Genomic DNA, 144,179 nt, shown 5'->3' with positions numbered 1-144,179 from the left:
GGAGGGACCTCCTGGGAGATGATTGGATCATGGATGTGGTTCCCCAAAGCTGTTCTCATGATAGTGAGTTCTCACGATGTTTGATGGTTTTCCAAGGGGCTCTTCCTCCATCACTCTGCACTTCTCACTCTGACTGCCTTGTGAAGGATGTCTTTGCTTCACCTTCTTCCATGATTGTAAGCTTCCTGAGGCCTCCCCAGCCATGCAGAACTATGAGTCAATTAAACTCCTTTTCTTTATAAATTACCCAGTCTTAGGCAGTTCTTATAGCAGTATGAGAATAGACTAATGCACTAACACTCCATAACTATGAAAGAAAGACAAAATAAATAATAAAAAGAGGATTGCCATATACAGATGAAATAAAATATTAGCTTTTGTAGGGGATTGAACTGTGTTCCCAAAAATATATGTTCAAATTTTAACCCCTAGTACTGTGAATGTGACCTTATTTAGAACTAGAATTTCTGCAGATATAATTAATTTAAGGATCTTGAGGTCAGATCTTCCTGGACTTAGGACCTACACTAAGCCTAATGACATGGCAGATATCCTAATAAAAGAGAGAAAAGGAAAAGACATAGACACAAAGGAAGAAATTCATGTGAAGGCAGAGGCAGAGGTTGGAATGATGGAGCTGTAATTCAAGATATGCCCAGGATTGCCCACAGCCACCAGAAGCTAGAAGGGAGGCATGAAACACCTTCTCTTTCAGAACTTCTAGAAAGAGCCTATCCCATTGACATTTTGATTGCAGACTTGTGGCCTCCAGAATAGTGAGGGCATGCACTTCTTTTGTTTAAGGAAACAAGTTTGCTGTAATTTGTTAGGGCAGCACAAGAAACTAACACAGATGGGAAACATGCAGATTTTGCAAAGTTGAAAGAACACTATATTTCATGTTTAAATGTACAAAATTTAATATTGGAGAATAATTATGAAGGATAGTACCATAAAAATCTGTATAAGCCTGACTCAGGTACCCCAACATTTATAATGATATGTAAATAGGAATATATAATAGCTATGTATGTAATAGCCAAACTCAGAAACAACCTAAAAGTCTCTCAGAAGGATAATGGCTTAAAAATTATAAAAACTTATAAAAGAATTTTGTGTATCCAATAAAATAATAGAAATATAAATACATTAACTTGGAAAGATATCTACAATTATATTAATAGCAACTTACAGAGTTGACTGTTTTGTGAGACATACACATACAAATAATTATGTATTCATGTATGTGATTCCGTAGATATGTATATTTTTTAATAAAACACATAAATATATGTGAATATATACATATATGTGCTTATGGTTCTGTGCTTTGTAGAAACAGAGGAATTTGAAGGTTTGCACATGAAATTCTTAAAAGTGTTTATCTATAGAGATGATCTTGTCTTATTTTCTACACAAAATAAGTAAAAGTAATCAACAATCAGCTTTCTTGCTCTGTGGCTTGCAGTTGGGATGGGAGGCACTCAAAGGAAATAGGAAGAGTGAGTTCAGATAATTTATTTCAACATTTACTGCCCTGTCAGGTCATCACTGGTTGACTGTGCCCCTCCATTAAAATTGGTTGACTGTCTCCCTCCTCTTCTCATGCATCCCTTTCTATACAGATCTCTCCCTGGATTCCAGAACTGCTTCATTTTTGGCCTCTGTGGGCCTAAAAGTGGTAATGACCCTCTGAGAAAATCCCTGAAACATGGCACCGTTCTTTATAATTCTTCCTAATTACTGACCACACCTTTCCCAATAGTCATTGATCAAATTTCAGTGACTCAGCTGGTATATATCTCTGTTTCCTTTCTGTTGATTATCCCCATCCAGTATTCATTAACTTTACTTCTCTGACTTTGACCCCATATGGCTTAGGTGAGGCTGACACATTCCTAGATCCCCAGTTTGGCCAGTATGATTACTTTCTCCTCCAAACTACACTGACAGACTCAGAAGTAGGCCTATAACTTATCAAGCTGGGTGAGTCAGAAGCAAGCACAGAAATTCTGTTGTAGTTAAAGGAAAAGACACAATGTCTTTCCATGGAGGTTGATCTTTCTCCTGGTACACGGATTACCTAACACTTATGGTGGCCCTTTTTTTTTTGGCTTTTTAATTTTTTAACTGACGCATAACACTTGTATATATTTATGAAGTAGAGAGTGATATATGTATTCAATATGTAAATATAAATTCAGAGAAATTAACATATCCATCACCTCAAACATTTATTATTTCTTTGTGTTGGGAAGTTGCAAAATAATCTCTTCTAACCATTTGAAAATACATACTAAATTATTGTTAACTGTAGTCATTCTATAATACTATAGAAAATGAAAATTTATTTGTCCTATCTAGGTATAATTTTGTATCCATGAATTGTCTTTTCCCTATTTCCCCTGCTCCATCTGCTTCCCATCCTCTGGTGACAAGTACTCTACTCTCTACTTCTCTGAGCACAATAAAACATAATCTGGCAACCAAAAAATAATTTACAATGACTCAAATACTTTCCATATTTTTCTCAAATACCATACAGATATGTCATTCCACCTAACAATGCTTTTTTGAAAGCTCCCTTTCACTTTCATTTTCTTTCTCCACATTCCTCAGCTTTCTCTCACATCCATCTTCCAGAATATTCTCTTCAACATCTATCCTTCTCCAAACCAAAGCTTCTTCTGGTAGCCCTACCACTTTTCCTAATTAGTAACACCTAAGGCCCAATGGGCTCATCTAGAGATAGAAGGACTTTCTCTGGAAGGCTGAACACAAGAAATGGAAGAGAAATGTGTGTTCCCAGACAGAATTCTTTTTAACAGGAACAGAAAATGTGAAGTCTGAGAATTCCTTGATTAATGTTTTTCTTGCCACATAAGTATCAATTTACCAGAAACTTTAGGAATATAAAGCAAAATTTAAAGTGTTTATTTTTGAATTGGGGTAATCTATATTTCTGATAACATATTTTCTACATGTTTTACAATACGTATAGTTTTTTTAATATTTAAAATATATAAAGTCATTGAACAAATTAATGTAAAGGCATAAACCTCCAAGCAAAGCAATACTGAAATCCTGAACATCCTTTGGATGTACCATGAGAAATGCAGCAACCTTCCTTTAGACTATTCCCCCTCCAGGTACACATCACTTACTGCTACTTCCCTTAGGATCCATTATTCTCCTAACCTAACCTGGATTTGAAATGGCACTGCCTGAACTATAGTTTTTTCCTGATTCATTCTGCTCTTTGAAAAGGGCGAATGCAGAATCCACACACTCTCTGTTTCTCTCTGCATTGACGCTGTGCTTTGGTGTGACGCATTGAGTAGAGTGGTGGAGCATCTACCAGGTTGATTATCCACCGCCTCGGCTGCAGGAGCCTCGTGCCCTCAGGATCTCTGTGGAGCCTTTATTTTTACTATGCCTTCATAAATTGGATAAAGTACTCTTTTGTGCCTTCTTCTTGGCGGAGAGCCTAACAAATGAAGGTTAAGCTTCACTGCTTCCAAAGAAAAGAAGAAAGATATTTCCTCAGTACTTATGAAGGTCAGCGTGACTAGGTTCACATTAGTCACTATCAAGTAACAAGGACCTGTGAATAGATGCCCAGCTTCTGACTCACCCACCCGCTTATTCATTATGCACTTACAGACCACTTCAGCTCAGGTGCTGGGGATGGAAAGAGCAAGGCATCCTCACTTCCCAGGAGCGACTTTTAGAACAATCGGAAAGATAGGCATGAGGAGATGCAGCCCAAAATAACAATGCTTATGTTGAAAATGAAAAAACTAACACGTACTGATTTCTGTTTACCAAGTGCCAGGAACTGTTCCTAGCACTTTTCATATCTAATGTCACCTCTCAGGAACTAATGTGGCATCATTATTATTGTTATTGTTTTCTTTTCTTTTTTTTTTTTTTTTTTTTTGAGACGGAATCTCACTCTGTCGCCCAGGCTGGAGTGCAGTGGCGCAATCTCGTCTCATTGCAACCTCTGCCTCCCGGGTTCAAGTGATTCTCCTGCCTTCGCCTCCTGGGTAGCTGTGACTACAGGTGTGTGTCACCATGCCCAGCTAATTTTTTGTATTTTTAGTAGATACAGGGCTTCACCGTGTTAGCCAGGATGGTCTTGATCTCCTGGCCTCATGATCTGCCTGCCTCAGCCTCCCAAAGTGCTGGGATTACAGACATGAGCCACCGTGCCCAGCCTATTTTCTTCATTTGATAGAGAAGAAAATGAAATCCAGAGAGTCAATGACTCATTCGAGGTCACACAGTAATAAGTAGTACAGCCAAACTTCAGACTCTACAATTCTAATGCCAGTATCAGTGATAAAAGCTCAAATAACAGCATGAGGCCAGTGCTTCAGGATCCCAGAGAAGTAAGCCAACCACCTGGAAAAGGTGAAGAAGTTTTGACCAAAGATGTGAATGTTCTAGTGGGGCTTGTAAATAAACCATTTTTCACATAAAGATGTTGTAGTAGAAGTGGAATTGTGATGAGTAGGAAAAGGGATCCAAGCATTCATTTACTATCTACACCATAGACTGCAAACTGCCAGCCTGAGAAGAACCTTCTGAAAATATAGTTTGTTTGACCACCAACAACACCACAAAATGTTTTCGTTTTTATTCTGAGGATTCAGGGAGGTTGGGAATTTGTTCCAGCCCCTCTGCTGGTCTGCTGTGTGGCTAAGTCCATGAGTTCTCTCTCTGGCCTTTATTTTCTCACCCAATTATTTGCTTTAGAATCAACTTAAGATATAATGTGCATAAAATAAACTGCAGCAATTGAAAGTTAAAATTTGTTTAGAATTGACAGACTGACCAAGAGACAACTTCCCCTTTGAAAACTGGCACAAGACAAGGACATTCCCATATTTTCCAGGGGGGGTTACTCCTGCCCTCCACCCCTGGCCCATGGAAACCACTGAAATTCCTTTTTGTCCCTGCTTAGTGTGATTCTATATACTTCTAGATGAAGTATTTCATATGTAGTTCTATGGTTATAGTTCTATAATTTTACGTAAATGGAATCATGCAGCATGCCATAATTTATGTCTAGTTTTAATCAGTCAGTATAATGTTTTTAAGATTTATTCAGGTTGTGCCTATATCAGCAGTTAATTCCCATTTTCATGGAGGAAATTTTTCCACTACCACATTTGAGTTGCCTGTAGGTATTGTCTACTATAATAAAGCTAACATGAATATTGTGCACAAGTCTTGTGTGGACATATGTTGTCATTTCTTTTGTATGAACATATTTCTTAATTTTTTTCCAGAAACTGTTTTGCAGTGTAGTTATACAATTTTCAACAGTGGTGTATGAGAGTTCTCTTTAGTCCACAGTGTTGCCCACCCTTGGTCTTGTGGTCTTGTCAGTCTTTTAAATTGCAGCCATTGTGGTAGAAATATTTAGTCAAACACAATACTTTAAGTGTTTTTTTAAACTTGTATTCCATTGCTCATGGCTTACCACTACAGTGTTTTTTCCCTTTTTCCTTCCTTCCTTCCTTCCTTTATTCCTTCCTTTTTCTTTTGTTCGTTTGTCTGTTCATTCTTTCTTTAGTTCTTTCTTTCGTTTTTCTTTTCTATTTATTCTCAACATTACCTACTGGCTGATGCTAAAGTGCCAAACCATTCTACTACCTGCCTGGCCCTGAAGCCATTTATAGCAGGAGTTTTACACATATTATATTATTTTAACTTCCTAGAAAATATTGTATTCTCATCAGTACTCTAAAAAGTAGGTATTAGCAAGCCCCATTCACAAATGTGGAGGTAAAGACTAAGAAAATGTAGAGGCTAAGTCACACACTTAAAAATAGAGGTCAGCATATAAATCAAGTTAGTCTGATTTCAAAATTGAGTGTTGGCCTTGAGAAAATAGGAATGACAGATGCAAAGATAAAGCACTAGAGAGAGGACCAGCATATCTGGAGGGTTGTATTGATTGTATGAGTCTTTAGGTAGTACTTATGGCTAGTTAGGGTCAGTTATATAATTGGGTAAGTAATAACGCAACATTCTTTGTTTAAATAGCAGAAAAAGTTTAGCTAAAAGTATTAGAATATAGAACGTTTTTCTTTTTTCCACAATATCCCTCTCAACATGTATAGTATTTTATTTGCTACTTATTGTCATTCTAAATAAAGAAAAAATACATTTTAAAATATTAGCATAGATTTTTTGTCAATTATAGTATATAGTGCCAGTGTTTACTGAAATGTAATAACATTTACTTCACATGTGGAATCACTGATATTGCATAATATATATTTTGTAGGTCATACATGCATATATATGTCATTTTTATCAGAACAGTAGAAATGCTACACAAAACTAACCCAACTGTTTTTATTTCACTTTTTGACACATACACATTCTACCAACACTCTCTACCTTCAGCACACTGATAAGAAAGACTTTCAAAAAAAGGAATTATGGGTGCCCTGTGTTTTCGTTTCTCTTTATGTCATAATTTTCATCATAAGTGGTTGGTTAGTGTGAGGAAGGAATGGCATAAGAAAGAATATGATAATTTCTTGGTCCTTTGTGTTTCTTAGAATGCCATTGCTTTCTTTCTGATAGAAGAGAGTTCTGGTTTGAACAACATGGCCTCTTTGGGCTGTCAGTGCCCCCACTTACTCAGTATAAAAGTTAACACACTTACCTCGTATTTGCTTTGAGACTTGAGTGCCCTGACATCATGGGTCCATGGGAATTCTGTGCTCGTGGTTGTGAGGGTGCATGGCAAGCACTATATTCAAGTGAACTGGCAAGTAGTGGTGGACAGTCATATTCATATACATCCTCCGCTCATGCACACTCTCTGTTGTCCCATAATACTTCATTTACAAACATACTTTCAAAGATAAATTTATTAAGAACATTAAGATAGTAATATCACAGCATTAAACCAAAAAGGGGGCCATTCTAAGCATCAGGCCTTGTGTAGCTGTACCGATGAAATACCCATGAAACCAGCTTTTTGTATAGTAAAGAAACAAGAGATAAGAACAGTTTCTATAAATATTGTTTTTACTCAACTGTTCATTTAATTAATAGTTATTAAACACCTAACATATGCCAAACATGGTTTCAGGTGCTTAGGATACATTAGTGGACAAGAATAAATTCTTTCTTTGCTTTCTTGGGACTTACTTTCTACATTTCTTTGATGAATCAAGCAGATATGAAAAATTCGAACCATCTATTCTTACTGGGAGGAGTATTACAAACTATAGCTCAACTACAAAGAAACAGGCTCTTTTACAAAATAAATCTCATTATATTACTGGAGTTTTCTTTTTTCTTTTTCTTTTCTTTTTTTTTTTTTTTTTTTGAGACTAATCTCACTCTGTCGCCCAAGCTGGGGTACAGTGGCACGATCTTGGCTCATTGCAACCTTCGCCTCCCAGGTTCAAGCAATTCTTCTACCTCAGCCTCCCGAGTAGCTGGGACTAGAGGCATGCTCCACCACACCTGGCTAATTTTTGTATTTTTAGTAGAGATGAGGTTCACCATGTTAGCCAGGCTGGTCTTGAACTCCTGACCTCAAGTGATCCATCTTCCTCAGCCTCCCAAAGTGCTGGGATTACAGGTGTGAGCCAACGCGCCCAGCCATTACTGGAGTTTTTAAAGATGATTGTGTGTTGGAATCCACTGAATATGTAAATGAGGATTAAGAGTTTTTTGCTCTTTTGATTGTTTTCCTGGTTTACAATGCCAAAATAAATAGTCAAATAATTAACTTAAAGACTTCTACTCTATTTGTTTGTTTTATGTTATTTTTCCTTCTCAGAAGTCTGGGTAAGCACAAACCTCTACTTGAATTTCTCCTAAATATCCTACATATTTTGGTGAAAGAAACATAATATACTCTTCATCAATTTTCCATAGAAACTTGCAACTAAGAAGGGCTGTATTCCATAATTAACAAATCACTGACAGTGGTCACCATTTTGGCAGTCTATTTTTCAGCAAGACAAGATAAGCCATTAAGAAATGATCTGCCTTGGCAACCTTAAGGACAGGGCATGGAGAAAATGGGGCTTTTCTCTAGCCCAGAACTTCTCCAGATTAGCATGTTCACATTCACATGGAGGACTGGTTAATGTACAAACTGTTGCAGCCAACCTGCAGTTTCTGATTTAGTAGTGTGTCCGGAATTTATTCCTTCTTGTGGGTTCTTGGTCTCACTGACTTGAAGAATGAAACCGTGAACTCTCGTGGTGAGTGTTACAGCTCTTAAAGATGGTGTGTCCAGAGTTTTTTCCTTCAGATGTTCAGATGTGTCTGGAATTTCTTCCTTCCTGTGGGATCGTGGTCTCGTTGACTTCAGGAGTGAAGCTGCTGCAGACCTTTGCACTGAGCATTACCGCTCTTAAAGGTGGCTCGTCCAAAGTTATTTGTTCCTCCCTGTGGGTTCATGGTCTTGCTGACTTCAAGAATGAAGCTGCAGACCCTCACGGTGAGTGTTACAGCTCATAAAGTTAGTGTGGACCCAAACAGTGAGCAGCAGGAAGATTTATCGTGAAGAGCGAAAGAACAAAGCTTCCACAGCGTGGAAGAGAACCCAAGCAGGTTGTCTCTGCTGGCTGGGGTGACCAGCTTTTATTCCCTTATTTGGCCCCGCCCGCATCCCACTGATTGGTCCATTTTACAGAGTGCTGATTGGTGCATTTACAATCCTTTAGCTAGACACAGAGCGCTGATTGGTGCGTTTGTACAGAATGCTGATTGGTGTGTTTACAATCCTTTAGCTAGACACAGAGTGCTGATTGGTGCATTTTTACAGAGTGCTGATTGGTGCATTTACAATCCTGTAGCTAGACAGAAAAGTTCTCCAAGTCCCCACCCAACCCAGAAGCCCAGCTGGCTTCATCTCTCAGTAGGTCAGGGGTGGAGTTCGAGAATTTGTATTTTCAAAAGATTTTCATGTGATGCAAAAGCTCCTGATTCATAAGTAGACCATCTTAACTGTTGAATATTAGAAGGTAGAGTGTCTAAATTTCCTTCCTCACTTGAAACTCATATAGGTTTGTTTATACACATTGTTATGAACTTGGAATCAAAACATTCTTTCTGCCAGCTGAGGGACAGACCAAGACTAAGCTGCCGCTATCATTTCTACCCTTGTCTCTCTATTCACCTGTGTTAATATGTGTGTCTGTGGGGCGGGGCTACAGGGGGGCGTAGAATATGGGAAGATAGAGCATATTTGAGTCAAAGAGAGTAGACAATACTGATAATGAGTGTTTGTGTGTGTTTTTATAACAAGATCGAAGTACAGGATGGAAAAAGATAAAGAGGAACAAACAAAGGGGAGAAAAAAGGAAGAGACAGTTACACAAAGGGATAGGAAGGAAAGAAGTCCTAAAAGAGGAGCTCCACATAATCTCAGCAGCTCCATTTAGGAAACAAACAAACAAAATTTTTTTAAGTAAATATAGCAAAAATATTGTGATTAGTTCATAATTATCTTATACAATCTAGTAAAAAGTAAGATATTATTGTTACTGTATCAGACACATTACTTTATTTCCTTTACGTCATATCATGGTACTTTACAGTACATCTTTCCAGCTCCTTAAAGAGATGAGGAAATGAAATTTAGAAGAGGTTGAGTGACCTAACTTGAGTCACTAAGTCAGAAAACAACTCAAGTAGTACTGAAATCAGGACACTTTGTTTAGATTTAACTAACTTTTATATAGGAGAGTTTCAAATTGTTTTTTTAAAAAGTTGAACACTGAAGTAATGTTTTCCACTTAAAAAATATTTGTTATGAATAAAACTGTCCTATTGGTATTATAGTTGTCCTTTTGTATTTTTCCAAGTAACAACTGAGAAATATTTAATCACAAGATCTGACGAAGTTAAAAGTGATGCAGCTAGATGAGACCTCCAGAAGTTACTAAGGGGAAGGAGGTCAAGTGAAAACATTTGGCACCTAAGGAGCCCCTTGGTTTGCTGGTCATTTTTCAAATATATTTTCTGTGTCTCCTTGGCCTTCTAGAAATTCTAATACATCATCACAATTTACTTGGTTCAACAGTCAGATAACATCTCAACCTAAAATTTAAAAAAATTAAGTAGAGTAAATTAACTAATATATTAAATTAAAATGTAAGTTTTCTTTTGAGAATTTCAAGATACTTCTAATAATAAACCAAACTTATATTTAATAATTGTTTGTCTTTATGTAAAAATTTCATTGTATAAAATTTCTGCTGAGAATGTAACACATCCTTCCTTTAGGAAAAAAAAATATAAAACACAGAAAAATAAAAGGAGAAAATACTAGTACAGTAGTTTTCCCTTATTCATGGTTTCATTTTCTGTGGTTTCAGTTACCCGTGGTCAACAACAGTGTAAAAATATTAAATGGAAAATTCCAGAAATAAGCAATTCATAAGTTTTAAATTGTGTGCCATTCTGAATAATATGAAGAAGTCTTGCAGTATCCAGCTCTTTTCACCAGCAACATGACTTAACGTTTTTCCCAGCATACCCATGCCTCTATATATCATCCATCCATCAGTCACTTGGTAGCTGTCATGGGATCACGGTGCTTGTGTTTAAGTAACTTTTATTTCACTTAATATGGCCACAAAGGTGATATTAAAAATTTGAATGTGCCAAAGAGAAGCCATAAAGTGCTTACTTCACATAAAAAGGTGAAAGTTCTTGACTTAGTAATAAAAAATCATTGTATACTGAGGTTGCTAAGATCTCTAGTAAGAATCCATCTTCTATCCATGAAATTGTGAAATTGAAAAGAGAAATTTTTGTTAGTTTTGTTGCCAAACATCAATCTTTAAAAATTATGGCCACAGTTTGTAATAAGTGCTTAGTTAAGATGGAAAAGGCCTTAAATTTGTGTGTGGAAGATATGAACAGAAATGTGTTCCAATTGATGGAAATTGGGTTTGGTACTGCCTGTGGTTTCAGCATCCACTGGTGGTCCTGGAATGTATCTCCTATACATAAGGGACCACTATAATGTTTCCACTACTCAAATAGAAGAATTATTACAATTTTTGTTGGAGGTGACATCATGAATATAGCTGACTGGAGGTCCCCAACACTTGTCTCTTCCACCAAGAAGGACTAAAACAGCAAATAAATAACTGCACTTCAAGTACAGTGTGACCAAGGAAGAAAACTGGAATGTGGCAAGAAAATGACTTAAAGCATGGTAGCATAGAGAGGAAAGCAAAACACCTAGCCAGTATCAACTCAGAGACAAGAGGGACTCACAATTGAAGGGAAAATGTAAGGGAAGATCCCAACAGCTCTCATTACTATGGAGGATGCCTGCAATCTTGGCTACAGGAGAGCCCCAGAGCTCTCACAGGCCCTGAGCAAGAACAGCGAACTACCTGGTGTTCATGCCACTGCATTGCTTCAGAGAAGAAACACAAACTGAGTCTCCCTAAATTCTCCAGACACAAAATTCTACTACATGGAACAATTTTGGGAACAGAGCCACTGCTAGAGTACATCCTGCCCTGGAGTAAAATAGCCCCTGCATTTCCACATCCCTGTGACCCTACTGTCATCTCACTGTGTGCACCCAGAAAGCTGCAGTGTCATGATTTCAGACAGACCAGTGGTACAGCTGTGACACCAGCATTCAAGTCCACATCAGCACTTGAGCCCACATAGTACCCTAAACAGGTTGTCCAGTGCAGTGAGAAAGCTGCTTTCACGAATGTGGGGAGCAACATGTACACTCCAGGGTCCTAGAAATGGCTGCCTAGCACCCAGTGACACTGGTGATCCCACCTCCTCCAGCAGCAGAGCTGATGTGCATCACATGTACCCTCCTGGACCAAGAGCCACCTGCCTGCACCTGCCTCCTTTGGTGACCTTGTCCCCTTTAATTGCAAAGCTGCTGTTTGTCATGTACACTCCCTTCCCCCAGTGAATAAAGACCAGCCTGCCTGGGCCTGCTGTAACCTAAAGCACTATCCTCACTACTGGCAGAGCCGCTGTGCTAGGTGAAGCCCCTCAGGGACTAAAAACTGACCCCCCAACCCCCAGTAGCATCCACCCCTCAGAAAGGTATGCCACTACTTCCACAAACATCTACAGTGTAGGCCACTAAGGGACTCACAGACAGTGCTGATGGTAATTACATACAGACTACACTCTCTCTATATATATGTACATATATATGTATGTATATGTACATATATATGTACACGTGTGTGTGTGTGTGTATATATATATATATATTTATGTTTTTTAGACAGAGTCTCGCTCTGTCGTGCAGGCTGGAGTGCAGTGGTGCAATCTTGGCTCACTGCAAGCTCTGCCTCCCAGGTTCACAGCATTCTCCTTCCTCAGCCTCCCAAGTAGCTGGGACTACAGGCACCTGCCACCATGCCTGGCTAGTTTTTTGTATTTTGTAATAGAGACGAGGTTTCACCGTGTTAGCCAGGATGGTCTCGATCTCCTGACATTGCAATCCACCTGCCTCGGCCTCCCAAAGTGCTGGGATTACAGGTGTGAGCCACCGCGCCTGGCCCAGACTATACTATTATGCCTACCCAGAACCTAAGCCAAAGCACCCTACTCAATGGACACTATAGAACACTTCTACAAAAAAATCTTTCCATGTGAAAGCTACTCTATAAAATAACAAGAGATGATTGTTTCATCAAATGTGCAGATATTAATGTAGGGACATAAGCCACATGAAACAACAAGGAAATGTGTCACTGTAATCTTAGCACTTTGGCAGGCTGATGCAGGAGGCTCAGTTGAGCCCAGGAATTCAAGACCAGTCTGGGCAACATGGTGTAACCATGTCTTTACAAAAAATTAGCTGCTCTTGGTGGAGTGCACCTATAATCCCAGCTACTTGGGAGGCTGAGGTGGGAGGATCAACTGAGCCCAGGAGGTTGAGGCTGCAGTGAGCTGAGATGGTGCCACTGCACTCCAGCCTGGGCAACAGAGTGAGACTCTGTCTCAAAAAACAAAAACAAAAACAAAACAAAACCCAGAAATCTTGGAGCTGAAAAATTGAATGAATTAATTAAAACATAATATATAACAACAGACTACATCAAGCAGAAGAAAGGATTTCTGAATGTAAAGGCAAATTTTTATATAATAACTCAATCAGACCAAAAATGAAAGAAAAACCAAAAGAATGAAGAAAGCCTACAGGAATTATGGAAGACTATTAAGTAAATAAAAATTCACATTATGAAAATTCCAGAGAAGAAACAGGAAAAAATCACATAAAATATATTTAATAAAATGATAGCTGAAAACTCCCTATGTCTTAGGAAACATATGAACATACATATGCAGGAAGCTCAAAAGTTTCCAAATAGGCCGGGCTTGGTGGCTCACACCTGTAATCACAGCAGTTTGGGAGGCTGAAGCAGGTGGATCACGAGGTCAGAAGATTGAGACCATCCTGACTAACACAGTGAAACCCCGTCTCCACTAAAAATACAGAAAATTAGCTGGGCGTAGTGGCAGGCGCCTTTAGTCCCAGCTACTCAGGGGGCTGAGGCAGGAGAATGGCATGAACCCAGGAGGCGGAGCTTGCAATGAGCCAAGATGGCACCACTGCACTCCAGTCTGGGTGACAGAGTGAGACTCTGTCTCAAAAAAAAATTTAAAAAAAGTTTTCAAATAGATTCAACTAAAATGGCCCTCTTTAAAGAACGTTAAAGTGAAACTGTCAAAATTTGAAGACAAAGAGAATACTAAAAACAACATGAAAAAAGAGGCAAGTTACAAATAATGGAATCCCCATTACACTAACAGCAGCTTTCTCAGCAGAGACCTTACCAGCCAGGAGAGAATTGGATGATAAATTTAAAGTGCTGAAATAAAAACACCTGCTAGTCAAGATTACTATACCCAGCAAAGCTATCCTTCATTGGTGAAAGAAGAAAAAGTATTTTCCAGACAAGCAAAAATAGCAAATTCATCAGCAGTAGACTAACCTTACAAGAAGTGCTTAAGAAATTGCCACATCTGGAAGTGAAAAGACAATAACTGCCCTCATGAAAACACATGAAAACATAACATTCACTGGTAGGAAAGATTCAGAAATAAAATGAGAAAGGGATCAAGACTTATTGCTTCAGAAAACCACTAAACGACAAAGATAAACAATAAAAAAGAAAGGAAAAAAAGGATTTGCAAAACAAGCAGAAAACAATAACAAAATGACGGAAGTAAATCCTCACCTATTAATAACCTTGAATGTAAAGAAAATAATTTACCCAAATGAAAGCTATAGACTGGATACATGGATTAAAACAAACAAAAACCAAAGGCCTAATTATATACTGCCTATAAGAAACTCACTTCACCTGTAAAGTCACACATAGACTGAAAGTGAAATCCTTTTTTCCTTTAAAAAGATATTCTATGCAAATGGAAACCAAAGATAGGCAGGAGTCACTATATTTACATTTATATAAAACAAAATAGACTTTAAGTAAAAAACTATAAAAATACACAAAGAATATAATTATGTAACTATAAATCGATCAATACAGCAAAAAGATACAATAGCTAAGATATATGCACCTAACACTGGAGCAACCCAATATATAAAGGAAATATCACATCTAAAGTAGGATATAGATTCCAATACAATAATAGTTGAAGACTTTAGCGGCCCACTCTCAACATTGGACAGATCATCTGGACAGAAGATCAACAAAGAAACTGCACTGTAGACTAAATGGACCTAACAGACATTTATAGAACATTTCATCCAATAGCTTTAGAATACACATTCTTCTCATTAGCACACAAAACATTCTCCAAGATAGACCACATGTTATGCCACAAAACAAGTCTCAACAAATTTTTAAAAATCAAAATATAAAGTATCTTTTCCAACTACAATGGAATAAACCTAGAAATCAATAACAAGAGGAACATTGGAACTGTGCAAACACATGGAAATCTGGAATTGCCAGTCAATGAGTCAATGAGGAAATTAAGAAGAAAATTTAAAACATTTTTGAAATAAAAATAGAAACACAACATATCAAAACTTGTGGGCCACAGGAAAAATAATACGAAGAGGGGACTTTATGTAAACACATGCCCACATCAAAAAAGGAGAAAGTTTTCAAATAAGCAAGTAATCAGTGTATCTCACAGAACTAGAAAAACAAGAACAAACCAAACACAATTAATAGAAGGAAAAAATCAAGATGAGAACATAAAGTTCTAAAATAAACTAAAAAATATAAAAGATTAAGAAAAATAAAAGTTGCTTTGTGAAAAGATAAACAAAATTGAGAAATCACTAGCTATACTAACTAAAAAAAGTAGGAAGAAGCCCAAAATAAATAAAAAACAAAAAAAGACACATTAGAAATGATAGCACCACAGAAATACAAAGGATAATTAGAGACTATTGTGAACAACAGCTATACATTAACAAAATGGAAAACGGAGAGAACCTAGAGGAAATGGATAAATTCCTGGACACACACAAGCTTCCAAGATTAAACCTGGAATCAATAGAAAACCTGAACAGTCTGGTGATGAGTAATGAGATTGAAACAATAATAAAATGTGGCCCAGCCAAGAAAAGCCCAGGACTGAATAGTTTCACTGCTGAATTCTACCAAGCTTTTAAAGAATAACTAACACCAATTCTTCTCAAACTATTCAAAAAAATTAAATAGGAGTGAATTCTTCCATACTCATTCTACTAAACTAGCGTTACACTCATGCTAAAAACAGACAAGAACACAATGAAAAAAGAAAACTTTAGGCCAATATCCTTGCTGAATATAGACGCAAAAATCCTCAACAAAATGCTAGCAAACCTGATCCAATAGCACCAAAAAGACTATATTTCATTATCAAGTGAGATTCATTCCATAGATATAAGGATGGTTCAACATACCTAAATCAATGAAAGTGATACAACACATTGTCAGAATAAAGGAAAAAAAATGTATTCATTTGTATAGATGCAAAAAAAAGCATTTGATAAAATTCAACATGTTTTAATGATAAAAACTCACAACAAAATAGGTATAGAAGGAAATGTGCCTAAACACAATAAAGGGAAACCCATAACTAACGTGATACTGAGCAGGAAAAGGTAGAAATATTTTTTTGTCTAAGAAATGGAACAAGAAAAAGATGATCACTTTTCCACATTCATTCAACTTATTACTGGACGTGCTAGCCAGAGCAATTAAACAAGAGAAAGAAATTTAAGGTCTTCATATTGGAAAAGAGAAAGTCAAATTGCCCCTGCCTGCAGATGACATAATTTTATATGTAGTCAAATTGAAAGACTCCACTAAAAATATTTAGAACTGATAAATGAAAGTGGTGAAGTAACAAGACAGAAATAAACATATGAAAATCTCTAGCATTTCTATATACCATTGATGAACTTGTTGAAAAAGAAATCAAGAAAGTAATCTCATTTACAGTAGCCACAAAAATACAAAATACCTGGGAATAAATTTAACTAATAAGGTAAAATATCTATAAATGAAAATTATAAAAATCTGATGGCAGCCGGGCGTGGTGGCTCACTCCTGTAATCCCAGCATTTTGGGAGGCTGAGGCAAGCACATCACCTGAGGTCAGGCGTTTGAGACCAGCCTGGCCAACATGCTGAAACCCCATCTCTACTTAAAATACAAAATTATCTGGGCATGGTGGTGTGTGCCTATTTATTCCCAGCTACTCCAGAGGCTGAGACAGGAAAATCACTTGAACCTGGGAGTCAGAGGTTGCAGTGAGCCGAGATCGTGCCATTGCACTCCAGCCTGGGCAAAAAGAGTGAAACTCCGTCTCAAAAAAAAAAAAAAAAAAAAAAAATCTGATGAAAAAATGAAAGAGTACACAAAAAAATGAAAGACACATTATGTTCATTTATTTCAAGAACTAATATTGTTAAAATGACCATAGTACTCAAAGCAATCTGTAGGTTCAACGTAACCCCTATCAAAATACCAAAGACATTCTTTTCAGAAATAGAAAAACAATCTTAAAATTTGTATGGAAACACAAAAGACCCCAGAATAGCGAAAGCAATGATGAGCAAAAGGAGAAAACCTGGAGTCATCACACTACCTGGCATCAAATATACTAGAAAGCTATAGTAACCAAAACAGCATAGTGTTGGCATAAAAACAGTCACATAAACTAGTGGAATAGAATAGAGAACCCAAAAATATACCCAAATATTTACAGGCAACTAATTTTTGACAGAGGTACCAAGAACATACATTGGGGAAAGAACAGACTTTTGAATTAATGGTGCTGGGAAAAACTGCATATACATAAACAGAAGAAGGAAACTAGACATGTATCTCTCACCATATAAAACAGTCAAGTCAAAATTGATTAAACACCTAATGTGAGACACACTGGAGAAATGTTTCAGGAGAAACATTGGAGAACACACTGGAGAAATGTTTCAGGACATTGGTTTGGGAAAGGTTTTATGGATAAGATGTCAAAAGCACAAGCAACAAAAGCAAAAATAGACACATTGGATTAAAGCAAACTAAAAGCTTCTGCACAGCAAAGCAAAAATTCAATAGAGTGAAGAGACAACTTACAGAATGCAAAAAAAAAATTGCAAATGATTTATTTGACAATGGCTTAGAATCCAGAATATACAAGGAATTCACAGAAGTCAAAAGCAAAAAATAATCCAATTAAGGGGTGAGGTGGTAAAAGAAAAAATAATCCAACTAAAACATGTTTGAAAGGTCTTCTGTTAAGTAGATATATTTAAAAAGGTATCTAATTCATTTCATATAAGTGGTTCCATATTTTTACTGAATTAAATATCATTGAACTGAACATTAACATTTTTATGAATAAAACTGTCTCAACATTTTCTGTTTGCTAAGCTGAAGGTTATCAATAGAGACAGAAGGGGCACCCAAGCCTCTGGCGTCCAGTCTTCACTTTCCATATCTCATGCTGCTTGAGTTCTTGGTATCTTTAGTTCTCTTTTTCCTCTCCTGAGCCTGTTTTATTTCTATCAAAGTCACCTCAATGATTTTAATTAACCTGATGGATTTAAAGGATGAGGTGCATTATGTGCATCTCCTTTAGGAAAATATTTGATGACTCTAAAATCCATATTCCTTGAAAATTTGCTATCACCAAATCTTAGAATCTTATGGCTGCTGAATATTAATTTTTTTGCAGATGAGGATTACAAATGGGAAAGAATATCAGTGTAGCAAATTGCCAAAAACTCTTTTTGAGATCATGATGAATAATGCATATTAAATTCATTTTGCATATTTCTAGAAATTATGCAAATTGTATTGAGTAAATTGCCTATGAAGTGAGGTGTTTTGATAAAAACAGTTAATTCTCTTTTTGTTACAGCATGTAAGTGGTGTTTAAGCTAACCATATGCAAATCTTTTTGGTTTCCCATTAAATTATCTAAACGTGAATTATTTAATAATAATGCACTCTTTACTCATAACATCAAGGCTTTGTGCCTTTAACCCTAACTCTCTTTATTCTATTCTTAATTCCACTGAACTAATAATGCATTATTTTATATACCTTCTGAAGTTATTTTTCCTATCAGATTTTGATTTGAGTAGATTTAGGGGACATGATCTTCATATTAACTATGCCTTTGACTAGTAGAGTCAGTGATTGTTATAATTGGGTGGATAAAGGTGTGTATTCACCAAGCATCCACTGGATGCAGAGTTTAAGTGACTCGAATCTACCTTCAAGAGGTTTAAAGTCTTCTAGGGGAGAAAAGGCATTTACCCCAGCAAGTTAGACATAGAAAACATGCATGGGAACACAGAGGAAGGAGAAGTCACTTCTAGATTTAGGGGGTGAGTGGGTATTCAATAGAAATATCATGAGGCATGTCAGGAAAATTTAATTATGGAGAAATTTTGTACCTAAGTAGATGATAAAAGGAGAGAGTTTGATACTCTCTATTGACTAGTGTAAGAACAGGATGAATGAAGCTTAGAGGTCAGAAAATAGACTGCTTTGAGAAAGAAGCAGTTACTCTGGTTTATCAGCAGTTAAATCAGCTATGTGAGGAGATGCAGTGAAATCTAACGTAATAGTACTACTCCCACTACTACTAACAACAACAACAACAATAATGAATGATAATAAATTCAATGGAAATCATAAAACCGATCATGTCTTAAGCACTCACTGTGTTCAAGGCCTTTTGATTCATGCCATATATATATGATATACATATATCATATATATCAGATAGATATATCATATATATCATGTATATATTATATATTTATACATTAGAAAATTATTTTATATGGACCCTTTAAAAAAGAATTAATTTCACCAAATCTGGAATACTGGCAGTGTAAAAGTTTTAAACTAACTTTTTATTTATTTATTTATTTATTTTCCAAGTTCCCTCCCCTCACCCCCAACCCCCAACAGGCTCTGGTGTATGTTGTTTCCCTCCCTGTGTCCATGTGTTCTCACCGTTTAACTCCCACTTATGAGTGAGAACATGTGGTGTTTGGTTTTCCGTTCCTGTGTTAGTTTGCTGAGAATGATGGTTTCCAGCTTCATCCATGTCCCTGCAAATGACATGATCTAATTCCTTTTTATGGCTACATAGTATTCCATGGTGTATGTGCACCACATTTTCTTTATCCAGTCTATCATTGATGGGCATTTGGGTTGGTTCCATGATTTTTAGTGCTTTATATTTTATTACTGAACACAACCCATAACTCTTGCAGGCCAGTAAGAAGTAGCTACTTGTTCTAGATGAGGAAACCAAGGTATAGATACAGAAATTTCTCCAAATCGTGCCAAGTGGTAGAAGGTCTGTTTTTTCCACAGGGTCTGGCTTTTTCATCTAGGCTGGAGTGCAGTGGCATAATCATGGCTCACTGCATCCTCAATCTACTGCGAATAATCCTCCCACCTCAGCCTTCTGAGTAGCTAGGACCACAGGCATGAATCACTACACCTGGATAAGTTTTTGATTGTTTTTGTAGAGACGAGGTCTTACTATGTTGTCCAGGCTGGTCTCAAACTCTTAGACTCAAGTGATCCTCTCACCTAAGTGCTGGGATTACAAGCATGAGCCACTGTGCCTGGCATTAGAGTCTTAAATGTCAAATTGAAGAACTGGTCTTGAATTCTGTAAGTACAATGCTTCACGGAGGATTCTGATGTCAGGATGCAATGTGGCTTTTTCCCATGCCAAAAAGTGCTATAAAATGTATTTGGTCAACACGTATTAATTGAAAATTGAGTATTCTTTATGAGCCAGGCATATTCTTGGTGCTTAGGATAGATCAATGTGAAAACCCCAAAAATATCTGTCCTCGTGGATCTTATATTCTATCAAAAAGAGACAAAAAGTTAAAGAACAATGTGCATGCACAACGAAGAAGAATATATTTTAGAAAGGACAAGTGCTATAGGGAAAAAATAGAGGACACTGGGCAGGATAGGGAGAGCAAGTGGGGGTTCTAGTTGCAAAGTTTAATAGAATGGTCTGCATGAGCTGCCTTAAGAATGTGATATTTGAGCAAAAACCTCATGAAAGTGAGAGAGGTAGCCAAACAGACAGGTGAAGATGAGTATTCAGGCAGCGAGGAGGGTTACTATGGATAATCTAAGGCTAGTGTGCCTGGGGAGAGTCTGAGGAATAGCAAAAAGGCCACTGTGGCTGGAAGGGACAGAAAACAAGGAGAAAGTGGTAAGAGATGAGGTCAAAGAGTACCATGGGGGGAAAATCATGTATAATCTTTTAGGACATGTGAAGTTGTTGTTTTAAGCAAAATAAGGAACCATTCATTACAGGATTGTGATTCAAGGAGTGAAATCTGCCTTACTTTTAGAAATAGTAAGTCTATTGAGAGAGGGCAGGCAAAAAGAGGTGCCTATTTTTTCCATACGTTTGCTTTTACATGTTAGTTCCTACAAAGAATACTTTCTGTCTTATATATCTCATGCTCCCCTGCCCCACCACCACACTCTAATGCATAGTTTGAAGGGGGCTTCTACCAATAGCACTTTGTATATCCTTAAGTTCTTTTTTTTTAATTATTATTATTTTTTGAGACAGAGTTTTGCTCTTGTTGCCAAGGCTGGAGTGCAATAGCGTGATCTCGGCTCACTGCAAGCTCTGCCTCATGGGTTCAAGCAATTCTCCAGCCTCAGCCTCCCGAGTAGCTGGGATTACAGGCATGTGCCACCATGCTCGTCTAATTTTTGTGTGTCTGTTTTTTAGTAGAGACAGGGTTTCCCCGTGTTGGTCAGACTGTCCTTGAACTCCTGACCTCAGGTGATCCACCCGCCTCGGCCTCTCAAAGTGCTGGGATTACAGGCATAAGCCAACACGCTGGGCCAAGTCTTAATATTTATGGCAGGAATGTTAATTGCTTGAGTAGTTATTTATAAGCTCTGAGATGGCAAGATCTATATTTGTTACATTTTACATTGTATCATTTAGGGAATATATGTAGAGATATTCGTTGAATCAATAATAAATCAATTTGTTATATATAATTCCTCAAAACTAATACATTTCCAGAATCTCAATCCTGCAACTAAAAAACCCTACTAAATATGTCTGCATGGTAGCTTAACATTCCAAACCTAAAATGTACATAATAAATTTACTATTATTTATCTGATATTTCTTTACTTAACTCCTTTATTTTTGTTCATAATTTCACTGTTGGGCTAATTACCAAAAGCTCAAATCTGTGGGGAGGACCTTGATTTTTTTGTCTTTTCGCTAAGCTCTGCCCTGCTCTGTGCCCAACTGTAGCATAAGTGGCCAATCAGATTATACAGATTCTATCTGTAGAGTATATATACGTTTACTTTCTCCTTTCTCATCTCATTATCACTTAACCTGAATAAAGATCTCTTTTCCACTCATCTGAGCTACACCAATAATCCGTTATTAAATTGCTTTGCTCTATTCCTCACTTAAATACTCTCATATGTGACTTTTGCAAAATAGAAAGCTATATGTTGTAAAATGTGTCCCTTTTAAAGTTGAATGCTTAATTAAAGACTCCAGTAGTCCCTAGTTATAAAACTACTTAATGTATAATTCAAAGCCTTACATCAGCATTAATAAATTGCACATTACAAGGTAGTATATATAAAAGAGAAAAGTTTAATGATTACATTAGTTTTGGAACTAACTAATCTAACTAAAATAACAGATTACAAAATGTGGCTGCAAGTTCCTCTCATCCTTGTATACTTGCTTGTCTACAATTAAAGTTGCCACTCTAATTGGGGCTGACCTTGTGACTTATTTTGACCAATACAATGTGGCAGAAGTGACACCATGTGACATCAGGGCCTGGATCTCAAGAAACCGTGGGCCTTCTACTCTCACTTGTTTTGGAATACTTCTGCCATCATGTGAAGAAACCTGAGAATTCAAACAAATAAAAGGAAAACACAAGAACAGCAACAAGAAGAAGAAAACAAAAACAAACAAGAAAACCCTACTTGTGGAAAGAAACTCAGCCACCTAGGTGAGCTCAGCCTCTAGCCCATCCACCAGTCAAAAGCAGGTGCATGAGTTAAGCCCAGAACAGCAGCCAGCACACAGAGTTATGAGAAGTAATAAAGCATGATTTAAAGCCATTGTTTTGAAATAGATCATTATTGAGCAATAGGTAACTGAGATAGACATGTTATCCTTTACTTAAAAAGCTTAAGGCTCATTAGCCTAGTGAAGCCTAAAAAATCCTACACTGAAAAGACCTGCTTAACTTTGTTTAATCCAGTCAAATTTACGTGAGTAAAGAACGATTTATTGTTGCTGCTTACAAACTTCATTGAGATTTCTACTGCTGAAACCCAGTTTTAGAAATCAGAATTCTTATGATTTCTCTGCAACCCACTCTTTGGCCCTATATTTTATTATTGCAGTTTTCATACACAATACTGTTTTTCAAATTCAATTATAAACAGTTTTTAAGCATACTCTCTTCTTCTTTGTCTTTGACAATAATTTTAAATGGTATCTCGTCTATGAAGCTTTTGCTGATCATCCCTTCTGTAAGTTATTAAATTATTACAAATACAGCAGTCGATTCAACAAAGTTCCCAGTTTCTTTGTGTGGACGTACTGTATGCCAGGGACTGTGCTGAGACCTGGAGTTGCAATAGTCAGTTAAGGTAGAGTTCAGAATTTAAGGCTCTTGGGTGTTATATTTTGGTTATTTTCTTTTGCTGGCTTGAGTGTCTCATCTGGGCAGAAGGAGTTTATTAAGTACATTTTTCCATTTTGAATATTTTCTTTCTTTGGGAAATTCCCAACCAATATTTGTGGAATGGTAAGGGAATGAATAATGCAAATAATTATAGTTTAATACACATTATGTAAGCCATTGCATAACACAGTTCTTTAGAATTTACTAATTTTGCAATCAATCGCTAATGCACACCATAAGAGAAAGAACTTGAAATGGTTAGTGAGCAAGTCTTCCTTCCAAGAACTCAAGCAATTGTTCATTTGAAGAGTCAAACTATATAAAAATATAGTTAATGAACCTTTTGTGAGCTTTAAGTGCTTGACCTCATTGTTTTGTCCATATGATTAAGCAGCATTTGCATAAGACCAGAATAAAAATTTATTAACCACAAATCAGTAGCTTAAAACAACACAAATACTTTATCTTACAGTCAGAATCCAATAGGCATCTCACCAGGCTGAAATCAAGACATCAGCAGGACTGTACTTTTTTCTGGAGGATCTTAGAGAGAATCAGCATCTTTGCCTTTTCCAGCTTCTAGAGGCCACATTTCCTCCATCATTAAAGCCTGCAATGTGATGTTTCTCTGGCCATTCTTCTGTTATTACATCTCTTTTTACTATAGCCAAAAATGGTGTCCTCTTTTAAGAACTTCTGTAATTAGATCACAGCCACCCAGATAATCCAGGATGTTCATCCTGTTGGAAGGTTCTTAACCATACTCATATCAGTAAAGTCCCTTTTGTGGAGGCAACAAATTCACAGGTTCTAGAGATTGGCATGTAGACACCTTGGAGGGGCCATTATTCTACTCTACCCAACGGGGGTGTTGTTTGTTTTAAAACTTATTCTCATATGTGAGACATTCAAAAACTCTGCATGTGGGCAACATTAACCCTGTTTCATAGGTGAAGAAACTGAAGCAGGCTATTTATTTTGTCTAGGATCGTGCCATCTGCTTCTACCCTAGAATGTTTGACTATATGGCCTTATTTATGAAACTCATCAGCTTGCTTTTGCTTTAAAAATTTTTTTTTTTTACTTTTTACTTTTACTAGAAAGTAAAAGAAATGGGTTTTCAAACAGGATTCATAAGCCATCAGAAAGAAACACCAACAAGAACAGTCGATTTAACTGTTTTGACTGAATAGAGAAGTATGGTATATAACTCAAAGAATGAACTCAGTACCTGGAGTATGAGGTTGTTTGGTCAGACAAGTCTTATGCTAAATCCCAAAGGCAGAGACTGTAACTGTAATGTCTTTCTTTAGTAGATTTCAAATTCAGAGGACTGTTTAACTGGTAATTCATCCAGGCAAATATCTATTAGGCATCACTCTGCCAGAGAAGTTGGGTACAAGATGAGCAAGGTAAAGACTGATCAAAAGGAATGACAGAGACCAAACACTGCCAAATGTAATGCAGTGACTACTCTGCTAGCATGACATTCTATGTTAAAGAGAGAAAGATGTGGCTACTTGGTCTCGATGTGCAGGGATAATGGTAAAAGAAAGCTTCAAAGAGAGGTGATGTTTGAGTTGCGCTTTCAAGGATTTCACTGTGAAGATTAAGTGGCAGAGACACAGAGATAACAAATGTACTACAGGTATGAAAGTGATTGCAGTGGATGTTTCTGAAAGCCTGAATGAGATGTGAGACCACATCTACAAAGCCCTCGCTGTCATGACTGTGGGCACATCACTTCATCTCACTGCATGTCATTCTTCGTTTGTGGATGTTTGCATGGTCAATGCAGTGCACATTTCCTCACATATGGTAAGCATTAACAAAATATACGATTGAATTTAACATTTACAGTGTGAGTATCTATTATAAGGGTGTAGGTGAATGCTTACGTAGATACATTTATATTCACTTACTGCATGATAATGGATATTGGAACTATCCAATGACTTTGAAATATAGCACTTATAAAGCATTCATATTTCATCTCTAATACACCAAATTATGATATTCAGAAAATAATTTGGAAACACAGATATCCATGGGAAGGAGGAAGATGGAAGGGAATGATTTAGGAAAGAATCTAAAGATATGAAGTGAAACCTAGGCATAAAGGAGATTGTGAAAATTGGTTACTAAATTAAGACAGGAGATGCACATAAAAACTGTATTCACAAATTGTATGTGAGTGTCATTCACGGGGTGTGCCTGAATAACTCAGTCAAAATGAGAAAGGCAACCCACCCCTCAGCCCCAGGTGATAAATAGGTGGGTAGGTGGGAGAGAGGGAGCTGGGAAATATAGCTCTATCATGATGGAGAAGAGAAATAGTGAAGGAGCAAGAAGAAAAAACTCACTTCTTATGCATTTGGCCAAGAGAAAGAATCTGAAAGACAAATTCAGAAGAAAGAAAATTCTGAAGTTCAACCAATTAAAAAATAAAAAAAAGAAAACAGAAAACAGAGCTCAGACCCACACAGTTTCTCTGCATTTGGCAGCTTGTACAAAATCTGTACCTAACAATGCTCTCGCAGAATGGTGGTGGTTTCTTATTCTCAGGACAACTGATCCCATGTTATTGAGAATGGTTTCCTTACACATGAGGAAAATTAGACAGCTTCACATCTCCAAGGCTGTAGCCTAAAATGAATGCCATACTTCAAATCCCTCTCCAGCATGAAGTTTTCAAAGTGAGAATTCAGGTGCATTTCCTTAGGTCTCTGAGTCACTGTAAATGAGATTGGGTGATATCTGCAGTGTCAGGCCTACAAAGGAGATCTAGTGTAGCTTGATGGACTACAATGACGAATTAGTAGTCACGCTTGGAAGCATAGTAGAGTGAAAGAAGGTATTAATTCTTTTATCTATGTAATTCCATTCAGTAGGCTCTTATATGTGGGATTAGAAATATTATAAACATGAAGGGCAGTGTCGAGTTTAGGAACAATTGGTTAGAGATCATACAGATGAGTGTTTAAATAAGATTGTTTACTTAGTAATCTGTTTACATAGTCAATTTACCTAATACTCTCAGATGCTCAGCATCCTTATCTACGCAATGGAGATAATACTTCAGAACTGTTGTGAGGGCTAGAAACAAAATGTACAACAAAGAGGCAAAGATAGCACGGTGTCGAGAAGGATACAGTAAATTTTCACTAAATGAATACTGAATGGTTTATATGTATGTTGTAGTAAATATAAGCTGAAATTGAATTTTTCTTTTGCTATACCTTTGTGGGAAGTGGGAATCACTCATATAGCTCTCTTTGGCACATTCTGTCACATTCTACCTGAAAAGAGGGTTTTCTGACTCATAGATTGTGAACCAAATAAAAAATAAACATGAACAGGTCTATTTCTGTAACAGGGCCTTTGTGTATTCTCTGCCCCCCACCTATATTTGCACGTGTAGAGATAACTTCACAGTTGGATGCCTAGTCTCTGGTTTATGTTAATAAATCACTGTTCCGTGACCCTTTTATACTGTGGACTAGGGAGAGGCCATAGTTTATTATTTCTGTTTTATGGATTATATCACTGAAATCCTAAACCTTAAATGGCTTCATTTTGACCCCAACATTTTAGTTCATGGAATCTATCCCAAGTAAATAATCAGAGAAGGGACTAAAGATTTATGTACAGGAATGTTCATCATGGTGTTATTTATTATAGCAAAACATAGAGAAAAAATTTCAAATATCCAACTTTAGGAGATTTATTAAATAAATTATGGTGTATTCATGTGATGGAATTTGTTCAATAGTAAAATGACATTTTTAGAAGGCTATTTCATGATATAATGTTAAGTAAAGAAAGCATGATTCAAAACTGTTTTTGTAAGTATAATTTTTTTTAATTCTGCAAATTACAGAGTAAAGCAAATAAGCTAAAATGCTTTCATTCTTTTTCAATGGTTGGATTATAGAATTTAAAAAATGTTTTCTTTTTGAGTAATGATATCTGTAGTAAGCCTGTTTTTTTTTCATTATAAGAACAAGAAAAAAGATATATTTTTTAAAGAAATAAAAAGTTTTGTCTGTTGATACAGCAGAACTGTATAAATATCACCTTTACTTACACCATTAAAAAATACATACTGCCTGGGCACAGTGGCTTATGCCTGTAATCCCAACAATTTGGGAGGCCGAGGCAGGTGGATTACTTGAGGTCAGGAGTTCAAGGCCAGCCTGGCCAACATGGTGAAACCCGGTCTCTACCAAAAATACAAAAATTAGCAGGGCATGGTGGCGAGCACCTGTAATTCAAGCTACTTGAGAGGATGAGGTAGGAGAATCACTTAAATCCAGGAGGCGGAAGTTGCAATGAGCCGAGATTGCACCAGAGCACTTCAGCCTGGGCTACAGAGCAAGACTCCGTCTCAGAAAAAAACAAAAAAAAACCCAAAAAACCCCCACATACTATATGGTTTGGTTTATCCACATGTATAATATATGTACATACATACATTTATGTGCATAAAATCTACATATATTTTAAAAATGCATTTGTGGAATTTTCTGTTAACATTTCTCTTCTTGGAATAGAGTTAATTAAAATATGTATGTGATAACATTTCCTACCTACTTGTCAGTTTAAATTAGAGTTTCTTAATCTTCATACTACTGACACCTTGGGCTTGATGACTTTTTGTGGTGGATATGCTGTTCTGTGCATTGTGGGATATTCAGCAGCATCCCTGATCTCTACCCCTCTGCTTGTGACAGCTGAAACTGTCTCCAGACATTGCCAACTGACTCCTGGTGCAAAATTATCCCCATTGAGAACCACTGGATTAAACAATAGGTGTGTGGTTGTGATTTATAAATATGTTAACTGGAAAATCTCAATAGTCTCATTTTCTAAATTATCTCATTTAGTTCCTGAGAAAATAACATTTATTTTAATTTTCTGTTGTTTTGGTTGTACTAGTTATATCTAGGCAGTCAATCTTGTTTGAAGATGTCTAATTCAAACAAATAGCTATTCCAAAATTTAATTGAGTGGAAGGGCTGGTAATTAACTGCTTATCTGATTTTAATCATTTTCCTCCCTAAATCAATTTGTGTGTAGAAAAATACTCAATCTAACACACCGCAGAATATTCCAGCCAATGATTTACTCAGTTTTCATGGTGAAATAAACATAGTTTAGTAATCAGAAAAACATCTGTGTGTAGTCTGGTTGTTTAACTTTGGGCAGATCACTAAGTTTCTCTTGGATGTATTCTCTTCATGGATAAAAAATATTCAAGTTAATGTTGACATCCTCCAAAGATTTTGAGGATTCAACAGAAAAGAGCAAAATGTTACTACAATATTAAATCGACTAGTTCACTATTTTGCAAACATTGAACTAAATTTTAGGGCTACAGAGATAAATTAAACTTCTAAGAGACTTTAAGCATCTCACAGTCTGGTGGATGAAACAGACATGCAGTGACCACATACTATGTCAAGGGTGACTGTTGACCCTTCTGGTTTGCTTGGGCCTACCTGATTTCCTGGTTACAGGACTTAAGATCATAAAACAGAGAAAGCATCCTGCAAACAGGGATGGTTGGTTAACTTAATGATACATGCTTTTACTAGATTCCTCAAAAGCACAGAATAGGAGCATACTTTCAGTCCTGGTTTAAGGATTCAGAAAAGATGTCACGTCTTAACTGAGTCTTGGAAGATGGATTTGAAGGAGGCAAAGTAAGGAGCAGGTGCTAAGCATCAACGAGGTCAGGAGATCGAGACCATCTTGGCTAACACGGTGAAACCCCGTCTCTACTAAAAATACAAAAAATTAGCCGGGTGAGGTGGCGGGTGCCTGTAGTCCCAGCTACGCGGGAGGCTGAGGCAGGAGAATGGTGTGAACCCTGGGGGGCGGAGCCTGCAGTGAGCCGAGATCGTGCCACTGCACTCCAGCCTGGGTGAAAGAGCGAGACTCCGTCTCAAAAAAAAAAACAAACAAAAAAAAGAATTTTAGAGCATATCATATGCTGTGCAAATAATTTATCACTGGAACCCAGGATTAACCACACTGGCAGAGAGCACGGTTGAAGATACAGTGTAAAACTGGAGAATGACAGTCTTAGGAGTTTAGCAGTTTAACATTTGTGGTATAGACAATATTAATTAACTTTAATTTGAAACTGACATAATCAGATGGGTTTAAGGAAAATAATCCTGATGTTAAAATATAGGATGGATTAGTAATAGGCAATTTAGAAAACTCAGGGTCATGTTTGGAATCTGTTTTTGGTGCATTGTGAGCTGTTAGGAATCTGTGTTTGGTATATTGTGAGCAGAAAGGTAGGGTGAATTTGGGAAAACCATAGGGGTGGGGGTACAGAATAAAAAGAGCCTGGTATCACTGAATGTAAGATACAGGAGACAAGAAGCAGTTGAAAGAATTCATAAGTTATCAGCAGTGACTGGAATAGTAGAATGGTGGGACCAATTACAAAATTAAAAATGAGAAAGAAATGGGATTGGGTATGGGATGGGAGTGGGTCAGGATAATCAACTTATTATTGGCCACATGAAAATTGGGATGCATGTGTCACCATCATCTAGTCAGTGATTTATATTCAGTTGGTAGTCAGAAGTGTGGATGCAACTTTGAACATTATCTGCACAAAAGTCATTGTTGACTTCTGTCAGATCAACCAAGGAGGTTATGAAGGTTAGATAGGAAAAGTGCTGAGCTTGGGGTTGCTAAGGAAAGGATTCTCTCACTCATTAACTTAGTGTCCAGTGATATTGATTTGCACCTCTAAGCGTTGAAAGAATTTGACATATCTGGTTTTAAGGAAGTTTTCTTTGATACTAATTGTGCTCTATCTGCTATTTTTTTTTTAAGGAGAAAACCTTATGAGATCTCGTATCCACTAATACCCATGAAGAAGTAAAAAAAGAATCTTTGATTAAAGTTAGTGCAGCCAGAAAAAAAGAATAGCCAGCAACCAATTACCTCACACTTTCCTAAAGGATCTCTCAGTTCATTTCTTGTTATTTTGGGTATGGGTGAAAAGAGACAGCAACTGAAATCACCTTTATGTTGCTGGGCCAAAAACTCAGTCTCCTAAGTGTAACTGAAGTAAGCATGACTCCTTTCTGAGCCAAGGATTAAGGCAGGGAATTCAGCCATCAATTCCCATTGCATGTGATGTGTAATCTAACAAATTTTCAAACAAGCACTCTGGAAACAATTAAAAGTAAGCAAGCTGCCCTGATCAAAGGCTGCTGATGTTTTAAATTGCACTTTGGTCACCCACAAGTAGTCTTCCAGAATGTGCCTTGCCCTGTTGGGGCCTGGAGCATAAAAAAAGAAAGTTTATGCTGTCCTGCTCAGTGTGAGTTTAAGGCTGTGGGTCATTAGGAAGCAAACACATTAGGGCTAAAAAAAATAATTGTTTGGTTTATAGTCACTTGGGGTTTTAGCTTGAATCAGACCTCAGCTGTGTGTGTTAGAAGTGTGTGCAATGCTCTATAAAAATTGTTTGCTGATATGTCACTGTCAAAAGCATATGTGAAATTATTAACTTCTCAAACATCTGTAATTTGTGCCAATTTCAGGAAGACGAATACCATCGTATTTGCAAACTGTACTTTGGGTTTCCATACAAACCTGAGTGATGTAAATAAACATGTTTTGTGTATTCATTCCAGCTTTGCAAACGCTCTCCATTCTCAACACAATTTGCGATTTGGTATCATGGGTGACCTTTAACTCATGGCCAGAGATCCTCCACATTGACAGTGTGTGGCCAGGAAATGGAGGGCCCGCTTAACTCTGGTTCATCTGAAAAACATTTAAATGCTGTCCACGACTTTAGATAAGATTCCCGCTTTTGTTCACACATGTACTTTTGGTACTGGGAACTCTTAATATGATGCAACAATAATTTTCTTTTTGGAATAAAAAGAAGGAGATGAAGCAAGGCCTATTGGCCCACTTCCATGTCAGTAAACACAAGCTCATGGAGTTGTAGTGATGGAAGGAAATGCAACTAACCAGCCCAAACCCTTCCGGAAGAGGAGAACATGGCCAAGATAAGTTCAGATAATTGGCTGATTGTCTCAGAGTTAATTAGTAGTAAATCTAGGACTAGAATCTGCATATTTGAAATCCCACTAACATTCTTCCCACAGAACCATATTGCTTCCATAATAAAGATAAAAGTTCAAAAACAAAGGTTCAAATATATTAAGCCATGCTAAAAAAAAATAAACATAAGGCTATACCTTTGTTTCTTTTATTTTTTTTTTTGAGACAGAGTCTTGCTGTGTTGCCCAGGCTGGAGTGCAGTGGCGCAATCTCGGCTCACTGCAAGCTCCGCCTCCCGGGTTCACGTCATTCTCCTGCCTCAGCCTCTCCGAGTAGCTGGGACTACAGGCGCCCGCCACCACGCCTGGCTAATTTTTTGTATTTTTAGTAGAGACGGGGTTTCACTGTGGTCTCGATCTCCTGACCTCGTGATCCGCCCACCTCGGCCTCCCAAAGTGCTGGTATTACAAGCGTGAGCCACCACGCCCAGCACCTTTGTTTCTTATAAGCAAATTATAAGCACCTAGGATTTACAAAATTCACTGTGTTATGAATTATATTTAGTTTTTAATAGTCCTTAACTATTGAACATAAGCATTGTAGCTCTTCGAATAATGCTTTCAAATGCAATGGAATGTGTGGTAGGTTGGATTATAAATCCCAATTCTTCATTTTCCTGGAGTATTATTACATATGCATACCCTTGCAATGGTTTTTCAATGAGTAGAGTTTACCTCCCTGCCCCTTTCTTTGGAATCAACTGATTTGGACAATTCACAATTTCACAAAGGATTGGATGATGGCAGACGTGTTGGCAGAACTTCAAATGCCCTTGCCCTCATGTGCTCCTGCCTATTCCTGTGAACATACCTAGGGTAACCACTGTTATGACCCACAGTCAGAGTCAAGTGCAGTGAAGACCAGTTTAGATTAACTGAACTCCAGCTGACCACCGATGTGTGAATGAGAAATCACTGCTTATTGTGAATGCCTTTAATATTTGATAGTAGTTGGTAAAGCAGCATTATTATGACAATAATGACTGATGAACATTATTTTCTGTGTGAGTCCACCTGTGTGAGACTTCTTTTACTGTCTAAAGTAAATAATAAATAAAGCCTTGAGTTCAAAGCCTCAGAATTGGGTAATAAATATTGCCCAGTTGAGCCATGCTAAGAGTTTTACTTATTTAATTTTTGCTCATTTTACATTCAGGAAAGTTTAGAAGTGATGCATCTTATAAGTATTCTCATTGACAGTTCTGTGCACAAGGAAGTTTATTAGGGATTGAATGTTTGCACTTGCTCAGAATCTATATGTTCAAGCCCTAGCCCCCAAGGTAATGGTATTTGGAAATAGGGCCTTTGGAAGATAATTATGTTTAAATAAAGTCATGAGAGTTGCGCTCTCATAATGAGATTAGTGTTCTTATAAAAAGAAGAAGAGAAGATAGAGTCTCTCTTTCTCTCTCCCTTCTGCCATCTCAGGACACAGGGAGAAGCTAGTAGTCTCCAAGAGAGAAAGAAAGCCTTCGCCAGATACGGAGACCTGCCAGAGCCATGATCTTGGACTTCCCACCTTCCAGACTATGAGAAATAAAAGCCTATTGCTTAAGCCACCCAGTTTATGATCTTCTGTTATAAAAGCCCAAATGGACTAATATGTGGTATGATGATGATCAAGCATTAGGAAGTATGACCCTTGAGGATATAACCCTCACCTCTTTACAGCTTATAAAATTCATCTGCCTCACCATACAAACAAAAATGAATTGGAGATTTTCTCTATCAAGTTATATTTTCAGACATTTTTTGTACCCCATTATAGATTGGCGACCTGGCTATTCAATTCCTTAGTGCTCTTCTGGATAGTTCTCTCAAGAAAGTGAGTGGAACTCAGTGATGAGGAACGCAGATGTGTTCGGCAAGAGATGAGAAAGGCTGGCAGTGGTCATAGCTGGAAATTACTGTCAGCCTTGAAAAAAAAGACACTAGAGAAAATTATCTCTAAATATGTTGGGTTTAATCCCGAAAATAAATAAGGATTATAATCTGGAATGCATGAGGTCGCAAACCACTAGTGTATTCAGTGAGGAAGGGTAAAGGGGAGTTTAATTTTAAAATAGCAATTTACATAAGTGGCTTAGAAACAGAGTTCATCAGAGGTTCACAGCCAGAGTTGTGGCTAGTTTATTGGTGGAGATGCCCTTACTGGGCAAGTGTTCTGAAAACTTCTGATCTGAATCAGTGCTGTCCTAAGAATGTCTAATGATAAAATTTATCAAAGCAGGAGATGCATGAAAGGGTTTTTAGTAAGTCCTTGGAAACAATTCATATCTCCTACATGTAAATATGGACCTCCTCTCCTTCCAGCTTTCCTTGCCCTATTTTGGCTGGGTCTGAAAAAATGTGACTTTACTCTGGTGTATGCAACTTCCACAGTACACAAATGTGAGACAGGGCCTGGCCCCTGAAGGGTAACATGGCTGTGACCAGCAGAACAGCAGAGGAGTTCGCAAACATGTGTTGAACACATAGTACATTCTCTACCCTAAGCTAAGCTCCAGGGATAACATTATGAGTAGATATGACCCTCTCCTTCGGAGAACTTAAGTTGAACTTAAGTGATTGTGGAAAAAGAACAAGGAAGGCCTTTCTTCTTCTTCTTCTTTCAATATTTTATTGAGTATCTGACTGGAAAGAAGTCATTAATTTATCTACTTGCTTTTGTCATAAACCCAGATGCGGAACAAGTATCCAAAAATAAGACAAAGTATGGCTTCATGTTACAATATCACCATGGGTCACTGGTGCTGGGCTGCTTGTGACTGTACACCCCATCCCATCATAGACCCACTTACTTACCCTTTTGTGACATTACTGTGATGTAGTTGGTGATAAGACAGGGATATGCAGTGCCCACCCTTCATTGCCTTCTGGTCTTTACTGCAATGTCACCTTAATCACTGAGACCTTCCAGAATACTCTAAATAAAATTATATCTCCCTGGACATCTATCTCTGTACCTTGTTTTACCTTTCTGCTCAGAAACTATGCAAAACATTTTTTATCTTATTTATCTTTCTACTTTATTGTCTTTTTCTCCTATCATAATGTAGATTTCTGAAGATAAAAATTTTTGCCTGTTTTGTCGTCCCTGTTGTTGTGTTTCATTACCATATAACTGATGTCTGAAAGAGCACCACAGAGGCCAGGTGCAGTGGCTCATGCCTGTAATCCCAGCACTTTGGGAGGCCAAGGCAGGCAGATCATGAGGTCAGGAGATCGAGACCATCCTGGCCAACATGGTGAAACCCTGTCTCTACTAAAATACAAAAAATTAGCTGGACGTGGTGGTGTGCACCCATAATCCCAGCTACTCAGGAGGTTGCGGCAGGGCAATCACTTGAACCCGGGAGGTGGAGGTTGCAGTGAGCCGAGATCGCACCACTGCATTCCATCCTGGTGACAGAGTAAGACTCTGTCTCAAAACAAACAAACAAACAAACAAACAAACAAACACCAGAGCAACGCAGTACATGTAGGTTCTGAAAAAAAAAATGTTTGTTGAATGAAAGAATGTATAAGAAGTTCTGGATATGTAGAATAGGGTTCTACTTGGCTTATAATATTTGAGACTTAAAAATTTCACAAAGAGACTAATGCCTAAGCTAAGGCTTGAAGTATAAGTAAGTGGGTCTATGATGGGATGGGGTGTACAGTCACAAACAGCTCAGCACCAGTGACCCATGTTGACATTGTAACATGAAGCCATACTTGGTCTTATTTTTGGCTACTTGTTCCTCATCTGGGTTTATGAGAAAAGCAAGTAGATAAATTAATGACTTCTTTCCAGTCAGATATTCAATAAAACTCGTTCCAACTGACGTGGCATCAAAGGAGAAATCTTATGTGATGAGAAGGCAAATTCAGAAATTCAAAGTAAGAATCTCCATTATGAAAAATGTGGCCGTGTTGAGTGGGGGATGCCTAGGGTCTTGGGAAGTGAATTGGAGACCCCAGGGAGAGTGACATTCCAAGCCTTGTTTTCATGGGCTGAGGTTGCATAGAGTTCTAGCTTCAGTTTTGTGGCAGTGGAGCATGATGCCTTGGAAGCAAGGCCATACTTTCCTGCAGGGTTAAAAAGCATCCAAGCAGAATGATTGGTCCAAAGCTTGTACTTATATTTTAAATATGAATGGAGAACATTTTGATAATAAATCCTTAACTATTTATTGAAAGCTTACTATCCCTGGGCCTATCTGGCCTCATTTGATCCTTGCAATAAAACCATGTGGCAAATAGTATTTTTAAATTGTTCCTGATGAAAAATGTAGTTAAAGAGATTAAGTAACTTATCTGACCTCACTCAGCTAGAAAGAAGAAAAGTAGAAAGCACTTATTCATTCATGCATTTTTTTTCTTATTTGGTAATAAAGAAATATTGAGCAGATGCTAGCTCTCTGCTAGTCCCAGGAATATACTGTGAACAAAAAATGACAATGATTGCTTTCATGGACCTACATGTAAATGAAGTCTAAATTCAAACACAGGCTGCTGGACACTTGAGCCTGTGCTTTTAGCAATTAAATTATAGGGAGAGGGAGAAGAAAGGGGATGGAAGGAATGAGAGGAGGAGAGAGGAAGGAGTCATTGGTAACCACTGTTCACTAGGGAAAAATGGCATGAGTAAGTAATTATTTGCTTTGTCCAGCAGCCAGTGGGAATTCATTAATTTATCAACTAGACCACTCATTCAACACGTATTTATTGAGAACTTACTATGATTCTGACCCTGTTCAAGGTACTGGGAATACAGTAGTGAGCAAGACAAACCAGACACTGAATCCATTAATTTCAAATAGTGATATGATAAACAAACCCTAAACCTTAAAGTGTAATTAAAAAACAAACAACAACAAACAACAACAACAAAGACTGGGGCTTTTGACAGCAACATTCGAAGTGGGGTTAGGGGAAGACCTGAGACCTATCTTAGAGCTGAGATTTAAATACAAGAATAAGGCATCCATGGAAGTTATTCCCAGCAAAGGGGAAAGTTAATAAAATGTTCTAGGCAAAAAACATTAAGCTTTTTTCAGGAATAAAGCTGGAGTTTAGAGTTAAGGGGGCATTTAAGGAGCAAGGGGCTAGGCTGGTGTGAGAGAGAGGTAGTAGCCTGATCATATAATGTCTTGGTGGTTATAGCAGGGGATTGCTTTGGAGGAAAGATGATGGAATATTTTTCTTTTTAAATTATTGTAGTTTAGCTCTTTGAAGGCTCACACCCCACAGGACTATAATAGGCTGCATCTGACCTTCAGTAGATTAATAGAAACATCCCCTGTTAAGCCCAGGAGGAGAGTGCCCTCAGAGGCGTTATTTTTCTGCTATTGAAATACTCTGTTTGGTCATTACTAGGAAAGCCCAAAGCACTAGCTGAGGTTGTGTGTTCTATTTTATGTGTTGTGCAAGATTTTGCAATTGGAGATCACATAGTACTTTGTTGATAAGATCCTTAATGATTTTTCTAGTTGTTATTAATTGTTTTTCATCCATTTATAAATTGTGCCTCTGCAAACTGGCCCCAGGGTATAAGTGCAAAAATTGAACTTTGATTATAATAAGTAAAGTATTATTAACAAAAGCAATTACAGTTAATAGCTTCAACTAAGGAAAACAAAATGATAGCCTTTAGAGCTTTCCCACTGGGTAAACCAGATTAAATCACTTGCAGAAAAGAAAAATCTTTGTTCTTGATCCCATCAAATGCTGTAACTAGATGTTGCCTTTGGATATTTCTATCCCCTTCATTCAGAAGCAGAAATTAAGTCTTGAGCTACAAAAAGTTATTGCTAATTTTTTGCTGAGATGAGGCTAGGTCATGAAATTCAAGATTTTAATATATGCATTATTTGTCTGATGTTACAGATGAGAGAACTGAGTTTCAGAGAGTTTGTCTAACTTCACTCCAGTTTCATAACTTAAAAGTAGCCCAGTGGTGATTCTCCCCAAATCATTTTTCCTTCATTCAGGATTGTTTTAAATGTTTTCCCTGAAGTCTATGATCTGAGCTCATAGTATTATGTGATATTGAAATGATTTCTTAAAGAATCAAAATAAAGATTCAAGTTTAGTAGATTTTCTATTTATTATAATTTTGTATCAAAAAGTGTTTACTTTTATCACGTTTACTAGCATGGTCGTTGAAGGCAGAGAGTGATGACGCAGCTCAAATACTCTCTAGGAAAGAGAGGCTCAGGCAATTTAAGGGATTTACATCTGATCACATCACTTTTAATAGGAGACATGTTATTTAAAGTCAGAGCTCTGTCTCCAAAATCCACACTCTTTCTAAGAGACCTCAAGGCCACTTTACACAGGGCCTTCCTTTTCACATAACAAGTTAATCACGCTGAAGGAATAGAACAGCTTAGAGTATTAGCCATGAACTCTGTTCTCAGCTCGCTTCTGACTTTCACATACTCTGCATTTCTCCAGGCCTGACCAATTTATGAGATATTAATCTCAGTACTCAACGCATATATTGCTGACTTTGGTCCTTGCTTGCTCACATAGTTCCCAGTAAAGTCTTCTCACTTGTGTTTGAGAGTCCAGTTCCTGAGCTTGTGAATGTGTCTGTCATCAGGCTCACCTCCCAGAGTTTCTGCACTTAGTTCCCTTCCTTGCTGCAGCTGCCTTGTGGACACTCACTGCAGTGTGGATGTGAAGGCCCAGCACACTGTTACAGACGTGCTCTCAGCTGATGTTCCTTGTGGATTCCCATATGCCATGGGACCACCCTCCCTCCTTCCAGATTCTATTCTATAGGGAGAATACCCATGAGGGGCCAAACAGGAAACACATCATGAACTTGTTAATACTTTGATTGAAACATGCAGTTTTCATGCGAGGCTGAAGCAGTGGTGTCATCCATCATTCTGTTATTTAAGGTACTGGATCCCCCAATGAAAGGCTGATTTTATTATGCATTGAAGTTTAGGTGGAGAAGTTTGAACAGAGAGAGCAGACCAGCAGGAAGACATGGTCAGTCTGCTTAACACATTGAAAATGACTTCAAAATGACCACATCTTTCACTAAGAATGAGCAGTTCAAGACACACACACACACACACATACACACACACACACGGAAAAACAAAGAATACACAAGAAGGTGTGGCCCATTGCGTTTGTGGTATAGAAATTGTACATAGTGGTAAACACAAACCAAGTGATGCCAGGCTCTCACCATTCCTATCCAGCAGATAACAGCTTTTTAATAAGGAAGACTTGCAAGAAAGGAGGTGATGAAGAAACAGAGACACTCTTGAAATATCCCTTCCTACAGAGGGTACAATTGCTGCTGAAAGGTTCTTCTTCAGGGAAACACGAGGACATTGCCAGTGCCTCCAATGCACACATTGCCACATGTCCTCCGGGTCTTAATTGGTAGATGTAAAACTAATTTTCAACTAAATGGGGAGAATAGTCTTCTGTCCATTTGAGTGGTTCTTTATTGCCCCTGCCCTGAAGCAGCATATATTTGTATTAAATATCTCCAAGTGTCCTCTGTAAAAGGACTATTGGAGCCTCCTCTCCTTATGGCTGGGATCTAGTCCTCATGGTCAGGCAGAGGCCTGATGCCGTCATCAAGGTTCCTCGCCTCCCCCAAGGGAGAGGGTCATTGGTCTTCTTCAATCCAAACGACTATGCACTACCCTGCAAATCAGCTCATTCAAACAAAACCCTCCCAGTACTTCCCTTTGCCTGAAACCTGTGGTTATCAGAGCCTAACATCAGACAGAGATGAGCTTGTAGCCAGCGCTGGGATACTGTGTCTTCTCCAGGCTAGCAGTATGCTTCAGTCTTTCTCTGAATCTGGGAGTCTCTCCTTACTCTTCTTAGATCATCACTATTTTCCATTTCTCTTTGCTCCCTCCTTAATTCTGTTATGTCATTTACCATGCCCTCTGCCTTACTTGGGGAAAAATGCGTGCACAAACCCAAAATTGGAACAGTTTTCAAATCAGAAAATGTTATTTGGAGGGTGATTTGTCATCTTTAATTATTTACTTCAAAACGTATATAATACTCCTTCTACTCTTGCTTGCTTTGCTGGTTTACTGATTATTTATTATCCAGTACCTGCTATCTTCAGTCTCTGCAAAAGATGTTCAACATACACATAATATAGCTCAGACCCTGCCCTCAAGACACTCACACTTAACTGCAGACAATAGTCAACAAATATTTGAAATCAAGTATGATGGAATATATGATTGGGATATAAACCAAAGAACTAGTTAGTCAGTATATACTGAGTTCAAATTCCAGCTCTATTTTGTACATGTGATGCAATTTTTGGAAAATTATTTACACTGTCTGTGCCTCAATCTCCTTACCTGTAAAATGGAGATAGTGTTAGTACCTCCTCCATAGGGTTGTTGCCAGGATTAAGTGAGTTAATATATTAAAAGAGTCTTGTAATTTTGACTGGTCCAAAGTAAATGCAAAAAAAGCTTTGCTTTTATTAAATGGTGAAAAAAGTGGAGTGCATGATAAAGTGAAATGGAGTAGGTGCTACACCATGGATGTCTTTCCATAAAGAGGGACTATTCGAATTGTGCTTTGAGAGAAGAGAGGATTTTGCCACGTGGGTGAGGTGTGGAAGGCATGCCACTCAGAGGTGAGCAGTGCCAAAGGAGAAAATGTGAAAAGGCTCCTTTGAGCACTCTGCATAGCGGGATATGGCTGAAGTGTAGGGGAGATGGAAGGAAATTTTGGAAGGAAAGAAGTATGGGAAAGAGGCTGGGGCCAGATCTTAGAGGATTCACAGATGTCCTGGAAAGATGCTGGTATCTCACTCTATAGAAAACAGAGTTTGAAGAGTGTTAAGCAGATTTTCTTTGTCAAACCATGACTGTGGTCTCAGGTAATGGGTTTTCCCTTTAAAAATAATGGGATGGTAAAGAAGGTCACATATACATTTTCTTTTAAGGATTTTTTTTTTTCCCTTGAGATGTGTCCATTTTCTTGTTTGAGGATTGACTCATGAAAGCCAGAAAATATCTGCCAATCATCTTGGGTTACATAAATGAACTGATTTTCTGGATATACTCATGTTTCAGATTGTTTTTCCTCTTCTCTCTCCAAAAATTCTGAGGGTTTCTCATCGAACTCTTTGCCTTGGTCATGTTTATTCTTCTACTTCCTTCCTGGCAAACACCCAAACCTCAGGGTAACCAGGAAGAGGCTAACAAGGTTTTGACATTATCCCTTCTGAAAAGTGACTCACAGATGAAAAATATTTTTTCCTCTATTGGAATTATTATTTGACTAACATCTGATCCAGGATTTGGATTATTGAAAGTTACTAGAACTCTGTGGAAAACTGAGTATGTGTAAGCCCTCTTTACCTTGCACAAAGTAGAGGTGTACTTGTGCCTGCAATGAGAACTTTCTCCCTCCCCAGTTCTCTGTTACTTGATCTTGTTATTTTTTTTCTTACTGTACAGAGACTGAGCACAAATTTGTGGGGCATGACTCATCATACACAATGCATCTCTCTGCTGTAATGCACTAGTGCTTCCAGAACAACCAGATTTTAGCGATATCAAATGCCATTACACAGTCAATGAAGTGTCAGAGAAACACAGTGGGATGACCTCATTGTTCAAGGGCAGATGGATACCTGTTTTAGATAGCAGCCTCAGTCCTCAGGCACAGGTGAGAGTGTCTCTGTGCCCTCCTTCATGCACACACGTGTTTGGCAGCAGAATTATGGATGTCACATTCTTAATACGTTTTCTTCTCTTTTTCCGCATGGCATTCAGTTCATATCTTTAAGGATTCATAGTTTTTTTTTCTATTTTGAACTAGACTCATTTAATTTCTGTGAAACTTATCTCCTCCCACCCAACTCTGTTAAAAAAAAAAAGTTAACACAATAATTTATTTATTTTTGTTAGATGTTTAAGGGTATGCACAAATCAGGGAGAAAAATTTTAGTGTCACTAGATATTGTATTTATAATGATGGTGTGATGTTCTAAAAAGGGCCACGTCTTATTTTTCTACTAAGGAAAATACAGAACTGAATACATAGATACTCAGTAGAGGTTTGATGAATGAGGAAATTAATTATTTCCCTGACTTTCTGGTTTATAAGGCAATCTACAGGTTAGTTGGCTAAACAGCCTATCCAGCTCTGGATCTGTAATACTCTTATCAAAGGGTCATCTAGCCTAGCTTGCATACTCTTAGAGACTTTGGCTCATTAACTCCCAGACACTAACCAGGATTTGGATAAATATGGTCATTATAGAGTTCTTGCTTATATTAAAGTTCCAATGTCTCTGGTTTTTAATTATCAATCCAGACTGTGTCTGTACTTTAGATAAATGATTAGCCTAAAAATCCAAGAGAGTTCTAAACTCCAGTTTTCTATCAATGAAATAACGAAAGTGATCCACACTGTAGCAACGCAACATCAGTATTTCATTTAGTGAGCACTTATTCTCATACCTTTCATTCGTCATTACCTATTATCTGTTAACAATTTGGAATTTATCTCTTCAGAATGTGAAATGTCTTTCTCTTGTTCTCAAATTTTTCTTCTGGATATTACATAAATGTATTATAATGTCTTAGCTTTCTTTTCAGAATAGCAGTTTTATGATTTCTACATAAGGAAAGTGATTCATGTTTTTCAGCATCTAACATCTCTATGACAGCATGATGGTACATCCATTTTTCTGGATATTTTTTATTGATTTTAATTGGATTGGCAAGCAAAGAGAAGCAACAGAGTGTAGGTATTAAAGCCTGATTCCATCTCTCTAAGTTAGAAGCCTGGTTCTGCCTCTATCTGTGAGAACTTAAGTAATTCATTTTACTTCTTTATGCCTGCATTCTCTAATTTATGAAATCATTGATCTAAATAATGAATAGCGAGAATTTCTCAAAGAAAATGTTGTTTATTTGGGAATAGGTGTTGCAGTGGGAACAGTGGTGTCATAGTAAACTATGTGTTTATTCAGGGAGGTAAAGGAAAACAAAGGTTTTTCCAGGAAAAGTAGAGTATTTCCTAATTGTTTTGAGATAATTATCCTTGGTGACAAGGAACAAAAAAAAAGGTGGCATCAGTCCAAGGTTGGACTGGCAGTTGCTGAAGAGTTTTTTTGGTGTAAGGTAGTGATGGCCTTCGTGCAAGGTTGTGGTTTTTGTAGTCTTTTGTGATTGTTTTTGTTACTAGGCATTCATGCATGATAATCCTTCATGGCCTTCTCTGGCTCTGTTTTCTGGGTTTTTGTTTTGTTTTGTTGTTAACACAAGTGAATTTATTTTGACTCTGACAACTTCCACAAAATGTTTAAAATACTAAAACTCACTACCAGGGCCATATTGTGAGTATGAAACAATTTAATTGCCATAAAGTACTTTTAAGAGCAACTATTTCAAGCTAAGTAGTTCATAATGGTAAGCTGTTCTTTAGAGCCTTGGCTAAAATCTCTTTCTGTCATCCATAATTTGTATTTCTCTCCACAATTCTGCAATGTCCAGATGAGTATTACTAGTAGGCATCACAAGATAACAATCTTTTTCTGAAAATCTCTATTCAGATCCACACATCAACAGGTCTTCTTGCCTCCAATCACAGGATCCAGGGTCGTTTTTTTTTTTTGTTTTTTTTTTATAAAGAAGACAGCTTTTTAGAGGACTAGCAAAGGGTCTCTACTCCAAATTATCTCCTCTAATGACTAAGTTGGAGGCCCTGGTAAAAATGTTCACTGTAATAAGTTATAAAATTAACATTTATGAATCATTTACTATTTGCACAGTACTAAAGCATGATTCTAAGTATTTTACATGTGCAAACTTAGTCTTTTTTTTTTTTTTTTTTTGAGATAAAGTCTCATTCTGTCGCCCAGGCTGGAGTGCAGTGGTGCCGTCAAGGCTCACTGTAGCCTCTACCTCCCAGGCTTTTGTGATCCTCCCTCCTTAGCCTCCTGAGTAGCTAGGACTACAGACATGCACCACCGCACCTAGCTAAATTTTTTATTTTTTAGTAGAGACAGGGTGTATTAGTTCGTTCTTACACTTCTAATAAAGACCTACCTGCGACTTGGTAATTTATAAAGAAAAGAAGTTTAATTTACTCACAGTTCTACATGGCTTTGGAGGCCTCACAATCATGGCTGAAGGCAAATTGAGGAGGCAACTCACGTCTTACATGGCAGCAGGCAAGAGAGCTTGGGTAGGGGAACTCCCCTTTATAAAACCATCAGATCTCATGAGACTTATTCACTATCGCTAGGACAGCACAGGAAAGATCCACCCCCATGAATCAGTTACCTCCCACCGGGTCCCTCCCAGAACACATAGGAATTATGGGAGCTGCAATTCAAGATTTGGGTAGGGACACAGCCAAATCATATCACAGGTTTTCATCATGTTGCCCAGGCTAGTCTACAACTCTTGGGCTCAAAGGGTCTGCTCACCTCAGCCTCCCAAAGTGCTAGGATTACAAGCATGAGCCGCCACTCCAGGCCTGGTTTTGTTTTTTTTTTTTTTTAATTTTTTGGAGACAGTCTCACTGTGCTGTGTCACCTAGGCTGGAGTGCAGTGGGGCAAACTTGGCTCACTGCAACCTCTGCCTCCCAGGTTCAAGTGATTCTCATGCCTCAGCGTCCCAAGTAGCTGAGATTACAGGCATGCATCACCATGCCTGGCTAATTTTTGTACTTTTAGTAGAGACAGGTTCTTGGAGTTTCAACATGTTGGCCAGGCTGGTCTCAAACTTCTAGCCTCAAGTGATCCTCCCGCCTTGGCCTCCCAAAGTGCTGGGATTACAGGCATGAGCCACTGTGCCTGGCCTCAAATTATATTCTTAGACAACCCAGTGAGTCAGCTATTATTATTCCCACTTAATGAATACATAGAATATTTATAGAGAGGCTAAGTAGGTTACCTAAAGTTTACTGTTGATAAAAGTTGGAGATTGGATTTGAACTAGGCAGGCTGATTTCAGAGCTTGAGTTCTTAAACACTCAATTTTTCTGCTTCCCTCTCACGTCCAAAAACTTAGGTTATCATCCAGTGAAAAAAAAAAACCACATTTGTCTGTTTCACAACTGTATGCCCTAGGATTTTTCCAGTGTCTGGCACATAGCAGATTCTCTATAAATACTTGGTGAATTAACGAGCATGCCACACCTCAAGCTCTTTGAATTATTTTATCAGGTTAGGTACTTGATAGATAGAATGGAGGAAAATAATTGAATAAATTTTGAAGTTGATCTAATAAAGATCATAGAGAAGGATAAAATCTTGAATTTATTGAAATCCTGTGGTGATGTAATGACACTTGACACTTTTCTATTTGTTATTTTTTAATCATTAACAATTTATGAAATAAAGAATAGTGTCTTTTATTTATACCATGTCAGTTCTTTATTTTCCTTGACTTATTTTTCTCCCTAATAAGAATAAGAGTAAAACAAAACTGTGTACTCTGGTTTAAGTATGAGAATTACAACAGGGTCAATTGCATCAGACTCTGTGTGACTGGATAACAAGAATAACAGAAGCACTAATAAGCCAGGCAGCTATCAAAATGTCACAAACCAATTTAACAACAACGCTAAAGTGAACATGAGTTTGCCCCAGGTCACTGATATTTACAGCATGCAAAAACATATAGTTAGTTATCTAAAATATTATGCAAAGTTCCTGAATCGCCTTCTATCTTATTATACATCTCCTTTCACTTTCTCCTTTTCCTCCCCAGTCCTGATGGGTAACTCACCCCTATCTTAGATAAGAGCTTTGGGAGCCTGTGAGTTACATGAAGGAAGAGACCCAAAGTCAATGGTGAGTCTCTTGTATTCTCCCATTTTTATTTCATTTTATTTTTAAAATCTTATTTTGATATTTCAATCAATAAGAAAACCTCCTTCATTTAGCAAGTATGGGCATATTTTATATTAGTCATTCAGATTTAAAAATGCTATTTATATCTTTAATTAGAAAAAAAATACTTCTAACTAAGAAGGGTTAGTGTAATGATATGGTCTGGCTCTGTGCCCCACCCAAATCTCACCTTGAATTGTAATCCCCATATTCCCTACTTGTCAAGGGCGGGACCAGGTGGAAGTAATTGAATCATGGGATTGGTTTCCCCCATGCTTTTCTGGTGATAATAAATGAGTGTCAGGAGATCTGATGGTTTCATAAGCATCTGGCATTTCTCCTGCTTGCTCTTCTCCTTCCTGTCACCTTGTGAAGAAGGTGCCTTGCTTCCCCTTTACCTTCCACAGTCACTGTAAATTTCTGGGGCCTTCCCAGCCATGCTGAACTGTGAGTCAGTTAAACCTCCTTCCTTTATAAATCACCCCATCACAGGGATGTCTTCATTAGCAGCATGAGAACAGACTAATACATGTATAACTGTCAATGATAACGAGTAGGCAACTGAAGTCAGATTGCCTAGATCTCAACTCTCTTTCCTACTAGCTGAATGCTACCACATGCATATGTATGCACACATGCATCTCTCTATCTATCTGTCTATGGATCAATACTTTTTTTTTATACTTTAAGTTTTAGGGTACATGTGCACAACGTGCAGGTTAGTTATATATGTATACATGTGCCATGTTGGTGTGCTGCACATAGTAACTCGTCATTTAACATTAGGTATATCTCCAAATGCTATCCCTTCTCCCTCCCCTCACCCCACAACAGGCCCTGGTGTGTGATGTTCCCCTTCCTGTGTCCACGTGTTCTCATTGTTCAGCTCCCACCTATGAGTGAGAACATGTGGTGTTTGGTTTTTTGTCCTTGCAATAGTTTGCTGAGAATGATGGTTTCCAGCTTCATCCATGTCCCTACAAAGGACATGAACTCATCATTTTTATGGCTGCATAGTATTCCATGATGTATATGTGCCACATTTTCTTAATCCAGTCTATCATTGTTGGACATTTGGGTTCGTTTCAAGTCTTTGCTATTGTGAATAGTGCTGCAATAAACATACGTGTGCATGTGTCTTTATAGCAGCGTGATTTATAATCCTTTGGGTATATACCCAGTAATGGGATTGCTAGGTCAAATGGATTTCTAGTTCTAGATCCCTGAGGAAATGCCACACTGACTTCCACAATGATTGAACTGGTTTACAGTCCCACCAACAGGGTAAAAGTGTTCCTGTTTCTCCACATCCTCTCCAGCACCTGTTGTTCCCTGACTTTTTAATGATTGCCATTCTAACTGGTGTGAGATGGTATCTCATTGTGGTTTGATTTGCATTTCTCTGATGGCCAGTGATGATGAGCATTTTTGCATGTGTCTTTTGGCTTCATAAATGTCTCTTTGGGAAGTGTCTGTTCATATCCTTCACCCACTTTTTGATGGGGTTGTTTGTTTTTTTCTTCTAAATTTGTTGGAGTTCATTTTCTGGATATTAGCCCTTTGTCAGATAAGTAGATTGCAAAAATCTTCTCCCATTCTGTAGGTTGCCTGTTCACTCTGATGGTAGTTTCTTTTGCTGTGCAGAAGCTCTTTAGTTTAATTAGATCCCATTTGTCAATTTTGGCTTTTGTTGCCATTGCTTTTGGTGTTTCAGACATGAAGACCTTGCCCATGCCTATGTCCTGAATGGTATTGCCTAGGTTTTCTTCTAGGGTTTTTATGGTTTTAGGTCTAACATTTAAGTCTTTAATCCATCTTGAATTAATTTTTGTATAAGGTGTAAGGAAGGGATCCAGTTTCAGCTTTCTACATATGGCTAGCCAGTTTTCCCCTCACCATCTATTAAATAGGGAATTGTTTCCCCATTTCTTGTTTTTGTCAGGTTTGTCAAAGATCAGATGGTTGTAGATGTGTGGTATTGTTTCTGATGGCTCTGTTCTGTTCCATTGGTCTATATCTCTGTTAAATAGTAAGAGCTATCTATGACAAACCCACAGCCAATATCATACTGAATGGGCAAAATGGGCATTCCCTTTGAAAACTGGCACAAGACAGGGATGCCCTCTCTCGCCACTCCTATTCAACATAGTGTTGGAAGTTCTGGCCAGGGCAGTCAGGCAGGAGAAGGAAATAAAGGGTATTCAATTAGGAAAAGAGGAAGTCAAATTGTCCCTGTTTGCAGATGACATGATTGTATATCTAGGAAACCCCATCGTCTCAGCCCAAAATCTCCTTAAGCTGATAGGCAACTTCAGCAAAGTCTCAGGATACAAAATCAATGTGCAAAAATCACAAGCATTCTTATACATCAATAACAGACAAACAGAGAGCCAAATCATGAGTGAACTCGCATTCACAATTGCTTCAAAGAGAATAAAATACTTAGGAATACAACTTACAAGGGACGTGAAGGACCTCTTCAAGGAGAACTACAAACTACTGCTCAATGAAATAAAAGAGGATACAAACAAATGGAAGAACATTCCATGCTCGTGGGTTGGAAGAATCAATATCGTGAAAATGGCCATACTGCCCAAGGTAATTTATAGATTCAATGCCATCCCCATCAAGCTACCAATGACTTTCTTCACAGAATTGGAAAAAACTACTTTAAAGTTCATATGGAACCAAAAAAGAGCCCGCAATGCCAAGTCAATCCTAAGCCAAAAGAACAAAGCTGGAGGCATCACGCTACCTGACTTCAAACTATACTACAAGGCTAACCAAAACAGCCTGGTACTGGATCAATGCATTTTTAACTGAGAGTTATCCATTTCCTCTTCTGTACAATCATATGGTTGCTTTAAGGTTTAAATAAGTTAATTCATTCAAAGCACTTACACTGAGACTTGGCCTCACCTGTTGGAAGTTTAGCTATTATCATTTTTGCTCCTGTTATTTCTATATTATTATTTACAATAAACCAAATAATAAAAAATGCTTCCTAATTAATGCAAATTTTGAGTTGTCTTAATCAATCTCTTCTTATTCAAATAACCTAGCTAACTATTATGAATCTGCATGTCTGGTTGGAATTTGTTGCACTTAAACACACAATGATATTTTATCTGTAGGTTTTTGCAAATTTTATGCTGCATAAACTAATCTGTCTGTTTATTCCTGAGTTATATTCTCCTGAAAAGACTCTTTTCCTTTTTCTTTGTCCATCCATAAATGTCTCCTATCTCTGCCATAGCCCCTCTCATTACTCATTACATCCACTAGGCTATGTTAAAAAGACCCTACACTGGTAACATTTTATGAGAAGAATCTTCCTGCTTTTGTAAACGTAGCTCCCCTCCACATATGTATTCACACATACAATATCGAAATTATTTTATACACAGTTTTATATCCCCCGAAGGGAAATTATTAACATTGTAAGTATTCTGTTTATTTTACCTAGTTTCTGAAGATATAATTTATATTAGCTATGTAACATTTCATCACATCAATCCTAAAAATAATTTGAACAATTTCGATTGGGATATTTAAGTTGACTATAGTTTTTCTTTGTTATTAGTAACGTTGTGACAAATAACTTTGTGTATAATTCATTTTGGATCAACTAAGCAATGGCATATGAGTTATTTTAAGGCTCCTAATCTATAATGCCAATGTAACCATTATTAAAATATGTACTTAATAAATATTTGTTATTTCCATGGTTACCTCATTTCTACCCTTGCATACATCTTCTGGGTTTATTGTCAAGCAAAATTCGGGGACCTAATTACAAACCAGCAAATTTGCCTCATACAGGATTAAAACATGGACCTTAAAAAGATCATTTTAAGGCAGTTTAGGCAAATTATCTTGACTTCTGATTCAATTTGTTGTAGGTTATCTGAAGCTAGGGAATAAGAAAACAGACTAAGTTCAATCTACAGAAGTATTACTCATAGTATCATAAGATATATTGAAACAAATTATTTCTTGTTCTTTAGTAATTCTAATACATGGAAGGTGTCCTTTAACTTTAAATAAATTAGTCCTCTATTGCAGGTGCTCAATTTACGTTCTATTCCCTTGTCTGACATGTGTTTTGAGGTAGCTTTTGTCTTATTTCTGGCTGGATTCTGAGAAATGCTGGCATAGCCATTTACATTTAGGGGGACCCTCAAATGAATTTTAACTACCCGTTATAGGACCATAACACAACAGTACAAACACACCAGTTGTCTGGGCAGCCATGAAACTTACTTGATCTAACTCCAGATGTTTCCTGTATCCCATGAAACAACCTCTCAGAGAAGAGTGCATTTCCAAAAATCGTTCTGTGTTTAAAATTTAGGTGCTAAACATAGACATTCAGTGAAAATGTAAAAATCGAAGTTCAATTACTCATCCCAGTTGCCCCCTGCAGATGTATCTCTTTGCCAGATGTCAGAGATTACTGATTACTATGGTGGCTTTTCAAAGCCTCTCTTCCTCTTCTGCTTTTCTTAGACTCTGATACACTTCCTTTCTCTTTATTTCTGGCAGCTGCATTTATGACATCTTGAACCAGGCTTTGAGAGGTTAAAAGATGGGTCTCCTTTACTTTTCTTTCTGCCTTTCTCCATTCCAAATTGCTTGCGGCTGACCTGAGGGAGGAAAAATAAAAGGCCAACGACCAGGTTGTCTTCTTGCCTTTGCCTGAGTCCCATCAACATCCCCAAGCCTGGGAAAACATGACCCTGGCTTGAGACACAATGATTTTCGCTTCCTCTGTCTGGAAGCCACAAAACCCACACCTACTTCCTCTCCAGGCACAATCATCTCATTTTCAAACCTCATATCACTTTGGGAAATAGCAAATCAGATTTTTGGAAAGGCCAAACTTTTAAGATTGAGTTTCAGTTGATGACTAATGACAGCCCTTTTTCCCCATTGCTTTTCTCTCACAGGAACTAGGATAAGCACTTTTTATCCTTATCTAACACCATAGACTGCAGACTACATCCACTTATCTCCTCTTTCATCCTAGATCTGCTTTATACACTATTTATACTTTGCATTGAAACATTATGCCTGAAACCAATAGATTATCAATATACTTTTTCTCAGAATAGTGCGTTGCAATGCATGATTGGCTTCAAAATGTAGAAAAATAACATATATCCAAAGTAGTAAAGGTGATGCCATTCCACTTGTAATTTTAGGTTGCATGAAGCGGCAACCTAGTATACTTTTTTATCCTATTTTATTTTTATTTTATTTCATTTTTTTGAGACAGAGTCTCAGTCTGTCACCAGGCTGTGGTGCAGTGGCACAATCTCGGCTCACTGCAAACTCTGCCCCCCGGGTCCAAGCTATTCTCCTGCCTCAGCCTCCCAAGTAGCTGGGACTACAGGCAGGTACCACCATGCCCACCTAATCTTTGTATTTTTAGTAGAAACAGGTTTTCACCATGTTGGCCAGGATAGTCTCCATCTCTTGACCTCTTGATCTGCCCGCCTCGGCCTCCCAAAGTGCTGGGATTACAAGCATGAGCCACCATGCCCGGCCTATACTTGTATTTGAATTATTTAAATTTATTTACTCTTTTGCTTTTACTTGCTTTTTATTTAACCTGTATTATGGTGGCAACAGAGAAAAAGAGAGAAAAATGAGAAAAAACAGAGAAAAATGTTTGGAGCCCAAACATTTACAGAAGTTTCTTCAAAAGTAGAATCTGAAGGTATTAGCCATCATGTTTATGGAATTTAGAACTTTCTGCTCAAGTTCTCTCATCATTTCTTTCTTCAGTAGATTAACATTCAACTGATTTTTAGCAAAGTGAAGATCAGGGCTGGCTTTAAACAAACATAGATGTGAGCTGTGAGATTGGTCAGAGTACTTAGGGAATCAAATTTCCTGAAATATTTTTCACTCCGACTTCTGGGTAGCTCACCACATATATTAGACAAGAAGAATGATACCATAAATACTTCTGACTCTTGCTGTTTAAAGAGCTCTGAGATTTTCCTTGGGCATTTTTCTACCTTTAGTAAAATAGGGCTGGGTAGTGAAGCCATCATTGATTATAATGATGGATGCAGATATTCTAATCGAGTGCTTCTAGTTTCCCGATAACTATTCCCAGATTTGATGCTTGTATTGATAAAATTAAATGGGAAATGTTTATTTCTTTAATTTTTTTTTGATCTTGACCTTATAATATGAGATTTCCTGGGTGAATGGAGTGAATTCAGGGACACCTATTTAGCTTCTAAATTTCATTTTTCACCAGTCATCTAACCCAACTATGTTCTCCTTCTACCCATTACTTGAAAGTCTATTCAGACACTGAATTTTCTCCTGCTCTGTTTTGTTACAAACACTTCCTTCTGTAATTACTACCCTTCTCTGTTTATGTTCATATGATATTTTCCCATATGGAGAGGGTGAAGGAAACAATCTTTTACTTAAAATAAATGAGTAGATTATATTTGAGACTGTAATGTTTTATTCTCTGCAGATTCATTTCACAAAAACATTGATATTTGAGTAGGGAAACAATCCATTGGATACGTCTTCCTACCTGAGCCCTGTTTGTTAGCTGATGTAAAATGTTACTGTGGTCAATTCAATTTTAATTGGTTCAGGCAACTGGGTTTCCAGTGTTTTCCAGAAGAGATTAATCTCTGTGCTCAGTGATTCTTTTTTTGCAAGAAATGTTTTCATAATATGTGTGTGTTCAGTATTCATGAATAATACCTTTTAACTTCTGTCCTGTGATATTTACATATCAAACACTTCAGATGATGTTAGGTGGTTTTCTTATTCTCCTTCCTCGTTGGCTTACAAGCTATGTATACCTAGCTGTTTCTCTATTTGGAAGTCAATTCCTGAAGATATTTCAGTTGTTATTGTTTGGCTTCTTTCTGACTTAATAACACCGTTCTCCAAACTTACTTTAGTAGAAATACTCCATTTCTTACAATAGGCTTTAAGTCTGACTTGAATTGCTGTAGTAAGTGACCCTATGCTGTGGATTTATGTACTCTTTACTAGAAATACAACTTAATTTTTGTTAATCTAATGAAATTTAAGATCTATAAGGAGCCCAACGAGCAGCTTGCCCAGTGGTAAGAGTTTGGATGTAGAAATGAACAAATGGACTATTAGTGAGGATAAATTCTATCTTTCAAATTAACCACTTCTCACTAAGGTTCTTTCGAAGATTTGCTAAGCTAAATATTTCTTATCAAATAAGATTGTGATTTAAATTATAAGTGGCTTGAGGTGGAAAGTCTTAGTTTTGTTTGTTTGTTTGTTTTTTGACAGAGTCTCACTCTGTTCCCTAGGCTGGAGTGCAGTGGTGCCATCTCGGCTCACTGCCAACCTCTGCCACTTGGGTTCAAGTGATTCTCTTGCCTCAGTCTCCCAAGTAGCTGGGACTACAAGTGCACGCCACCACATCTGGCTAATTTTTTTGTGTTTTTAGTAGAGTTTTAGGGTTTCATCATATTGGCCAGGCTATTCTCGAACTCCTGACCTCAGGTGATCCGCCTGCCTCGGCCTCCAAAAGTGCTGAGCCACCACGCCCAGCCGGAAAGTCTTAGTTTTCACTTGCATCTTACATCAGAAATAGATTCTAAAATGAGAGATAACTTAATCCAAAATTTCCATTGAAAGTGATGTAGATTATCTATAACTTGCAAACATTATTAAGAATCAGGAAAAGGTCTTAAAATGACTTGTCATAGGTTTGCTAAAATGCGTTGAATGTATCTATTGTATGATTGCTATATAATGTAATTCCTATTCTTAAATGACTTCCAACCAAGAACACATGGCTTAATTTGTGTGTTAGATATTCATAATATATTACATAACTCTACTGACTTTGTAACCCACATAACAATTAGCAGAGGCAGAAGATTTAAAAGTCAGTGCACAGTGAACACATTCTTCTCACTGTGTCAGTGTGTTTACAGTAATGTGTTAAGATGGATTCTCTGTAGACCTTGGTCTTTGAATGACTACAGTAAGAAGGATCTCCTTGCTAACATATGCTGGACATTTAACATGACTGAGAAATACATTATGTATTAAGCCACTGAAACTTGTTTGTTACTTTAGCATCATATAGTGTATCCTGATTGACAAAATATTGTATTAAATCTCTTCTTTCTTATCAAATTTTCCACTTCTTAGCTTCAAGAGATAGCCTGCTTCTTATTTCATTGAGAAAATAGTAGCACTTAGAAGATCACTAATTCTACAAACCCACCTTCAAAAATACTCATATGTTCTGTATTATTTTCTATTAAAATGGGAGTGCTATCATTACGTGTGTAAAGAAGAACTATCATTTCATGTTCTCTGCTTTACTCCATATCTTGATTCTTTATACTAATCCCTTCTTCCTCTTTTATCATCAAATTCACCTTCTCCATGGGATTTCACATTACACATTGAGCTATGATATTGTCTGTTTTTAAAATCCTCCTCAGACAAGCTGCCTCTCCAGCTACGACTTCATTTTTCAGTGGACCGTATATACAAACTTTTAACATTATTTTTCTGTGCTTGCTTCCTTCAGTTGCTTACCTCCAGTTATCTTCGGTTATTATTTAATCTACATCCATCTGCTGAATCCACAAAGTTCCCAACTACTGCCATCCCCCCAGATCCAATGTCAATTCTCATTCCTTTTCTTTATCCATCTCTCACATGACTGTAAATCCTAGTTGATAAAGCTTCTCATCTTGAGTTACTCCTTCATTGACTTCTGAAACATCCCTCTTTGCCACAAGAATGTTACTCCTAACTTGCTGGCTACTCCTTTTATTATTATTCACCTAAATATTAAAATGCCCCAAGGAAGACAGAGCCTTACACGTAAGTGGTGTCTAATAATTATTTGGGGAATACATGAATAAAGGTTTGATATTTAGGAACTTTCATGATTTTATTAATAGCTAGTATGTTTGCTAGGGTGTATTTTACCTATGAAAGGAAAGGTTCTACATATATACCTTTAAAGTATAGTATCACTAAAACATTTATCAACCTTATTGTGATCAGTAATTTACTTATTAATCCTTTCAACACATCTTAAGCTCTTTGGATGTCTTGTTTTTTGAGTGTGCCTATGTCCATTATCTAACATGAGGCTTGGATAAATGAATGAATGAATGAATATACATTTGACTAACATTGAGTTTTAAAGTAGCCAAATAACATATGTTATTTTCACATCAACTGCTATTGAACTGTAACATTTAGCTGCATTGTTTAAGTGCTTGTTTAATGGACCTAATTCTAAAAGCTTATATTTTTTCCAATATTTTGTTTCATCTGTTATATTTTAGGTTATTTTTCTAGCCGAAATATTTTTAGAGTCTCAATTATTTGAAGCAAGGTATCAACTACCTAATATGTGATTCACTTGCAATATAGTATGTATGTTTTCTTTGTCTTTAGCCAAAAAACTTAGAAGGAAATGTTGACAAAAACAAGGTCAAGAGCAAATTATCGTAGGCATTCTCTTAGAAACCTCCTTTCCTGTTGTACATGAGACATTACTCAAACCTTATTGGCCAACTTAGAATGACTCTTCCATGTGGTATTTTCGAACCATTTATATCGTATTCACTTTTAGAACTACTACTTTAATTTAAATTTGTCACCAGCTGAACCCATTGCCACTTGCCGTTTCTGTTTCTTTTAGGACAGTGCTTTTATACAGTGTTACACTTATTGTGACAGGAAAGATTGTAGCTACGTATAATAGAATATTGAATAAGAGTGCTTAGAAAAATCCAAATAATCGTAAACTTAAAACAAAACAGTGCAGTGGGAGTGTAAATTACTTCAACCATTGTGGAAGACAGTGTGGCAATTCCTCAACAATCTAGAAACAGAGTACCATTTGACCCAGAATCCTATTACTGGGTATATACCCAAAGGATTATAAATCATTGTACTATAAAGACACACGAACACGTATGTTTATTGTAGCGCTATTTACAATAGCAAAGACTTGGAACCAACACAAATGCTCATCAATGATAGAGTGGATAAAGAAAACATGGCACATATACACCATGGAATACTATGCATCCCTAAAAATATGAGTTCAAGTCCTTTGCAGGGATATGGATGAAGCTGGAAACCATCATCCTCAGCAAACTAATACAGAAACAGAAAACCAAACACTGCATGTTCTCACTCATGAGTGAGAGTTAACAATGAGAACACATGGACACAGGGAAGGGAACATCACACACTGTGGCCTGTTGTGGGGATGGGGGGCAGGGGAGGGACAGAATTAGGACAAATACCTAATGCACGCAGAGTTTAAAACCTAGATGACGGGTTGATAGGTGTGGCAAACCACCATGGCACATGTATACCTATGTAACAAACCTCCATGTTCTGCACATGTACCCCAGAACTTAAAGTAAAAGGAAAAAACAAAACAAAACAAAACAAAACAGTGGGCTGTAATTACAGGGCTTGTTCAGGAGCTTACTTAGGCAATAAAGTTCCAGGCTTTTCCCATCGTTTTGCTCAGCTATTGTGATCATATTGCCTCTTTTTCTTTATTCAAGTCACTACACCCAGCCACAAGAAAAGGTCTAAGAATCATGTTCTTGGGCTATGCTTCAATATACAAGGCAGGAACAAATGATATTTATTTTTATCAGAGAGAACTACACTCATACCTCCATCCCCATCGTATTTCTGAAAATATCTTTGGCCATATGTAGCTCCACACAGCTTCTTCTAGCTTCAAGAGAGACTGGATGTATCAGGCAAAGAAAATGGAATTGTCTTGATTGATTGTCTCAGGTGTATCATATTTTCATTTCTGGGGCTGGCCCCATTGCAATCTCAAATAAACTGGAATTTTGTTAGCAAGCCTACTAGTTTAGGCAACTAACAATGCCTGCTACATTCTCCATCATTTTCTCTACAATCCCCCTGATACTTTCCTGTTTTAGGAAGTCACAGAATCGCCAATGGATTTACTACAAAAAGTACTCTGTCTACTCTCTGAATTCCAGTTTCTCTTGCCACCAATGAATGTCCCTATTTGTGTCACAGTTTTCCTTCTTTTTCACCTACGCTTAGTCTTGCTGTTATTTGTCTACATGTGCATCTCTTGCATCTTATTCACAATTTTATTCTTTCTCAGCATCTAGCACATAGAGGATAACTAACAAATATTTATGCAACAAATGAATGAATGGCTAGATAGTTGTCAAAAATCCTTCTGAAATGCTGCATTTATCATAGCCCTTCCCTATTCAAATCCACCAGTGCTCCTTCTTTTCTCTGCCATGAGAAGGACTAATCTTTTTATCTACTTTGTGGGGTATCTAGAACACAGACTTACTCAATTTTAGTTTTCATCACTCTTCAATAAGCCCTCTGAGATTTGGTCTCCTCTGTTAGTCCTCTCACAATAACATATAAAGTACTCGATTTAATATTTTATATGTGAAAGCAATTTATACATTATAAAATGATATAAAATGGGGTGATTATTTGGACTCACTTCACCTTCATGTGCATACTTAAATTTCTTTCATATAAAAATAACTCTCTTTTCCTCTTCTTTTTCCAAAATCTCTCTCTCTCTCTCTCTGTCTGTTTTTTTGGTCCCACCTATTGCTGACTATCAGCGACCCACTCACATCCTCATAGCACTCATCTCTGCATCTCTGAATGAAAAACACAGTCACATTAAAATCTTCTCTGTCTAGCAGAGCAAATTCCATCTATGTATAGGTGACCAGCAGCAATGAAGAGTTAATACTACTTCGAGCAGCCCTTAGTCAATGGCAGATTCATCTTTCTCATCCCTCAGCTGGGGCAACTCTGATGTATATTGTATATGGTCTGTCAGAATTCCCAGTAGTATTAAACTCCAACTGTCTACAGTAGTAACATGCTTAGTTTTCCACATATTAAATGGCTTGCCACTTTTTATTTCTTTTCCTGGTTCTCTTCTTTCCCTGCCCCCTTTTTGCACTTTTTAATCATTATATTCTGGGATTATATCTCAAATAAACCACTTGAAGTCAAGTCCTTGTCTCACTGTCTGCTTCCAAGGAGAGCCAGGCTAATAATTTAATAATAGATTAACCCAAACTTACTATTCCCAGACGAACATACTTCCTCTGAGTCACCTCATTCATGTGACTTTCACTGATATTCTGGCCCATGTTTGTTTCTTCCTCCAATTGTGTTGTTGAGAGTCACTAATGCGTTTTTCCTTCCAATTATTTTAACACCAGATTATGATCTACAATTCTGAAAATGTTTCTTGTACCATTGTTCATTCTCTTCAATAAGATTCTCAGCTTCCCAAACTCAGCTTCTATATGTTATGAAAATTCTCTATAACCTCAAAGTAGCTGGCATAGACCTGGCCACTGTGGATTTATGCCATGGTACTTTACACTGGTTCCTTGGCTGTTGCAAGTTCATGAGATACTATGAACATCTGATAATTCAACAAAAGCTCCAGATTTTCATACAGAGACTGTTGATTTTTAATATTGTAGCTCATTCATATTTTAAAATTATATCTGAGTTCAGATACTGATTTTGGCAGCTAACTGGTGACTTTGGACATTCATCTTAAACTCTTTCAGCCTAAGATTCTGCACTGAGGATGTGAAACTAATAATCTCCATTTCATAGTATCATGATACCACCAGAGTATGTATGAAAAATAGAGAATAATAGGTATAATAGTGGATGGAAAGACAGACCACAGCAAGATGTTAGACTTGAGTGTTGCACACAAGGTAGTCAGTGTAATCAGCAACACTACAGAAATATGCGATCAATGAGATAACTGAAAATATCTCACCAAGAGTGAGATTCTTTACCAGATTAGAAAGTCTCAAACTTCTTGTTGAGGTTGATGATCAAAGGAGAAATGCTATCCTGAGAGAAGTTCTAGAGGACAGCACAGTGAGGAAGTTTGGTTTAAAGTGGTGCCATGCTGTTGCACACTTCACAGAGAGCAGAGAAACAGAGGAGCAGCAGCCACAGTGGGAGAGGGAAGATTATGGTCTGGATAACAAGGCCTTTACTCTGATCTCTCTTTGGGCAAAGACTGAGTCTGAGAGTCCCCCTAGCTAAGGGAATTCCAGTGAACTGAAGACAAAAAGAGAGACAAGGAGGAGAATGAGCATTGAGACCAAGACTTTCCTTCCAGTGGAGGAAAATGGTTATGTAAGGCTTCAAGTGATTAAAGCTGTGTATGAAAATGAATTATTGTAAGTATGGCTACATGAATTTTTATAAAAAATTTACCTCCAGGGCATTTTGAGTCTTTTCTCTTTTGTTCTATATTTTTGCTTGTTTATTTCACAAGTACTTATAGTATAGAAACATTTTAAGGAAAACAGATAACAGAATTTATCATTCGGAATGTACTCCTACAAAGGAATTCTGATCATTTTGTTGGGACTTGACCACTAAATCCTAAATTAAGGTCATTGTTACAGACTGTTTATTGTTATCTAGAGAGGCTTAGCCTTTTTGGGAGGAAATCTATAGCTACTGTCTCTTTTACTACTTTTCTACAATTATTATGAGAAACATCTCAATGTCTAATGAGACAAAGCATTTGCTAAGAATCAAAATAAAATTCTGCCAAATGTGAAATTGCAGTAACTATTTCCTGATGATTTTGTCACAAATTGTTCAGGGAATAGCAGTTCCAACTAATTTGCTATTTGAAATCAATAGAAAATTTTGTGAACGTTTATGATTGAAATTCTTTTTTTCTTAATAGTTATCTTGAAAACCACCTTCCACCTGAGAAATATTTGTGAGTTATTATAATGCTTTGTATTAATTCTTTGTTCAGAAAAGATTTATTTGGGTAATTCTCTACAAAAGGACATCTGCTCTCTCTGTATTTGGTTGGTGCTAAATTCTGATGACCTTCAGGGCCAGCAAGTTTCTGATAAATGGTGGCTGAGATGGGAGTGGACTTTAATTGCATATCTAGAGGAGGACTGCTGGATTACATTAGTGAATCTATTAGCATTTTATGGAAATGCAAAATATCCAAATGATTTAATTCACAGAACTGGCAAAAACAAATCTTTCATTTGAAAATCACCCTGGTCATTTGTGCTAATAGAGTCAGTTGACTGTTATGGTCTCTGAAGCTAGTAAACTAGTATAAAACAATTTTGACATTCTTGATGAGACCTGTGATTGCAGAATAATGTTAACTTACAGTTAAATTCTGACATATCCAAAGAGGAGAAATGCATATTTCAAGTGAGGAATCTCCAATCTATTTCACATTGATGCCTTTCCTTGCCCAGTCAAATCTTAATTTGTCCTGCTATATGCAAGATACACTGCAAAGTATGTGAAATATACAGAAGTGAGTGAGACACAGGGCTTGGCCTCAAAATACTCAGAGTCTATTAGAAGAAGAAGAAATGTTGCAATTGAGATACTATGATAAGTGCAGTGCAGGATAGGATAGGCGTGATCAGCTCTGTGGGGTGAGGGTAGAAAGGGACTCTTTAAAGTCTTCTCAGCACAGTGACATGGGCTGTGACTTGATTAGTCAGGGGTTCTGTCAGTCAAAAGATGACATTAAGGACAATCTAGATGGAAGGAAGAGAAAGTAAGGGTCACAGTAGTGATTAGGAAACTTTTTCTGAAAAAAAAATACAGACAGAAAATATTTTAGGCTTTGTGGGTAACTATTCACATCTTCCATTGTCACATGAAGGCAGTGATAGGTAATACAAATGAGTGTAGCTGTGTTTGCAAAAACCATGTGTAAAAACAGGCATTCAGTTCATGGACCACAGTTTGCTGACCATTGCTCTGGCGAGTCCCTTTCTGGAAATCATCTGGGAAGTCCTTTCAATAGCCTTAACTCAATGTCGAGCTGGACTACAGGAAACATCATCAAATCTTCCAACGTTATAACAATTAGTACCTGGTCCACACAGGCACCCATTGAAGTTCCTGCCACCTCCAAGGTATTGGGTTTTTGCATATCCAGAAACCCCCATGTTCTTTTGTATCCTGAAGATCCAAACAAGTCTTGGAGGGTCATTCCCTTCCCTAATCATAAAGCAACATGGCTTCTTCAATTACCAGCTCAGATACTCTGATTTAATTTTCTGATGATTGGAGATTTTGTGAACCAGAGGCAGGTTACAGATTGTCTTTTTAACACAACTCCTGTCCCACCTTAAACACACAGCTTTGTTCTTGTCTTTGGGCCAGATTTCTCTTCTTCATATAATTGGCCTGTCTAAAATATTTCAGCTCTCAGAAATCAGCTGGAAGTCCTCTATATCAGAAAGGTCATTCTAGATCCCATCAAATTTATGTCTCCCATGCTTTCCTCTTATATAACATAGTCTAGATTTTTCTTCAGAAAAAATCTGATTTTTATTAATTTATTTATATATATATTGGTTTATAATCTCTTCTGCATTCATAAATTCAGTGAAGGCACAGATCTTCCCCATTTTGTTCCAGATTGCCTACTCAATGGATAACGCGTTAGCTCATAATAAACATCCAACAGATACTTTGAGTAGGAAGTAATGTATCTGAGAAGCCAACATGAAAGAAAGAAGAAACTATGATTTTTGTTTAAGTTTTAGTGATTAAAGCTCAGTCAATGGAGAAGATCAGATAAGGTAAGTAGAAAATATGAAAAGAGAGAAGGCTTAGATAGAACACTGGAAAAACCCAGAGCATTAAAGAAGGGACAGAGAAGGAAATGTCAGGGAAACAAGTCCAAGAGCAACAGAAGAGAGTAGCACATTCAGCTAAGGAAGGAAAACACATTACGGGAAAGTGAGCAGGCTCCTGAACGAAGCGCCTCAGAAACGTCAAGTCAGCATGAACAATCATTAATCTTCATCGTTTCTGTCAATGTTTTTTGGAGTAGAGAAAAACATTTCTTCTTTTAAAAGTGAACTGATGCTGCACCTGAATACACACACACACACACACACACACACACACACACACACACACACATATATATATATAGAATGACTCTCAGTTCTGCTTGTAAGTTCCTGCTACTTTCCATGGTCACCCTCTCTGGGAGTCATTATTATTACCTAATATTGGCCCTAAAATTATGATGGTGTGCCTTCAAAGACTATCCTTTACCTGTTTTTATGTGTTTTCTTCTCTGTAAAAGTGATCCTTCTCATTCAAAACATCAATTTTTCCTAATGTTATAAGCATAAAGGGCCTTTCATTTATTTGAAGACATATTTGGTGCTAATTGTGTGTAGGTGATACAATGGCTTGCTAAGGAAGTAAGAAGTTAACAAAAAGATGTGTTCTCTGCCCTTTCAAAGCTTGCATTCTTGTGCATCAGAGATGAAAACAAATTAATTGTCCAAGGACTGTTGACATGCAGTTATTCTAAATGCGAGTAAGAAGGAACATATGGTTTAAAAAAGTGTCTAATGAGATTTGGGACAAAGAAGAATAGAGTTTTCCAGGGGCAGGGAGAAGAAATAGGTATAGAAATCTTTCTTCTGTAGGAAAATATGTAAGTGATGAAGAAACAAGAAATAGTCAAGAAACTACAAAAAGAAAAAGACTAATACAACTAGAACACAGAAATTGTGGGGAGAGTGATATGAAATTAAGCTGATAGAGTAGGCAGGGCACAGATCACACAAGGATATATCATGACAATAAAAATATCCATCTCTTTGCTGTACAGAGAAATGATTAAGATATAAGAATGGAAACAAGGAGAGCTACCTTGATGTTACTGAAATACTTTAAGTGAGAGACAATGCTGGCTGGCGTTTTTAGCAGAGACGGACTAACATGGGTAGATTAATATGCATTAGAAAAAAAATTAAAGGGCCTCCTGGTGCTGTTTTAGGATTAGTGACATAATGCCTCATTCAGCTGATTGTTATAGCACAGAGTAAGCCCTCAAAAAAAGCTAACAGAATTGGAATTATTGTAATCAATGCAGGATTCTGAAGCATGCTGACCTACTGAATATGAAACAGTTCCTGGAATCTGCTGCAAAGTGAATAATCATCTCCTAATATCAGGAGAAGCAACTGTCTAGAAGTTACTGGACATCCTTCAACCCCATTTTAAATGACATTTTTTTGCAGTGTCACCCTTCTTCCTGCCAAACTTGCACTCTGCCTCTTTGCATGTGCAAGAGCATCACTTTAACCTTTCACAGATGGAGCAGGGGCTGCCGTTCTATGCTGATCTTCAGATAAAATGTGGGACATATTTCCTGGGTTCAGCTGACCCTGCTGCAAAGAGCCCAGTGACTTTGTCTTCGATAACGTATTTATATTAGAAGCTTCCCCTCTAGTTCATTTGACATATAGTGCTGACATCTCACCGACAGGGGTCAAATTTTGTTCAGGCGAAAGTGCTTTTGGAAAACTTCATTGTGTTTCATACACAAGCTATACCAACAGTATTTTTCCTAATGTTTCAAACTATGGTGTGTGGAGAGCATAGTCCTGAAAAATAATCAGCAACAATCACAATAAAATGTGAATTAATTAATTGTGAACTTCATAATGTTTAATAATGACTGATACTCATGGTAAAAACAGTACCTTTGAAAGTTCAAGAATTTCCTTATATCTTGTAGTTTTAAATGAAACTGAGCTTCTGGTGAGAAATCTTAGGAGGGCTTCATACATGAAGGACTAGAGTGAATGCTTACCTGTAAATGCTTTGTGTGTTCCCTGGGAGCAAAATGGTTGGACGGACACAGAGCTGAACTAAAGGTCAAGAGAAACAAAAAGCCTTCAGTGGATGGCTTCTAAGCTTATAATATTAATTGAATTTAGCGCGATTTACATCTATGTACATAAAAAGCTTAGGAAATAGGTTTGTAAACCTCAAAACCTTAACATATTATAAAGTAGTTACTTTAGTTATTTGGATTCTCCAAATTCCAAGGTGATGTCAAAGAGTTAATTGATCTACTGCCACATTTGCTCCCTAATGAGATACCATCTTTGCCAGGGTTAATAGTTCAGTTGTCTGTCTTAAGATTTAGAAGATCACTCTTCTAATGCTGGATGTATCTGGAGTTGTTCTCTGAGTGTGATCAAGTACTTGAGCAATAAGCATCTCTTCCACAAATAGATTTTTTTCTTTTTTCTTTTTTTTTTTTTTGTGAACTCAAAGTGAGTCAAGTGGGAAAAATCCTCAATTGTTGCAGTTAAATGGAATAAATCTACTGCTAGGAATTAAAGAAACACACTATGTTCCTTCGTTCAAAAAGTATACTTATTTAGCTTGTTTAATGTTCCAAGAACTATTCTAGACACCACAAATGCAGCAGTAAATAAAATTGTGAGAATTCCTTACACTTTGCATCTTTCTTTTTATTAATAAGAGTCAGACAACAAATATATATACTGGGTTGTCAGAGAATGCTTCCCTGAGAAGGTTACATTTAAACAGACATTAAAATAGGGATCAAGCCATGTGGATATATAAATACCTGTGGGAAAGGGATTCTAGAAAGAGAAGATAACAAACATTAAGGCTTTGCAGCTTTGAGGAGTAGCTAGAATGAAGTAAGAAAGGAGAAGTTAGTAGAAGATGAGATCAGAGAGGTATCTTGAGTTCTTATTATATAATGGGCTTTGAAGATCACTGCAAGAATGTTGCCTTTTACTAGGAATAATATGGAAACTATGGCAGATTAAGCATGGTCTCAAAAGGTTTGACATTTCTTCCATTGAGAGGCAGGGTATATGTCTCCTTTCCTTGAACTTTAGTAGAGTTTGTGCCTGCTTTGACCAACAGAATGCAAAAGAAGCGGCAGTGTGCCAGATTCTGAGTCCCAGTTTGTAGAATGTCATCTTCTACTTCCTGTTATGTGAAAGACTCATTCTTGAAACTCAGTTATCACGCTCTTAGAAACCAAACTCACATGGAGAGAAGCATAGACAATCCGACAGCTAGCTGAGCTTCCAGTCAAATGCCAGCACCTACTGCCAGCCATGAGGATGAGTTATCTAGGACATCCTTCTTTTTTTTTTAGATACAGTAAATTACTATGATTAGAGTCCTTTTTATTTTTATTTTTTTTCTGTTTTTATTTATTTATTTATTTATTTTTTATTATTATACTTTAGGTTTTAGGGTACATGTGCACAATGTGCAGGTTTGTTGCATATGTATCCATGTGCTATGTTGGTTTGCTGCATCCATTAACTCGTCATTTAGCATTAGGTATATTTCCTAATGCTGTCCCTCTCCCCTCCCCCCACCCCACAACAGTCCCCGGAGTGTGATGTTCCCCTTCCTGTGTCCATGAGTTCTCATTGTTCAATTCCTACCTATGCGTGAGAACATGCGGTGTTTGGTTTTTTGTCCTTGTGATAGTTTACTGAGAATGATGATTTCCAGTTTCATCTATGTCCCTAAAAAGGACATGAACTCATCATTTTTTATGGCTGCATAGTATTCCATGGTGTATATGTGCCAGACACTTCTCAAAAGAAGTCATTTATGCAGCCAAAAAACACATGCAAAAATGCTCATCATCACTGGCCATCAGAGAAATGCAAATCAAAACCACAATGAGATACCATCTCACACCAGTTAGAATGGCCATCATTAAAAAGTCAGGAAACAACAGGTGCTGGAGAGGATGTGGAGAAATAGGAACACTTTTACACTGTTGGTGGGACTGTAAACTAGTTCAACCACTGTGGAAGTCAGTGTGGCGATTCCTCAGGGATCTAGAACTAGAAATACCATTTGACCCAGCCATCCCATTACTGGGTATATACCCAAAGGACTATAAATCATGCTGCTATAAAGACACATGCGCACGTATGTTTATTGCGGCACTATTCACAATTGCAAAGACTTGGAACAAACCCAAATGTCCAACAACGATAGACTGGATTAGGACATCCTTCTAGTCAACCCTTCAGATGACTCCAGTCCCAGTCACTATCTGTTAGCATCCAAAATCCACATGACTCAGCTAACACAAGTCAACACAGAGAGATATAATAACTTGTTTAAAACTATTATGTTTTAGCATGATTTGTTATGCAGCAATAGATAGCCATAACAGTGTTTATTGCAGGTTTCTGATTGGAATCATGACTTAAGTTTTAAGAGGATTTATGTTCTTGCTTTATTAAGAATAGATTGTGTTTGATAAGAGTAGAAGAGGAGAGACTAGTTAGGAGGCTACTGTAATAATGCTGGTGGAACAGTAAAACAGCTTGGACCAGTGGGGTGAATGTGAAAGTAGTAGTATCAAGGAGTCAGACTGTGGGAATTTTTGTTGTTGTTGTTGTCATTGTTGAGATGGAGTCTCACTCTGTCACCCAGGCTGGAGTGCAGTGGCACAATCTCAGCTCACTGCAACCTCCACCTCCCAGGTACAAGCAATTCTCTGCCTCAGCCTCCTGAGTAGCTGGGATTACAGGTGCCTGCCACCATGCCAAGCTAATTTTTGTATTTTTAATAGAGATGGGGTTTTACCATGTTAGCCAGGCTGGTCTTGAACTCCTGACCTTGTGATCCACCCGCCTTGGCCTCCCGAAGTGCTAAGATTACAGGCGTGAGCCACCACGCCCGGCCCTGGGAATGTTTTTAAGGCACAGATAACACAATTTGTTAGTGAATTAACTGCAGTGTATCTGGGAAATAGAAAATTCAAGGATGGTTCCAGAATTTTTGTCCAAGAAACTGAAAGAGCAAGTTTGGCATCTGGCAGGAATGGTATATTTTTAGATGGTTGTTTGGGGGTACTAATTTTGAGGTGTTGATTACATATCTACATAGAAATATTAAATGGGCAGGTATTATATAATGTGGTCTGGAATTAGGAGAGAACGTGATGCCAAAGATAGGCATTCTGTAGTCATCAGTGACCAGATGAGATCACCAAGAGAAAGTCATGGATAAGTAAGAGAAGAAGCCAGGGAATTTATCTCTGGTATACTCCTAAAATTGCAGTGATTGGAGAGAAAAGAACAAACCAGAAAAGGAGATTAAATCAGAAAAGCCAAAAGAAGTGATACAAAGAGAGTAAAGTCAGAAAAACAAGGTGAACAAAAGAGGAAAGAGGAATTGACTCTCAAATGACGCAGACAGGTACAGTTAAATGAGGACAGAATTGATCCGCAGACTAAACAATATGGAAACTCATGGTGACCTTGACCCAGTAACCTCGGTGGAGGGGTGTGGAGCAAACACCTACTTGAACTGGGTTCAAAAGCAAATGGAGAAGATAAATAGAGTTGCAAATGTAGGCAACATTTGTTGAGAATTTTGCTATTTTAAGACAAAGAGAGGCTGCAGTTGAAGGAATAGTTTAAGAGATGTAGAGAGATTTTCGTTTTCCTTTTGTTTGTCAATTTTGTTTATTCGGTTGGGAAAAGTAACAGCATGTCTGTATGCTGCTGGGAGTGATTCAGTGGAGAGAAAATTGCTGGGTCAATGTTTTTGCAGGGAAATTCATCAAAGGCATTAGGAGAGAAGATAGAATGTGTTTAACTGATACCATTATGTGAGGAGATGTGAGATAGTGAAATGATTTCTATTTTTTAAGTGAAATAGGAAACAAGGTCATCAGCAGAAATGGCGAATGGAAGTAAAGAGGCTAGATGCTTCAAGAGAGAAAAGAAAGATGGTGTAGTTGTTTAGGAGCCAGAGAAACTAATTAGAATAGGAGAATAAGTTCTGGTGGCTGGAGAGCATTCAGGGCCTACTTGTGATTGGGTGATCTTGAATTCAAAATGAGACCAGCTGGCATAGCTCTGGTCTCCAACCATTTTTAGCTGTGTGGGTATAGATTCAAAGTAGAATTTAACCAGGGCTGGCATTGAAAAGTGAGTGGGATGAAGAAAGAAGAGAGAAAAAAATTGAGACCGTATGCAGGAGAATCGTTTTCATGAGTGTCCCCGAAACTGAATCTGGAATTTTACTAGTATAGTGATAGTGTTATAGCATTGAAACAAAACAAACAAACAAACAAACAAAAACACCTTTTCCAATATGGTAATAGAACTGGAAATATTGGTTGTACTAAACCTTTTTACTGAGGCATTTTATTTCAACAAAACTCTCAAATTAATTTAATCGACATTGTCTGAGTACCTGGTTTGTGGATGATAAAGGATTATGGGCAGAGCTTCTGGGAACCATTTTGATACAAAGGGAGGAAGGTTGATTTTTGACACTGGTTACAAAGACATGATCGTATTCTGGGAATTCTTTACTACTCATTAGAGAGGCATTTTCATGACTCAGATTTAGCATCCACTTAGCATTCATAGTGAGCTGAGACCTTTATGGAAAATATAAACAACATTCTCCTTGCTTTTATGGCACTTTATAGGCTAGTCTGTGTTTTTGTCAAGTAGCTAATAAAGGCAGGAAGAACTTGTTCTAAAATGCCATTGTAACAATGCAAGAATTGGGATTTTCTTACTAGAAAGTTTAGAAAGTATTTTGTAGATAAATTTGAATCTAACCAAAAAGTTCACTTCTTAAATTACGTTGCTTCAATAAAGGTTACTTTGTCTTGAAACACATGCCTTCCTAGAATCCCCATAATGCTAATGGCTTCTCCATTCATCATCCCTAATTCCTTATCAGAGGCATATTGCATTTTCATCTTATAAATCTTTATTCTGATCAAAGAGTCAATTAAAGAGAGATTAATCTTCTTCCCAGGTAGGAACATTTCTCATTCTTCAAGTTGAATTGCAATTGTAGTTTTACTTTCAAATCCACTAGTAAGATGCTAGGGAAAATATGTATATAACCTACATTTTACCATTACGAGCACAGCCATTTTGCAGTGGCATTTGCGTTTACCTTAGTAACACTGCCATAAATAACATATATTCTCTCTTCTTCTCTGTTTATGTCATTTGAATCTCAGTAGGAATTTTTTTCCAAGAGATTTATATTCATTGAAAAAAGAGTGGCTGAGGGTTCTTACTAAACTTATAAATGTCTTTCGCTTGTCTGAATTTGACTCTTTGCATTATATTGTATCCTTAAATAGTTTTACTTGCAATCCTTCCTAAATTGCACTGTGGCAGTTCCCAGACTTTGGTATTATTTCAAAGACCTATTTTCTCTTGTGTAGATAGAAATATAACTTGAAAGCAATGATAAATCTTTTTTCCACCTACAAGCCTTGAAGTAAAAAATTTTAAAGTGCATTGTCTGCGGTCGGGCTGACAAGGTTCCTCTTTTTCACTATGCTCACACAGATCATGCAAATGGATGCGTCAGTATTAAACTACAGAACCTACATTCTGTTGATAGGCTCCTTCTCACTGTTGTTCCCCCAAAACAGGGTCCCCTTAAAATGTTTTCATTTAGAATGGAAAGGAACCTTGTGTTTTAGTCTGTTCAAGCTGCAGGAAAAAAGTGGGTGGCTCATAAACAACAGATATGTATGTCTCACAGTTCTGGATGCCAGGAAACTCAAAATCAAGGCTCTGGAAGATTCAGTGCCTGATGAGGACATGCTTTCTAGTGTTTAGGTATCTGTCTTCTCACTGTGTCCTCACATGGCAGATGGGATGAGAACGCTCTCTGGAGCCTCTTTTATAAGGGCACGAATCCTATTCATGAGGGCTCCACTGTCATGATCTAATCACATCTCAAAGGTCCCACTTCCAAATACCATCACATGGGGGATTAGCTTTCACCATATGGATTTGGGGGGTCAAAAACATTTAATCCATAGCACCTTGGAAGAAAATTTAGAGACCGAGTTCAACCCTCTAAGTTTTAAATGAGCTAGGAATTGTGAGCATTTTGGAAGCTTAAAAAGCTAATTCTGGAATAAACAGGAAGGGCCTAATCCATCTCTTGATTTTCAGTTCAACATTCTTTCTTGTACACTGCACCAGAATTAATAAATAGCTACACTACATCACTCATATCTGTGCATTTTAGCACTCAAATTGCATTGATGCAGTTCAAGATTTTACTGATAGCTGGACATTTGATTACTTCTAATTTATGCAACCATGGCTTAATTTTAGGAACATCTATAAGGGATATATGCTGGAGGCCCCCTAGTAATCAGAAATGTCTAGTATGCTAGCTGGGCAGGATTGGTGATGGTGAAGGTGGCAGTGAGAAAACTGTGAAGAAGAGGTGTTAAGAAGCTCACAAGGAATCACCGGTTCTTTAAAAAGAGAAAATCAAGAAGTATAAAAAAGTTCTAAAACTTGTGGGTCAGATTTAGACAGGGGTTCTGAAAACTGCAAATTGACCAGCATTTAAATGAGCCCCTGCGCCAACTTGTTCACAGTGGTTTCTAATAAAAGAATCTTGCCTTGGCAATCTTGGAGATACCTCGGGGATGCAAGGCACCACCAGCTTTGGCAACTTTGACAGGGCAGTTGTGCCTTAGTCGTATTCTCTTTTGTTATCCATGACATGGTCCTCTTTCAAAGACACGAGTTGGAATAATAGAGAAAGAATGGAGCAAATAAACTTAGTAATTGCAAGGACTCTCAGAGCATAGAACTAAATGCATAGGATGCCCAGAAAGTATTTAGAACAACAAAGAAGGCTTAGACTTTTTGATTTGTGGAAAACCTGGATCGACAAAATTTTGGCCTGTAATCCCAGCACTTTGGGAGGCCGAGGTGGGCGGATCATGAGATCAGGAGTTCAAGAGACAAGGCTGGCCAATATGGTGAAACCCCGTCTCTACTAAAAATACCATTAGCCGGTGTGGTGGCATCCGCCTGTAGTCCCAGATACTCAGAAGGCTGAGACAGGAGAATCACTTGAACCTGGGAGGTGGAGGTTGAAGTGAGCAGAGATTGTGCCACTGTACTCTGGCCTGGATGACAGAGTGAGATTCTGTACAAAAAAAAATTGGAATTATGAATGTCCAGGATGGTATGTCCTAAAAGAATGTGAGTTATCGATATGATTTAGAACACTTACAGAGGGTAAATAAAGATTAATAATAGCTGGTAAATTTGAAATCCTCTGAAGGGAATAAGGTAATTGTCATCAGGCTAGATGGTTCTTACCTATTTAGGAGAAGAAAGGGTGTGTGTAGAAGAGGCCCACTACTTTGGGTGCTTGGCGAGGTTTCCACCCAGAGGCCTGATGCTTGAGATATTTGTCCTAGCTTCCAGGTGGAGGTGTACTGATTCTTATAGAGGTGCTATAAAATTAAAACACATTTTTAAAATACAATGAGTAAATCTATCAAATAGTTTTTTTTCTGTCTTAAATAACATATGTTTACTGGTTATGAAAGTAATTTAGCCAACTGAGGAAAAGTTGGCAGATCCTGAACTGTGGAACAAGAAAAATAAATATAATTTGGGCATGCAGAGACAAGCATGCACACATTTCTTTTCTAGTTATGCATGTATGTATGCATATATCAATCTATTCATATCTGTCTTGTTATTTCGCTTTTGAGAAAAGTAGTTTAAGCATTTAGTTAATAATATTATGTACTATTTTTTCTACACATATTATAGAATACATCTTCCTCCCTGAAGATTTCATAAGGAATTCATCCAGCATCACTCAGTAACTATCAGTCTTCATCTCAGGTTTAAATTCTGTAATAGAATAAAACTGAGAGGAGAAAAAAAAGGCATCTACCCATCTCATTGGCACACCCTGAACTGAAAGACCCTATTCCTGAGCCAACTTGAAAATTATTTTATTACCTCCTCCACCCAACTGCACTACAAAATACCTTTATTTAAAAGTATTTTGAACATATTTAAGATGTAGAACCTGACGTTTTCATATACATACACATAATGAAATTACTACTACAGTCAAGCAGATTAAGCTATTCATTATCTTCCATACATTTTGGGGTAAGAGCACCTAAAATGTGTTCTCCTTATAAAATTTCAGTATACAATATTATTAACTATTGTCCTCACGCTGAACATTAGGTCTCTAGAATTATTCATTCTACATAACTGCAAGTTTGCACACTTTGACCTATTTCCCCCTCCTTCTTGCCCATAGGGATCGCCATTCTATTCTGTTTCTATGTATTCGGCTCTTTGTTTAGATTCCATGCACAAGTGAGTTTATGTAGTATTTGTCTTTTCATGTCTGGCTTATTTCACTTAGCATAATATTCTCCAGCTTCAACCTTGTTGTTGCAAATGACAGAATTTCTGCGTTTTATTTTTCAAAGCTGAATGATATCACTATGTCTTTACTTATCCATAAAGGAACAGTGAGGTTGTTTTCATATCTTGGCCATTGTGAGTGATGCTGCAATGAACATAAGAGTGCAGATATCTCTAGGAGGTGATGATTTCATTTCCTTTGGATATATAACCAGCAGAGGAATTGCTGGGACATACAGTAGTTCTATTTTTAATTTTTTTAGAAACTTCCATGCTGTTTTTCCTAATGGCTATACCAAGTTACATCCCCGCAAACAGTATATCAGGGATCCCTTTTCTTCACACCCTCACCAACACTTGTTATCTCTTGTCTTTTTGATAGTAGACATCTAACAGGCGTGAAGTTTCGTTGTGATTTTGACTGGCATTTTCTTGATTATTAGTCATACTGAAAACCTTTTCATATACCTGTTGGCCATTTATATGTCTTCTTTGAGAAAATCTCTACTCAGGCCCTTCGCCCATTTTTAAATTGGATTATTTCTTTTTGTTTTGTTTTGTTTTTCCTATTGAGTTGTAGAAGTTTCTTATGTATTTTGGATAATAACACACATCAGATTTATAGTTTGCAAATATTTTCTCCCAATCTCTTGCTTATCTTTTCATGTTATGATTGTTTTTCTTGCTGTGCAAAAGCTATAGAAGGTGCTTAAAGATCCACTCTCATAAATTGTGCTCCTCAGATCTAATGGGCTAGATATTCAATTGTACAAACCCCACACACACCACCTTTGCACTGGTTAAATTCCTTTTGTATCCAGAAAAATATGTATTGGAATTGCAACTGTCCTCAATCCAAATATGGGGGAAAGAATTATATTAGCATCCAAGTAAAAATGAAGGTGATCTACATACTGGTGAAAAGAAAACAATAATCCTTGTGAGATTTCTCTTATTCTCTTATTCTTAGTTTTCTCAGAATGAAGAATTAGGGGGAGTGAAGAATAAATAGAGAATTGAAAACCTCAGAACAACTGGACATCCTCAGGGGGAAAAAAAAACCTAGACACAGACCTTACACCCTTCACAAAAAGCAACCCACAATGATTCACAGACCTAAATTTAAAACACAAAACTATAAAACATATGGAAGATAACATAGGAGAAACTCTGTATAACCTTGGGTTTGTCAATGACTTTTTAGATACAACAGCAAAGGCAAAATTCAAAGAAGAAAGAATTGATAAGCAGGACTTAATTAAAATTAATAATTTCTGCTCTGTGAAAAACACTGCCAAGAGAATAAAAAGAAAAGCTGCAGACTGGAGAAAATATTTGCAAAAGAGATATCTATCTGGTAAAAGACTTCCATCCAAAATACGCAGATGGGTCCCCAACGTAATGGTAATGATGGCTTGACTTATTTATTTTTCTTTTTACTTTACCCTGGTGCAAAAGCTAGACACATTCTTTAAAAACCATATTTTCAGTCCAAAATTTGAATCTTTTCCAGGACTAGCCATATGAGACAGGATATTCTCTTGTGATGTTGGACAGTGGCAATAAGCCACAGCTCCTAGTCAGCCACATGTTCTTCAGGATAAATAACTGATACAATACTCTACCATGTACTGTATTCAATACATCACTTCCCAAACTGTAGGTGAATGTAAGTGTTCTAAGTACAGGAAAGGTAGGTTGGGCTAAGCCACGGTGTTCTGTAGGTTAGGTGTATTAAACGCATTTTTGACTTATGATATTATCAATTTACAATGGGTTTTACAAGATGTAACCACATCTTAAGTTGAGGAGCATCTGTACAAAACCACTTAAAACTCACTGATGAGAAAACAAACAACCAGATTAATAAATGGGCCAAAGACCTTTTCAAGAACCACACCACAGAGGATATACAGGTAACAAATAAGCATATGAAAAGATGCCCTCTGTGATATGTCATCAGGATATGAAAACTGAAACAATAATGATATAACTATATATCTTTTAGAATGGCAAAAATTCAGAACACTAACAACACCAAATGCTGGTGAGGATGTGGAAAACAGGCACTGTCATTTGCTCCTGGTGAGAATGCAAAATAGTAAAGCCACTTTTGAAGACATTTTGATGGCTTCTTACAAAACTAAATATATTCTTACCATACAACCCAGCAATTGCACTCTTGGTATTTGCCTAAAGGAGTTGAAAACTTATGTCCATAGGAAAATCTGTACACAAAGGTTTATGGTCTCTTTACCATAATTGCATTTAACTTGGAAGCAAGCAAAATGTTCTTCAATAGGTGAGTGGATAAACAAACTATGGCATATACAGACAATAGTATTTTATTCAGCATCAAAAAAACAAATAAGAGCTATTAAGCCAGGAAAAGGCATGGAGAAAACATAAATGCATATTACTAAATGAAAGAAGTCAGTCTGAATAAAGCCATATACCATACAATTCCAACTATTTGACCTTCTGGAAAAGGCAAAACTAAAGAGACAGAAAAAGACCAGTTGTTGTCAGGCATTATGGGGAGTGAGAATGAGAAGGATGAACAGGATAAATGGAGCAGGGGAGATTTTCACAGCATGTGGCTATTCTACATGGTATTGCAATGTTAGTTACCTGTCATACATTTGTCAAAATGCAGAGAATGTAGGACACAAAGAATGAAACCTTATGTAAACTATGGACTTCAGTTGATAATTATATGTCAATGTTGGTACATCAACTGTAGCAAATATATCACAGAGATGTGGAATGTTGGTGGGGGAGGCTGTGTGTGTGAGTCGGTGGGGTGTGTGTGAACTCTGTACTTTCTGCTCAATTTTACTGTGAATCTAAAATTACTCCCTAAAAAGATAAAAGAGGGATGTTTTGACCAAAAGATAAAGGAAAAAAGCATTATATCAATATGAGAATTCTAACAATGAATTGGCATTGAGATTGTTTGTAGTATATAGGTGCTATGGATAAATGGGCTCAAGTACAATTCTCACAGGCAGACCCAATACTCTTCTTGTTCTTGGGGTGTTTTCTTTTCACCTAAAATATGAAGTTGTTCACATTGTACCTTTATGGATTGACTAAGTAACTAATATATACATGGATATTATTAGTATTTTGCTATTACTCTCACTCATACAGTATTTTCTGAGAATTTGTTAACTCTTTAAAGGCCAAATAAAGTTATGTTTCCAAATTAGAGGAGATTATCCCAGTTATCAGGGAAAAGAGATAGAAGTATAGTTTAAGGAAGACTTAACAGGCTATGCTGGGATATAGTCCTATTTCACACAGTTGCAGGAAACTTAAGGCATCAGAAAATTTGAGGAAGATCCATGAGAGCCCTCATCTAAGTAATTATTAGCATGAAAATTTTACCTTGAATTGGGATCATCAAAATGTGTTACAATCAAGTTAATTTGTTATCAGATGCCTTTTCACATTAGCTTGCTGAAACATCCTGTGTAGCAGATGGCAGAGGGCTATAAGGTCAAACACGGGATATTAAATGCCTAGCTTCTGAACATCTGGATGGTTTAAAAAGAAGAAGAAGAAGAAAGAAAAGTAAATATATGTAGTGTCATTAGCTCTTTTTCATATTAACATGACAAAGTATACTTCCTGGCAAGTCAGCCAGGGAGATTTTGATATTGATAGAATGCATCACAAAAGAAGACATTCCTCTGAGCATCAATCCTCCTTTCCCCATTACACCTGCACAGTTTATTTGCTGCACCCTCTGGCATTGAGCACCCTGATGGTGATGGAAGTCATCAGCATGCCCACAAACACCATCTGTGCAGGAGCTAGACTAATGAGCAAAGTGAGTAGGGGCAGGCCAGGGACTGGAGGAATGAGGAGAGAAAGCAAAAGAGTTGGATTTAACTGTTTGTATAAAGGCAACCCAGAGGTGAGCCTTTATGTAAAACGCTGGATCTCAGCTATGGGTGTTCATTAGGCTATCAAGGATAGCGATTTCAGACTTCCAGTGCTTGCAACTCTACTCCAGAGCAGCTGATTCAAAATCTCTAGTGATAGGGCCCAGAGAGTGTAAAAAAGATACACATCTATATATATTGAGAGAGAGAGAGAGAGAGAGACAACTTTCCAGATTATTTCTATGGGCATCCAATTATGAGAGTATGAGACTCACTGGTACAGGAGGGAATATGCTGAATTCACTCTGTTCTTTGCATCTAGGTTTGGATTCAGGGCTTAGGACTCAGTGCTACTGTAAGTGTAGTCCATGGGCCACCAGTATCATCCTCATTTGGAGTTATTAGAGCTGAAGGATTTCAAACTCCACCTTAGACCGCTGCAGTTTAAAAAAGATTCTCAGGTGAATCATATTCACATTAAAGTTTGAAAATTACTGAATTAGAGTGTTGCTTTTCAAATTGTGGAAAATCTATGGGAGAGATGATAGATGATAGATGAAAAATGTCATATAATGAATTCTTTCAATCATTTAATAAAAACTTATGGAATGCTATGGACTGGTCATTCTGCTGGACTCCAGGAACACCATGGTGAACCATTACAGGTCGTCTCTATTCTTCTGAAGCATAAATACTATGTAAATCAAATAATCATATGTAAACATGTATGATGATCAGCCATGAAAGGTGTCAAAAAAAGGGCACTCCCTTCTCCAGCATCCCTCTTTCTAGCTTGAATTCCTTCAAAGAATTGTCAAATTGCTTAAGATAAAGAAAGTACTGAAGCCTAACGTACCGGCGTCAGGTCTTCATGACTGAATGGTTATTGCCATTAATCATTTTTTCTGTTCTTGAGCTGCACTAGACTTAATAACTTTTTTTGGGTCTTGTATTGCTGTTTGCCTACACATGGCAAATCATTTGAAATGCTTGTTCCTTTGTCCTGTGGTCCCTGCCTCCTTAGCTTCAGTAACTCCTCCTCATCTTTCAGGATTGACACAAGCACCTAGTTTTCCCTCTTCCACTGGATAGACCTGCCTCCTTGGTTATAAGATTTTTACTTATCTTGAACTGAAGCATCCTTTTGCTGAGCTAAAGTCAAGGTCATTCAGCCCACTTAGGCTCTGTGAAACGGTGAATGATGGCTGGCTGTGCTCACTGTTTTATTTCCTAAGTGACTACACAGGCCTAACACATGTGATGCAATTCATAGATAGTTACTGGAATAATTAACACATACTCAGGTGAAGGGATGAAATAAGATGCCTTAGGAAACGAGGTCAACTATGTCAAATAATGCAAAGCAGTCAAACAATACAAGGACTGAAAAATATATGTTGGATTTAGTGACCTGTGGGTAAAACAATTATCAGGAATGCTATATACATATCTTCCTTCTGTAACTTCACAAGTTTTATTAGAATTCTAAGAGTACTAGGCCGGGCACGGTGGCTCACACCTGTAATCCCAGCATATTGGGAGGCCGAGATGGGTGGATCACAAGGTCAGGAGGTTGAGATCGTCCTGGCTAACACGGTGAAACCCCATCTCTACTAAAAATACAAGAAAAATATATATATATCTGGACGTGGTGGCAGGTGCCTGTAGTCTCAGCTACTCAAGAGGCTGAGGCAAGAGTTGAACCTGGGAGGTGGAGCTTGCAGTGAGCTGAGATTGCGACACTGCACTCTAGCCTGGGCGACAGTGCGAGAATCCATCAAAAGAAAGATTATAAGAGTACTAGGAAATAGTTTAGTAGAGGTACACATTTGACCTCTTTGACACAGTAATTTGGGCATTTATTTGGTCTAAGAATTCTTTTGCCCAAAATACTACTTAATATCACAGGCAGCTATTATTCCAATAAACAGTAGTTGGGAACCCCTGTATTACTATGTGAATTCCTAATCTCAGTGAATGGGAACACTGGATGTTCCCCCAGAATGCTGGGTCCTAAAGATTTTATTTCCATATTTCACAAGAAATGTCACTTCTCATATTTCACAAGACTGGAGCTCACCAGTGGGAAATACAGTCCTATGAGTTCCCAAAGGACTAGAGTCAACCAAATATTAGTAAACTTCCCTAGAGACTTCCAAATCTCTCAATCAGCTCAGATACACTTACTCATCATTTAAGGTGTCATTAAAATGTCACCTATCCTCATCTCTGCTTCCATATGTGTGCTATCCAGGTAAACCATGCTCACCTCTAATGGGTCCTCTTGTACTGAGTTAAGTGTCTTACTTGACTGCACATTCTGTAAAGACAGGGCCTACCCCTCTCCCCATCTCCCCAAACCAATCCAATTTTGGCATGAAGACACCTTTAAGAATTATTTATTTCTTGAATGAATGTGTTAAGTAACCCTCTGTTTACCTGTTGTACAGAGCATTGAGTCTGTAATGCCAAGAACGGTCGAGAAAATAATAGGTGCTAACTGAATTTGTACATCAGTGGGTGGAATTATGTAACCAAACTGTGCCTCAGTTATGTTTTCTCAGAAGAAACGTTTTTGATGATAAAAGACACGATCTGTAAAAGCAAGAAGCCTATCCACAGGAAAGCGAAATAAGCAGTATTTCCCTATCTTTTAAGAAATAAAAACAAATGGGGCTTGACATAAGTATAATACAATCACTTTCCCCAGTTAATAAGGAAACTTTACTCTTGTTGTTTCACTAGTGATCAGCTTCAAGAAAGAAAATGAGAATAGAATTATCACAAATTAAATTTAATTTAAAGAAAATATTAGATAAACTTGTATATAACATTATTTAGGATAGTTTGATAGTTTTACACTAATTAATAATTACTATATAGAGTATACATTTTCTGCATGAGTCTTCATATAAATAGCTGAGCAATTACACAAGAGGAAAGCTAGATGCTAATAGGAGAGAATTTTAAAAAGTAAAAGTCTTAAGAAATAAATGTCTTTTATCCAGGAAGGAGTAGGCTGAAACGAGGTGTCAATAATACTTAGTAATTTTCTTTTCCTGACCACTTCCAATATCTCCTTCCCCTGCTACTAATAATTGCATCTATTTCCCTTAGGGAGCCATCCTGAATTGACTGAATCGTCCATGTTGCTCACAGGGAACTGACATCAGTCCCTTTGTGTCGAAGAGCGAGAGGTGACTCAGAACTTGGTCAATCACAGCCATAAGACTTTCAGTACACCTTCATTATTCATGGCTTTTATATTTGTGAATGGGTACTGATATAAATTCTTCTAAATTCTTTTAAAATGTATTTGTAATCCCCAAATCCCGATTAGTCAAAGACACAAACAGAGCAGAAAAAATTTGGGTCACCCCATGTGTATGTTCCCAGCTGAGGCTGAACAAGGTGAAGCTCTGACTTTTTGTTTCAGCTCTCATGCAGTAAACATGTTCTTTTTGAAGTCTATTCTGGGCCATGTTTGTCACATTTGTATGATTATTTTTGTGTATGTGTGTTTGTGATTTTACTGTTTAAAATGACTGCAAGAATAGTACTAAAAAGTGTTGTCTATTGTTCCAAAGAGCAAGGAGGCTTTGATGTACATTTTGGATAAAATATTCATGTTATATAAGCTTTGTTCAAGCATGAGCTATAGTGCTGTTGGTCATGAGTTTAATGTAAATAAATTAACGATATAACTTTACGTTTGTGTGCATATATATGTGTATATATAAACTATATATATAGTGTCATATACCTAGTTTTATATATTAACTATATATACAGTATACATATAAAATACATAATCTTGTTTTATGTGTTTTTCCATAAATGGTTTTTAAACGAAAGCCCACATAAAACAAGATTATATAATGATCAATGAGAATGGTTTGATTAGGCTCAGATTCACAGCAACCTAGCCCCATATTCTTGTATTTTACCTTGGGACAATGGTTCAGTATTTTCTAACTAAGCATTTATGGCAACTTTCTAGAATATAACTAACATGAATAAAGAGAATTGACTACTTCCACAGACTTTGTTTGAGCTAACTGGATAGAGGTTTTTTCTCTCAATTGTATTGCTGATTGTATTAGATTTAACTCTAGAGTTGTGAGTAGCCATCTTGCTAAATTCAGAGAAAGCCTGTTTGAAAATGCAACAAACATAGAGGAAAGCAAAGTTAAGATATAAATAGAAAGATAGAAATGAACAGAGGAAGACAGAGAGGGAGCAAGAAGATATGATTAAGAAACAAAGGGACTAAGACTTGGTACATTTGAAGTCCTTGTTTTAGCAGTGCCTGAAACCAATTTATATCAGATTTGTTTTTAGTTCCATAAGCCAATAAAGCACCTTTTTTCTTTATTATTTTATTATTTTACTTAGACAGTTAGAGATGATTTTCTGTTATTTGTAAATAAAAGAGAACTAAAACAATAGATGAATGTTGAAGAACATTGACCACAGGGAGAAGAGTGAGCACATCTTTCTTAGTTGCAAGAAGAGATTGAATAACAGCTTACTAAAAATTTAGAAGTCATTGTATGAAAGGTGAAATTCAGCAACTGAACAAAATTAGAAACATTTTTGAATGATATTTTAGAAGAGTTTTTCCTTAATGCCTTGGAAAATAAATACAAATCAATCTGCTTGTGATGAACTGAGAATACATTTAGAAGGTATCTTCTCATTGCTTTGTTACAGTCAAGAAGAGTTCATTTCTTTTTGCTAAGGCTACTTGGCATTTCTTTTTGCTAAGGCTACTTTGGCTACTTGGGCTCCCTTTTGGTTCTACACGAATTTTACAATAGATTTTTTCTAATTCTGTGAATAATGACCTTGGTAGTTTGATAGGAATAACATAGAATCTGTAAATTGCTTTGGGTAGTATAACCATTTTAACAATATTGATTCTTCCAATCCATGAGCATGGAATATTTTTCCATTTATTTGTGTCACCTCTGATTTCTTTCAGCAGTGTTTTGTAGTTCTTCTGGTAAAGATCTTTCACCTCTTTGGTTAGCTGTATTTCCAGGTATTTCATTTTCTTTGTGACTGTTGTAAATGGAATTGTGTTCTTTATTTGACTGTCAGCCTGGACATTGTTGGTGTATAGAAATGCTACTGATTTGTGTACACTGATTTTGTATCTTGCAACTTTACTTAAGTCATTTGTCAGTTCCAAAAGCATTTTTGTGGAGTCTTTAGGAATTTCTAGGTATAGAGTCATGTCATCAGTGAAGAGAGATAGTATGACTTCTTCTCTTTCTATTTGGATGCCTTTTATTTCTTTATCTTGCCTGATTGCTCTGGCTAGGACTTCTGGTACTACGTTTAACAGGAGTGGTGACAGCAATCATCCTTTTCTTGTTTCAGTTCTCAAGGGGTTTTTGCTCATTCAGTATGATGTTGGCTGTGGGTTTATCAGAGATGGCTCTTATTATTTTGAGGTATGTTTCTTCAATGCCTAGTGTATTGAAGGTTTTTATCATGACAGGATATTGGATTTTATCAAAAGCTTCTACATCTGTTGAGATGATCATATGATTTTTGCTTTTAATTCTGTTTACGTGGTGAATCACAATTATTGATTTGTATGTATTAAACCAACCTTGCATCCTAGGGATAAAGCCTGCTTGATTGTGGTGAATTAACTTCTCATTGTGCTCCTATATTTGGTTTGCTAGTATTCTGTTAAAGATTTTTGCATTTATGTTCATCAGGGATACTGGCGTGACGGTTTTATTTTCATTGTGTCTCTGCCAGATTTTGGTATTAGGATATGCTGGCTTCACAGAATAAGAGGGAGGAGTCACTCCTCCCCAGGTTTTTTGGAATAGTTTCAATAAGACTGGTACAAGTTTTTCTTTATATACCTGGTGGAGTTTGGCTGTGAATCCATCTGGCCCAGGGCTTTTTCTGCTTGTTAGGTTTTCTACTACTGATTTGATTTCAGAGCTCAACATTGGTCTGTTCAGGGTTTCAATATCTTCCTTATTCAATCTTGGAAGATTGGCTGTTTCCAGGAATTTATTCATTTCTTCTAACTCATTTTTTCTAATTTGTGTGCATAGAGTGGTTCATAGCATTCTCTGTGGATATTTTGTATTTCTTTGTGGTCAGATGTAATGTCATCTTTGTCATTTCTGATTGTACTTTCTTGGATCTTCTTGGAGGCATCACATTATTCAACTCCAAACTATGATATAAGGCTACAGTAATCAAAACGGCATGGTACCAGTGGTATAGTAAGAAAAACACAGGCCAATGGAATAGAACAGAAAACTCAGAGATAAAGCTGCACACCTACAGTCACCTACCTGATCTTTGGCAAGGCTGAACAAAAACAAGCAAATGGGAAAGGATTTCAATAAATAGTGCTGGGATAACTGACTAGACATATGCAGAAGAATGAAACTAGATCATTACCTTTCACCATATACAAAAATTAACTCAAGATATATTAAAGATTTAAATATAAGACCTCAAACTATGAAAATCCTAGAAGAATACCTAGGAAATGCTCTTCTTGACATCCACTTTCACAAAGAATTTTTGGCTATGTCCCCAAAAACAACTGCAATAAGAACAAAATTTGACATATGGGACCTTATTAAATTAATGAGTTTCTGCACAGTGAAAGAAACTATCAAAAGAGAAAAAAGATAACCTACAAAATGAGAGAAAAATATTTGCAATCTATGCCTCCAACGAAGGTCTAATATCCAGTATCTACAAGGAACTTAAATCAACAGGCAAAGAGCAAATAATACCATTTAAAAAATGGACAAAGAACATGAACAGGCTCTTCTGAAAAGAAGACATATAAGTGGCCAACAAACATATGAGAAAATTCTCATTATAAATAATCATCAGAGAAATGCAAATCAATAACAAAATGTGACACTATTTCACACCAGTCAGAATGGCTTTTATTTTAAAAAGTCAAAGAACAACAGATGCTGGCAAGGCTATGGAGAAAAGGGAACTCTCATACACTGTTGGTAGGAATGTAAATTAGTTCAGCTATTATGAAAGCACTTTGAAGATTTCTCAAAGAACTTAAAACAGCTACCATTCAATCCATCTATCCCATTACTGGGTATATACTGAAAGAAAAGTAGATCATTATACCAAAAAGACATATGTACTTGTACGTTCTTTGCCATGCTATTCTCAATAGCAAAGGCATGGAATCAACTGAGGTACCCATTAATGGTGGATTAGATAAAGAGAATGTGGTACATATACACTATGGAATACAATGCATTCATTAAAAAGAAAGCAATCTTGTTCTTTGCAGCAAAAATGATGAAGCTGGAAGCCATTATTCTAAGCAAATTAACACAGGAATGGGAAATCAAATACCACATTTTCTCATTTATAAGTGGGAGCTAAACATTAAGCACACATGGATATAAACATGGGAGCAATAGTCACTGTGGACTATTAGTGGAGAAAATAGAAAGGAGAGTGTCAGTTTTTAATAGTTTGTTTCAAATTATGCCCTTTAATTAAAAATTTGGGATATTGGCATCAAAATATAACTAAATTTGAATACTGGTTCTTCTATTTATTAGCTCTGTGACCTTTAATTTTCTAAGCATCATTTTCCTCATAAGCAAAATAAACATAAATGTGTACTTAGATTTGCATATAGTAAATATTCAAACTTTTCTTCAAAGCATGAAAAATTGTTGTAAGAATTAGATGAGGTAATAGGAATAAAGAGATTGCCATCATGCCTTGAAGATAGTGGATTCAATAAAAAGTGACGGTTACCAATAGTTTCTCTTTTTCTATCAGGTATTTTATGATTATAAATAAATATGTAATTGCATCAAGGAAAATCAAAACCAAAATCTACAAACTTACTAGTTTTCAAAAAATATTTATTTTTTGTTATTTGTGCTCTAGGCACTGTAGGATTTACTTGAGATAATACAAGATAAAAATGACACAATTCATCTTTTTGAGGAGTTTGAAAACCAACAGAAAGTATATATATATGTAGACAAATATGATTCATGTTAATTTTTTAAGTGCCATCCTTGAAATTCATTGTTGTTGTTTGTACTGAGTTTCTAAGAAAGGAGAGCTGTCTATATGGAAGAAGGAGAGTGGGGGCTGAAAAAGTGGATCGGGATTCATCAGATAAGAATGCAACAGGGAGTGCAGGTGAAACTGTGGGGTCTACTTGGGCACCTAAGAGTAGCCACATAGGACTGAAATCGAGGAATCAGTGTGATGGTAAGGCAGATAAAACTTTTTCTGGTTTATTAAGAAATCAATGAAAGGGTGAAAACGATTAAGCTTCAAAGTATAAGCTGATCTATGGCATGTTCTCCAAGTCTCACTCATTAAGTTGTATATTATCATCTTCTTCAATGATGATTAAAAAATAGGTGGCTGGGCGTGGTGGTTCACGCCTGTAATCCCAGCACTTTGGGAGGCCGAGGCGGGCGGATCACCTGAGGTGGGGAGTTCAAGACCAGCCTGACCAACATGGAGAAACCCTGTCTCTACTAAAAGTACAAAATTAGCCAGGCCTGGTGGCGCATGCCTGTAATCCCAGCTACTCGGGAGGCTGAGGCAGGAGAATCGCTTGAACCCGGGAGGTGGAGGTTGTGGTGAGTTGAGATCGCACCACTGCACTCCAGCCTGGGCAACAAGAAAAAAAAAAAAAGGTGTAGTTTTATTTCAAACAATGTTTCAGAATCATTTTCTAATAAACTCCACCTCACAGGATTCCTCTGCTCTGGAAATCAGCAACAGTTTCCAATTCACACATCTTTTCAGACAAGAAACATTTGTGTTACAACACATATAAGCATATCTATTTTCATCAACCTCATTTCTTCTAAAAATTTTCCCCCCACACATGTTAAAAATTAGGAATCAAAATAATTAATGGTACTTTAAAATCATACTCTCTGTTATCTGTATGTTTATCTGATGTTCTCTATCAGATGTTCTGCTATCTGTATGTTTCCCACCAGCATTTCCTCCCCAACTTCTCGGTATATATTTAAAATATTTCTCTAAATTAAAAAAAAAATACATTACAGTTTCTCCTTTTTGCTGTCCTCCCCATTTGGTGGCTAACTCAAACATCACAAGTGACCAAATAGCATTAGACTAAAATAGTTATTCTAGAGTTTGGCTTTGCTTTTTTTCCTTTCCAAAAACCCTAACAGTAAATAATGGGTTTTATAGAAATGCATGAGGCACTCTGTATTGTTTGTCAGCTTTTCCAGTTCCACACTAGTCCCCGCTTCCTCTTTCACATGCACACATCAGAACAACAGGATAGCACGAAGCACGCCAAGTTTAGAACTAATCAAACTGTCTAGGAGTAAGTTACAAAAGTTGCTGAAGAATGCTTTATTCACTCTCAGAATGAAAGCATTCGATGAGGGGAGAGGGGACTAGAAAAACGAATGGAGAAAAATCTAAAGGAAACACAAATTACTGTTGTACTTCTTAGCACCTTGGGTTCACATTTGCCAGGACCCATAAGGGTCATTACCAATTTGGTGGTGACTAAAATGCAGCATAGTCGCATGTTTCATCTTTCCTATTCCTTAGGACTTTATTTTTATAATGAAAACAGTGGAAATCTATTAAGAGAAACTGATACATAAAGTATGTCTCTGCATTAACACCCCCTAGTTGAGCTCTGTGAAGGAGGGATTATTTTTATTTTTTGAGGATCCCAAATGAGTTGCAGAAAGATCTAAACAAGAAGTAGAGGAGGGACGACTTACATGCCTGAAAGCTTCTTTGACAAACGACAACCCGAAAATGTGAAATTCTGTGCACATCAGAAACAGATAAGAAAGACAGATGTTGAGCTGGCCTCCTCCTTCCAGCTGGAGTGAGGCGAAGGGGAGGGGGAGGGTATGTTCCTGCAGCTGTTTCCCACTGGTCAGGTGGGAAGTTGGGCTGTACAGGCATCACAGTAGGCAGTGCAGTAAATCAGATAGTATCTCTGCTGGAAGAAGGCCAAGCTGCCCTTGAAGATATTAGGTAGCTCAGGGAGAAGGCATCCATTTCAATCATTTTCATGAACATCCCCAAAGTCAGCTGTTTTGGCAGAAAGTGTCGTGTGTTGTAGTAACTTCCTGTTGAAGTTATAAAGGAGAAATAAAAGCCCTGCACTCATTCCACAAGACTCTAACACTGCTGGACAAAAAACTCCTGGACACGATTCATATAGGAGGTCTGTTTTGGCTTTCACTTTCTTACTTTCTTCCCCTTTCTGCTCTATGTCCCTGCCTTCTCTTGCAAAGCAGATAACTTCCAAATTTGTGGTTGAGTGAAGGAAAATTTGTAAATTAAAGTATTCTGGGCAATCCACACAATCTATGTATGAAAACAATGGTCTATGGAGCAGAATGGACTCCTAGATAACACAGAAGCATGAGCAAGCTATCAGGTTGACACTGATGGTAAGGGAGAAATCTAGATGATATTATTGGTTGCATAGCCCTGTGAAAAAAATCATGGTCTTTATTGGCTGACAAATCTTTGTTTAAGGCCTACTTCCACTATTACTTGACAGTGTGAACTTGGGTGGGCCTCACCAAGCATTGGGTGCCACCGTAAAATGGAGACATTACTTCTCCTTCATACTGTTATGAATCCTTCACGAGGTAAGACAAAGATGCTTCCTTATTTTCTTATTGCCGCTGTAACAAATTATCACAAACACAAATTTAATTTCTTACAAATCTGGCAGTCAGAATTCCTAAGATGAGTCTTACAAGGCTGTAATTAAGGGGTCAGCAGAAATTTTTCCTTCTAGACACTCCAAGAGAGTTGATTCTTTGCCTCTCCCAGCTTTTAAAGGCTGTTGTTCATCATTCCTTGTGGCGGACAAAGAAGCAACTCACCAAAGCTTGTGGACACATCATTCCTATCTGTGCTTCAGTCATCACATTGCCTTCTTTCCTCTCTACTATCCTACCTCCCTCTTATAAGAACCCTTGTAATTATATAGGGTGTATCGTGATAACCCACCAAATGCAGTATCATTAACTTAATCACATATACCATTTATGTTCATTTATCATATAAGGTAACATATTCACAGTTTGTAGGAATTAGGATGCCATATAAGATAATATATTTTCCATGAAAGGTAATGCATTCACAGTTTCCAGGGATTAGGATGTGGACATCTTTGAGGGGGTCATTATGCATATATTGCAGGTTTTAGCATAAAAAGGCATGAAACAAATTTCAGCTCTTCTTTACTCTTCTCCTATCAGAATTACAGTAACATGGACTCATTTGCCCTTTTGTTCAATACATCATCATCTGATCACTCTTCTTAGAAGTAAAAAAAAAAATGCTGAAGGAATTAAGATTAACATGAACAAGTCTTCAAAGCTATAAGAAAGCAGAAATATTATACTTATGGTATGGATTTGTTTCCTTCTTTGGTCAGTGTTTAAGGCCTGGTGTTTTATTTATCTCAATTATGTTTGAAAAGCATCTGGAAGAAAATCAAATTATGTAGCCAATTGTAAGTGTAAGACCATGATGAACGAAGAGGATTTTTTTCCACTCAATATGTCAAGTAACTAGCTGCAAACAAGCTGTTTGTTTTTTTGAGAATGATAATGAGAATGAAAGAATCATCTTAGTTTTTTGAGTTTGTGAAAATACGAGCCTTGTGATATGAGGGAGTTGGAACTGCTAGGTGTTTTCAGCTTCTGATTTAATATTATTTCAAATTGCACTGACATCATAATCATTTATCTTCAAGGACAGCAGAGGGAGGCCAAAATAGTTTCAGTTTCACTCCGTTTTAATGGTAAATTCTTATCCTCTTGCTGATGTCCACTATAAAATGATAATTCATTCTGCCATCATGTGAAATGAACCAACTAAATCAAAATATTTTTCATAGGGGAGTAGCCTAGGGAAGTGAAGGAAACAGCATGATGAACTTGTCATGCTGGGCTATTTTTGGATGGCCTTCTTCAAGGATCAGTATAAAGGTAACATTTACAACAAAGCTTTCTTCAGTGAGGCAGAAAAATATGCAGAACCCCACGCATACTTAACAAAAGTAGCCAGCTTACTGCACCTGACTTAACTGTAAAAAATGTAGATTTTTTTTCTCCATGTCATAGTATCTACTAGGAAGAGTAATTAGGGGAAATAATGCTTGATTCATTAACTCATTTATTCATTTACTCATTATCTCGTTAAAACTCTTAGAAGAACCTACGATTTGTTTTTCACTTATTCATTTAATCATTCATTTTTCTATCTTTTCAATAATCAATTTATACATTAATTTATTAACTCAGTCACTAATTCAAAAAAACTCCATTGAATATCTTATCTCTGCTTTTATCATGTTGAGTATTGAAGATGCAAAGATAAATCAAGTCCATACATGATCTAGCATCCCACCTCTTGGTCCAATCTGTAGTTACAATAGAAGACTCTGTCTAGAGGACACAGAAACAGAAGTAGGATGTTTTGTTGATGCACCGTCGATCAGTTTCAATACTATAGCCAGGAAAATTGTGATAAGAGAGAGATTATCTGATTTCAGGCCACCCAAATGTGTGACTGCATCCTTAATCCTTGCATCTTCATTGATGAGCACAAGCTTTGGGGGCGTTTGTGCTCAAAGTTTGTGCTACATGTATTATTCTGTGATCAATTTCTAATTATGTTATGAGAACTAGAAAAATGTGTATTCTTTCCAGCCAAATTGATTTTTATCCTGGTCAGCATCACTGTGGAAAATACTGTATTTTGCCATGCCATACTGCTTTGGCTGCCAGAGTGTAAGGGCTAAAACTGGTTTGAAATGGAGTGGCTAGACTTTTCTGCACTCTTGAGTAAGGTCAGAGTAGCTGTCACTAGAATGACAGGTTCTGGCTTTGTGTTCTCAAAAACAATCCTCACCATAATGACATAGCTAAGAGATCCCGGTCTTTGTCTAATGTATTTATCAAATATATTTGGACATATAGCTAAGAAAGACCTGGCCTTCTAATCTGTTGACCTTCCTAATGTGGACACCAATTGCACTTTTGAGATCTCATTCATTCCCATCCCAAACTACAATATCTCTTCATCTAATATATTTTCTGCTATTCCTCTATACCCATATTGGTCCATAAAAGTTCTTTATTCTTCAGATATTTTCAATGTCCTTTCCTTGCTCCCACTTTCACCTATTTTAGGTGAAAAAATTTTGTTCCTGCCTCTCTCATTCAGTATTTCTTGAAGGATGTAAAACTAATAACACAATGTAATTTTTAAATAGTTGATTTATCATTCTCTCCTCTCCCCCTCATATATACACAGTCATCTAAAAGCTTGTTAGTCAAGAGAATTATATTTTATGTTTTGATATCTCACATTGCTCTGACCCTCATGTTGAATTGATACATCCACGAACAGACTGTTTGAAAGTCTTTTTGATACCTAGTCAGATACCTCTATGGCAATAATTCATGGATTACATCCCAGAGTTCTTTGTCCTCTGGAAAGCCCCCTCCACCTCTAATGCTGGAGGTTCCAACCCTGTCTTTGCTCATCAGTCTCCCTCATATGGAGGAAATACTTGAACTTCAGTGTGAAGCTATCAGTGGCCTTTAACAAAGGAGCAAAATAAGAGAACATACATAATCATAATACATCATGTTATGTATGTTATTAAGAATGAGAGGTTGTAATCCTAGTTTTGGAAACAAGAAAGCAGACAAGGACACTAAGAAGGAAAATGAGAACCCAGAAAACAAAACAAAACAACAGAAAAGAAAAACCCTAACTGAATTCCTAGGAATATTGCATTAATTAAATATTAATGGTGTTCCAGGCACTTCTAAGTACTTTAAATATACTAACTAAATTAATTATCATAATAACATAATGTAGGTATCATGTCTCCATCAGAATACTGAGATACAGAAGTTAAGTAACTGTTAAGGTCACACAGAAAATAAGAGATGCAGACAGAAATGGGCCCCAGCTATTTTACTCTGACATCATATCCTAAACCACTAGTTAATACAGCAATAAAGACAGGAAGTAGAATAACATGGTTATTATGGTTGTGCATGGAAGGTTTAATGTGACTCTGGGTGCTTGCATGAGTTTTAGGAGGAAAGTTGTGGGGGGAATGGTCACTGATAATGAATTCTGCTTTCATGGTTTTAGTCAAGATAGCATAGAAAAAAACTTAGCTTCAAATATTTAAATGTGTGGTTCAGAAAAAAACAAAAATAAAAAATTGACTTCCAATAATGTTGGTTTCGAGACTCTGACATCACAAATAACTTTATGGTTGATATGATAATGAAAGGATCAGTTTCATTTGGAAAGCCATCCATAGATTACAAACAACCGATTATTCACTTTGGCCAATATTAGACTTTAAATGATTGGCTTTTAAGTCTGGACAAATATATTTGCCTTGAAAAGCCTGTAGTTATTTTCCAATGAGGTACAGAATGAGAGATAACAACAAACTGCAAAAAAAATTGCTAAGACATTTGTCACCAGTCCTCTCTGCAAATTGTGTGTGTATGTGTCATTCATTGAGAACGATTGTCTAGGCTTTTGGTTCTGCTTTGGAAGCTAAGGAATGTATTGCATTTTGGAATATCTTTCACGTGGAAGGAATCCAGTTCCTGAGGACTGTTGACAATGGACAAATACTCCGCATAGAAAGACCATAAGGAATACTTCCATTTTCAGTTTGCTGAAATCACACTTGTTAGAAGCACCAAATGCAGATCTTTTTCTATGACTATGGCAAAACCTTTTTGGGTCAAAATACGAAGACTTGAAACTAATTTCATTTTAATTAGTTTAAGTGTATTTTTTACAGGACACATAGTTTGCTGAAAAATCTTCAGTGATTTCTGCTTTGGAATATCAGATGGAAAGGAAGAAAGGAAGGAAGGAAGGAGGGAGGGAAGGAAGGGAGGAAGAGAGGGAAAGAGAGAAAGAGAGAAAAGACAGAAAAGAAAGAAAGAAAGAGAAAGAAAAGAAAGAAAAGAAAGAAAGAAAGAAAGAAAGAAAGAAAGAAAGAAAGAAAGAAAGAGAAAGAAAGAAAAATTACTGTGTGTCATAGGAATGCCATGCAAGCAGAAACTGTCACACTCATTTTTATGATATTGGTTTATTGATATCTGGATATCAATGGAAAAATTGCTGAGTGAGTGGATGCTTTAATGAATGACACATGAATGAAATGCTTTTGTCTATTTTTGGAGTTAAATCAGTATTAGTTTATGAGATTCAGCAACTCCCAAATATTTCATTCCCATTTTAGATGTATACTAATCTTGTAAACATGGTGTACACATATTATTGGAGATTAAAGAAAGGCAAATATTTTATTTCATAAATTATCAGCATAGAAGATGAAGAGAATTGGTAAGTAGGATCTGCTGTGAAGATACTGAAGGTGGATTATAGCAGATGTAGTCAGAAGAAATTGAGGATGGATTCCATTTTCGTGTTTGTTTTCTTGTGTTCCTTGTTTTCTTTTCATTTATTTCTTTTAGTTTAAGATTCTGTCACTCTCCTACTCAAAAGCTTCGAATGGCTTCCCATCGGAACTACAATAAGCTCCTAACTCTAACCTGGCATAACGCCACTTAATCTGGTCTCTGTCCAGATCATTGGCTTCATCTCATTCCCCATCCTACCAGGCTTCGTATTTTCTCCACAGAGCATTTGCACTAGCTCTGCCTGGAATTATCCTTCATCATCTTTATTTGACTGGATCCTTTTCCCTCTTCAGCTCTTCATTAATTCTTCAGAGATGCTTCCTTGAACACTCTCCAAATTAATCTGCTAGTCACTCAGTATCATCACATCTCCTATTTTAATTCTACAGGTATCTTGACATGTTGGAGATGCCACATGTTCACATTCTCACTGAGCCAGGGTGAGTTTGAACCATCTCAGTCCTGGTACTCTATATGGAGACAACGAAGCTTTCTTGGAAACACATTCTCCAGCCCCAGTTGTTCTACCCTTCGGGTGCTCAGATCATTCCATTGAGCAAAGAACCATCTCCACTGTGCCTTTTCAGAATCCCTTTATTTATGGTTGTATTGTTACACAGCAACAGATAAGGAAAGCATTCACTCACTGATCATTCTTTGTAATTATCCTGTTACTTGTATGTTTTAAAAAATGTCTATCTGCCTACAATTTTTCCAGCTCCATGATGGCATAAACTTTGTTCTGTTTACTACTGGATACCTCTTACCAGTATATATTTGTTAAAACATAAATTTTTATTTCATCAAACCCATTTGATGATTCTGTATAATATTATCCCCATTTTACAGGTGAAAAAACTGAATATTAAGAAGATTAAACATTTTCCAAGAATAAAGAAGTAATAAATGACACAATTAGAATTTGAGCTAATTTTACTTGTTATTTTGTTTTTCATTATAGCATTATAAAATAAATTATTGGGCTATGTTGCTCTCCAAGTATACTTTCAGTGTTAAAATGTAGAGTGTTTAAGAGCACTGAATATGGAGCCAGATTGCCTTGGTTTAAATTTTAACTCTGCCACATTTTAGCTGTATAGTCTTGACTCAATTTTCCAATTTGTGAAATAAGAGTTATAATTTTTTCTAACATCGAGGACGGTTTGAGGTATACATGAGTGACTGTATCTCAAGCATTTTGCCAGTGGTGGCATATAAGAAGTGCTCAGTAAATACTACCTACCATCATCATTATTGTTATAATTGTATTATAGGATATTTAGAAATGGTTCAATATTTAACAACTGTTATTCATAAACTATTTGCTATCATTTTATATGTAAAATATTTATCAAAACATAGGTCAACATATATGTATTCATATTATAAAGTAAAGAATTATAACCGTGAGCATGGGTAATCCATTCCGGCATATGTGGCCTACATGAATGTTATGAATTATTGCTATTGGCGTTTTTCACCGTGAAAAAGTTATCTTTAAAATTAAAAATTTTGTAATTTGTATTGGGCAGCTGCATTGGAAGTGATCTCAGTCAACTCTGTGTTATGTAGAAAAAAAAAAGCCTAATGATAATATAGGTGCAGAACCCCTTTCAAGATCACATAGGCAATTAATACTTGAGTGAGAAGAAGAGCTGAAGTATCCTGAGTCCTATTCTTGTGCTTTCCAGCTTAACCACACTTTCTAGTGCCAATATGTCATTGTTAATAGAGAAAGGTTCTTCCAGTTAACTGACTACCAAAATGTGTGTAACATTTGCTTGGAGCTCTATGTGGGGTTAAAAACTCACCAAGTACTCATCAAGAGCACTGCATTTGACTTCCCATTAGTAAAAAGGATAATAATGACTCCATGGAAAGGTAGTGACATATCGGATCCTTCTAGGTCTATCTGAGGTCATGAGAAGCAGTCCACACTTAGAAGAAATTAGAGATTTTGAAGGATGTGAGACAAATTTTAAAGAATTTGGCTTCTCTGATGCCTCTGAAACTGTAATTAGTGGCCTGAAGCTCCTGGCCACAGTAGTCTGGGCCTTCCTTCAGCAAACAGCTGTCTTCCTTTTTTAGGAAGAGCTATATAAGGCATGCAAACCACATGGATTTCTTTTGAAACAGCTAGAACTTTTTGTCAATACCATCTTTTGTCTCTCTCTTTCTCTTCAGAAGCACTGAGAAGAGATCTTATCAAATAAATAATCCAAGGAAGCTTCTGGTATTACTATTTCCCGGACAACTTTCTGGATTTCTTAAACATGGAGCCAGATTCTTGACAGTCATGATGTGGTTTGCACTGGTGTTTTCTACCTGACAGCCTCTCCATGATATCGTCAGGCTATGTGGATGACAGCCAAACAGAGCTTCCACCTTTGCCCTGTGTTTTCAGGAGTTGAAGATCCAGTCGTTCTTGTGAATTTATAAGTATTATTTGCTCTTCTTCCTCTCAGGCAAATATGAGGACATATAGGTTAAAACAAATACACAAACTACCTCTCCTTCCCTACTTTCAGCAGAACTCTAACACTGATTCTACTCTAACAGAACTTCAGAAATTCTAGCAGCAGACTGTGGATCACCCTTCAATTATATCACATGAAGACATATAAATACGCCAAATGATATGATCTGGCTCTGTCCCCACTGAAATCTCACCTTGCATTGTAATAATTCTCACGTGTCAAGGTCAGGGCCAGGTGGAGATAATTGAATCATGGGGGCGGTTCCCCCATACTGTTCTCCTGGTAGTGAATAAGTCTCAGGTGAGCTGATGGTTTTATAAAGGGCAGTTCCCCTGCACATGCTGGCTTGCCTGCTGCCACGCAAGATGTGCCTTTGCTTCTCCTTTGCCTTCTACCATGATTGTGAGGCCTCCCCAGCCATGTGGAACTGTGAGTCCATTAAATCTCTTTCTTTTATAAATTGCCCAGTCTTGGGTATGTCTTTATTAGCAGCGTGATAACAGATAATACACCAATGTTGCCAGGATGGTTGTCAAAGTTTAACACAATTTATGCTATATGATATATTTATAATATGCATTATGTTATATGATTGCATAATACAAATAGAGCACTATCTAGAAAAAATGATTTTCTCACAAACATTCTACTTCTGAACTTAAAATGTGTCTCTAGTGTGAGTGTTTTATTGTGAAAAATGAGGTAGACTTCAGCAAGGACTCTTGGTTGTATTCAGCAGAAAATTATTCTGGTTATTATTTAGAAACAAAACTTTTTTCTTAACTGGTAAACTTAAGAAGAAAATATTGTAAAAATCATCAACAAAAATGCTGAGGAATGTGGTTGGGTCTATGTGCACATACATGTGAAGGTAGTAGTGGCTCATCCAAGGCAATGCCAATGAAGACCTCCCTCCCTTTGTCAGACAATGTTTTATGCACGTGAACTTATTCAATCCTTAAACCAGTATTATGAGATAAAGCCTATAATTATCCCTACTTTACAGACAAAGAAACTGAGGAAAAGTCATTGAAGCTTTTATCCAAAGATATATTAAAATAGTAAATGGTGGAAATGGAACAGCATTCAAGGTCATACCACAGGAACATTATTCTTAGGGAGTTGCTGCTGCCTCCACTAGTCACCATATAGTGTTTCTCCCACCATTGCTATTGCTGGCACTGGACATTGAGTGCTGCACACTGTCAGAAAAATGCTTATAAACTAGCTCATTATTTTGTATCACTCATTCCAGATTCACATCCTGGCTGTATCTATAGGGTCCTACCATGTCTCATGTCCATGTCCTATCTTTGAGGAAGTTAGAAAGCCAGTCTCTGGCCTTTGATGGTAAGACTCACACAGTAATAAATTTCTCAAAACTAGGAATTGAGTTCAAATGCTTAGCAGCCCCCCCCCCCCCCCCAAAATGGTCACTGCTCTCTCTTACAGTAACTACTAATAACCTTGGATGAAAAAATCTAAGTTCTATTTAAAGCCTATGATGCAATTTAGGAAAATTGCAGCTATGGACACCATTATTGACTACAAATGTAAATGACTTTGCTTCTAAAAGATAACCATTTTGGATTCTACCCTCAGCATGAACAATTCATAATCATTAAAATAAATAAATAAATTAATTAATTAATTAAAACTGTAGAGAATAATTGAATGATTTGAATGAATTCTTGACAATCTATAAAAAACTAATACTACAGGACTTTGACTCTAATTCATAGAAATTTCTCCCAATATAAAATTGAACGTTAGATAATGTTAGAAGTGAACCGACCGAAAAGGGGCTGAGAAAAAGAGAGAGTAAACGCGATGTCTACTGTAGAATGTTTTTGACATGGTCCAGTTACTGCGTCACAACATCATGTTTCTTACTCTTGGCAATAGAATAAAGTCCTCAGCAGAAGGACTTTTTTCAAGTCCAAAAACATGACACTTCAGAGCTATAACCATAACTTCTCTTTTTATGTCGATGGGATTTACAGTGTTTGCAGATGGAAGTAATTTAATACCGTGGTGATCTTTCATCTAGCCTGTTTCCTTTCAGTGACCTTATGTTTACTATAAGAAAACACCAACAAGGTGTCTGATTTCTTCATGGAAAAGTGGCAACCATTTAAAACAAAAGGATTTTGTCTAGCAGAATCATAAATCTTTCACTGTTTCTGTAATTTAACAAAAAGGCTCATCTGTTCTGTGAGGAGTGTTTGCCTGTGAGACAAGGCCAGTTTGACTTTCTCATAAAAAATGCATTTTTTGAGGTGAGGGAGGATAGCTGTAGAATAAAAAGTCACTGTTCTATCTATGGCAGGAAAATCAAATCGTTTAATTTCCATAGCTTTTCCTCAAACTGTTCGTAAGTTATCATTTTGAAAGAAAACTCCAGAATCTTTCCTGGAATTTCCCAGGATGCTTTGAAAATAATCATAGGTTCTTTGTGCCCCTCACTCGTCTCTGCTTCAACGTGTCTGGTTCCTGCTGATTTTAAAGCCCGTTCTATAGCCCAGAAAGCATATTCTTCTTGGGATGAGAGAAGCTTCTGGTAACCACAGTAACACACCTTTCCAGGGAATCTTCCCATCAACATTTAATAAGTTAAATCATAAATAATGGAATGAAATCTTTCAGCAGAAGACCAGAAGCTGTTACTGGAACACTCAGGAAATGGATAACAGCTGTCTTGAAGGTGATGAGATGCAAGATGGCTTCCTATATTGGAGGCAGTTTTTCTAATGAGAGAGAGAACTTGAATCCAGAGTGACCATTCTGTTTACACCATAAGGCAGGAGAGGAAAATGCCAAATACTTTTACAAGTGCAATGCTACATCCAAAGATATACTGTAGACCTTAATCTAGAGTGTAGATTTTGGCCTCTGTGTATGAATAATTCACTCAGGAATTATTCGCAAGTGTGTGTTTTCAGAGTCCTGAGTGGTTCCATGAACAGGGTGAAATATGTTATTTTAAACAGCAATTATGTGTTGAGTACCTCATGCATGCCAAAGTGTTCTGGTTCTTGGAAATGGAGTAGGAAACAAAGCACATGGAGACACAAAGAAGTAGCAATGTGTAAACAGGTATCTGAGGTACCTGCAGTAGTAGTTAAGTTAAAAGTGTAAAAGTAAGAAAAGAGTTGCAGGCAGAGGCAAATGTTCAGGCAAGGCAGGCAAGGACCTAGGTGCAAAGACATCGCTGTGTATTTTGCAACTGAAGTTCCTTCAGCATATTGGTCTTCAGCCAAAAAAAAAAAAAATCATTTACATTACAAAATTTTGGGGAGGCCAGGTGCAGTGGCTCACTCCTATAATCTCAGCGCTTTGGGAGGCCGAGGCGGGCGGATCACTTGAGGCCAGGAGTTCAAGATCAGCCTGGCCAACATGGCGAAGCCACATCTCTGCTAAAAATACAAAAATTAGCCAGGTGTAGTGGAATGCGCCTATAATCCCAGCTACTGGCGAGGTTGAGGCATGAGAATTGCTTGAACCCAGGAGGCAGAGGCTGTAGTGAGCTGAGATAGCACTGCCCTCCAGCCTGGGTGACAGAATGAGAGACCCTCTCAAACAAAAAATGTGTTTGATATGGCAGGAAGTGCTCCAGGTGTTTGGGGTACAATCATCAGCAAAGCAGAGGAAAAAGTTTCTTGTCTTAATGAAGCATATTCTGTGATCCATCCTCGTTGTCTCCTCTTCCTTCTCCCAAATTCTTATGATAAAGGAAGGAGGGAGTTAATATGCACTGCTAATTCAAACCTACTAAGGTTTTGGAGTAATAGAAAATTCCCCACCTTTAATTTGTCTCAATGAATGTCTGCTTCAGTAGAAATTAAAGAGGCTCCTAAAATTTGCTATTTACTGGGCTGGGTCCAGGCAATGAAAAGATTAACTTGACCTATAAATTCAATGCAATCATGATCAAAATCCCAGCAAGTTATTTTGCAGATATTGACAAACCGATTTTGAAGTTTGTGTGGAAAGGAAAAAGACCCAGAACAGCATACCACAATATTGAAAGAGAAGAAGAAAATTGGAAGGCTGATTCTACTGGACTTCGAGACTTCCTATGAGGCTACAGTCATCAAGAAAGTATGGTGTTTGTGAAAGAATAAATGCAGAAATCAATGGAACAAAATGGACAGCCCAGATATAGACCCACGGGAACATAGTAAACTGGTCATTGACGCAGGAGCAAAGGCAATCCAATGGAGAAAGGATAGTCTCTTCAATAAAAGGTGCTGGCACAATTGGACATCCACACGCAAACAAGTGAGTCTAGGCAGACTTTACACCTTCCACAAAATTATCTCAAGTGAATCATCGACCTGAACTTAAAATACAAAACTACAAAACTCCTGGATGATAACATAGGAGAAAATCCTTTCACTCTCATCATTGAAAATGGGCAAAGCAGTTGGTCATCTCATACAATGGTATTGGCATCTCCTTCTTACAGAAATAGTGAGCGTTTGACAAGTATTTTCTACGTGCAACAAATTTCTGTTTAATTTCTACAATTCAGTGATGTGAGACAAAGCTGAGATTTCAAGTAGAACAGAAATTTCCCATAGGTGATTCTACTAGTAAGTAATAGCAACAAGATAGCCATAAACTCCATTACCTCAAAGTCTTAGTCACTCTTAGACACTAATCTGATATTGCCTGGTTTGCTTCTTAGGCAAGTTAGAGGTATTTTGGTGGTTGACCTATTTTGCTAAACATTTAATCTGGTATTAGTTATTTCAGGATATTTCTTTAAAATTATTCCAATGATAGGTTTCTTTAATTGTTGCATCTACATGTGTGCATGCACACACACATTTTATCAATAATTCAGAAAACATTTACTTGAATTCAAATAATATGAAATGTTTGCCTCTCCCACTGAGTTGTGAGTTTCAAGAGTGCAAACACAATGTATAAATAGCATGTAGTATGTCGTCTGTTATATATTAGTGCTTAATAAATATTCATTGCATAAATTAGACTTCTCTTATAAGACAGATTTTTAGAAACTATGTAGATGTCAGGAAATAGCCTATGGTTACTGTCTCTTTATATCAGTGGAGACAAGACCACAAAAAAAAAGATGTAGCAGTTAAAATCTGTCACTCTGTCAGACAGCACTTGAGCACCCTGACGCTAGTCTTATCCCTTGTCCCAACCTGCTGCCTTTCTCTCATCTGGCTTCTGTCTCTTCCTGTTCCCCTGGTAAATTATTTTTTCTAGTTTCTCATAGTTTGCTGTTGTATCAGCTATAGCTAGCCTTTACAAATCACCTCTAACCTTCACTTCTAGTATTCTCTCTTGCTTATTCTCCTGATGGCTCAATGCACCTGGCCCTAGCAGACTTTCCGCAGGATTGCCGGCCCTTCTCTTGTCAACTGGTATCTTATAAGTTTGATAGGATATAAAGGTGAACCTCCTGGCACTATTGTGTAGGGTTTAATAATAAAAATACAGAACACTCAAGTGTGATCATTTGATTTGTAAATACACTGTTTAGTTACGAAGAGCACCAGAAAGAAAATATTTGTGCAGTTGTGTCACCTATTTAACAAAAAATAATACGTCCACTTAAAATGAGTTCTTTAAGAAAGCACAATCTGATTCTTGGTTTTTAAATGTTTTCGGTAAACTCAGTTTTTGTAGTAATTGTGGCTCATATTAATGTTAAAGTTAATTTTGAAAACAAAGAAAAATGATGTAGATTTTATGAAAGTGGTTTTAAAGTTGCTCATAATTTGTAAAGAAAGTCTAATTTTTATTTATCACGTAATTATTCAAATAACGAAATGAACTCAGGAAACAACAGATGTTGGCAAGGATGTGGAGAAATAGGAACGCTTTTACACTGTCAGTGGGAGTGTAAATGAGTTCAACCATTGTGGAAAACAGTGTGACGATCCCTCAAGGATCTAGAACCACAAATACCATTTGACCCAGCAATCCCATTACTGGGTACATACCCAAAGGATTATAAATCATTCTACTATAAAGACACCTGCACACATATGTTTTTTGCAGCACTGCTCACAATAGCAAAGCCTTGGAACCAATCCAAATGCCCATCACTGATAGACTGGATAAGAAAATTAACACAAGAACAGAAAACCAAACGCCACATGTTCTCACTCATAAGTGGGAGTTGAACAATGAGAACACATGGACACAGGGAGGGGAACATCACACATTGGGGCCTGTTGGGGGTGGGGGGAAGGGGGAGGGATAGCATTAGGAGAAATACCTAATGTAGATGACCAGTTGATGGGTGCAGCCAACCACCATGGCACACATGTATGCCTATGTAACAAACCTGCACGTTCTGCACATGTATCCCAGAACTTAAAGTATAATAAATAAAAAAAAAAAAAAACCACAACAGCAAAATGAAGTGCATAGATGTAATCAATGGGGGGATTTATGAGAGCTGTTTCTTTTTGTGAAATTGTGAGAAATACAAAGTTTAGTTCATTAATGCTTTAGCAAACATCTTCTAACATTATAAATTCTTTGGATAATACAATATGCATTAAGATATTCCCTACCACAAGGCTGGGCGCAGTGGCTCACACCTGTAATCCCAGCACTTTGGGAGGCTGAGGCAGGTAGATCACGAAGCCAGGAGATCGAGACCATCCTGGCTAACATGATGAAACCTGTCTCTACTAAAAATACAAAAAATTAGCCGGGCGTGGCAGTGGGCACCTGTAGTCCCAGCTACTAGGGAGGCTGAGGCAGGAGAATCGCTTGAACCTGGGAGGCAGACGTTGCAGTGAGCCAAGATCACGCCACTGCACTCTAGCCTGGGAGACAGAGCAAGACTCCATCTCAAAAAAAAAAAAAAAAAAAAAAAAAAAGACTTTCCCCTCTACTGTGGGAAGCCAGGCCACTATGAGCAGAAAACAGATTCTGTGGCCATCATTCCACAGAAACTCAGTGGGCCTCTCTGGCAGGGCATGAAGGAGTTTGGTCCTTGGTCTAATTAGTCATCCTCCCTCTGGGACTCTGCTTAGAAGTCTAAGTTAAGGCTTGCCTTGTTTCCTTGCAGTGATAGGAAAATCCATTTCAATTCGGCAGCATTCCCTTGATTGGAACACATTTGAGAATTTGGAAGCACAGCAGAGCAAGCTTAAGGGTTAGAGTCTGGAGCTGCCAGTTAACAGAATTGGCAGTCACCCATCCTAATCTTTTTGGTCTAAGGAGGCCGCTTCCTTCTCATGAGGAAGAAGTCAGAGCCATATAGCCCAAACCCCAGGTGGCTCTCCTCTGTGGCTTGTGGTTTCCCTGAACTTTATTCCCCAAGCCTGAGGCCTGCTAACAATTCTGGGATGACATATACATACACTCATGGTTACATAGATGGGGGTGAAGATAAACACACAAGTCAATCCCACAAATACGGGTGATGTGTCTCCTATGTGTCAGGCATCATCCTATGCAACAGGATATGGAGATGCCATTGTTTCTTTATCTAAGTAGCTTGTTTTAGGCTAACTCTATGTTGCTATCAATTTACCCCTCTCCATATATATAGAAGGAAAATTAGGGACCAGAGTACTCTGTTATGAGAGTATTGTGGAGAATTGGACAGAGCACTGAATTTGGAGTCATATGACTATTTGATCCCTGGTTCAATCACTTGCAAGTAATGTCCTTGTGCAAAATTAACTAATTAAATATTTCTTAAACGCTGTGTACATTTTGTTTACATTGTTAAGTTTCAAGGATACTAATATAGGTGAGACATGATCACTGTCTTCAAGATGTTTATTTTTACAACATCTAAGTTTATTACCTATTAAAATATCATTAAAATAATCACTGTTCTTTCTAACTTACTGAGTTATCATAAGAATCCAATCTGTTAAGACATATGGAAAATATTAATTGCAAAGATTGTACAATTATATCTGGTAGATTTATATAGATTATTACTTTCAAGTAATTTTCAAAGGGTGAGGTATCCAAAGTAGAACTTCTATATAAAAGAAATAACAACAAAACACCTCTCAGAACTTTCAGATCATTGTTTGCCCCGTACAACAGTGATTCTTCAAGTGTGTTCCCTGGACCAGCGCTGGTATCTCCTGAGAACTTATTAGAAATGCAAATTATCAGAAATGTGAATTCTTTGGCCCCACCCAGACCTAACGAATCAAGAAATCTGAGGATGTGACTGAGCAATCTGTGTTTTAAGAAGTCCTGCTCCTGGTTATATGCAAGTCACAGAGGACTAGTATTGTAGCCAGCCACACCATCATGCCTTTCTGAGGTTAGTATAATTTAGGCTAGCAGTTTTTCAAAGGTAACTTCAGGTGCAGAGTTTGGGTCTGAAATGATACGAAGATTTAAGGAAAGTCTGATTGATGCAAATGGTAACTGTACATGGCTTCGTCTTTCATTGGTTAACAATTTCATTCACCAGACATTTTCTGAACACATATTATGTACCAAACATTATACTTAATTTTTTTCTTAGCTCTCTATTTATGTGGCTCTGCTCTTTACAAATGACATGATACATTTTTAAAATATTTTAAAAAGGAATATTCTGATGTTGCTCTTCAGACCTAGAAGATAACTTTGTTTTCAAAGATCCATTTTCTTTTTCCTCTCCCTTATTTTATTTCATTGTCTTTTTCCTTCAATAAAGAGCCAGAGAAGACAATGGAGGCTAATATGTTGATGCATTTTCCTTGTGAACAACAAGGTCTTATTGAAAACTCTCGGTGAAAAGCATGTCTTTGTTTTACTGCAATCCCACAATAACCTGGCAACCTTGAAGAGGCAATTCTAGCTTGAAAGCTGAAACATCTTACTGCTTGCCAAAAGCAAGAAGGACCTGCACTTTGGGATTTGGGGAAGTTTTATGTATTTGGAGGAACATCCCCTTGATTTTATCTTCTTCAGAGACCAGAACCAAGGCATTTAGAAACAGCTGTGCAATAGGAAGCTATTGGAGTAGATCCTTCATGTTCCTTTAATTGGTCCAACACAAACTTTTCTGAGAGGAAGACTTCAGAGCAGTGGTTAGAACATCTGAGCTGAGCTGCTAGTGTTTCTTTAGTTTACATCACAGTCGTTTCTCCATATTCTCTGATAGACAGTTGATTTGGGGGAAATAAATTGAAGAACTTTTGTGCAGCATCTTCTTTCTCTATATCCCTATATTATTTCTGCTTCCTCTCTCTGAAAATCTCAGTGCTTTTAAGAAGAAGAAGAAAAAAATAACCCAATGAAGTTGATACAGTCTATGGTGAACGTCATCTACTATGTTTCCCTCTCAGGCTGCCAGCCTCATTTATTGAAATACTTTAACATTGTGGTTATTTATTAAATTAATTTAATGAGTTTTATAAGAAAAAAATTTAATAGGGAAATTTTCATTTTATAAGGAAATTACCTAGGGAATATAATATTTAACACAGAAAAGCATAAAAATAGTCAACATGTGATATCACCATTGATGGATGCAGGAGGTATTTTGATTTTAGAGTGAGGGGATGGTAGTTTTCTGGCTGTCCCCAAAGTCACATTAAAGAGAATGACAATATAAAGAAAAATACAGATCTGATAGTTTGTATGTTATTACTAAACAACAAATCATTTTATGTCTCTAGATATCAATTTCATCTGAAAAGAATATTAACTTTAACAAATCCTTATTATGCACTGTTCTAAGCATTTATCAATTATGAAGTAATTAAGCTTATGTTACAACCCTGTAACAATTAATGTGTCAACTTGACTGAGCCACAGGGTGCCCAGACATTTGACCAAACATTATTCTGGGTATGTCTGTGAGGGTGTTTCTGGATAACATTAACATTTGAATCAGTAGACTGAATAAAGCAGATTGCAGTCCTTGATGTGAGTGGACCTAATCCAGGACTTGAAGACCTGGATACTAAAGGCTGAATGAGGTGGAATTTTTTTCTGCTTAACTGACTTGAGCTGGGACATTTGTATTTTTCAGCCTTCTGACTAGGATTAAAACATCCACTCTTCTTGACTTTCAAGCCTGCTGACTTTTGGACTGGAACTCACACTGTTGTCTTTCCTGGTTCTCAGACCTTCAAACTCAAACTGGTACTACACATTGGATCTCCTGGGTTTTTAGCTTGGTGATTGCTGATCTCAGGCAATTCTAATCGTGTAAGGCAATTCCTTATAATAAATCTTGTGCGTATATGTATACACAAACACACACAACACATTCTGTTGGTTCTGTTTCTCTGGAGAGCTCTAATACTAACCCTATGTTGTGGGTACTATTGATATCTTCATTTTAAAGATAAACACACACTAAGAAGTTAAATAATTTTTCTTTGGTGGTTTAAATGTATGTTCAAAGATTTTTTGATATTCTTCTGAAGAGGTCAAGCTTAATTCCTCTCCTTGATTTTGGGCTGGACATAGTAATTAAATTCTAATGAAACAGGGCAGAGGCGATAGTTGTACTTCTTAAGACTAAGTTGTAAAAACATAATGGCTTTTATCTTGAGCACCCTTTCCCCATTTCTCTCTGCCTTTCTCTCTCTTTCTCAGGTCCCTTGCACCAGAAAAAGCCAGCTACTATGTCTGTAAGCAGCTCTACAAAAACAACTATACAGTGAGGAATTGAAACCTCTTGCCAACAGCCACAGCAGTTAGCTTGGATTCTCAGGCCTGATCCTGAGCCAAAACCAGCTAGCTAAGCCTCTCCTGGATTCCTCACTTTCAGATGTGGTGTGTGATAAATGTTTGTTGTTTTAAGCTGCCAACTTCAGGATAATTTGTTACATAGCAATAGATAACAAATGCATTTGCCAAAGGTTACACAGGAACCAGGACCCAAGCCCAAGCCCAAGCAGTGTTCTGCAAAGTCAATGATTTTACCCAGTACCTCATGTTGTCTCTCTCGATGACATGGTGTCACAGACCACAAACCTACCAATACTATCCCCATCCCAAAGTAACCCTGATATCACAGGAAGCCATGACCTTCATAGTTCCACAACTAGGTTTTACGGATCTTTAGGAATAAAATAAATAAACAAAAGAAATGGCATTTCTTGTCTTCGGCCTCCCAAAGTGCTCAGATTACAGGCATGAGCCACCGTGCCCGGCCCCCAATAGGTAGTTTTTCGATTCTCTCTCTCCTCCCTCCATCTACCTTCAGGTAGGTTCTAGTGTCTGTTATTCCCTTTCCTGTGTCCATGTATTCTCAATGTTTGGCTTCTACTTACAGGTGAGAACATATGGTGTTTGGTCTTCTGTTCCTATGTCAGTTCACTTAGGATAATGGCCTCCAGCTCTATCCAAGTTGCTGCAAAACAACATGATCTCATTCTTTCTTATGGTTATATAATATCCCATAGTATATATGTACCACATTTTCTTTATCCAGTCTAGTATTGATGGGCATTCAGGTTGATTTCATGTCTTTGCTATTGTGAATAGTGCTGCAATGAACATATGTGTGTATGTGTCTTTATGGTAGCATGATTTTATATTCCTTTGGGTATATACCCAGTAATAGGGTTGCTGGGTCAAATGGTAAATCTGTCTTAATTTCTTTGAAAAATGACCAAATTGCAGCCGGGCATGGTGGCTCAAGCCTGTAATTGCAGCCGGCACTTTGGGAGGCTGAGGTGGGCAGATGATGAGGTCAGGAGATAGAGACCATCCTGGCCAACATGTTGAAACCCCATTTCCACTAAAAATACAAAAATTAGCTGGGTGTAGTGGCACGCGCCGGTAATCCCAGCAACTCGGGAGGCTGAGGCAGGAGAATTGCTTGAACCTGGGAGGCAAAGGGTACAGTGAGTCAAGATCACGCCACTGCACTCCAGCCTGATGACAGAGTGAGACTCCATCTCAAAATAAAATAAAATAAAATAAAATAAATTAACCAAACTGCTTTTCACAATGGCTGACCTAATTCACATTTTCACCAGTAGTGTATAAATGTTCCCTATGACAATTTGATCTTCGAGGAAGCTGACAAAAACAAGCAATTGGGAAAGGACTCCTTATTCAACAAATGATGCTGGAATAACTGGCTAGCCATATGCAGAAGATTGAAACTGGACCTTTTCCTTAGAGAGATACAAAAATCAATTCGGGATGAATTAAAGACTTAAATGAAAAACCTAAAACTATAACAACTCTGCATCATGACCTAGAAAATACCATTCATTTTTTCTTCTTTGTTGGTGGACCTCAGAGATGTTCTCATCAAACCTCACTTAACGCATGAGAGATTCAGGCTCTGTTCTGCCTCAGCCCAAGAGACTGACTGAGAGTTGAATGCTTGTCATTCTTCTTTTCTTATTAAAAATAATATTTTGCCATTCTAACTGGTGTGAGATGGTATCTCACTGTGGTTTTGATTTGCATTTCTCTGATGGCCAGTGATGAGGAGCATTTCTTCATGTGTTTTTTGGCTGCATAAATGTCTTCTTTTGAGAAGTGTCTGTTCATGTCCTCTGCCCACTTTTTGATGGGGTTGTTTGTTTTTTTCTTGTAAATTTGTTTGAGTTCATTATAGATTCTGGATATTAGCCCTTTGTCAGATGAGTAGGTTGCAAAAATTTTCTCCCATTGTGTAGGTTGCCTGTTCACTCTGATGATAGTTTCTTTTGCTGTGCAGAAGCTCTTTATTTCAGGAAACAACAGGTGCTGGAGAGGATGTGGAGAAATAGGAACACTTTTACACTGTTGGTGGGACTGTAAACTAGTTCAACCATTGTGGAAGTCAGTGTGGCGATTCCTCAGGGATCTAGAACTAGAAATACCGTTTGACCCAGCCATCCCATTACTGGGTATATACCCAAAGGACTATAAATCATGCTGCTATAAAGACACATGCACACGTATGTTTATTGCGGCACTATTCACAATAGCAAAGAGTTGGAACCAACCCAAATGTCCAACAACGATAGACTGGATTAAGAAAATGTGGCACATATACACCATGGAATACTATGCAGCCATAAAAAATGATGAATTCGTGTCCTTTGTAGGGACATGGATGAAACTGGAAACCATCATTCTCAGTAAACTATCGCAAGGACAAAAAACCAAACACCGCATGTTCTCACTCATAGGTGGGAATTGAACAATGAGAACTCATGGACACAGGAAGGGGAACATCACGCTCTGGGGACTGTTGTGGGGTGGGGGGAGGGGGGAGGGACAGCATTAGGAGATACACCTAATGCTAAATGACGAGTTAATGGGTGCAGGAAATCAACATGGCACATGGATACATATGTAACAAACCTGCACATTGTGCACATGTACCCTAAAACCCTAAAGTATAATAAAAAAAAATAATAATAATAATAATAATATTTTGGGAGGCACAATCTGACTAATTGAAGTCTCTGCTTAATTGAGATCTAATTTAATAACTTTTTGATATTTTCAAAGAGTAATGACAGTGTGACATAACAGTGCCCACTTCCCCAGAGGCACTGCTTATGACAGTATAATAAGGTTCATGATGAATTGCTATTCCTCAAATGTGCCTTGCTTCTCACCTCCAGGCTTTTCATAGGCAGCTTCCACTGCCTGGAAAGCCACTTCTCCCCTGGCATTCTCTCCCACTCTATCTTAAATTTAGCCACCTCCATTTTCTTCTTCAAGACTGAGCTACATGGTCAATATCTTCTAAGGAAGCTTCTTGCTGTCATTTTACCAACAGTTATCCCTTGGGCTTCAATGGCAATTTACATAGCATAATGTAGAATATAGAATGTGTTTTGGAAACAGGTAAACCTTGATTTCAGTCAGGCTTGTGATATATATTAGCTTTGTGTTCTTGGGTAATTTTTTCAACCCCTCTCTATATACCTTGATCTTCTAACTATCAAATGAAGATAATATAATTGTGAGGATTAAATGATTATATTATTGAGAATGATTCCTGCATTGGTCTTAAGTATATATTAGCTATTATTTATAATGTCTTAAGTACATGTAACAGTCAATTTAAAACTTTCAAAACACTCTCTGTTTTAGAATAAATACTTTTTGAATGAACAAATGTATTCATATTATTTTTGTCTTCACAGCAGTGATGGCTGACTGTGAAAGAATGAGAGAAATTCTTACTCGTTTCTCCCTATTCGCCCTCCACTTAAAATATAACCCCAAATGAATTAGCTACACTTGTTTTTATCCAAATCATCTTGCTGATTTTTTTAAATTGTAACTATTTTTTATTGTAAATGCTTTTTTATATTTATATATTTATTTTTTATTATATTTTAAGTTCTGGGATACATGTGCAGAACTTGCAGGTTTGTTACATAGGTATACATGTGCCATAGTGGTTTGTTGCACCCATCAACCTGTCATCTACATTAGGTATCTCTCCTAATGCTATCCTTCCCCCTTCCCCCAACCCCTGACAGGCCCTGGTGTGTGATGTTCCCATCCCTGTGTCCATGTGTTCTCATTGTTCAGTTCCCACTTACCAATGAGAACATGTGGTGTTTGGTTTTCTGTTCTCGTGTTAATTTGCTGAGAATGATGGTTTCTGGCTTCATCCATGTTCCTGCAAAGGACGTGAACTCATCCTTTGTTATGGCTGCATAGTATTTCCACTGTGTATATGTGCCACATTTTCTTTATCCAGTCCATCATTGATGGGCATTTGGGTTGGTTCCACATCTTTACTATTGTGAACAGTGCTGCAATAAACATACATGTGAATGTGTCTTTATAGTAGAATGATTTATAATCCTTTGGGTATATACACAGTAATGGGATTGCTGGGTCAAATAGTATTTCTAGTTCTAGATCCTTGAGGAATTACCACACTGTCTTCCACAATGGTTGAACTCATTTACACTCCCACCAACAGTGTAAAATCACTGCTAATTCCCCCCATCCTCTCCAGCATCTGTTGTTTCCTGACTTTTTAATGATCGCCATTCTAACTAGCATGAGATGGTATCTAATTGTGGTTTTGATTTGCATTTCTCTAATGACCAATGACAATGAGCATTTTTTCATATGTTTGTTGGCTGCATAAATGTCTTGTTTTGAGAAGTGTCCGTTCATATCCTTTGCCCATTTTTTGATGGAGTTGTTTGGTTTTTTCTAGTAAATTTGCTGTCATGCAGGTCTGCTGGAGTTTGCTGGAGGTCCACTCCAGACCCTGTTTGCCTGGGTATCACCAGCAGAGGCTGCAGAACAAACAAGCTTGCTGCCTGTTCCTACCTTGGAAGATTTGTCCCAGAAGGGCACCTGCCAGATGCCAGCCAGACTTCTCCTGTATGAGGTGTTTGTCGACTCCTGCAGGGAGGTGTCTCCCAGTCAGGATACAAGGGGGTCAGGGATCCACTTGAGGAGGCAGGCAGTCTGCCCTTATCAGAGCTTATACACTGTGCTGGGAGAGCCGCTGGTCTCTTCGGAGCTGTCAGGCAAGGACATTTAAGTCTGCTGAAATCAGCTGCCCCTTCCCCCAGGTGCTCTGTGCCAGGGTGCTTCTATGGGCTCCACCCAGTTCCAACTTCCTGGCGGCTTTGTTTACCCTATGAAGGTAAAACCACCTATTCAAGCCTTAGCAATGGCAGATACCGCTCCCCTGACACCTTCCCAGGTTGACCTCAGACTGCTGTACTAGCAGGGAGGATTTCAAGCCAGTGGATCTTAGCTTGCTGGGCTCCGTAGGGGTAGGACCTGCTGAGCCAGCCGAGCCAGGCACCAGAGAGAACCTCCTGGTTTGCTGGTGGTGAAGACCCTGTGAAAAGCACAGTATCTGGGCCGGAATGCACCATTCTTCCTGGTACAGTTTCTCATGGCTTCTCTTGGCTAGGAAAGGGAACTCCCCCAACCACTTGCACTTCCCGGGTGAGGCGACATCTCACCCTGCTTCAGGTCGCATCTTGACAAATTTTTAAACTTAAAGTTATAAGAATTTCCTTATTCTCTCTCCTTTACCATCTTAAGCATTTTGTGTTTTTCATATTATGTCTTTTATGTAATTCAAATATGAATTTCAATAATTCACAATACTCCCCTTCTGCCATTCCAAGGGCTTGAGAGTTAATCTGTCATTCATTTTATCTAATTCTCTTGCTTCAGTCACCGCTAGTGATTCACAACTCCTCCTACCTCTGCCCCTACCATCTTCAATCTACTATTATGCATGGAGACATATTCCTATTATTCTCTGCTAAAAATACTTTATTGGATGCCCAGGTCTTGAAAATAGGAAATTTCACATATTTGTCACAGTTTGAGTGGAGAAACATTGTCTATTTTTACCTTATTCATATTCTCTCCTCCTTTGAAACCATATGGTTTATACTTTCACAACATACCCCCAAGCTATTACTTCTCCAGGCTTTTAGCCATGCTCTTTCTACTTCCTAGAAAGCCCCGTTTTCTCAACTTTGCTTATGGAAATAATGTTGGCTCACAAAGACCTTCTCGAACATCATGTTCTCCATGAAATCTTTCCTCATCACCTCTCCCTTTCCCCGGTTCCATATGCTCTTGTTTCTCCTGCTAATATCCCCAAGGCCTTGTGCGTTTTCATTTATAGAATTTATCTTAGGCTCTGGAATTTTGTCTCCTTCTTTTGCAAATTTCAAGTTCTGTGTACTTTCACCACCTTGATAATACTTTCCCTTCTGAAGTTTAACACAGTACTTTGCATCTAATAAACACTCAGATCATCAATTGAATAGCATTAGATAACCAGTTAAAATGCCTGGCAATGCAAGTATAATTAGAATTATTTATATGCAGTTTAGAACAAATTTGTTTCATTATCCTCAGATTTTTTGCAAGTAACGAACACAAGTTGCTGTTTAGGCTTTCTAGCACAAGTACTTTCAACTAAACATCATCATAATATGGAGAAATTGCATTTGTGTATGTTTGGGATTGAAATTGCTGTCTGTCTGCCTTCAAATTACTAGAAGGCCAAAACTAGCTAACTCAAGATAGACTTTTAACAAGATACTTCCTTGTAATGATAATTGCTTTGGGTCCCAAACTGACTTATTTACTAGCTTTTCGATTTGGAAGTCATTTCTTTTTAGGACCTGAAGGGTTTTTGCACTGCCTTGGGAATTGGGCAGCCGCCTTTAATTAGAAAAAGGCCAAGATATTCAACATATGCTAAGATTTGTGGTATTTGTGATGGAGCTGCGTTAGGTGAGGAAAGAATGTGGGTTGGGGAAGAATAAATTTATTCATTTTTTTACCTTTCGTTATGATTTTTTCTTGAGTTACTGGGGGAAAAGAAAAACAAAGAATTCTGATGTGTATGTGTCAAACACAGTACAACTTGCTGAACTCAATGGGTATGCCACCATGACTGGTAATTTGCTCTCTGCATAACTACAGGAAATTTAAAACTCTTCAAATAAAGAACAAATGGTACTTGAGAAATAAAATAAATGTTTTTCAAGTACGTATTGTTAATTATTTTTTCTTAAATTAGGGTTTATGTCCACATTTGATCCAATAATTCTTATCCTTAATAAAAACGGCATGTTGCAAAACTCCCACCAGAAAGTTGAGAGGTATCTGGAACACAGAAGACAGGTTTGGCTCACAACACAAAAGGCCCTTGACTCCCAGAGGCAATATTTTTCTTTGAAAATTATTAAGCCCTTCAAATTTTGTTAATAAATCTGTTTGAAGTAAAAATGTGAGTTGCGGAGTATATGCCATTGCTAGCTACAAACGAAAAATGGGGCTTAATTTTGTGTAAACATTTTGTGTTTGTTCTTTAATATTCTCAGGGTATTTACTCCATTTATACCAAAGGAAACAAGGGAGAAATGTAATGACCTGGAAATCTCAAATTATCTTTGAAATGCACGTCTTTAAAAAAAAAAAAAATCAAAACTTCGGGGATTGTGAAATCAGCAATACAATTTCACTTACAAGGGAACATTACCCCAAACACAGATGTTTAAAAAAAAAAAAAAAGAAGAAGAAAAGGAAATAGACTTTTCCCCACTTCTCTCTAGAGACTTATGAAAATTACCAAGGACTGAAATAATTAATTGCCACTAAAGGACACATTTCTCAAATATCATTTACATCAAATTTGCAGTTCCTTTCTCCCCAAATATTTAATAGCCAATTAAGATGTAAAAATGTGCCTGTTAAATAATATTACAGGCAGGTTAATAGTGAAGCAACAACTTTATGAAATCTAGAAGCTTGTTCTGATTTATTTTTTCAGCAAAAGGATATTAGCATTGATAACCATCTTTCTGGCTGCAGAAGAAAATAAAATATATTATTTCCATACGAGTCTATGACACATACAAATATATTTAAATTTTAAGAACACCTTAAAATAATAATTCAGCTTTACAAAATTGTCACATCAGGAGAAAATTGGTTACTTTAGAAAATAAAACACCACTTCATCAATTGCTACTATAAAGGCTCCTAAATAGTGTATTCCTGACTGCATTTAATAATTTTGTTTTAAGATAAAAAGTTATGGAGGCCAAAGAATGCATAACTGAGAATAATGTAATGCAATAATTATTTTTGTGATTTTAACTGTATTCAATTCTATGGACATTTTTTAGTTTTCTTATTTTGGGTGGTGAATTGTAGTATTGGAAATTCTAGAATAATTTGTTGCTAAAAAAAATCTTTCTTTAGGGCACACTGACAAAGTTTTCATTTCTTTCTTTCTGGAAAACTATACACACACACACACATACACACACATCAAGTCACATGCATTATATATATTTAAGCATATATATATATACATAAATATGCATGTATAACTTGGTTGAGATATAATTTATATTTGATAAAATGTATCCAATTAAGCATACAAGTTGATGAATTTTGAAAAATGTATCTACCACCATTATCAAGAGAACCAACATTTCATCATCCCATTGAGTTTCTCGTCCTCTTTTATATCAGTCTCCATAGTATCATTACAGATGAAGCAAACACAGATCTGCTTTCTACCACTAGCAATTAGTTTAACCTGTTTTAATATTTCTGTATATAGGAAAATACAACAGGCCCCTTTTGTATCTTTCTGCATTCACCCATCATACAGCCTTTGAGATCCATACATGCTGTTTCTTTTTTGGTCATTAGTAATTTGATTGATGAATTCAAGTTTGTTTATCTATTCACCTATTGATGGACAATTGAGTTGTTTCCAACCTGGAATTATTATGAAAAAGGCTGCTACAACCATTGTTGTATAGATATTTGTGTCCATATATGTTTGCATTTCTGTTAGTAGGTATCCAGGAGGGAAATTTCTGTCTTTCCGAAGTTGTACGTTTAAATTTATAAAAAACACCCAAAGTAGTTCTTAGGTTCTCCAATGTCTTTTTCACATTTTATTCTTTCCTTGCAATACATAATAATTTACGTGTCTTTATATCTCTGGAAAAATTTGCTAGTGTCAGTCTTTTTTAAATTTTAGCTCTTTTAGTGAATATTGATGCATCCTGTGGTTTTAATTTTCATTTCTTTGATAACTAATGTTGAGTACTTTTTCAAGTGCTGATTAGCCATTTGTGTTTCTTTTTTGCTAGAGTGTTCACATTTTTGCCCATTTTAAAAATTGTGTTGTCTTCTCTTTTTATTATTAAATTGTTTATGTAATCTGGATACAGTATATTCTTAGAAAAATGTTTTACAAATATTTTCACCCAGTGTATGTGTCTTATAAGCTTGTCTTTTCATTTTCTTCATAGTGTTTCTTTAAAAGCAGAATTTTTAAAAATTTTGATGAAATACAATTTACTATTTTTTTTTCTTTACAGTTACGGGTTTAGAATCTCTGTCTTAAAGAAAAACACAAACTTGCTTACCACATGATTATAAAGATTTCCTTTGATGTTTACTTTTGTTTCTATGTTTCATTTCACATTAATTTTTTCATTTGGTAGGTGGTAAAGATTAAGGTTACTAATTTTTAAAAATATGGTTCTCTAGTTCCAGTACCATTTATTGAAAATAATTTTATTTCTTCATTAAAATACTTTGGTACTTTTGACAAAAATGAATTGACTTTATATGTGTGCTCTATGTGTAGAATCTGTTCTGTTTTATTATTCTGTACATCTCTCCTTATGCCAATGTCGCACAGATAGTTTTTTAATCCTACACTTTTTCTTTTCTTTCTGGGACTTTGATTACATTAATGTCAGCTCCTTTGTTATTGTTCCTGAGCTCTCTGTTATCTCTTATGTTCTGTAAATTTTTGTTTCCATCTACCTTCTATTTTTCAGATTGGACAATTTATTTTGATACATTTTCCAATTTATTACATTTTCTCCACTCATCTCCATTCTGTTATTGAGCACAATTGTGAGGTTAGTTTTTTTTGTAGTTTCTTAATTGCATTTTTTAGTTTAAAATTCTCATTTAGTTCTACCTTATACCTTCTATTTTTTTAACCAAGACTACCTATTTTAAAAAGCTTGTGTGGCAAGAGGGTTTGTAATTGTTTTCTGGAACATTTTTAAGCTAGTTGTTTATCTTAGTCACAGCAGGCTACCATAAGAAAACACCATGGACTGAATGGCTTAAGCGATGGAAATGTATTTTTCATGGTTGTGGAGGCTGGGGGTTTGAGATCAGGGTGCCAGCCTGGTTGGGTTCTAATGAGGGCTTTCTTACTCCCTTGTAGGTGTCCGCCTTCTGGCTATATCCTCACAGGGCAGAGAGAAACAGAGAAGCTATAAGGACACTAATTCTGTCATACCAAGACCTCATTCTCAATGATATATTCTGTTGCTAATTACCTCCCAAAGGCCCCATCTCCAAATACCATCACATTAGGGGTTAGTTAGGGCTTAAACCAATAAATTTGTGTGGCACAATCATGAAGTCCACAACATTGCTTTAACATCATTGTCAGATAATTTTAACATTTGTGTCATCTCAGTTTTAGTATCTACTAATTGTCTTTTAAGTTGATATCAATATTATATTGGCTCTTGCTAAAATGAATAATTTTGAATTATGCTATACATTATAGCAATTATATTACGAGACTGTGGCTCTGATTTGTGTCTTCTATTTAGCAGGCAGTAAGCCTATTTAGCTCCAAAATACATACACTTGTCTACTTTTGTGGGTTGTGGTCCAAATGTCAGTTTGGTTTTCAAAGCCTTTGCAGTGCTAATTCGGACTGCCTCATTTGTGTTTGCCAGAGGCTTACCTGAATCTTGGGTGATGTTCCAGACCAGGGCTCAGTTCTCTACTCTTTTGCTTTGCTGTTTCTTGTCATTTTTATGCTCAGGTCACTCAGAGGTCTGCTGGGGGATTCAGGCTCATACAGAGTTTGACAGTCCTTTCCTGCAACTTCATCCTCTCTGAATTCATCCCCCAACTCTATTGTTTTGAGGGGGTGCATTTCCTTGTTATTGCAGAATTGTCAATAAAGACTGGGTACTGCCCATAGCATCTGTTGCTGCAGAACAGAAATTCCATCGTGTTGTTCCTCAAGTCCTGCGACTCCTAGGTAGACTTCCTTTTCTCCAACTATTATAGCATTTGGTGAGTTGTTTTAGTAAATTGTCTATGGTTTTTATTGTTGTTTGTGAAATGATGATGTTGGAATGTACTTATTATGTGAAAGCTGGAAGTTTTATAGCAGTCTTTTCATCCTATGATTTGAGGTCTTTGAAAGCTTGTAAATTTTTCTGTTATAATTTATATATATATATATATATATATATATATATTTTTTTTTTTTTTTTTTTTTTTTTTTTTTTTGAGAGGGAGTCTCGCTCTGTCACCCAGTGTGGAGTGCAGTGGCACGATCTCGGCTCACTGCAAGCTCTGCCTCTCAGGTTCACGCCGTTCTCCTGCCTCAGCCTCCCGAGTAGCTGGGACTACAGGCACCCGCCAACACGACCGACTAATTTTTTTTTTGTATTTTTAGTAGAGACGGGGTTTCACCATGTTAGCCAGGATGGTCTCGATCTCCTGACCTCGTGATCCGCCCGCCTCGGCCTCCCAAAGTGCTGGGATTACAGGCGTGAGCCACTGCGCCCGGCCGATTTTTTAATATATTCTTTGTCATATTTTTTTTTTCTCTCCTTCTAGGACTCTAAACGTAATTTTTTTCTACTTTATTCACTATGTCTTTTAGTCTCTCTTTTGCATTTCTCCATCATTTCTGAATTTTTCTTCTGACCTATTACTTCTTCAGTGCCAAGTACTCCGTTAAGTCAGTCCATTGAATTATTAATTTTTGATATTATGTATTTCAGCTCCAGGATTGCTATTTGGTTCTTTTATTCCTTAAACAATTTCAGTTCTATGTCCAAATAATCCATCCTATCTTTTATTACTTAATGTACTGAGCATAGTTACTTTAACCTCTATGCCAAATAATTCCATTACCTGGAATCTCTGTCTGTCCCTCTATTTTTCTGGGGTTTATATGTGTCTGGTGATTTTTTCATTGACTGCTGTGCATTGTATGTGAACAGGTTGTACAAATAATTTGAAACTTAAGATGATGTTATATTTCTTCAGAATAGATGCATTTCCCCTGTCTTCTGCAAGGAGGCTAGGGGTACTGGTGATGCCATATGACCTAAGTCCTATTTTAGGGATTGGTAAGAGTTAAAGCTGGTTTCATCCACGCTAGAATTTTTCTACTTGTGGTTCATCCCTTCTTTATTTTATTTTATTATTTATTATTATTTTTTTGAAACAGAGTCTCGCTCTGTCGCCCAGGCTGGAGTGCAGTGGCCCGATCGGCTCACTGCAAGCTCCGCCTCCTGGGTTCACGCAGTTCTCCTGCCTCAGCCTCCCCAGTAGCTGGGAATACAGGTACCCGCCACCATGCCTGGTTAATTTTTTGTATTTTTATTAGAGACAGGGTTTCACCGTGTTAGCCAGGATAGTCTCAATCCCCTGAACTTGTGATCCAACTGCCTCGGCCTCCCAAAGTGCTGGGATTACAGGTGTGAGCCAGGGCGCCCGGCCCCTTCTTTTTGCATAATCTTTCAGGGTGCCAACCTAACGTGTGTGGGTTTTATCATGCACCTACCTATGGCTGGCCTTGGACTCCACATTTTAGATCTCTCAGCTTATAAGACTATCAAGATCTCTGTTAGGCTCAGTATTTTCTTCTGCAATTGGCAAGTACCACTAGGACAAGCATGGAACCACCTTTTCCTGAATCCTGGCCCTGTTATCTTTACTGCCTTTTTAGCTTCTGGATGTCTTTGAGCAGAAAAAACACTCATTTGCCTGTCTAAAAAAATTCTCAACAAGAGGTATAATCTGAATTTCCTATTTTGTCACTGACGATGCTTGAAAATTACATTGAGAACACTTATTTTCTTCTAGTTGGAAGAAAGATGTGGGAATTATAAACAGATAATTTTGAATTGACTAAGTATCTCATTATTAACAATAACCATCATATCACTTGGCTTTTCTTTTTATTAAGATAGATTATCTACAATTTCTATCCCTTTTTTGAACCTCTATTCTCAACATCCTCCCACGCTACATTTTTCCCTCAAAGAAAAAAGCAAAGTTATCCTCTTGCAGATCTCAAATACTCTACTGTAGCAAAATCTTCCTCAACATTTGAAAGGGAGATGTTTCATTTTTCAAAACCATGTAAATAATATGCCCCTATGAATTCTGGTGCCATGTGTTAAAATAAGCTGTCTTTTACCACTTTGAACTTTATAAATGTTTGTCTTCTCTCCCAGGTGGATTATCAGCTCCTGGAAGTGAAAGAATTGCACCTTACACTCTTCATTATGGTTTCACCTGTTACATGGGCTCAATTTTAAAAGGATCTCAACATGCACTACCTGGCTGCTCCTACTTGGAATTACCAACATTATTGTTTTTCCTTTTCAATACCTATTAATGCACAAAAAACTGAGACAACATACATTAAAAATAAAATACATATCTACAATATTTACATATATGGATTTGCTGGGAAAAATATTTTTGTAATCACAAATTAGTGTCTGATCATATGACTAACATCCCTAAAACTAGATTTGGTGCTTATTAACTATTCTTTTTTATTTTATTTTATTTTATTATTATTATTATACTTTTAAGTTTTAGGGTACATGTGCACAATGTGCAGGTTTGCTACATATGTATACATGTGCCGTGTTGGTGTGCTACACCCATTAACTCGTCATTTAGCATTAGGTATATCTCCTAATGCTGTCCCTCCCCTCTCCCCTGCACCCCACAACAGTCCCCAGAGTGTGATGTTCCCCTTCCTGTGTCCGTGTGTTCTCATTGTTCAATTCCCACCTATGAGTGAGAACATGCGGTGTTTGGTTTTTTGTCCTTGCGATAGTTTACTGAGAATGATGGTTTCCAGTTTCATCCATGTCCCTACAATGGACATGAACTCATCATTTTTTATAGCTGCATAGTATTCCATGGTATATATGTGCCACATTTTCTTAATCCAGTCTATCATTGTTGGACATTTGGGTTGGTTCCAACTCTTTGCTATTGTGAATAGTGCCGCAATAAACATACGTGTGCATGTGTCTTTATAGCAGCATGATTTATAGTCCTTTGGGTATATACCCAGTAATGGGATGGCTGGGTCAAATGATATTTCTAGTTCTAGATCCCTGAGGAGTCGCCACACTGACTTCCACAATGGTTGAACTAGTTTACAGTCCCACCAACAGTGTAAAAGTGTTCCTATTTCTCCACATCCTCTCCAGCACCTATTGTTTCCTGAATTTTTAATGATGGCCATTCTAACTGGTGTGAGATGGTATCTCATTGTGGTTTTGATTTGCATTTCTCTGATGGCCAGTGATGATGAGCATTTTTTCATGTGTTTTTTGGCTGCATAAATGTCTTCTTTTGAGAAGTGTCTGTTCATGTCCTTCGCCCACTTTTTGATGGGGTTGTTTGTTTTTTTCTTGCAAATTTGTTTGAGTTCATTGTAGATTCTGGATATTAGCCCTTTGTCAGGTAAGTAGGTTGCGAAAATTTTCTCCTATTTTGTAGGTTGCCTGTTCACTCTGATGGTAGTTTCTTTTGCTGTGCAGAAGCTCTTTAGTTTAATTAGGTCCCATTTGTCAATTCTGGCTTTTGTTGCCATTGCTTTTGGTGTTTTAGACATGAAGTCCTCGCCCAAGCCTATGTCCTGAATGGTAATGCCTAGGTTTTCTTCTAGGGTTTTTATGGTTTTAGGTCTAACATGTAAGTCTTTAATCCATCTTGAATTAATTTTTATATAAGGTATAAGGAAGAGACCCAGTTTCAGCTTTCTACATATGGCTAGCCAGTTTTCCCAGCACCATTTATTAAATAGGGAATCCTTTCCCCATTGCTTGTTTTTGTCAGGTTTGTCAAAGATCAGATAGTTGTAGATATGTGGCATTATTTCTGAGGGCTCTGTTCTGTTCCATTGATCTATATCTCTGTTTTGGTACCAGTACCATACTGTTTTGGTTACTGTAGCCTTGTAGTATAGTTTGAAGTAGGTAGTGTGATGCCTCCAGCTTTGTTCTTTTGGCCTAGGATTGACTTGGCGATGTGGGCTCTTTTTTGGTTCCATATGAACTTTAAAGTAGTTTTTTCCAATTCTGTGAAGAAAGTCATTGGTAGCTTGATGGGGATGGCACTGAATCTATAAATTACCTTGAGCAGTATGGCCATTTTCATGATATTGATTCTTCCAACCCATGAGCATGAAATGTTCTTCCATTTGTTTGTATCCTCTTTTATTCCATTGAGCAGTGGTTTGTAGTTTTCCTTGAAGAGGTCCTTCACATCCCTTGTAAGTTGGATTCCTAGGTATTTTATTCTCTTTGAAGCAATTGTGAATGGGAGTTCACTCATGATTTGGCTCTCTGTTTGTCTGTTACTGCTGTATAAGAATGCTTGTGATTTTTGCACATTGATTTTGTATCCTGAGAGTTTGCTGAAGTTACTTATCAGCTTAAGGAGATTTGGGGCTGAGACAATGGGGTTTTCTAGATATACAATCATGTCATCTGCAAACAGGGACAATTTGACTTCCTCTTTTCCTAATTGAATACACTTTATTTCCTTTTCCTGCCTAATTGCCCTGGCCAGAACTTCCAACATTATGTTGAATAGGAGTGGTGAGAGAGTGCATCCCTGTCTTGTGCCAGTTTTCAAAGGGAATGCTTCCAGTTTTTGCCCATTCAGTATGATATTGGCTGTGGGTTTGTCATAGATAGCTCTTATTATTTTGAGATACATCCCATCAATACCTAATTTATTGAGAGTTTTTAGCATGAAGGGTTGTTGAATTTTGTCAAAGGCCTTTTCTGCATCTATTGAGATAATCATGTGGTTTTTGTCTTTGGTTCTGTTTATATGCTGGATTACATTTATTGATTTGCATATGTTGAACCAGCCTTGCATCCCATGGATGAAGCCTACTTGATCATGGTGTATAAGTGCTGCTGGATTCAGTTTGCCAGTATTTTATTGAGGATTTTTGCATCAATGTTCATCAAGGATATTGGTCTAAAATTCTCTTTTTTGGTTGTGTCTCTGCCCACTTTGGTATCAGGATGATGCTAGCCCATAAAATAAGTTAGGGAGGATTCCCTCTTTTTATTGATTGGAATAGTTTCAGAAGGAATGGTACCAGTTCCTCCTTGTACCTCTGGTAGAATTCGGCTGTGAATCCATCTGGTCCTGGACTCTTTTTAGTTGGTAAGCTATTGATTATTGCCACAATTTCAGAGCCTGTTATTGGTCTATTCAGAGATTCAACTTCTTCCTGGTTTAGACTTGGGAGGGTGTATGTGTTGAGGAATTTATCCATTTCTTCTAGATTTTCTAGTTTATTTGCGTAGAGGTGTTTGTAGTATTATCTGATGGTAGTTTGTATTTCAGTGGGACCGGTGGTGATATCCCCTTTATCATTTTTTATTGCATCTATTTGATTCTTCTCTCTTTTCTTCTTTATTAGTCTTGCTAGCTGTCTATCAATTTTGGTGATCTTTTCAAAAAATCAGCTCCTGGATTCATTAATTTTTTGAAGGGTTTTTTGTGTCTCTATTTCCTTCAGTTCTGCTCTGATTTTGGTTATTTGTTGCCTTCCGCTAGCTTTTGAATGTGTTTGCTCTTGCTTTTCTAGTTCTTTTAATTGTGATTTTAGGGTGTCAATTTTGGATCTTTCCTGCTTTCTCTTGTGGGCATTTAGTGCTATAAATTTCCCTCTACACACTGCTTTGTATGTGTCCCAGAGACTCTGGTATGTTGTATCATAAGGACAAGATCAAATTCACACATAACAATATTAACTTTAAATGTAAATGGACTAAATGCTCCAGTTGAAAGACACAGACTGGCAAATTGGATAAAGAGTCAAGACTCATCAGTATGCTGTATTCAGGAAACCCATCTCACGTGCAGAGACACACATAGGCTCAAAATAAAAGGATGGAGGAAGATCTACCAAGCAAATGGAAAACAAAAAAAGGCAGGGGTTGCAATCCTAGTCTCTGATAAAATAGACTTTAAACCAACAAAGATCAAAAGAGACAAAGAAGGCCATTACATAATGGTAAAGGGATCAATTCAACAAGAAGAGCTAACTATCCTAAATATATATGCACCCAATACAGGAGCACCCAGATTCATAAAGCAAGTCCTGAGTGACCTACAAAGAGACTTAGACTCCCACATAATAATAATGGGAGACTTTAACACCCCACTGTCAACATTAGACAGATCAATGAGACAGAAAGTTAACAAGGATACCCAGGAATTGAACTCAGCTCTGCACCAAGCATACCTAATAGACATCTACAGAACTCTCCACCCCAAATCAACAGAATATACATTTTTTTCAGCACCACACCACACCTATTCCAAAATTGACCACATAGTTGGAAGTAAAGCTCTCCTCAGCAAATGTAAAAGAACAGAAATTATAACAAACTGTCTCTCAGACCATAGTGCAATCAAACTAGAACTCAGGATTAAGAAACTCACTCAAAACTGCTCAACTGCATGGAAACTGAACAACCTGCTCCTGAATGACTACTGGGTACATAACGAAATGAAGGCAGAAATAAAGATGTTCTATTGACTATTCTTTGCCGATTTCCTCAAAATATCACGTCTAATCTGATGATTGACACATATTTATTTTTAGATGATGATTCTAACATTCAGTTTCCAACTGTGTGCAAGATATATTGGTGCTGCCATCTTGTCTTCTAGTTATCTCTATTTTAGCACTTATCCAAAGCATATTTTCCTCTGCTATTCCTATACACATTCCTATACAGATTTTCCTCTACTATTCCTATACATATTTTCCTCTATTTTCTACAAACTACTGAATAGCTTATTTATCTGTATCTCTATGGTACTTGAGTTCTTGAGGCATATATTTGATGTTGTATTAATTAAATCTAATAAATTACCATGTTAAGAAAAAACAAACTTCAGGGAAAGATACTAGAACATGTTTCCTTTGTGCTTTGATTATAATATTTGCTTTATGTACATATTTATAAACTCACAACTTAATGCCTTATACTTCTACATTAGCATGGCTTATTTTTCTTTGGTCTAAATGAGAAGGAAGGAAACAAATTCATTGCCTCCACCTGTAAAACATCCCTCCAGAGCATCAAGATATATTAAGCACTCTTTCCTTTTCATTTCTCCTTGGCTTCTCTAGTTTTCCTTTATGATCTACTTCCCAACTCTTTAATCACTTCCATTGCCTTCTCTTGGGCATTTTCCAGGTTATTCAGATGTCTATATCTACAATAAGCTACATGGTCCACCAAGTGTAACAAATCCCCCAAGTGCTTTTGAAATAATCCAGTAGGTTGAAACAGACGAAGAGTAAGAAGACTTAAAGTTGAGGTTAAGTTTAAGAAGATTACAAAGCTTTACCCACATATCCTGGTCTCTGATAAATAGATGATTAGCTAAAGATTCCAAGAAACTCACCCAGAGCTCATCTCCTGCCTGCCTACCATGGAAGCCATGCCACTGAGTGCTAATGAATTTCCCAGTGGCCCCTGTAACTAGTCACGGTCCCTAAGTAAAAATAGGCTTGGCCCTGAAATTATGGCATTCAACCCCTGCTCAATATCATTTAAATATTCCATGATATCCGTAGATGAAGCCACTGAACAGTAGTGTCAGTATAAATAAATGAATATCACAGGAAAAATGAGGGTATCTGTTTGATGATCCAGTGAAAACATGATGAGAGAAGTTGATAAGAAAAGCACTTTTCTTGGCCTGTGGTCAAAAACTAAAGCTTTAAACAATTGTAAGAAACCTTCTTCAGTCGTGTTCTGGGAAGTAAAATCAGCTAAATATAAATCAAAAGAGTTATCTTTGTTGTAATTCAAAGATGCTACAGTATTGGAGGCAAGGGAGATTGCCAGAGGAAGAAACAAGTGTTTTCCTCCTAATAAAGAAATCCCTGTAAATCATGGGTTTGCACTTCTACTTTTATACTTATTTGATACTGTGCTGTGACCTTTGGAGAGGCATCAAGGAGCTGTAGCTAAGCTGATTGGTGAGAACACCGCAATGGTGTCAGGTGGCACTGAGGTTAAGCTCCAGCTTCACCATTACCTGTGTACTGCTGAGTTAATCATTCCCTCTATGACTCCATTTCCTCATGTTTAAGAGGAGTATAGTAATAGTGGTGATCTCAGAGGATTAAGTGGTAAGCACAGTATTTGGCCCAAAGGAAACATGCTGTAAATGTTATCTTAGTCATTAACTTTATGATTAGATTTTTTTTTCAAAATCATTCCCATGATACCTGTGGTCTCTAGTTGGTTCTAGTTTATTTTATTAGCTCATTACTAGTTATCTCCTCCTAAGCCTTTGGTTCAGCTGGTCTGGGTAATTCTAGACATTTCCCTGGTCATAATGGGCTTTCCCTTATGTATTTGCATATATGCATTTTCCACAGATTTGGTCTGATCAACTCCCACTTTTTATTTCAGATGGAGTTCTAACTTTATTTCTTTGCTTGCTTCCTCAAACATTACTGGATAGATATAAGTTCTCTCTATTTTCTGTTCTCCTAGGCCTCTATTTTTATTATTCTTACAATGATGTCTGTTATATTCTTTGCATGTTTTTCCTCTAGCTAAGGTGTAAATTCTTCAAACACAGCTACTATATACTCATCATTGGGCATCCCAGAACCTAACACTACCAGGAGCATTGAAAGCTAGAAAGTGCCTAGTAAATGTCTGATGCAGAAATAAAGTGTGTATAATATAATATGGCAATGCTAAAATAGAATATAATGAAAAGGAATTTAGAAATAATAAGGTGATAATTTAGAATCATAGAAAAAAATTAGGAAAAAAGAATGATGTAAGGCTCAGTTTCTTTAATGCTGAGAAAGATACTTAAAAAGATTTAAAAGAGGATTGATGTGCCAAAATATTTAAAATATTTTTGCTGAATTTGATACTAAACATTTATATTGTAATCCAAAGTATACACAAATATAAAAATACAGAACAAAAGTGTACCAATATAATACAGATTGTTACAGATCATAGAATTAGAAGTGAGTTATACTTGCAGTTTTCGTGGTTTCAAAATCTGTAAAAAATAATTTATTATTTTTATAAGTAAAGAACACATATACTTTTTTATACTTAGACAATGCTATACAATTTGAAATACATTGGTATGATTGTGTGAATAATTTGAGATTTAAATCTTTTCAGGAAATTTTTTCAAACCTAAAACAATATACATCTATCTCCTTTATACTGTCTATACACTCTCCTGAGTATGATATCTTTTCTTACGTCATCATGCATGAGGCAAATGCCAGATGCTTAACCCATAAACCCACATATTTGATGGGCAAGAGGTCTGAGAAAACAGGCAGCACAAAATAATCTTGCCAGTATACAAACAATATAATGCGGAAAGCCTTATCCTTTTTCTGGTCATTAAATGGAATTTTAATCTGCAAGGGAAATTGCAAGTCATAGTCCTTCATGTGTATAGAGAAAAATGACTTGAGCTCAGAAAGGGAGGAGTTAGGGAATAAAGTCACACAATTAGTTGGTGGCACAATTAGGGCCAGCTTGACAATCTGTGGCTATTCCTACTTCTGAAACATCATGGAATTATAGAAACAAAGGTATTTTAGAAAGACTTTCCTATTACTGCCTCATTATACAGAAGGATAACTGAGAACTTACAGCTATCCAATATTTTCACCTAGATCACATTGCTTGCTGGAATTTGTCTCGAACTGGCATTCAGGACTGCTATATCCCAGTCAGTGTGTTTTTCTTTTTTCCTGCAAAAGCAAGACATTGGTCTTACTCTCACCTACACCACACTTATCACAAATAGCATTGAAGAAAAACTTGCCCCAATACTTATATATTATTCAAATATCGAATTGAAGTCTACTTTTGTTCTAACCGTGGCGAAAGAACAACCATATATCAAATATAACAGCATATCATTTATTAATTGGGCTCAACAATTTTTCCAGAATTTATCTGAGGTTCTTATCCTTTTTATTTATATTTCTATGAAACAATGATCTATGACAAATTCATTGAAAGATTTGAAAAGTCTAATTCATATACAGCATTGAATATATGTATGTGTGTGTGTCTGTGTGTGTACTACACAAAATGTTTTCCTAAGCTCTTTAGAGCTACAAAAGTTATGGTATTTTATGCCTGTTTTAGATCTCAATAGATAGGCTATACATAGGCTAAGGAAGCCATTTGGCTCATTCTTCACATTAATAAGAAAAGGCAATGTGCCACTTGTCTGTGCCAAGCTCTGACAAGTGGATGTGCCTGGGTTTCCATAAATATAAAGCTAAAATAGACCTCTTGGTGTAATGGAAATTACGTGCTATAAGAAATAGAGAACTCAGGTTCTAGTTATGTTCCTCTTTCATGTGTTCAATAAACAATTTCATGGGAAGTTATTTTTTAACTCCTAATAATATGCCCAAACTCCCACTGGGGCTCTTTCCTTTTTTCTTTCTTTTTTTTTTGAGACGGAGTCTGGCTCTGTCGCCCAGGCTGCAGTGCAGTGGTGTGATCTTGGCTCACTGCAAGCTCCGCCTCCTGGGTTCATGCCATTCTCCTGTCTCAGCCTCCCGAGTAGCTGGGACTACAGGTGCCCGCCACCATGCCTGGCTATGTTTTTTGTATTTTTAGTAGAGATGGGGTTTCACCATGTTAGCCAAGATGGTCTTGATCTCCTGACCTCGTGATCCGCCGGCCTCAGCCTCCCAAAGTGCTGGGATTACAGGTGTGAGCCACCGCACCTGGCTGGGGCTCTTTCTAATAGCTGGATGCTTATCAAAGGCCTTTGAATGTTAAAAAAGTGATGCAAAGACAGCAAGTAAGGTTGGAGGCCAAACTCATCAAGGAGGCAGTATAAATAGAAAATAAGCCTATAGTGAGACTTTAGGCACAGTTTTTGCCTGATATCTGAAAACCCCTGATCTTTGCCATATTCTAACACCCCATTTGTATTGACAGCCCTGAAGATCCATACTGGGAAACTTCCTTTTTTATCAGAGTCAGACTGGTTAGGATAGATGATTAATACAGTATATGACTGAGTGTCTGTAACTGAAGAGACATTTTTGAATAATCAATAAGCTTCACAAAAAAAGAGTATTAGACAAATTATATGCATATTAATGCAACATCAAAATCCTTTTTTGTTGGATGTTAGAGGTGTTTTGTTGAAAAACAAAGATGAGGAAAACATTTGATTTGCTTTCAAAACCTACTCCTGTGTATATTCCATCAATTATTTCTGCCATTATCCATTTGAAAAATCTTTGCTCTTAGGAATGTGTTAATTTCAGATGCCATTGATGTGCTTAACACTGCCAGTCACTTTCCACTGCAATCTGAACAAACCCTTCCTATGGCCTATGAGGCCCATTGACATCTGGTCTTTGATCTACAGCTCCAATTTTGTCATTCTCCACTTTATTGTTCACTATAAGCGGAGCCCACAGGTCTCTTTTCGTCCCTCAAACAACTTAAATGCCTTTCCACACTAGAGGCGGTGTGCTAGCACCCCTCTGCCCAGAATGTTGTTCTGCCAGGATTTTGCCTGGCTGATTCCTTCTAGTTGTTCAGGTTTCTGTACAAATGTGACATCCTCAGACAATCTTCTACTGTTTATCCCATCTAAATTATCATTCCTTTCCCATCCCCTCTTGATTCTCTATCACATTGTTCTTTTTTCTGTTCCTTTGCAATTCTTACTACCAAATTAGCATTACCTGAATTATGTGTGTATTCACTTACTTTCGTGTCTGCTATCCTCCACTCAGCGTGCCATAAGCTCCCTAAAGCCAAGGCTGTATCTTTTTTGACATCTCTGTATCTGCAGCACTTACAGCAGCGCCTTTGTGGGAGTTCAACAATTAATGTCAGATAAACAAAGGAGTTAATATATACATGAACGAGGCTAGGGGCAGTGGCTCACACCTGTAATCCCAGCACTTTGGGAGGCCAAGGTGGGTGGATTATCTGAGGTCAAGAATTCAAGACCAGCTTGACTAACATGATGAAACCTCATCTCTACTAAAACTACAAAAATTAGCTGGGGTGTGGTGGCACACGCCTGTAATCCCAGTTAGTTGGAAGGCTGAGGCAGAAGAATCACTTGAACCCGGGAGGTGGAGACTACAGTGAGCTGAGATTGCCCCACTGCATTCCAGCCTGGGCCACAGAATGAGACACAGTCTAAAATTTAAAAAATACATGAACAAATGAATAAATGGATGATTTAATGCCATTGATATAGATCTGTTAACTAGAAATGCAAAATGGGATAAATTAATTATTTTACTTCAGCCTTTTTGAAATGTATGAAAATAATTATAATTAAAGCCAGTAATTTCAGCGAAAAGGAACTAATGCAATGTGACATTGTCTGTGATATCGGTGGTTTGCCTGTCATTGGGCCCTTGATACATTTACAAAAAAACCAAATAACTAGAAGTGGCAAATGATAGAAGGTGAGGAAAGGCGAGGGAAGAAAGAGAAACACGAAGTTCTCCTACACCCTCTTCTAAGACTCTTCTATCTTCTTTCCTCTTTCAATGACCTTTCTCTCGAATTTATGCTCACAATGTCAGATTTTGTTTGTTTTATGTTTCTCACTGAAGTCTAACATCCCTTCTCTTTTCTGAAATATGCCAAGCAACTAATTTTGAATTACTTTTTCCACTCTGTAGCTGGCTGTTATGCATCATGTAAGGAAGCTTGATTAAACAGTACAATGTAAGAACTACTCACAGATTTAGGAAAAAACCTACTTTCTTTGTTAAAAAAAATAAATAAGGGCAATTTTGTTATTCTTTGCATTCACACACATCTTATATTCCAATGCACAACAAAGCTGAATTTTCAAGTTTGTGACACTTCAGGTCTCTGGATTTTATTAATAATAATTGTCAGTCCATTAAAATGGATGATGATGATTCCCAAGGAATTGGTTGTTAACATAATTAACAGCTGGCTTTAGTTTCAAGGCATTAATCAAAAGAACAAGTTTCTGGAAATGACCAGGTTCTCACAAATGTTGCTAATTAGCAAAGGCATTGAAGTTGTATGACACTGATTCTTGCCACTGTTATCTGCATGATTGTATCACAACTTTAAATACCCACAACGTGACGTGTTTTCTCAAGTGTTATTAAACCAATAGGCATTTCAATAAACTTACTTTAAAGGAAACAAAATCCACATTTTTACTCTTTACTTTTGGACAGAATCGAGTGTAAAATATTTGTGAAATGATGGCAATACACAATTATAATATTTTCCTTTCACAAATGGTGAATACATGGAACATATGCTAATTTTTCTTTTATTAATCCAATGTAGGCTAACTAGCTCTGTCATAAAAACAGTATTACTCTGAGAAGCAGGATAAACACTACCATTATCTGCTCAGAGGACATCTTATTATATTTTTAGACAATGAATGCTATACATTAAAGAAATTAAGGGAAAAATACAAAAAAGGGAATTGATATCCCAATTACCTTGATTTGATCATTACATATCGTATGTTTTTATCAATATTTTCCATGTTCCCATAAATATGCGCAATTATTATGTAACATTAAAAAAAGAAATTTTAAAATAATCACCCCTATTCCCATCAAGAAAGACCAACCTCTCAACATTTTGAAGTATTTGCTTCTATTATAACTATTTTTTTATTTTTTATTTTTTCGGAGATGGAGTTTCGTTCTTGTTGCCCAGGCTGGAGTGCAGTGCACGATCTCAGTTCACAGCAACCTCCACCTCCTGGGTTCAAGTGATTCTCCTGCCTCAGCCTACTGAGTAGCTGGGATTACAGGCCTGTGCCACCACTCCTGGCTAATTTTGTATTTTTAATAGAGACAGGGTTTCTCCATGTTGCTCAGGCTGCTCTTGAACTCCCAACATTAGGTGATCCACCCAGCTCGGCCTCCAAAGTGCTGTAATTACAGGCATGAGCCACCACACCTGGCCGATTTGCTTCTATTATCTTTATGGGCCTAACCTCTTTTGTTTATGTTGCTATAATTATACTATGCTGAGCGCGATAGCTTACACCTATAATCCAAGCACTTTGGGAGGCTGAGGCGGGCAGATCACAAGGTCAGGAGTTCGAGAGCAGCCTGGCCAATATGGTGAAACCTCCATCTCTACTAAAAATACAGACATTAGCCGGGCATGGTGGTGGGTGCCTGTAGTCCCAGCTACTCGGGAGGCTGAGGAAGGAGAATTGCTTGAACCCCAGGAGTCGGAGGTTGCAGGGAGCCGAGATGGCACCACTGCACCCCAGCCCGGTGACAGAGTGAAACTCTGTCTCAAAAAAAAAAAAAAAAAATTATACTTTGCATGTAATTGCGTATCCTGCTTTCTCATAACATTAAGTAAAATGATTTTTTTTCTGTCAACTAACAGAATTAATAAAATAACATTTTGGGCACATATTATTTCATGAAAAAGATATTTTACATTTTATTAACAATCCCCACAGGGTTGGATTCATAAATTTTACTTTTAAATATAACAGTGTAATAAGTATCAAAAGCAGTCAAGAAACTATTTTAGGTCCTTTTGTGTCTGGAATATAGTCCAAGATTACTTCACTTATTCCTGGTACAATTGCTAGAATTAGTAAAAATACAAAACACCCAGTTAAATTTGAATTTTAGATAAATGACAGATAATTTTTTCATAGTCACATATCTCATATTTAAGATCTACTAATACTACATCGGACATAATTACACTGAAAATACTATTTATCAGAAATTCAAATTTATTTGAGTATCCTGCATCTGGTAGCTTTCAACTAAGGTGTTTCTCATATGTTATGGTAGGCAGAATAATAGCCCTGAAAGATGTTGATGTCTTAACCTTCAGAACCTAGGTTACATGGCAAAGGAAAATAATGTTGCAGATTAAATCAAGTTTGCTACTGCACTGATGCTGATATGGGAAGATTACCCCGGATAATCTAGTGGGCCCAGTGTGATCTCCAGAGATTTTTAAGTGAGAGATGGAGGCAGAAGAGTGAACTAGAGAGGTGGCGGTGTAAGAAGCACTCAGCCCAACATTGCGGGCTTTGAAGATGGAGGAGGGTGCTGTGAGCCAAGGAAGTGACTGGCCTCTAGAAGCTGGAAAAGGCCAGAAAATGAATTCTCCCCTTGAACCTGTAGTAAGAAATGCATCACTTCTGACATCTTGATTTAAGCTTAGGGAGACCATTGTTGGACTTCTGACCTCTAGAACGATGATGTAAAACATTTGTGTTGTTAAGATAATAAATTTATGGTAATTTTTATGCTATCTATAGGAAACATACAGATATTTTTATAAATGTATTGAAGGTCATTGAGCTGTAAGGGTAGACTGGATTTCTTGAATCACACATTTTTGATAATTTTATAAAAGACATTCAAAAATATGAACCAAGACCTAGAAATCACCCTTCATGGATGCATGCTGAGATTAAGCACCTTTCTACCACCACTTTCCGTCATTTCTTATTTAGCCTACCTGGAAACACTGCACAGAGTGCTTTTGAATCTTGGAAAGCTCACATTGTTTTGTTCTTTTGTTAGTGATTGCGTGTAAGCGGCTGTAGGAGCAAAGAGGATTTAATTCAAGCAATCAGTATTTTACAGCATTAGTCATGAAATAAACTCAAATCAGAAGATTCCATTTGAAAGTCAAGCTACAGAGTAAATCAAAGACAGCTGAGATAAGCAAATGTTCTTCACAACAAACTTTCTAAATCTAAGAAGATGGTCAGGACAATCCCATGTACAGCTTTTTGGGTATTCAAAATGAAGACCCAATTGATAAATGCCATTTTACATATATCTCTTATATGGCGGGAGGTACACAGGAAAAATGTTGGTTTACTATACAACTGTGAAATATAAGGGAGGCATCTCTTTGAGTGCTGTAGTCACTCTGCTTTTCTGGGAATGTCTCACAGCTCACAAGTTTGTAATTAGGAAAGGGAGGATTTTATAGTCCATGTAAAATGTGCATGTTTCACAGAAAGTTCTCATCAATTTAAATTTAGAGATGTAGTGGTGGTGAAGACAAAGTCCTCATATTCAAGAAGTTCCAAGCATACAGGAGGGGACTGACTCATAAACAAACAATAGCTGTACAACATGATAAATGTTCTTACAGAGGAATGAACCAGAAGCTGGGGGAGCCCTCAGTGGGAAGGAATCAATGTTCAGAGGCTTCTCTGAGAAGGCAATGGTTGGCATGCAATCTTAAGAATGAGCAGGGATTTTTCAAACACAACTACAGCCTGTGTTAGGAAGTAGAAAGGGTTTTGTGCTGAGGAAGTGGAGATTTTCTTTTAATGAAACACTACATAAATGAGATGGAATGACCTTGATCCTATTTATCTGAGTGAAAGGTGAATGTTATGCATGTCACAATTTCTTAAAATAGGTCTGTTCTTAAAATGGATGTTTATACTGAGAGTGACAGTAAGAAGCCTTATTTATTAAAATGTGTAATATTATCTTTACTGTTTCAGAGCATGTTTTTTGCATTCATGCTCTTAATTGGGCATGTTAGGCTAGGATAACCATTAGGTAATTTCTATGTTATTTAGGTCTCAGAACAGCCCTTAAGTTAAATTGCCTTTTAGATGCCAGTGTCTGGCTTGAAACACAGGTGGTCTGTAGTGCTCTTTAATGAGATGGGGAACTCAGGATGGAGATACAGAAAGAATATGATGAGCTCAGTTTTGCACCTATTGCATTTAAGGTCCTGTTGAAGTATAGAAAATATTTAAAGTTTAATATATATGTGTGTCTGGATGTTTGAATTCAGGTTAGTGGCAGGAAATGTTGATTTTGTATTCATGAAAATATGTAGCAATTGGAACCCTAAGAAAGCTTGAGACAGTCTATAGAGAAGGAACCACAAGAGAAGAGATACAAAGACAGCACCACAGCAAACACCAAACATGTAAGAGACATAAATGTGAACAATAATGAGGAGAGAGAGTCAGTAGAGAGGTAAGTGGAAAACCAAGTCAGGACTGACGCCTTCACCAGCAATAGCACAAAATATTTCTGTATCTCACAACAAGTGGAGCAAGATCTGAGCAGTGTTCATTCAATTTTTCAACAAGATCATTAGTAATAATTTTGTTACAAATAATTTCAGAGTTCTGTGGTGGGAACAGAAATCAGACTGAAAAATGACTAGTTAATAAAATAAGAAACAAAATGGTGAAGTAAGGGAATAGAGACATTAAGGGCATACAACTTTATTAAGTACTTAATGTAAAAGAAGAGAAAGAGGGAGAGAGACAGAATGAGAGAGAGAGAGATAGTAACAGTATCTGGATAAGAACATGGTATCAGAAAAGGTAATTTATTTTGCTTTTAACAGGAAAGGACTGAGCATATCTACATAATGGAAAGAAGAAACCAAAGCAGTGGACACATATTCAGGACTCTTCTGGTTGCAAAGACTTATATCAAATAATTAAAGAAAATTAAAAAATAGGTACTGAATCAGAAATGAGCAATATTCAGGAATAGGACTGACTGAGAATCTAGGGATCCAAATGATGTTGTTTCACATTCCATAGAAATAAGAAAATATCACTCTCACAGCATCAGCACACTATAATCTTAGAGAACTTTGATCAGATTAGGCTCATTTGTTCATCTCTGAGACATTAGCTATGAGTAGAGGACTATAAAATAAAATTGGCCAGGTTCGTAGTAGGCACCATCCTATTACAATCCAGAGGGGGTGGAAAACTGTGACTTAGAATGCCGTTGAAACAATTAGAGATGGTGGAGGAATTGTTGTCTTTAGAATGGTTGATTTTCCAGTAAAAGGGAAAAAGGAGGCTTAAAAGCAAAAATACACTGGTGTTCAGTACAGAGGAGGAGTTGAAGATACCAGTTAGAGAAATAATAAATTAATAGAAGAAGATTTCCAAGAAAATTGGATGAGATTCAGAGAACTGGTAGAAAGGTCGGTTTTAGACAGGAAGCTGCCCATCCCTTCTGTCACTTCAGAGAGAAGCCCTTCCTGTTTATCCACCGGACATCATCACATCTCTGAAGAAACTTTCCATTCTCTACTCTCTTGAGTTCTTTTCCTAACACCTATCATTCTCTTTCTTTATTTTTCCTACAAATTTTCTTACTTAATAGCACAGCTTGTTGGCCTTTCAAATATAAGATCCATTATATAAGGATCTCTGCCTTGTTTCTTATTCAAACCCCACCATTTGAAGTCTACAATAGCACCTAGCACATACTTAACATTGAAAAATTTGTCAAGTTAAAGGAGAAAGAGAGAGAGAAAGAAAGACAGACAGAGAGAGAGAGGGAGAGAAACGTGATAATGCATAAGACATCTTTTGGCTATAACTACAGACCATTTTTTTTTTTTTAATGACAAGCAGGTACCACAATGACAAGTGTGTATAGACACGGACCATTTTTTGGTTTAAAATATGTAAACTTTTTGTATCATCAGATACAAAGTAACAAGGGTGACTCTGTGTCCAAGACCAAATCTCAACTTGAATTGTAATAATCCCCATGTGTTGTGGGAGGCACCCAGTGCGATGTACTTGAATCATGGGGCGAGTTTTTCCCGTGCTGTTCTCGTGACAGTGAATAAGTCTCATGAGATCTGAAGATATTATAAAGGGGAGTTCCCCTGCACATGCTCTCTTGCCTGCCACCATGGAAGACATGCCTTTGCTCTTCCTTTGCCTTCCACCATGAGTCCATGGTGGAACTGTGAGTCCATTAAACATTGTCTCCTTTATAAATTACCCAATCTCAGGTATGTCTTTATTAGCAGTGTGAGAACAGACTAATACAGTAAATTGGAACCATAAGTTGGCACTGCTGTAAAGATACCCGAAAATGTGAAAGTGACTTTGGAACTGGGTAACAGGTAGAGGTTGGAAGAGTTTGGAGGGCTCAGAAAACAGGAAAATGTGGGAAACTTCCTAGAGACTTGTTGAATGGCTTTTACCAAAATGCTGATTGTGACATGGACAATGAAGTCCAGGTTGAGGTGGTCTCAGATGGAGATGAGGAACTTGTTGGGAACTGGAGCAAAGGTGACTCTTATCATGCTTTAGCAAGGAGACTGGCAGCATTTTGCCCCTGCCGTAGTGATCTGTGGAACTTTGAACTTGAGAGAGATGATTTAGAGTATCTGGTGGAAGGAAGTTTTAAGCAGCAAAGCATTCAAGAGATGACTTGGGTGCTGTTAAAAGCATTACGTTTTGTGTTTTCCAACAATGTGGTTGGGAATTCGACTTTATGTTTAAAAGGGAAGCAGAGCATAAAAGTTCAGAAAATTTGCAGACTGAGAATACGTTAGAAAAGAAAAAACCATTGTTTGAGGAGATGTTTGTGGGTTCAAGTTGACACAGGGTAGACCTGTGATGGTTAATGTTGTCAACTTGATTGGACTGAAGGATGCAAAGTATTATTCCTGGGTGTGTCTGTGGGGGTGTTGCCAAAGAAGATTAACATTTGAGTCAGTGGACTGGGAAAGGCAGACTTACCCTCAATCTGGGTAGGCACAATCTAACCAGCTGCTAGCACAGCCAGAATAAAAGCAGGCAGAAAAACACAGAAAGACTAGATTGGCTAAGCCTTCTGGCCTCTATCTTTCTCCTGTGCTGGATGCTTCCTGCCCTTGAACAATAGAATCCAAGTTCTTCAGCTTTTGGATTCCTGGACTTACACTAGTAATTTGCCAGGGGCTCTTGGGCCTTTGGACACAGACTAAAGACTGCCCTATTGGCTTCCCTACTTTTGAGATTTGGGGACTCGGACTGGCTTCCTGGCTTTTCAACTTGCAGACGGCCTATTGTGGGGACTTCACCTTGTGATCGTGTGAGTCAATTATCCTGATAAAATCCCCTTTATATATACATGTATCTTATTAGTTCTGTCCCTCTAGAGAACCCTGACTAATACAGGTGATGAGCTAAACAGTAAAATTTTTTCACTGAGTAGGCAACACATAAACATGTCCTGGATTTTATGCTGTGTGTATTCATCTAGATTTTTGTCTGTGACCAAACTGAAAGATGTAGAAGTGTGTAAATTTTACTGAGAAATGAAGATAAAGAATGTGCTCTAAAATTTCATCTCAAGCACAGACATGAAACATCTAGATTTTATTTAGTGGAAAGATTCTCTAATGTTAAACCACAAGTTTGCGTAAAGTGACCTTTTATAATTTGTTGAATAAAAATGTTTCCCAAACATCACCATAGCAAAATGAATTAAACAGCCTATTATTGAAAGCTTTGACAACCAGATACCCTTTTGTCTCCAAGTTAGCAGTGAGCTATAAGTTTAACACATGTGGAAACAATACATTAGGTGAACTTGCAAGAGGACATTTGACAACTGCTTTCTTTGAATATCTAAGAAGAAAACTTTTCTAAAATGCAGACAAAATTTGCCTGGTATCATTTAATTCTCTTGAAAAGCCCTATTGATAATACAGGACATTCACAGACATACACAAAAAGGCTTTCCATTTTGAATATTCCTAGTATTTCTTCATCATAGGGACTTGTGTATTTGTATGTTTCATATATATTTGCATAGAAAATCACTGATCTTTTTAAAAAAAATTCAAAAAGTCATGGAGATAGATATTGCAGTAGTTCCCATGTCCATCTTAAATTAAAATTGCAAGCCCTCTAGTAGTCTTGCAGTGTATGTTTGAGCTGTAAACATAAAAAAATCAAAAACAATATTTTTGTATAAAAAAACAGATTTTAAGCAATAAAATTATATATATGTAGATCAAGGTGAGTGTCTTAATATTTATGGATGGAAATAGAATGTAAATGATGTGCTAGACCAAACCAAGAAAATATTTTTTTCTTGTCATTACTGAGTGAAGATGTATAAAAAAATCACATTTTTACTTTTGAATGTCAATGATGTAAATTATAACCACTGGGAACTAAATAGGAAAAATATGATGCTTTAGAGATTTAAAGTCCTAGAGGAAAGCTTTCCAAACCTCTATGGAAGTTAGATGACTTACCACAATAATATTAACCTATTCATTCAATTATTCATTCAATTTTTAAAGCGTTTGCATTAAGTGAGTTCTTGTAGCTGGCACTGCATTTGTTACTTAATAAAAATGAAAAATTTCAGTCTCTGCCTTCAATGGGCTGACTTTTGTTTGGAATTAAGCATTCAGGCAATTCATAAAGACTTTTACAATATGCACAGTGATGCAGATTTAGTATCATGAACGTAAGAAGGGTCTTTTCCCACAGTCCCTTGCTTTAGAGGACTTCACAGGGAAGAAGTGAATGAATGTATTAAACAATTCATGGATGCCTCTGTGACTTAAGGTACAGTGTTCATTCGTATTGCAGCATAAACCAGTAACCTTAAATATGTGATCTCATGACTGATAGTGTTCAGGCCTCAGAGAACTATTTCTCTACTTCTCTGTGCCTATGTCCTTGAAACAAAAGGCAAGTGCATCTGAGTTCTGTAAATGTTTGTGGTTGCTCTGCTCCTGATGTTGGAGAAGAAGGCTACTTTGGAGTTGAGAAAGAATTTGACAGTGCAGTGCATAAATGAAAGCAAAGACAACTTGGCCAAATTGTCAGTTTCTTTATCTGAGATAGCATGGAAACAATATATTCTTACATATCAAAATATGTCCAATTTCTTATATAGTTCTAGGGCTCCAATGTGTGGTTCATGCATTAAAATATATACGTATATAGTACATAATATAATATCAACATCACCATATTACATCTATATTAGGTGCAACATAATATAAAATACTATATTGCAAATTATTTCAAATTAAAAATTAAATGAAATGTCAACCTTGTTTTATTCAATTTAAAAATTACTATTAATTTATTATTCCTTTTACTTAGTTTTTAATTTTAAAGTTATTTAATATTTGAGAAAACTATGTTTTGAAAAACGTGAAATCATGTTTTATTTTAAGCTGCTCTTTATTTTGTGAATGTATATTCAGATTGTGAATAGTTTTAATACAATTACATTTTACTTTAATTCATTTGATTATCATTATTTGAATAAACATATGAATATCTTAATTTTACTATATAACAATTTTTCAAGAACAAAATTATGAGCTATTATATACGTATATATTTATTTAGTTCATTTTCACACTGCTGATAAATACATACCTGAGACTGGGAAATTTACAAAAGAAAGAGGTTTAATGGATTTACAGTTCCAAGTGGCTAGGGAGGCCTCACAATCATGGTGGAAGTCAAGGAGGAGCTAGTCACACCTTACATGGATGGCAGCAGGCAAAGAGAGCTTGTGAATAAAACTCCCCTTTTTAAAGCCATCAGATCTCGTGATATTTATTCACTACCATGAGAACAGCATGGGAAAGACCTGCCCCCATAATTCAATTACCTCCCAGCGGTTCCCTCTCATACCATGTGGGAATTCAAGATGAGATTTGGATGGGGACACAGCCAAACCATATCATATATTTCCACTCTTAAAAATTACTCTTCCAAATATCTCCAGACCATCAGTAGAACTCCCAGACATTTGCAATGCTTTATTTAATTCATTGTTAACATTTTTTCTAAATTTTAGCTATATAAAAATCATAACCTTAATCATATTGAAATAAGAGAATAGATACTACCAGTAATGAGTGGTGTGATTGAAGCAGTAATAAAAAAAAAAAAAGTATCTCTCAATGAAAAACACATAGAACCAGATGAATTCAGAGCCAAATTCTACTAAACACACAATGATGAACTGATACAAATCCTCCCAAAACTGTTCCCCCCAAAATAAGGAGAAGATAATTCCCCTTAACTCATTCTACAAAGCCAGTATCACCCTGATACCAAAACCAGACAAAACTCAGCAAAATAAAACTACACACCAATATCCCTGATAAAGATACATGCAAAAATCTTCAAAAAATACTAGCAAATAAAATCCAACAGTACATCAATAATACAACATGTCAAGTGAATTTTATACCAGGGATGCAAGAATGGTTCATATATAGAAATCAGTATATTTGATTCATCACAAAAACACAATTAAGTACAAAAATCATATGGTCATCTTAATAAATGCAGAAAAAGCATTTGATAAAATTTAGCATTCTTTCATGATAAAAATCCTCAACAAGCTAGGCATGGAAGGAAAATATCTCAACCTGATAAAGGCCATATACAACAAACCTACAGCCAACATTATACTGAATGGGAAAAATGTTAAAAATATTCCCTGTAAGAACTGGAACAAGGAAAGGATGCCCACTTTGACATTTCAACATAGTACATGAAATGATAGCCAGAGCAATCAGGAAAGAGAAAAAAAAAAGGCACTCAAATTGGAAGAGAGGAAGACAAATTATCTCTCTCACTGATGACATAATCTTATATTTAGAAAACCCTAAAGATTCTACCAAAAAAACTCAGATTTGATAAATAAATTCAGGATAGTTTTGGAATACAAAATCAATATACAAGAATTAGTTGCATTTCTATACAACAATAATGATCTATCAGAGAATCAAATAAAGAATAAAAAAAGAATTCAATTCCATTTGCAAAGGCTGTAAAAAATTAAAATACCCAGGAATATAAGTAAACAAAAAGGTGAAAGATCTCTACATGAAAAACTACAAAACACTGATGAAAGAAATTGTAAATGAAACAAACAAACTGAAAAACATCTCATGGCCATGGATAAGAATAATGAATATTGTTTAAATGACCATACTGTCCAAAGCAATCTACAGATACAATGCAAACCCTATGAAAATACCAACATCATTTTTCACAGAATTAGGAAAAAAATTCCCTAAAATTCATATGGAACCAAAAACGGAAGTTGAATAGCCAAAGCAATCCTAAGCACCAATAAGAAAGCTGAAGGCATCACATTACTTGACATCAAATTATACTACAAGCCTATAGTAACCAACCCAATATGGTAACACAATAAAAATAGACATATAGATTAATAGAATAGAATAGGGAACCCACAAATAAAGCCACATGTCTTTAGCAAAAAGATCTTGGACAAAGTTGACAAAAACATACATTAAGGAAAGTGCAACCTTTTAAATAAATGTTGCTAGGAAAATAAGATTGTCATCTGCAGAAGAATGCAAGTGGATCCCCTATCTCTCACCATGTAAAAATAAATCAACTTAAGGTGAATTAAAGACTTAGATGATAGACCTGACACTATACAATCCTAAAAGAAAACCTAGAAAAACTCTTCTGGACATTGGTCTGGGTAAATAATTTATGACTAAGACATCAAAAGCACATGTCACAAAACCAAAAATAGACAAGTTGGACTCAATTAAACTAAAAAGCTTCTGCACAGCAAAACAAATAATCAACAAAGTGAACAGACAACTTGCAAAATGGGAGAAATATTTGCAAACTGTGCATCTGACAGGGTACCAATATCTGAAATAAACGAGGAAGTAAAACAACAACAACAACAACAACAAAAAACAAGAAATAACCCCTTAAAAAGTGGGCAAAGGACATGAATAAACATTTTTCAAAAGAAGACATAAAATTGGCCAATAAACACATGGTAAAAATGTTCAGCATCACTAATCATCAGAGAAATGCAAATTAAAACCACAATGAGCTATCATACCAGTCAGAATGGCTATTATTAAAAAGACAAAAAATCAGATGTTGTTGGTAAGAATGCAGGGAAAAGGGAACACTTATACACTGTTTGTGGGAATGTAAATTAGTATAATCCTTATGGAAAACAGTATGGAGATTTACATTTCCTACTGTTTGTGGGGTTGTAAATTAGTATAATCTTTATGGAAAACAGTATGGTACTACCTACCATTGAATCCAACAATTCCACTACTGAGAATCTACGCAAAGGAAAAAAAACATCATATCCAAAAGATACCTGCATTTGTATGTTTATTGCAGCACTATTCACAATAGCAAAGATTTGGAAGCAACCTAACTGTCCATCAACAGATGATTGAATAAAGAAAATTTGGTATATATACACAATGGAATACAAATCATCCATAAAATGAATACAATCATGTATTTTGTAGAAACATGGATGGAACTGGAGGACATTTTCTTAAGTGAAACAACTGAGAAACAGAAACAAAAATACTGCATGTTTTCAGGTACAATGGGAGAAAAATATGTATACATGGATATAGAGTGTATAATGATAGACATTGAAGGCTCAAAAGAGCATTGGGATCAGGGGGTTGGATGATGAGAAATTACTTAACAGTTACAACGTACATGTTTTGGGTGACGGATACACTGAAACCCCAGACTTCTCCACTATGCACTTTATCGATGTAACTAAATTGCAGTTGTACCCCTTAAATTTGTACAAAAAATTACTTGTTAAAGTGGCATATAATTTTTAAATATTTGGACATCTGTTAATTTGGGCTTCAATTTACACTTTTGCCCCAAGCCATGCAAATGTTACATGCTGGTCTGTGCAGATTCATCTGCTTGTTAATTAAACTAATAAATAACGAAGACAATATATTATACCATACCAGGCAACTGATTATATTGCTGAGGATATAATGACGAAAAAATAAATATGGGCCCTACCATCAAGGAGGTTATTGTTTTGCAAGAAAAGGTAGTGACTGCACAGGCAATTGTAAGTCCATGTGGTGGGGTGACATGGGGAATAAAATACGGTACATCACTGGAGTACATGAGAGTCCACTCTTAGAGGAGGTTCAGGGAAGGCTTTCTAGTGTAGTTGTCTAAATGGAGACCTGAAGGATGAGTACAAAGAACCAAGAGAGGAGTAATATATAGCCACTGGACAAACAGGAAATCATGGCAAAGCCCTGGATGCAGAAAATAGCTTTCTCTTTAAGAGAAAAAAACAAAAATATTCACTTATATGTAGGTAGAAGATAATATGTTCAATTTTTTCATCCACTAATACTTTCTTTGGCACTGCCACAGATTCCAATTTGGTAGGGAAAGATGAAAAACACAAAAAGCAATTATCTGTAGTGAACGGAAGATAGGCCAGGCATGGTGGCTCACACCTGTAATCCCAGCAATTTGGGAGGCCAAGGCAAGTGGATCTCTTGAGCCCAGGAGTTTGAGACCAGCATAGGCAATGTAGGGATACCACCCCCACCTCTACAAAAAATACAAAAAATTAGCCAGACATGGTCGCACGTGCCTGTAGTCCCAGCTACTCAGGAGGCTGAGGCAGGAGAATCACTTGAGCCTGGGAGGTTGAGGATACAGTGAGCTACGATGGCACCACTGCACTCCAGCCTGGATGACAGCAGAGTGAGACCCTGTCTTGAAAAAAAATAGGAAAGGAAAGGAAAGGAAAGGAGAGGGGAGGGGAGAGGAGGGGAGGGGAGGGGAGATGAGGGAAGGGAAGGAGGAAGGAAGGAAAAAATAATAACACTGGCTCTTAGGTAGCTAGCTGTGTCTGTGTGCAAGTTCTTTATATGTGAATATTTTTCATACCCTAACTCAATAAATCTTTAAAAACAATTTTAAGTGGTAAGTGCTACTGTTATTCCTATTTTACAGATGAACATCTAAGTCACAAAATGATTCTCACTTGTTCTAGATGCCATAACTAATAAAGCGCAGAGTTGGGATGATTTACAACTGAACAGTTTGACTTCAAATAACAAAAACAATGATACTAATAATATTATTATATTATATTTATTATAAAGTTATACGATATTATAAATATATTGTACATTTATAATTACTAGTTGAATATAATTAATAACATCTATAAACATAATAATATATATTTATATATTAATATACATTTTATATTATTATTTTTATTATTATTGACCCTACATGTACCTAGTATTGTGCTAAGTACTGTATACTCTTTATCATGTTTAATCTTTAAAACTGTTGTCACCTTACTACACATGATGACATTGAGCCTTAGAGAGATTAAGTAATTTCTCCACAATGACAGAAGAGGTGAGGTAGCTGAGAATCAAACCTACTTATTGTGACCAAGAAAAATTATATTTTGCCAGGATAACCTGTAATCTTAAGTGAGAATAGTTTGCAAATATTCTTCAGAGTATTATTGGGCAGACAACAGAAGTTTTTCAGAAAATTCTTGAAGGCCTTCTAATTTATTAATAAGGAGGAACATGAGTTTTTTTGTTCTTTTTTTCTAAAGAGAATAATAATTTCAAAACAAAATAAGCCCAAGTTTAGTTCTTTCATGGGTTTTCCTTTTCATTCCATATTTCAGAGTTCAGAGGCAAAATCAAGCCTGATGATGCATTTCCTTAAGAATGAAGAAATTAGTTGTTCTTACTTTTAATATGGCCACCACATGTTTTATTTTTAATGACAATGTTTCTAAGCCAGATAGTCAGAAAAATCCCAATGATTTAAACCTCTGTATTATAAAATGTAGATAAAGCAAAATTGGTTCAAGTCTTTCATTTCTCATATTTCCATATATTTTCCTCATTTGAACTTTGATATCTTTTCATTTCCCAAAAGCATGTTACAGACTGTTCTGACTTTTGTGGTAAAGAAATAGCAAAAACTATTTTTGGTCAGGGAACTGAATTGCTTGGTGTCTTTCAGGCCAAGTCTCAGAATATATACCATTGCTTCTTCAGAATTGTTGTTGTTGTTGTTGTTGTTGTTGTTGTTTGGCTATAAAACAATCTTACTCCAAAAACAGCCCCCTACTGTTATGTTATGAAGTTTATAAGGCTCCACCCCACCTAATTTTTCTCTGTCCTCTGTCAAATCTGGATTGCATTAGGCTGGGTGATCCAAAATAAGGAGAATATAAACATATGCATACAGAAAAATACACGTTATGGTTTTATGTTCTATTCTAGCTCATTTATAATGTATTAATAGATGAATTGCACAAATGCACATTAATGAGCAGTTGCAGTCTATTCATTATGGAAGTTATTATGAAAATAAACAGTTATTGAGATATTTTTAGGTGTTAAGTACTACGAAAATTGCCTTAAATCTACCACTTTACTTTCATTTTTCAAAAATGTATCATGTAAAGGATTATTATCTCATAATACAAATAGGAGAAAGGTTGGCAAGTTTAAGAAATGGGATAAAAGTTTACCTGTCTAGCAAGTGGCAGTAGTAATGGTTAGAAGTGAAGTCAAAATCTGAGCCATCAGAATTGATGAAGAAAGTTTCTGATGTTTATAACCAACTTACTTTTCTATAAGTATCCTAAGGACAATATCAACAATGTTTTTTCTTAGAACTGTCTAGTCCACCCACCAGTCTTCCACAAATTGACTATTTTGCTAATTCAATAAATTTTTTAAATTAGTGTTTAAGACACATAAAATAAATTAGATGTAAAAATTAAATCTTAGTCTTTATCAGATGCTGCAATAGGTAGACTTTCCAAATATTTTTCAACAAATAAATGCACCTATTTGTAATATCTATTAGAGTATGGCCAGATTCCCAACACTCTGACAAAATTAATATCTGATAAATATTTATTATAAACTTGATATGTATATTTTACTATAAAGCCTATAGAAATCCATCAAGCATAATTATACAAAATGTTTAACGGTTGCTAAAGGCTGGTGTTTATGCAAATATTTTCTCAAATTTCCAAGGGAAAGAAGGTATATATTTTAAAAATTAACTAGGGAAACAATGAATGAATTCCACAAATTTCTGGAAAAGCAATGCTAACTGAATAATATTTTAGGAGTCAGAAATAAAAGTGGTATCACAGGAATTCAAAATACTTTTGTTAAAAATAAACTATGCCAAATGATCCTCATTTTCATCTTGATCACACTAATGGATTATTTAATCAATAGTTCTCTCTTTCCCATTTCCTCTGTTTCTCTCTTTAAGTTTCAGTCTCACTTTGTCTTCATCCCATCATTTGAGAAATTTCCTCAAGCAACCTTTGGAAACAGAAAGAATGAAGTAGAGTTGGATTACCATTCTGAGGAAGACTACTATAAATGTATTTGATTTTGAGACCCATGCCTATAAGAGAAAAGGCCATTTGGGCCCTCAGTATTCTATAGTGGGCTTCATTGTGCAAAATTTTTATCAATGCCTCGTATGAATGCAAATTTGTTGCTTCTATAAATCTGGGAAAGACAGCTCATGTTTTGGAATATCCAAAATGATCTCAACAGGTTGCACTCCTAGATTAGAAAATGTAAAAGAAAATTAAACAAAGACATCAAATTGCACTGTATTAAAAATGTCAATAATAAAATTTGGTTGGAGGACATTCAGATTAAGGGAACACGTGCAATCACTGCACTCTGCAACAGATCACATTTGGAATCATGTATTTATACTGGGTAATGCACATAAAGAAAGATATTAACAAATTAAATTTGTTTAGACACTTAGGCAT

General features: G+C 36.9%; 1 long non-coding RNA gene across 2 annotated transcripts; it reads left to right on the top strand.

The window, feature by feature from the left end:
• Positions 1-35,142: 35,142 nt before the first annotated feature.
• Positions 35,143-101,348, top strand: LOC129464915 (uncharacterized). 2 transcript variants are annotated; one of them, XR_010116108.1, is made up of 3 exons: positions 35,143-35,211; positions 45,061-45,143; positions 101,252-101,348. It is a non-coding gene; the product is annotated as an uncharacterized lncRNA (long non-coding RNA). The 2 variants fall into 2 exon arrangements; XR_008651804.1 differs by lacking the exon at positions 101,252-101,348 and adding an exon at positions 91,103-91,230.
• Positions 101,349-144,179: the final 42,831 nt, after the last annotated feature.

This window comes from Symphalangus syndactylus, chromosome 16 (assembly GCF_028878055.3).
Source record: "Symphalangus syndactylus isolate Jambi chromosome 16, NHGRI_mSymSyn1-v2.1_pri, whole genome shotgun sequence".
Lineage (NCBI taxonomy): Eukaryota > Metazoa > Chordata > Mammalia > Primates > Hylobatidae > Symphalangus > Symphalangus syndactylus.
The sequence above is the reverse complement of the archived record's forward strand: the minus strand, read 5'-3'. Positions and strand labels throughout refer to the sequence as shown.